The following is a 103235-nucleotide window of genomic DNA, read 5'->3' as shown; positions in this document are numbered from 1 at the left end:
TAACTTTTTCTTTGTAGCTGTATGTGATGTGCTGAATAAAAGAAACTTGTAGCTAGACTTTATTAACGTGGTGTTAAGGTGCTGAGGGCGATAAAGCATTCTATAGTCCTGTGATCAGGTCTCAGACTTTTGGTGAGCTTGTGAACTTCACATATAGTTGTCAGTCCCCTCCACCTTAAGTGAAACAGGATGGCTAGAGGGGGTTGGAGTTGGGTATTTCCCTTCCCTTGGGTCAGTTAGCTCTGCTAAAACCCCAACAGGTTAGGCTCAGGTTAACTAGTTTCTACTGATGAGAGATCTTATTAAGAAGATAAGAATGCTCTCCAATATATGTCAAAAAGTCTCCTTTCCCAGGCTGGGTGCAGTGGCTCCTGCCTGTGGTACCAGCACTTTGAGAGGCCAAGGCAGGTGGATCACAAGGTTGGGAGTTTGAGACCAGCTTGGCCAACATGGTGAAACCCTGTCTCTACTAAAGATACAAAAAATTAGCCAGGCATGGCTGTGTGTGCCTGTAATCCCAGCTACTCAGGAGGCTGAGGCAGGAGAATTACTTGAACCCAGGAGGTGGAGGTTGCAGTGAGATGAGATGGCACCATTGCACTCCAGCCTGGGTGATAGGGCAAGACTCCAGCTCAAAAAAAAAAAAAAAAAAAAAAAAAAGTCTCTTTCCCCCTTCCTCTTCCAGAAGCATGAAGGGGTTTTTTAATTTTTAAAAAACCTCTTGTCAATATTTACTGTGAGAACTTGATGTAACTCCTGGAGGCAAAACTCAAAAGTGTGTCTCTCATCCCCTCAACCACCCACTCCATGACTGGACCTCCCTGGAGTTTTTATCTCTTGGAATTGTTTACACTGACCTCCAGAAATTTATCGATCACAGTTTAGGTTTGCCTACTCAAAACTTATTTCCTTGGAGGTTTCTGTTCTAATATGTTGTGACTTCTTCTATTCACCTCTTGGCTTATCCAATTTCGGAGGCAGTGGTTTGCCCGGTGCCGTCACTTCTCTGAGACATCTGAGTTGTTGATTCTTCAGTTTCTTCATCCTTTCATAATCACTGAGTGGGTTCACCTTGCCTGCTGCCTAGGCAGGGCCTCTTTATCAGGACAGGGGAATTGCAACAGAGAAAGAGTAATTCAAGCGGTGTTGGCTGTGCGGGAGACAAGAGTTTTGTTATTACTCAATTCAGTCTCCCCAGTCAGAGTTTTGTGGGGAATGAGCTTGGAAAGTGGGTAGTGCTGATTGGTTGGGTTGAAGATAAAATCATAGGAGGTCAAAGTGAGTTCTTCTTGTTGGCTTATATTCTTGGGTGGGATTGCAGAACTGGTTGAGCTTCATTATGAGTCTGGGTGGTGTCATCTGGGCGGTGTCATATGCTGCATCGGAAGGTAGGGCCTGCGAAATATCTCAAACACTGATCTTAGGTTTTACCATAATGATGCTATTCCCAGGAGCGATTTTAGGGAGGTTCAGCCTCTTGCATCAGAGGCTGCATGGCCCCTAAACTGTCATTTCTAATCTTGTAGCTATTTGGTAGTCCTACAAAGGCAGACTGGTCCCCAAGCAAGAAGGGGTTTTTCAGAAAAGGGCTGTTATCTATTTTATTTCAGCTTTTAAGCTATAAACTGAATTCCTTCTCAAGGCTAGTTCGTCCTGCACCCCAGAATGAACAAAGATAGTTTTAAAGTTAGAAGGAAGATGAAGTAGGTTAGGTCTAATCTCTTTCACTGACATAATTCCCTCAGTCATGATTTTTGCAAAGGCAGTTTCACTTTGGCTTGTGGCAACTTCCAAGCTTCTAACATGTTTCATAGGGCTGATTTTAGGTTTTTAGACTACACATTTTATTATGTTTTAAGATGAGAGGTACATTTAAAGACAGGATTATTTTATGTAGTATATATCTGATAATATCTTTAAATTACTAGACTTTGGAGTTTATTCCCTGGTTGTAATATTTTTCATGTTACTGATAGAAAAACTAATGAATCATATTATTAGAGCTAAGTCTCTGTCTGCAAGTTTGAAGACTAGATCATTTAAAATGGTTAATTATTAAAGAATTAGAGACCCAGGAAGGAAAATGTATTTGAAAAATAAGAGCTTCTGTGTAATTTGTTAAGTCAACAGAAACATGACCTGAAGTTCCACCTAAAAACCTTACAGCAAGTCTAAATTATTCTTAATTTATAAGCTAAATTTAATTGAATTAAAAGCTCAAATTTTATTTCATCAAGAGACTCTTCTCATAATTTTGGGTAAGTTTCTAATCAGTTATCAACGCTTAATGTTTACCATGAATGCTGAAGGCTCACCATGTTACATTTATCCCTTCTATTACAGATGAACTTCATGAGAGAGATTGTAAAAGATAAATGGATTAGCATTTCAATATTGAGAGGATAATACACCAACCCAAGTAAGAGAGGTCTGCGAAGCTGTTTTGTTTGTTTTTGTTGGTGTTGGTGGTGGGTAAATATACCATTACTAGCCACCAAGTGATGGAGTCTGTGATTCCTCCAATGCTTCTCAGATAATAATATCTTTTGTCTTAATATGTTTTCATCTTAATATTGCAGAAGATCTGGTGATGTTGTTGTGCTGGTAAGAAACAGAGCTCAGGTAGTCCACCGCTCTTAAACCTCTAAAAGTGTTTCTTACTTTTAAAAATATTTCAGGAGTTAAAAGTCCTGAGATATATAGCTGTCTGTCAGTCTGAGAGACTCACTTACCTGAGCAAATACTGGAAATTTTTTTCTTAAATGCACAGCCTCAGTAGAAAGATAATGCATAAGTCAGGTGTTGCCTTTACTTTGCCAGAGGCTCATTTCTTCAGCTGTTAGGAATGAGAACACGTGGACTCAGGGAGAGGAGCATCACACACTTGGGGCAGTTGGGGGGCAGATAGGGGAGGGGCAGCGGGGGTGGGGGAGGGTGGGGAGGGATAACATGGGGAGAAATGCCAGATATAGTATGCACCTAAAGTAAAAAAAAAATTAAAAAAAAAAAAAAAAGGCAATTTACTACTCTAATTTTTCGCTGTTGGAATTGCAGGGTCATGCCCAGAAGCAAAACCCTTTAGATTGCTTTTGTACTCGGTTGGCAGCACTGTAGCCCTGACTTACGATTCAGCTGTTACGTTTTCTTTTGCAACTGGAGAAAATTGAAAATGCAACTTCGTAATATCCCTCCACTCAATGTTGTCAAAGACACTTACAAACTCTCAGTTACTACTTAAGCTTTCAAAGTGCAAAAGCAATTTCATTTTGGGGCTTTGCACCTCTTTTCCAGCTGACTCTCTAAAAGCCTGTTTCTTCCCCAGAGGCAGGCGTCTTGTTGCTGCATTTCACAGTTATAGTGTGGTGGATCTTTGAAACTGGATCTGTGGACTTCTCTCTCTTGCCATGTGCCCTCTGACCTCTGCAGCATTTTTCCTTCCTTGGAACTGTTGCAAAAATAGGAGTAATTGACTTTCAAAATTCAGGTTATCCAATTTGATCTTTTTAATCCTATGATAAAATCATGGCTACAATAGGAAACTTTATTCAAGATATATCAGCCAGTATTCTAAAGAAAAGTTGGTCTTCATTTAATTATTTCCTTTTAAGGAAACTTTATTTAAGATGTATCAGCCAGGATTCTAAAGGAAAATTGGTCTTCCTTGAATGCTTTTAAAGTCTTGGAAGGTATCTAATCACCACAAACAACCATTGATTTAGATGTCATTTTATTTTTCTGAGTCCCAAGCTCAACTTAATGGCCTTCAGAGCATATTAATCTTGAATAGGATCAATAAGAATAAATATCATTTTTATCAGGCTGAAAAAAATGTGGATTCTCTTGTAGTGATGTAACCATGCCAAAGTATGAAGTTGTGTTTTTGTGTGGTAGGAGTAATTGAAGAGCTGAGGGCAGGGTGCAAAATGCAGTCAAGGAAAGCAGTCTTGCTTTCAGCAAATGGGAAGCTTATAGCTTTGCCTTCATAGCATAGTTGAAAGATTAAACAGAATCAGACTGAGGCAGAAATTTACATCTCATGGTGTCTACCCACTTTCTGAGAAAGGATACAGTCATCTCTTAGTATCTATGGCAGATTGGTTCCAGGGCCCTGGGTGACTGTAAAATTTCAGGATTCTCAAGTCACTCATAAAATGGCATATTACTTATGTATAACCTACACAGATCACTCCATGTTTTGTTAAATGATCTCTGGATTACTTACAATGGAAATACTATATAAATAGCTGTTATACTGTATTGTTTTTTATTCATATTATTTTATTATATTTTTATTTGTTTTTATTTTTAGTATTTTTCTTTGAGGTTGGTTGAATGTATGTGTGCTCAACCCATAGATATAGAGGGCCAGCTGTAGCTGCAAAATAACATATGCCCAATTTTTTTCCTAAGAACAAGGCATTAATTCACAGGAAGGGCAACCAAAGGTCCTTTATTCATTTGTTTTTGTATTTATTTAAGAAGTACATATTAAGTACCTGCTTCCTGTCAGTTACCATGAAGGGTTAGAGAGACAAGAGGGTGGGTGGTAGATATCAAGATGATGAAGACAGGACCTTGAGGTGTCCATAGTATGATGGGGGAAGAGAGATATGCAAATAAATCATCAGAATTTGTAGTTACAAATGTGATACTTGAGCCTTGAACAATGTGCTCTGGAAATGCATTTTACCTGGGAAGAAGCAAGAGTGAGTTTATGAAAGATACATGGGTCTCTAGTAAGTGACTGGTACAGTATATTTAATGATTCCAGGCTTTAGACTTTTTCAATTAGGCAAACAAACTAATCCATAGTTAAGAGACATAATACCTCGTCCATTTTTGTCCAAGTATTGTCAGGTTTACAGATGTGTTCCACCCCTATGAATAACCTTTATTTTAACTGAGATTGGAGCAGGGTGTAGCAGCTGAGACTTGGAAACATAAAACCAGGGAACAGTAGGTGGTGTGAGATTACAGACCTCAAATCTTCACGAGTTCTGGTCTTAGGTAGATTAAATTAATTCCGTGGTGTACATGTAAGAAATAAAGCCTGACTTCTGGAAATTACTCAACCGTTTAACAACAAACTTTCACTCAAATCTGTAAGTTCCTATTCTTATTGTAAATGATTCTTGTAAGGTTTAAGGTGTGAACATTCCCACCTCACCAGCCGCTGTTTTGTGTGTGCATATTTTGCAATTTTATCTAGACCTCAGTCAGACTTTTGGGAATCTTTGAAGGGATTACTGGGCAGGGAAAAGACAAAGACAAGAAAGAAAAAGAGAATGAGGACAATCTTTCTAGGATAGAGCAGATTTTGTTCTCTTGGTCTTCGAGGCTTTTTCTCCCTCCTGATGATTTGTGAAAACCCACCTTCCTGAAATGCCATGGACCAAAGTATTGCAAGAAAGTAGAGGACAAAATTGAAAAGAATTTGGAGTGAAACTGGATTACACTGTATTATGCCTACTAGATATGACAAAATTCTAAATCTAACTCTCTAATTTTAATTCTAAACTCTAACTCTTTGGCTTTCTAACATTCCACACTGATGATCCTGAATAACAGAAAATAGACTATGAAGACAGAATTTGAAAAAAAAATTCTAAGTGGACTTATGTGTGTTCCTGGGCTAATACATGAGAATCTTGGGCGTTTTCAAAGCAAACTTGTATGGATTTCAAAATATTGCAACTGGTAGCTAATGTTAAAAATATTATCACATCTTTTAACTCAATCACTTTAACTTGAAATGTAAATGTTAATGTATTTCTAACTTTCAAGGTGATGTTCCTTTTTTCTTTTCTTCGTTCCTTGCTTTCCTTCCTTATTTCTTTCTTCTTTCCTACCTTCCTTCTTTCTTTTCTTCCTTCCTTTCTTCCTTCCTCCCTTCTTTTCTTCTTTCCTTCCTCCCTCCCTTCTTTCCTTCTTTTCTTTCTTCCTTTTAAAACTACTCCAGCACTTTGGGAGGCTGAGAAGAGTGGATCACCTGAGGTCAGGAGTTCAAAACCAGCCCAACCAACATGGCGAAACCCCATCTTTACTAAAAAATACAAAATTAGCCAGGCATGGTGGCTCATGCCTGTATCCAAGCTACTCGGGAGGCTGAGACAGGAGAATCACTTGAACCCAGGAGGCAGAGGTTGTAGTGAGCCAAGATTGCGCCATTGCACTCCAGCCTGGGCAACAAGAGCAAAACTCTGTCTTGAAATAAATAAATTAATTAATTAAATAAAATTAAAATAGTAGGATATTGAGGTTGCTAAGCCTTTAAGGTTTTTCAAAATGGTGACAGTTACTTTTGTTTCATGCTTAGGAAAGATACCCCATTACCATGAAATTGAGTTTTCTATGGCAGTTTGCCTACATTCCCTCATATGTTTTTATAATAAAAACGATTCATCAAAGGGATAATTAAATTTGATTTATTTGGGAATAAACTTATAAATCAGACCATATATCCTAATTTTTTTTCCCATGAAATTTGGTCATTTTACCCATGTGTACAATAACATAAAGTAGCATAGCTTGGATAATTGAATAGTCAAGTAAACAGTCTAGTTCAGAATTGACATTGTTTGACTGGAAGTAAGCCTCTGGGGAAGTCACTATACAGGATTGTTAACATTAAAATATAGTTAAGGGATAAATGAAGCTGGGCAACTTTTGCAGATTTTGAAGTGAGAATGAACATCCCTTTCCAGCCTTATAATTCTTTGTCTTTACTGAGATTCTCAAGTTCTTAAATTTCAACCTGCTCATTATAGTGTCAAATTAAAATCCCATTAGGGTAATCCCATAGAACCAGTTTGTGACTTTCTTTATCCACAGCGATACTGTGGTTTTGGTGTTCAGAACATCCAGGCACTGCCAGATCAGTATCAGTTTCACAGTCATTCCAGGAAATGAATGAAGTGCCCTGTGTGACCTCCAGTAAGCGTGCTTATTTCAAGAGAGCTTGGTGTTTTCTCACGACAACCTGGCAGATTAATTCTGTGACAACACAAACCCTGTTCCAACACTCAGAAGAAAAGAAAGGTTTTTAGTGCAATGGTGAGAGTTGAGGGAAGAAAAATGACTAACACAACACATTGGCCTACTCTCGGTGAAGATGAGACTTAAAGGAAGTTTGGCTCATGCTGCTTCCTACTTCCCTTCAAGATAATTGGAACATCTAGGAAAATTAACATTCAGTCAATAGGTGGGCTCTGCCAATGTGCATTTTCCTCCTTGCAAAACACCTAAAAAATCATTTTAATTCCAGAGTGTATTTCCTACTTAGATTAAAGACACTGAGAAGGTCATTTCTAGCCTGCCCCAGGTACCATATGCAAAAGGATGGAAGTGGGAGGGAGAACACTGATGAAGAGAACCTGGCACCCTTACTAGCTGTGTGACTTTGAGGTTAACTTTCTCAGGCTAATATTTGTATTTGTAAAATGGGAGTGATGATTTTGTATTTACTCCCAAGAAAGGTTAGAAAGATTAAACAAGATAACACATGTAAGGCACGTAGAATACTGCCTGACCCTTAGCAAATGCTACATCGAAGATAGCTGCTATTAATAGCTCACCATGGTAGTTTCCTTGCGGAATTTTCTCCCACTGACTCTCTTTTAACTAAGTGGCAGTACTGTTTTTGTATTTATTTTAGGAAAAAATAAGGACCTGCAGAATCAATCTAGTTTTGATTTCCTTGTCATGAAATAAACTTTTCCTTAAAAAATATCCAAGATGAAGACAACCCAAATATATTATGAGAAGGTTCATTATTTCTGAATGGTCACTTAACTAAAGTGACAAAGTAGCCATGAAAGGATATATGATTGTTTTTTCCTTGTTTTACTAGGCTTAATGGTGAATTCATGTTACAGGTAGCATTATTAGCGAGAACTTGTGTAAATTTGTGAAAAGTACAGCTGACTAGATGGTGGAAAAGTTAGAATTATCACTGGGGAAGAGTACTCTGCTTCCTAGAGAGTGACTACCCCACCTTACCAACAAAGGAGATGAAGGTGACACTTTTTAGTGAGTCTGTGGTTTAGTGACTCTGTCCTATTCATCTTTGAGTCCCACTGAGACTAGCTTGAAGTATAGAGATAGTAATACCTTGTACAGACAGAGCAAGTACTGCTTTTTGGAAGTTGGAATGGAAGAATATATATATATATGTGTGTGTGTGTGTGTGTGTGTGTGTGTGTCTATGTGTTAGACAGGGGTTTTATATATATATATAAAAGCATATAGTTTTATATATATATGTGTGTCTATGTGTTAGGGGTTTTATATATATATAAAACCCCTAACATATAGATGTGGTTTTATGTATATATAAAATATATATATATAAAATCATATATAAAATATATGTATATTTATTTATATGTATATTTATAGATGTATATATGCATTATATATGTATTATATAATATGTAATTATTACATATATAATATGTATATATGCATTATATATGTATAGATGTATAGATGTATATAGATGTATATGTGCATATGTATATTTATTCATATGTATATATAAACATATGTATATTTAACCCCTGTCTAACACACAGATGTGGTTTGGGGAATTTCAGTCTGTTCTGCACTGCCACTTTGGTGCATGTGGCACTTGTTGAAATGGCTCTCAGGTTTCACTGAGTTTATGATTTGCCATCTGGCTGTATGGAACAAATTTCCTTTGTCCACTGATGAACCCAACAAAAGGGTTATGAACAAAAATCACCATGATCTAGGTGCCAGGAAAGATGAATTTCTATGACAGTTTCCTCCTCTATTTTTCTTTTTGTATATCAGTGCTCATTTTCCATAGCTCTGAATACCACCGTCATTCTCCAATTCCACCCTGGGAGGAAATAAAGGAGCAGGCTGCATATATAGATTACATACTCATGTAAAACTGCTTGTACTCAAACCCAAAACATTCTGAACTCACTTCATCACTATTGGTTGGAGAGAAAAATTCTATGCCTGAACAAGGTGCAGATTTGTAGCTCCATTATCAGAGGCAGGGCTGATCAGCATATCGCAGGCCAGCATTATTACTGAAATCAGAAGTAAAATTTATAGTCATGTTTAAGGTGAAAGAAATTGCTTATTTCATTAAAATCCAAAAACTAGAAATCAAATGATAGACAATTGAGTTGGATGTTTATAAAAAGGCAAAGGAAAGGGAAGAGGTGTCTACATTTCTAACTTAACCCTATAGACAAACAAATTGCAAATAAATTGTAGGAACATAACAGGGACTTATCTAAGAATCATATAATTTTTAGGCTGAAAGGAATCTTACATTTGACTTAATCATCTTAATTTAGCACATGAAAAACTGAGACTAAGGGAAGTTAAATGACATTTCAAGGTCACAGATTAGTAAGTGGCAAAGATGAGACCACAGGCTAGATCTCTTCATTTTAAGACAGGTGTTTTCGAAGTATGTAATCAATTTGTGACTTCTTGTCAATATCATTCAGTTCAATTTTATTTAGTTTAATAAGTACCTACTGTTTTTCTATGCTAACCATCTTATTTGGATGCCTTTTTTCTTTTTTTTTTATGGTTTTGAGATGGAATTTTGTTCTTGTTGCCCAGACTGGAGTGCAATGGGGCAATCTCGGCTCACTGCAACCTCCGCCTCCTTGTTTCAAGCGATTCTCCTTCTTCACCCTCCTGAGTAGCTGGGACTACAGGTGCGTGTTACCACATCCAACTAATTTATGTATTTTTAGTAGAGATGCCATTTCTTTGTATTGGTCAGGGCTGGTAGATACCCTTTAAAATGCTGAAGTGTTAAATGATTGATGAGATTTAATAACGTTATCCAGATTACCTTTTGTTTCATAAAAAATTCCCACAAGAGTTATATTTATATATTTTACAAAAAAGTACACTGTAATCTTCATATTTGTATTTTGTCCTAGTACAACTGACTGGATGATGGTAAAGTTCAGTCCATGGATCAGGTAGAATGAATCATCATCACATACGATTATGTGCCCAGAGGTGAAATGCCTGGTTCCCTCTACACATTGTCTTCTCCACAGAGATAGGCAAGGAAAATGGTTACTAGTGAAGCTCTTCTGTCAATTTCTGATTAATTTGGGGGAACTTGTTTCCTGTTAACATCATGATGCACGGATTTGGTGCTTTCATAAACATAAGCATGTTCAGATGATTCAACGGTTTTGGCTTTGAGAAATAAATTCATTGATACATTGATTTTCATATCAATGAACATGTTGATCTATTTAAATGATTGGCTATGTATCAGGCATTCAATCTGTGTTCCCCAACCATGCTGAAATTTTGTTTTCCCCCAACATGATTAAATTTTGTTTTCCCCCAACAGGCCTACATGAAAATACAGAAAGCCAGTGATAGACTGGCTATGGGACAGACCTAATTGGAAGTGAGGCACTGACCCAAAATTTGGTGACAAAAATATATTAAAAATTTATTCCTTTTTCTTCCTCCCTCCCTCCCTTTCTCCCTCTCTCTCTCCCTTTCTTTCTTTTCTTTCTTCTCTCTCTTTCTTTCTTTCTTTCTTTCTTTCTTTCTTTCTTTCTTTCTTTCTTTCTTTCTTTCTTTCTTTCTCTCACTCTGTCACCCAGGTTGAAGTGCTGTGGGGCGATTATAGCTCAATGCAGCCTCAATCTCCCAGGCTCAAGTGCTCCTCCAGCATCACCCTTTCGAGTAGCTGGCACTACAGCTATGTGTTACTATGCACAGCTCATTTTAAAAATTTTTAGTAGAAGCGACGCTAGGCTGGGAGGATCACCTAAGCCCAGGAGGTTAAGGCTGCAGTGAGCCGTGAGCTGTGATTGTGCCACTGCACTTCAGCCTGAGCAACAGAGATCTTGTCTCAAAAAAGAAAAAAAAATGTAGAGATGAGGTCTTGCTATGTTGCCTATGCTGGTCCCGAACTCCTGATCTCAAGCAGTCCTTTTGCCTTTTACCTTGGTCTCTCAAAGTGCTGGGATTACTGGCATGAGCCACCATGCCCAGCTGTAGATGAAACATCAGTAGGTTTTCCGTGGTAGCAATAAGCAATCATTTGAGGTCATAGTATCCAACCAAGAACTCAGTAGAGATAGAGCTTGCAGATTAGATGTATCACTACCTGAAGCTGAGCATGAGTGGGAAAATTAGTGATTAGCAACAACATGCATGTCTAATTAAATGAAAAAGAAGCTATTAAAGTAGAAATAAGAACTACTGAATATAAACATATTCAACGGTTGTATACTATTTCTTTTTTTCCTCTTTTTTACTCAGACAACTTGCACTTATATTTAGGAGTTTCAGTTGGCTTTTCTCACCACTAGGCTCTTCTTATTTCTTGTCCCTTATGTCCCAAGTATCTATACACATGTCACCTGTCACAAGCTTAGAACTGATGAGACATGAGTACTTTGGGCTGATTACACTGTTTTTTTGCTCTCCTCCAATTACTGATATCTGAGCTGGGCCAAATGAGTGAGCTTGAGACCAGGCTGCCAAATAGAATACACCACACAATTCAAAGTTTCTGCCTCTGGAATCCCTATAGCTCATGTATCTGTAGCTCTTTTTCTTTCTTTCTTTCTGTTTTTTAAAAATAAATCACTTTAGGCAATATTACAGGCTGGCCATGATGCAGTACTCTAATAGCTTGGTTATGTTGGTAATTACAATCATATGAACCAAAATCTCTCATGTAGACTATGACAACAGTAACCCAGTAAGGGCAGGGTATTGGTAATTTGAGTTCCCATTTTAAAAAGAATCTGATTTTTTAAAAAAACATATTTCCCTTGTCTGCCTAAAACTTTAGAAAGCTCATGAGCAATCTTGGGAGATTTGGGATAGTTAATCATCAAACTTCAGGTTTTGATAATTTCTAGTATTCAAGAAAAAAAGACAAGTGACTCAATAGCCATCTATGATTTATGAAACTGAATTTTGTCACTCTAACAAAGCAAAATATATTGCTTTCATAAAGGGAATGGAAACATTTGTCTTCAAAGAATATAGTTAAGACATGAACGAAATCTTCTTTCCCTGTATGAAACCTATACCGGTTTCCTTTTACTTCTAGAAAGCAAATATTGTGTTTACATACTATACTCATTTGGCAGGACAAGCTAAGTTCCCCAGGAGGGACCAGGGATTGGTTGATAGATAGATATTTACTGATTTATGTTTTTTAAAACAATTCTTAAATATTGTGAAATTTTAAAAGTTTTCTAAAATTTTTATTTTCTTTTTTAAAAATGGCAAAGTAATCTTGTTTGGCAAGTTTAACATTGAGAATTTGTTTCCTCTATTTTGTTTGCTTGTTTTTGGTGTGTGTGTATGTGTATGTGTGCGTGTGTGTGTGTGTGTGTGTGTGTGTCTCTAGCCCTGACTTTTTCTCCTGTTCATCATCTATCATCCTGTCCAGATCAATTCATGGGTTCTGTCCCTGAATGGCACAGCTTCCTGTTGCTTTCTGTCTGTAGGCTTTGGGATAAAATATCAAGAGATTGAATATTTTAATGTGTCTTTCATAAATCTGCTTTTATTTTCAAAAGTCGATGTTCATTTGATTCTATAGAATTGTTGGAATTTTCTCCTTGTTTTAATCTCAGCTCTCTGTTTCTGCTTGGACGTAAAAGAGATACTCCTCAGTGGCTATGAAACAAACACATATTATTAACACAAAACATTTCCAGGGACACAGGAAGTTTTGAAAATGACCTTTGGTACTGGTTATCTTAGCCAATTCCTCAGGAATCAATTTAATCTTAGAAGGGATGTTTACAAGAAGATCTGCAGTGTACATACGTGTGTGCATGTTTTATAGGTTGTTTTCTTTGGTTAGCATTAAAAACATGCTGAAAGAGAGGCCAGGCATAGTGTGGGTGTTCCTGTTATTTTATACATGCATTGGATCCTTGTAAAATACTTCAGGAAAAGTAAGATTCCTAGATAGAGAAGATTCTAAATCTGCACATTGTTGAGAAACCAAATGAGATATATAGAAAAGCATTTATTTCGGGTGTTTTATGTAAGTGAACTAGTGCCACAGAATTGAGGGGAAAAAAAGCTCAAAACACAAGAACCACCACCACCACCACCAGCACAAAATCTAACTTTAAATGAACAAAAAGGAAAGAATGTTTCAATGGTAAGATAAGTTTCCTGGAGTGTAACAGTGGTGAGTTGATATGCTCTAGAATGCTGTGACTGAGATCTAAAACAAATAGCAGAATTAAGCACAGAAGCCTGGGCTAGAAGATGGAAGATGGAGTTGGAGGGATAACATAATCTAGTCAGTAAGGCACTCCATGTATAAGAATAAAAGAAGCTCTTGAACAACTTCTTTGACTACCACCTCTACGGTATTATTGAGGAAAGATGAAAAATATAAAAGTGGAATTACTTGTATGTCTGCAAAACACCAAAGAGCTTTTTGGCAATCTCCATGGAGTTGAAAAAAGTTTCATTCTTCATTTGACTGTTTAAGTATTAAATAGTTGTAATCTGAGAATAAACAGTCAGTTCTCCTGTAAGACTTGTTTTTAAAATGCAAATTATTTCCAATTCACTTGAAATATGAGGAAACAATTTGAACATGTGTCTGCTTGAGCATAGCATAAAATTTAAGCCAATGTAAAATTGTTGCCTGTGTAAAATTCTATTTGCCAATGTAAAATTTTTGCCTGTGAGAAACACTAGGTAAATGCAAAAAAAAAAAAAAAAGAAAACCCTGCACCCAGCTCAATTGATCTATGTAAGAATACCTGCAGAAAATCAGTCATCTCCCAGCCACCTCAGTTCACAGTGTGGTATAAGCTCACCCATCCTGGTTTTATGAGTTTCCATCAGATTTCAGACAACTTCACAATAACTCAAAAACAGCCAACATTTCTTCCAGTGCCCACTTCCATGAGTAAACTTCAGGTTTTTCCAGGCAAAATGTCATATTTATTATAGTATCTATGCATTCTTGAGCAATGACCATGTGCAAAACTATGCTACCCTTTTTATTAGTTCTTATTTTTTATTATTTATTAGCATATTTATTATTGTATTTTTAGTTTTTTAAGAGGAAGAGTCTCAGCTGGAGTGCAGTGATGAGATCACTACAACCTCAAAGTTCTGGGGTCAAGGTATCCTCCCACTTCATCCTCTCAAGTAGCTGGGACCACAGGCACCACCATGTCCAGCTATTTTTTTTTTATGTTTTATAGAGATGGGGTCTCAGTATGTTACCTAGACTGGTCTCAAACTCCTGGCCTCAAGTGGTCCTCCCACCTTGGCCTCTCAAAGTGCTGGGATTACAGGCCTGAGCCACCATGCTTGGCCAAGGTTCTTATCTTTTTAAAAAATGTGCTTCTGGTGACATTGTTGAGTGTTATGCTCCCAATCCTATTGTTTTGAAAGTCCTGTGATTCGTATTGCAGATCATGCATAGTATGGTGATTTTGAGGACCACTATATCACGTTATAGTAGAACTAACATCATAACTCACTGTGAGCAGTGTGCTGGCAGAAAAAAACACAAGAGTGACAAGCACGTGAGGCACCAAACTCAGGGATCTGAGCCCTGCAGGTGCTATTTCCTATGAAATAGGATCTCTTCATTACCCTCACTACAGTAGCAAGAAAAATCTCAACATGCTACTTTCTCTTTATTTTCAAATTTTTCCTCTAGTCATTGTATTCCTAATGCCCTCATGCTTTTGTTTACCTAGGATGAACCTTACCAGTTGGCAGTAACTTGTACTCTGTGATGGATTTTCCAAGACCAAATGTACCATTTTCTTGTCTTTTCAAAGAGAACCACACAGGAAGGAAAACAAGAAAGTCAACTTTTAAGCTGGGCTATTCATAGCCTTTACTAAATCCTGGCAGAATTTCATGGTTATTCATTACAATTCATCTCACTGATTTCCTAATGGAATGAACTGGCCTTTTCATTAAGGTCATAGGGAAGTGAAGCTTCCTATGAAGTGAGTTACCCAAGTCATTAAGTGCTGTCATCTGATGAGTGAAAAATGGATTACTTTTCAATGTGCATTTGGGGAGCCCTGTGTTTTGTGCGTGTGCGTGTGCACGTGCACACACACTTGTGTGTGTTTCCACTAGATTCTACTTTATGAAAATTGGTTCAAGTGAAAGGAGAAGGTTAATCTTGCATGTTCTGCTCTGCTGGAACACTGTATGGCTTTCTGCTCTGTGGGCAGGCAAAGAAAAATTGGTGGGCTCAGGAATCGGAAATGCAGGGCTGGTAGTCCTATTTCTCACTTTTGAAAAAGCCCAACATTTTACCTACTCAAGACGATTCTATTCTTTTAACCAACAGGAGTGATATTCCACTAGTTTCTTAGTTTTCTAGTTAAAGCAGACACATGCACACATCACACACGCATGCACTGTGGTTTTTTTTTCTTCTACTACCACTCCCTCCACAGAGATATCAATTTGCATAAGAAGAGAAAATGAATTCATTTAAACCCCATTCTAAATTCACTATTAGAAATGTAATTATCTCATGGTGTATATGTGCCACTATGCAACAAGTAAAAAAGGGTGAGTTCATGTCCTTTTCAGGGACATGGATGAAGCTGGAAACCATCATTCCCAGCAAACTGACACAAAAACAGAAAACCAAACACCACATGTTCTTACTCCTAAGTGGGAGTTAAACAATAAGAACATATGGACACAGGGAGGGGAACATCACACACCAAGGCTTGTCTGGAGGGTGGGGGATGGGGGGAAGAGTAGCATTTGAAGAAATACCTAATGTAGATGATGGGTTGATGGGTGCAGCAAACCACCATAGCACATGTATACCTATGTCGCAAACTTGCACTTTCTGCACATGTACCCGAGAACTTAAGGTATAATTTTAAAAAAGAAAAATAAATAAATAATGTAATGATCTCTAACACTGACCTTTTTAAAACATTTTGTGCATAAACCATTAATTTAATTTCTTCTAAATTTACCTTAAAAGACCTGTTTTATAAATCACTAAAACATATGTGTTATGTTTACCTATTTGGGATAATATTAAATATAATCTTTGAAGGTACTATTTTGTCTATTATAGTTTTATTCCATAAAATAGATAGAAATTTTTGCATACCCAATTCATTTTCATTCAATTTTTAAATGGTAGTGATTTAGGCTTGGGATTAGATAATATATAGCCCATTTGATATAACATTAAAACATTTTTATTAGAAGGAAATAATTTATCACCCAGGTGTTTAGTTTACAGAGTACTAAATATTTACATATTTGATAACACGTAAATAAAATGCTAAATGAAAACATTTTAATTTGCCATCCTGATATTTTGCATTATATAAACACATTTGCAAAGACTTTAATGTTTTAATGTGAATTAAAGGTACATGCACCTAACCTCTTATCTTTCTACCAATCCGTAGTATGTATATAACTGAAATAGCAGTGTGTGGGGTGTGTGTGTGTGTGTATGTGTGTTCATGTGAGAGAGAGAAAATGTATTATGTTTTTTGAAATGCAAATATTAGGATAAAGGAAGTCATAAATGCAAAATAAATTCTTTAGAATAATTGTATGCAGTGGTTTGTCTACACAATTTTGTTAAATTTGGCTTATTCATTTTTTGTTGTTGTTGTTGTTGTATGTATAAATCAAAGCATAGGAGTTAAAGCATGAAGTATGTTCTTTCCTAAGCTGGATTGTGGTTTACAAGATATTGAAACAACTGAGCATTATAAATAGACCTAGTTGATTTGTTGGGGGGTAAAACATAAGGGAAAATTGAAGTTGTGTTTTATCTCTATGCAGCACTATACAAATCTACAACCATATTCTGAATTTCTGAGCTTATAAAATCTGAACAGTAACTCTTTTCATTTTAGCCTAACTAGATCTATATTTTAATCAATGTAATATTAGCAACCTGTATAGATGACAATGAGACGAAGATGTACAAAAATGAACCAAGTGTTGCATTTTGAAGAGTAATAATTAATGAGAACACTTACATTTGGGCAATAGCAACTGACATTTAAAATTATAAGACTATATAGGTGTGAATATATTTTTTTTGGTGTCAAATAGACTACATTTACATTAATCCATTTTGACCACCTATACTAAATATTCAAATGGCTACATTGATCTTTTTAAAAAAGAAACTGAATGTATCAGTCTTTTTGCCTTTGTATAAATATAGCATCTTACGTAGATTCATTCATTCCTTGAATATATATTTATTGATCACATGTTAGGTGCTGAGCCTTGTGCTAAACATTGAGTATTCAGTGTGGAAGAAAAATAAGACAAAATTTATATCCTTATTTATGTAGTTTCATTTCGTTATATGCAGAAAAGAAAGAAAACAAAAATTGTACATCTAGAAGAGATCATAGACAGCATCCAACCATTCTATTTTGCACACTAGAAAACTAAGATCCAAAGAAATGGTGTCTTGACAAGGGTCACACATCTGGTTAGTTCTGTTCTCAGGAGAATCCCATTTCCTGATTTTTCTCTGGTGATGTTGCCCCTATACTTGGCTGCTTCTACTTAATTGATGCCATTGAAAAATTTCCTTCTTGTTAAGAAGAATCTTCAGAATAAGTACCCCCACATACTCAGATAAAGAAAACTCAGCACTCTCTGTGACTCCCTGTTTCTCTTATTTTGCTTACTTTTATCAACCACTAAATAACATAAGGGCATTTTATTCCGTTTCCGTCTGCTTAGCTCTCGCTTTACCAGCTAATTCCAGCACTCATTAACTTACTCCTTCTAACTTACTCTTCACTTTTCCACCCTTCCCCTCTCACCTACTGTCTTGCAGCAAATTTGTGCTATGTATGGCCGGATACACATTTCAGAAAAAGTCTACTTCAGTATTAGAGAGATGTCACTAGTATGTGGAATTTAACGTGTTACAGTAGACATCAGTTTAGATACATTGTTTCATTTGAAATGACATCAACTTATATAAATACCTTTCCGTCACATTTTGTGCAAGCCATTAGCTTTAGAAAACTGATTTCATCATTTTTAAAAAACGCTCATTAAAAGATCAAATACATTGTTTTTTGAAAATGCTGAACTGCATTTCTCCTTGGAGAAACAAATTTGAGTTAATTATTTTCCTTTATCTCCTGCACCTTGTATGCATTTTGGTGGGCTTGGAGCATAGTAAAATACAGAGTCCTTACATTAAACAGAAGAGAAAAAGGAAGGAATGAAGAAAGAATGGGAGGGAGAAAAAAGGGAGGGAGAGAGATGAGAAAGGAATAGAGAAAGGCATCCAGGCCAGCCAAAAGAGACTTATTGTAGGAATCAAAGCCGTAGCTCTGTTACAATACGAGACATTCTGATTTGTGGTTTGATGGGCTAGTTCTGTGAACTTTATCTTTACAAAAGGAAAAAAGCCGTTTGCATAAGCAAAGGCATCACATTTCAATTATATTCCCTTTGGAGATTCAAAAGTTCTCAAGTTCTCCCTCCTCCAAATACAAACATAAACTCAGTCAGGTTTCTCATCAGCGCAGAAGTTAAAGAACACGTGACTCTGGTAGACAAAACAAGAAGATATACAGACTCACTGGAAATGTCTAGATTTTGAAAAATACCTGATGTGGGGAAAAATTAAAAGAGACAGGAATGGAAAATTCCTTTGCTGGCTTCCTGTTCTCCTTCCTGCTAAGGTGGGATTAGTTACCAGCTGTCAAAAGAAATATCACTTTTAATTCTTATTGTAGGGGGAAGAAAAGCATTAGAAAAAGCTATCTTGGAAGGGAATAAGGCAATAAGGATATTCATTTTTATAATTCATTCCTGAGGTTTGAAAAAGCACAAGTTGGGAAGAAAAGGATTATGCCTCATATGAAAAGGGAAGAAGAACTGAGGAAGTGATAAAGGCAGATTAATCTCCTTCAAATATCTCCTAATAAAATAATCAATGTGGTAATGAAGCCAGTTAGGAGTTTGGGGCTTGAAGTATCCAAGTAATTATTCGAAATCTCTCTTTGGATCGAAAAAGACAGAAATAATAGGAGCAAACTAGTCTTTAAAACAAGGGCGTATTTTGAAACGAAATCAATTATCTTTGATGCAATTCCTATTCCCATGGAAAGCACTTTTTTTTTTCTTTGAGAAGGATAGCTTTTCAATTTATAAGCACTTCTTGCAGAAGAATAGAATTTACCTAATGCTTGGGGATGCCCTTCAAATGTTGGGTCACATCTGGTGGATACATGATAGTTAATAAACCTCTCTCAAGGCATGGTTTCAAGTAATCCCCATAACATAGTGTAGATCAGATCAGTCAGCGTGGCTGTGATTGGAGAATACTAAAAAGCCAGTACACATGCTCTAAAAGACCTGCTTGACTCAAATCTCCTGGATGTTGGGAATTCAATGGTTAGAAATGCATTCCTTTGCATTCAGACAAGAACTCCTTGACTAAGGTTTAAAAGCAAGATTCAAAATTGTAAATCTGACTGAATCTCAAGTTTATCTTAAGACCATAGAGAAAATGGCTGGAAATAATGACTAAAGAAAATTGAGACTTCTGATTATCTTTTATTGCCTCTTTGTACTCTTATTTACAGTATCTACAATAAACCTATATAACTTTAACATCCAGGAAAGTTTTTTTTGAGGTGTTCTTTCCGTTTTCTCCTCTCTGGGAGAGATAATGAAGCTTTTCACCTATTAGTATGATTCAATGTATTAGATTCTTTCAAAATGATACAGCCAATTTCATCCATTTTATTTAAATAATTGTTGAAGTACAGTGAATTATCTGAGGAAAATGCTGAACAGGAATTTTCATTTCAATCTTCTGAAAATTGCTCCTTGAGGAAGAATATTCAGTTGGCTCTTCTCCCCCTTTTCCTTCTGCCTCTGATTCCATATATTCTGAAGGGTTTGAAATACAATAAAACACACAGAGCTCTACAAGCGATCAAGACACTTCAAAGGAACATTTTCACAGCTGGGATTATGAAGCAAGAGGACAACTTGGGCCCAACCTAGTCATGCTGCAGCATCTGGGCAGCAAGAGGGTCTTGGGATTCGGGAGAGACAGACGATGGACAGTGATACGGATGTTCATTAAGACAGTAAACTGAAAAGGGTGAAGAAACCTTTAAAAGACAAACATGTTTATTTTCCAAACATGCTTGTTTCCTTAATTCCGAAAAGCATTCATCCCTTGGTATTAGTACTGAATTCTAGCTTTCTGTTAGTCACTTGGTTGGACTCAAAGATGAATGAGGGAGTCAGGCATGATGACACATGCCTATAGTCCCATCTACTCGAGGCTGGGGTGGGTGGATTGCCTGAGTCCAGGAGTTCAAGACCAGCCTAGGCAACGTAGGAAAACCCCATCTCAAAACACACAAAAATTAAAAATTAAAAAAAAAGAAAAGATTAATAAGATTCAGTAAGTCCCTACCCACTAATATTTAGAATTTAGTAAAGGAAATAAGTCATGCAAATAAAAGCTAAAATATCTAGATTGAAAAACATAGTGCCTTTAAAGAGTTTTATTCTTCATTATTATTATTTTTGAAATAAACTATTTATTGATATTTATGTTAGACAAAGAAAGAGTTAGGAATATTGAAGGAAAGATAGGATTTTAAGTCATAGAAATGCAGTTGACCTGGACTTAACTGGAAAATCATTAATCGGGAAAGAGGAACATTACTTTTGGAGAATAGTGAATTTTATGGTTTAGCCAGATTTTTTTTTTTATTCTGTACAGGGCCAGATACAAAATATTTTAGGCTTTGAGGACCACAATCTCTACTGAGGTCTTGAAGGTCACTGAATTCTTTGTGTAATAGGAAGCATTCATTGACAATAAGCAAAAAAGATGGATAGGCCTGTACACTAATACACATGATTTACAGACACAGAAATGTGAATCTCATGTAATTTTCATGTCACAAATATTATTGTTCTTTTAATATCCCCTTCACTATTTATAATTGTAAAAACCATTCTTAGCTTTAAGTCCTTACAAAAACTGGAAGCAGGCCACAGTCTTCCGATGCCAGAGCTAGAGTGTTCTCCATAATAAGTAACCCCTTTGTACAATGTAACTTCCTCTTAGGCCTGTACTAAAATCACAGAACAGCAATACATTACCGATTATTGAAAAAAGACAATTAGCTATCGCTTAGAGTTTTGACATTCAAGTAACAAATTCTTATCTTGTAATTTGACAAATCTTAAACATGACCCTTCAATTTGCCTCAGTTTATCTTTCTGTTTTGGGGAGGATTAAAGTTCACAGAAGCTGAACTTTAGTGAGGTTAATTTTCAGTTAAGGTGGACTGAGGAGGCATAGACATGGAACAGAAAAGCCAATCCAGATATCGTTTTTATTTATTTGGCTTTAGAAAGTGTTTTTCTACTTACATGTGAGTATGGGTGTGTCTGATGTTCTGGGAATTTACTTCAAACAAAGAAATGAAGCCATGCAATGACGATCTGACTCAGTGGGAGTTGGGAATCCATCCAGTTTCCCCATCTTGCCTCCCGCCTTGCTCTTCTCCATGGCCTGTTTTTACTCTATGTTTAAATGCCTCATCTTCTCAGGTCAATCCAAACGCTCACCCACACAAAGTCACCTTTCCTGAAATTGCCTTTGCAGAGCAGAGGGAGTCCTGTTGACTTTTGTGTTTTTTAAAAAAGTCCTTTGAGATGGAACACTAACAAAAGTGTGTTCTGCTTTCAAACAAGCCAGTAATCAAGCAGTGTTAAGCGATAATGTTGAACAATCAATCATGGATAAACCACAATGAGAGTTGCTGCGATTGTTATGGAAATGGAGGCATTTATCTAGTCTTCAATTTTATTTTATTTTTTAACAGAAAAGGCAACCTCTGTATCCATTGCTTCCCTGACATCTATGGATGAATGAAAAGATAGGTCCCTTGGAGAGTTCAAGCTCTTCTGCAGATATCGTGTCACAGGTTGCAAAACAGTTGCTCCTTTCAGAATGTGAATACCTTAGTGACAGCTGACAGCTGGAACATGAATTATCTATCTGTGGTAGATGTTGTCGTTGTTGCTATCATCATCCCCATTTTACAGATGAGGAAATGGAGTTACTGAAACTTGAAGCAGCTTCTCAGTGTCACACAGCTAGTAAGCGGCAGTGCCAACATAGAAGTCCACTTCCTCAAGTGTTCATGCTTTTGACCATGGAACCAAAACTCTAACAACCCTCAGTCAGAACCTAGAAAAGTCCTCTTAAATTTGCAGTGTTAACCAAGCCTGATATGGTTCCCTAGATCCCCTGGCTGCCAACACTCTGTGGAATAAAGGAAAACCTAATTCCTTGTTAGCATAACACTTCTGTTGAGCATTGCTGGACACAACTCCGCCAGGTTCTGAAGAGCTTAGGGTTGCTATTTCTTTAGTTCCCCATGGCTGCCTTTCACATTTCCTGTATCTTTTTTTTTTTTTTTTTTTTGATTCTAGCATTATACATAGACCTCTTCCCTTCACTTACTTTTCTACCTCCTGGTGAGCATTGACTGCATGACCACCTCACCATTTTATTTAACCCATTAGGACTATTGCCAGGCAAAACCTATACCACAGCCTGCATCGTATTCACAATTTCAGTCTGGAGCTCTGATTCCTGAGGTTGAGGAATGGAAGATTCTTCAACCTCAGTCTCTGTCATCCAGGTTGATTAGTCAAAGGTTTAATCAGCTGTGAACTCTAGTTCTTTGCAAATAGATAAATAACCATTAAAGGTTTGGTAAATAAAGAATGAATGGATGCTTAGCTATCTGTCATTCACCTGTCTTGGTTTTCATCAGCGTGCAATCCCAATCCTCAGCTGCTAAGATGTAGACAAAGAGTTCTGATGAAAAGGATTTATTTGTACTGTTTCAACAGAGTCTGAAAACTAGCACGAGCAATTCCACAGGTCGTCTCTCCACAATCCTGTTTGTAAATATTTGAGTCACTTACTGGCATTACTGAGCATATTTCTGGCCTAGCAAATCTTCCTCCTTTGTATCCCTAATCAAGTAAAAGCTTAGTCAGGATATACTTGGGTGACCTTCATGCTGTACCTCCTCCAGAGGTACAGAGGTGGTGAGGTAATCGCTGCCACAGCTGACTGGCTATGGCTTCCTTGATAAGATGCCAGGAGCTACCTATGTAGATTCCCAGGGAGGAACTGTAGGAACAAACCAGTGTCAATGGTTAACCCAGGTTCTTGGTGTCTGGAGCTTTTCTTTCCTTTATTATTAACTAAAGAGTATTCTTGCCATTCCCAGCTGAGAGCACCCAGCTCATAGATTCTCTGTGGGGAGAGCGAATAAAGGTAAGTGATGTTATTGTTATGGATACAATGTCATTCAGCCCGTGTTTTGCTCTTGCTGGCATCTGTGTTTGGGGAGCAGCACCTCTGTTTCCAGCAAATGTAAATATTAAAGATCAGTTAAATGCAATTAAGATAATTTAATTTTTTAATCCAAGTGCTTTAAGTAGGAATCAAACAGTGTGTCATATTCCTTAAGTTCTTTTGAAGTTTTGGTCAAAAGTAGTCTCATGTTGGTGTTTACAGAATCTGTTAAATAGCCCTTGCCTGCTATTATATTTGTAAATGCCTAAAAGTGACTTTACTATATTCAGACCATATGGAATATTCTATAATATCTTTCAGAACCAGAGTATTGTATCCTGTATGCACTTATGAATATGTAACTGCAAATATGGAAAAATATTTATTTTATACCCTCTCCCTTAAAAAGCTCAGGGAAAATATAGGTTTTTTTTTTTAGAATTGTATATAATCACTGAAAGGAAATGAAAGAGCTGTTTTTCTAGCTTTATTTTGACATAAATTGGAAGTGAAGAATTTTCTCCTTTTGTTTTCACCTTAATCCCTTTAAAGCTTTTTTTCTTATCAATTAAAATCTTGAAGTTTTGTTTTTGAGTATTTATTCAGAAAAGTGTGAGCTTGTGAAAATCTGCTCTCCGGTTGCCATGCATTCTCTAACATATATAATTGAATGGTTTTCCTTGTTCTTATATTTAGGTAAAACAATAACTTTTCTATAAGCCAGATGAGTTTTATCATGTGTGTTATATGGGCTGAACAGTCTTTAGGAAAAGAGTACTGGAATATCTCTGCTAAATGTTACTCTTATGTCTAGTGAGAGCCGGATCCTTAAGAAGAAAAAAATTTTTGAATGCGACTTTGTTACTTTGGTATGGAAAATGGAGATCAGCCACTCTTTATGTCAGATTGTAACCAATAAAGGAACACGAAGTACCCAAACCACAGCTGTTTTGCAGAATACATTTAAGGAATTCCTGAAATTCAGCCAAAATGAATTTAAAAGTGAACAAGGTCCAGAGTTCAATTCAAATCAAAAGAGAGAGAGAAAGAGAGAGAGAGAAAGGGAGAGAGAGAGCTTGAGTAACTAAGAGATGTAATCCTGCTTAAGTTTATTTTTAGAACATGATAATTGTGATAAATCTAAGATTTAGTCTCATACATAAAAAGACCATGACAACATTTGAAACTGGAAGGAAAGACTGCAGTGGGAGGGGAATTTAATATTCTATTTTAATGCATTTTTCTAACCAAGAATTTCAATTTTGGAGAGAGCAACAGTCTTCAAGGGGATTGAAAAATACATGTTTCTTCTGTTATATAGGCTAGTGGTGAGTACAAGTTAAGACCTGGATCTAAATTAATTGAAAATTAGAAATGGAAAAAAATATAATTTGTGGCAAAATACATAAAGGGCATGAAAAGTAAATATTTGGACCAAAACAATCCAGTTATTTTCTTTGTTAAATTTGTAAAACCCACCACTTGTCTTTACACAAGAACTTTAGTTTGAGCAGAAGAGGCTCATTGGAAGCCATCTTCAAAGTTACCTCCCACCAATTTCCATTTATAAATGGAATTGTCAAAGAAGCCTTCACTAAGGGGGTGATATTTGACCAAACACTTGGAGGTGGCGAAGAAGTGAGCAATGTAGAATTCTTGGAGAAGAGCAGTTCAGGCAGATGGAACAGTCCTAAGGCTGAGGTGTGCCTGGTTAGTTCACGAAACAGTGAAGAGGCCAGGGTGGCTAAAGCAAAATTGCAGGAGTGAGAGTAGCAAGCAATACATGAAGTCACATAGATGTGCCATATTTTTTTCCAAGACAGATACGATTCTGCAAGCTACAAGTGTCAGAGAAGGTTTTTGAGATGTTAGAAAAGACCAAGGGAAGTGTAGATTTAGACAGGTGGAAAGACAGTGAGGAGTATTGTGAATGTCAGGCTGATGATACAAGTTAACAAAATATAGACGGGAGAATGAGCAGAATTAGAATAAGCATAGGAGTAAACGAAGATAGACTCCTCTAGTGTACCCAATGGAGTAAATAAAAAGGTTTCTGAGGCCGGGTGCAGGGCTCATGCCTGTAATCCCAGCACTTTGGGAGGTTGAGGCAGGTGGATCACCTGAAGTCAGGAGATCAAGACCAGCCTGACCAATATGGTGAAACCCCATCTCTACTGAAAATACAAAAAACCAACTGGGTGTGGTGGTGCATGCCTGTAATCACAGTTATTTGTGAGGCTGAGGCAGGAGAATTGCTTGAACCCAGGAGGCAGAGGTTGCAATGAGCCAAGATGGCACCATTGCACTCCAGTCTGGGAGACAAGAGCAAAACTCAGTTTCAAAAAAAAAGGTTCTGACCATCAAGAAAGACTGTGCTGAGGATAATAACATGCTCACCAACATGAAACTTTTAAGGGAAACACCAATCTCAACGCAGAAGCCAGGCCCTCTGTAGCTTATCCCAGATGTTGTCAAGAAACAGGAGACTAAGAAATCTTAGTAAAAGTAGATTTCTTGGACAAAATATAGTAAACAGAACTAGAAGTTTTATCATCTTGGTCAGTAAACAGAACTAGAAGTTTTATCATCATTCTTTAGGTCCTATGTACCCTAGGATTTGTAATTATTTCACTCTGTTAAACACAAGGGGTGGATGGCTTTATTTTTTGTATAGCTGCTTTTAAATGAAAAAGATAGGATCACATTTTTTTCCTCACCTTGCTCCAGAACGTTCTACTCTGAAATCAAGGATTTGGATGCAAAACATACATAACATTCTGATAGAGGCTTCTCACTATTAAATGCAACTTTTGCCAGTTACCATGGCTCTACATTCTCCCCATCACAAAACTAGATATGAAACTGCCCACAGGTGTATAAGAAATGTTAAAACATCAATCATCTGAGGAAGAAATAGTCCCAAATTAAATATATCCAACAACTCCACGTAAAGGTGATTTTTACCTTACCATGTTCCAGAAAGATTACCTCAATTTCTAATTTTATTTTCCTTACACAAAAATAACTTTAAAGACTCCAAATGATTACATGGCATCAGATTGAATTTTGTAAGATTTGCTCTCCTTTTAACTGAGAAACAAATATTCAGTTTTTTTTTTTAAGAAAAATGCATGTTCTAGCAAACATGACCAAAAACACTCTTTATGTTGGTAAATTTCAATTTTTTATTATATTCCATTTTAAATCAGATCCATGTTCTCATGCAATCAATAAACATTTGTTAAGTACCACTGTACTGGACAGTCTTGGGACAAAGATGACAAAGACCCGGTCCCTGCCCCCAGTCTGGCAGAAAAAGGCACATCTGTAAATAATTAAGAGCGAATCAATGGTCCAGCACCATCACAACATAAGGTACAATTAGCACACCAACCAATTTAACTTTTTTCCAGGAAGGCAAGAGGATGATAGCCAATTTTGAGGCAGGTTACTATTGTCCTGGGTGTGCTTGAGGAATTAAGAACTTTTAGACCCTGAAATATCATTTATACTATGAACTCTATTGCAAGATTTCCCACTGTTAGAAACTCACTCTGACAGTTCTCTTAAAACTTTCTTTTTTCTACTATAGTTTGGTTATTAGTCAACAATCTCTAGAGAAACAGAAGAAATAGGATACAGGAGAGTGAGAGGGAGAAAAAGACAAGAGTGATCTTAAGGAATTGGCTCAAGCGATTATGGTGGCTGGCAAGTATGAAATCTGTAAGGTGGGCTGATAGAAATTCTAGTTAGAGTTGACATTGCAGTATTGAGTTCAAATTTGCAGAGTAGGCCAGAATTGGAAACTTAGACAGCATTTGTGTGTTACACCTTTGAAGCAGAACTTCTTTTCCAGGAAACCTTGGTTTTTGCTCTTAAGGCTTTGCTCTTAAGGCTGATTAGATAAGGCCCATCTACACTATGGAAGATAATAATTTGTATCTAATATGTTTCTTTCTAGCAATATCCAGACTGGTGTTTGATCAAACAACTGGGTGCCAGAGCCTAGCCAAGTTGACATATAAAATTAAACATCACAGTAACAGAATCCAACTTCATCCTGATTGTCTTTTGCCATTCGGTTATTAGATATCATGTATTTCAAGCTTCCATTTCTATAAAATAAATTAAGAACAATACCTTAGTAATCATATAAATATTAAATTTCATAAAATGGATCTGCCTAAAATACCATCAATTGTATATAGAAGTATCTGTTAATTTAATACAGCATTTTTATTTTATTATTTATTTTTAATTTTATTTTTGTAGATGGAGTCTCCCTCTATTGCCCAGGCTAGAATGCAGTGGCACGATCTTGGCTCACTGCAACCCCCACCTCCCAGGTTGAAGCAATTCTCTTGCCTCAGCTTCCCAATGAGCTGGGATTGTAGGCACCCACCACCACACTCAGCTAATTTTTGTATTTTTAGAAGAGATGGGGTTTCACCATGTTGGCTAGGGTGGTCTCGAACTCCTAGCCTCAAGTAGTCTGCCCACCTTGGCCTCCCAAAGTGCTGGGATTACAGGTGTGAGCCACCACTCCCGGCAATACAGCAATTTTAATGCTATAGCTTTTTTTGTAATGCAACTTGGTTAAAGTGAAAATAATTTTTTAATTGAGGTAAAGAATAAGTTATTTTTGAGACATTGATAATCCAACCTTCTAATGACGTTGCCTCCTCTTCCATTAAAATCACTATCCATATCATATATTTTGGCTGTTATATAATTTCCTCCATGTTTTCTTGTAGTTCATATGGATGAGTCCTACCTCTGAATAATCATGTTCACTGCAGTAGCAACATGCCAACATCTCTGAGAAGCCATGAGATTAACCTGGTATATCTTTTAGAAGCATTAATTTCACTCAATGATTTGGATGGGGAGTAAAAAAACTAATTTAACTGATAAGCACTTTAAAAATTATTTTCATAATGCAGGTATGAATATATATCCAACAAAAATATATATTTATATTTAAGACTAAAAGAAAAAAAAATCATAAGACTGTGGAATATTTCGAGCTCAGACCCAGTCATTTGTCTTATATTCTCAAATACCCCCAGATTTGGGGTAGTAATAGGGGTAATTCTGTTTTGTAAGGTTTATTTTTTTTAATGGAAAATTTTGAGAAGTACTATTAAAGGATGATTTTTGTGAGGCAAAATTCCTGGGTTTGGTTACTACTTGATTAGTTAGTTGGCTCTGCACCAGAAAAATATCTACTCACCCACAAACTTGGCCAGTCTTTTCACAACTATGTGCTCTCCTCATCTCATTTGAAGCTAAGCCAAACAATGGGTAATTCAGGACATTCTGTCTCTACTTTGGGAAAATAATCTAAAGTAAGCTCACAGAACAAGGTACCTGCCCTAATGGCTGAACTGCAAAGTTGTTCACTAGATCTCTGATTCAAGGTTTTCCTATACTGAAGACAGCACCTGGGGCCTGATGAACTACGACTTAATAGCTCTCACCAATCAGCCAGTGCAAGATACACTTAGCCGTATTTGATGAACGAGTTAGGTTATTAAACTGACCTCTTAGTGTTCTTGTAATATGATATTGAGTTCTATTTATTTATTTTATTGAGAAAGTAAAATCCTTCCCAGACTGGCAACCAAAATTTGGGAAGTTGCCAGAATATTAGAGATGTTGAGTTATGCACCAGGATTGTCACATCAAGAACGCTCTTTGTTTTGTAACTTGCCTTTCATTTGGATCAGAATTGAGCCAATTTGTGGGTGGTTCAATCTCACACCCAAGGAGAACATGGTGTGGATAATTTGAACAAATTCTCTAAGACTTATGAGTTACACACATTTAAATTTAGGCTTTATGGGAATGGGAGGTGGCTTCATTTCCTCATGACTAAAATTTTATTTAACTGTGTTAGATAACAACATTGAGCTGAAGATAAGATTAGGCCATTTGCACTTGGAGGTTAAAAGCTAAAGAAACATTCAGAGAGACAAGACTGAACAAAGCAAATCACAAACAAACAGACCCAAACAAAACCAAACAGAAGAAAATGCACTTTCCATGTGCAGGAATCAAGTACAATAGAAATCAGGACAATATTTTTATGCATTATATTGCTGTAGGCAGAATATTGTTTGTGTGTTTCTGCAGTATTGTGTTAGCTCATCCCCGTTTTTGCTGTTGTAAACAGTGGGTACTGTTTCTCGAGTTGTGTATGGATTTTGGTTGTGCTCTGTTGGGGTAGCTTGGGCAACAGCAGCACAGGGGTATAGAGTGAGCAGAGTTAGCAGGTGAGAAGTCCAAAATTGTGTCCTTGAGACGTTAATTGTTCAGAGTCACCATGCTGTGTGTGTGTGTGTGTGTGTGTGTGTATGTAAAATAAGTGTCTATATTAATTATTCACAAAGTAATACCATGGTAATTGCTATACCATGAATACAATATTGCAGACCTGGTTATTTTAGGCATCAAAATAATAGCATTCAGTGACTATGCTGCCACTAAACAGAGGGTTGTCGTCTTTTACACCTTGGTTTCACGAATTGAACAAATATTCTTTCCTTTCTTCTAATAGATGAACAGTGATTCATTCTATTGGTCACTAGGCATGTAAAGATTAGTCCATCAGTTCTGTGACATTGAGAAAGTCAAAAAAAAAAAAAAACTAGCAAAACAGGACACTCACAGAAAAAAACAACTGTGCCTGAGAAATCAAGAGAAGCTTTATAGTGGAAGTAATATAGTACTTAGGTTTTATCTAGGAGGAAGAAAAGTTGTCTGCCTAATTAAAAAGAGCCTAACAGATTTGGGGAAATGTGAGAAATTCACTGTTCAGAGTGTAGGGTTTTTGGTGTGAAGATAAAAGCAGAGTGCTGGGGTGCAGGGGAATGGAATATAGAAGTGAGTATGACCTAGATAGTAACTTATATGGGAGAATGATTTTAGTGTCCATTTCTAGGCCCTCAAATCACTTGAAACTATAGTTCTAATACTGAACTCTTTTCCAGTTACCTGGGACTAATTCTAGAGAGGAGAATTTAATCGAAAATGTGAAGGACAGAGAAGAAATACAAGCTAATTAGTGTTTTCCTACTTATCAAAGACCATTGGTTCAGAGGTAAGGTTTTTCCGAGAAATCGAACTACAGCTAACACCAAAAACGTGATAATTGCTTGTCAGGGCTCTCTCCTTTTTTAAAGTTGCCCATTTACTGTGCTTTATACATTGGTATTAACTTGCTGCCACTATCTTTATGGAGTAGGTGGCCAGAACAGCTTTTCACACCTGGATGGAGTGCTTAAGATGGTAGTAGGGATTCACCTACAAAGACTCCGTTCTTCTACATACTAGAGGATGAGTAAGATAGACTAAAAGAGGCATTGTGGATCAGTAGAAAAAACACTGGACCTGAAGTCAGGAGTTGCTATCTTCCTATTATCATACATAAATTATTATTTGAAAGTAAGTAATTCTGTCATCAGTTTCTTCATCTATAAAATAAAGAAATTTCTCTCATTCATTTACACATTCCCCCAACAAACAGTTAATAGGTTTGAACAGTCAAGGTTTGATAAGAGAAGCATAACTATTTGGCAAATAAGCATATACATATATATACACATGAGATTAATACATGCAAATGAACTTTGGAAGTTATATATATATATATAATTGAGAAGGAATCTTGCTCTATTGCCCAAACTAGAGTGCAGTGGCATGATCTCAGTTCCCTGCAACCTCCACCCTCCAGCTTCAAGCCTCAGCTTCCCAAGTAGCTGAGATTATATATATATTATAATATATATAATATATGTGTATATAATTATAATGTATATATGTGTATATAATTATAATATATATAATATATGTGTATATATTATAAATATATTATATATAATATACATAATATATGTGTATATATATTATAATATATATATAGCAGGTGAGAAAGAGAAGTCCAAAATTATGTGTATATATAATATATATCTCTATATATTATATAAAATATATAGTGAGATATTTATGTATTATATATAAATATATAGGGAGTTACAATAAACCTGCATTGTATGTTTGTGTGTATACATACATATATACATATGTGTGTGTATGGTCATGTGCTGCACAATGACAGCTTGTTCAACAATGGAGTGCACATATGATGGTGATCCCATAAGATTCTAAAACCACATTTTTACTGTACATTTTCTATGTTTAGATAACACAAATACCATTGTGTTACAACTGTGTGCAGTATTAGTGCACTCACATGCTGTACAGACTTGTAGCTTAGGAGCAATAGGCTATACCATCCAGCCTAGGTGTGTAGTAGGTTATACTATCTAGGTTTGTGTAAATACACTCTGTGATGTTCAAACAATGTCAAAATTGCCTAATGATGCATTTGACAGAATATATCCTCATTATTAAGTGACACATGACTATATACTACATGACATATCATAAAAATTTGACTTTACACAGCTGGTCACATAGTCTATGTGATGCTGTCATCCCTATACCTGGCACTGGAATCTGAAGTTGTAGGGCAGACAATTGGAAGGACATATGAGTGTGAAGTGGAGGAAGATAGCATATTGAAACTATCTTCATATCTTCATATTGAAGATAGCATAGTGAGGATTAGCTAGAAGCCACCAGGATGAAATGAAGCCCATGTGGGTGTCTCATGGCTTTTGAGCCTCCAACTTGATAATGGGGGTGGCCATCAGCACAGTACCCTCCCTCTGTAACACAGGAGCCATAGAAACTGAGAGAGGAGACCAGCAGGACGTGTAGGCACAGTGGGCTCACCTGCCGATCCACACCCAGAATGTGTACCAGTATATCAGTGACAACCTGTGTGGGCTGCTTGAGTACCTCGTGCCCTACAGTGACTTGCTGTGAAAAGAATATGGCTTTGAAAAGAATATTCACTTCCACCTTACATAAGTCATGCAAAATGACTCCCATGGCCCAAACTAACCTGAAACTATGAAGGGAATAGAATTCTGAGACATGTAGTTTTGATTAGCTAAATTGGTACAATCCAAATATACCACATCTGACACTTCCATTCAAAACAAAAAACAAATAATAGAGACATAGTCCCTGCCATCAAAGAGTCAACTAAATGGTCGAAGAGAGTCATAATCCACCTGATGTGTGTTATGATAGAATGGCTTGCTTCTTTTACAAACATAAAATGAGATTAATACATACAAACGAGCTTTGGGAGTGTTAAACTTTTAATAATTTTTCAGAGTCTCGTGTTGACTTATCTGATGTTTGATTACCTCTATTTTTAAAAGCAAAACACAAAGGAATCAATTTATGGTAGGCGTTTTAATAAGTTTGGATTCTGTAAGATTCCCTGGTCTTTGTTTCATTTCCCCCGGTAGAGTGGTGGTGCTGAATGGATAGCAACCAAGTCCCTACATTAACCCCAATCCTTTAGCTAATGGAATTACACTGACTTTTCTAATCCATCAACCCCTTTCCACAGGTGTTTGCCCCACTTTCATATAGCTTATCTCTCTTTTAAGCTGAGGAAAATGACAGAGATAGATTAAGAAACACTAGTAAAATTCCTTGACCACTAATAATAATAATAAAATTAAAAGATAGGAAATAGACCCTCAATATATTATACCAAACCTGCATCATGAAAACTACTTACTTATAAGCACCATCTTCTATAAATTTTTCTTCTATTTCTTTCTCAGATTGTGTTTTCACATCTTTCATCTTAATCTTTCTCAGTTTATCTTCCTTCAAGGCTACTTAGTTGGATAGATCTTGTGTATTTCAAAGACTCCATATTTTCTCCATATCATGAAGATAGTGTCACAATGACAGGTGACCTCATCATCTTGTTAAAGGATGTGTTTCCACATCTCAAATGTTCTGTCACCAAAGTCACAAAAATAAGGTATTTCTGAATCTTTCATGGACCATATGCGACTACATGAAGAAACTTATACAATGCTCACCTACCAATAACAAAGGAACATGTGTCATTTTGCAGCAGACATATTTTCAATTTATTTTTAAATTTCACAACACAGAGTTCTAAACATGTGCCTGCATCATTTTAAATGCTTTAAAAATATTGATTCAGTCTTCATAACAGACTTCACTTTTACAGATAAGGAAACAGAGGCACTGAGAAGTCATGTGATGTTCTGAAGTCACACAGCCAGTAAATGATATAGCTAGATTTGAACTAGGTAGTCATTATAGTAAAGACATGGGCTTTTAACCAGTCGTGTATGTCCTCTAAAGAACTTCAATTCCCTGTAAATTCATATCTGTGTTATTATTGGGGATGCTAAGTTATATTAGCACATTCTTTGGATTGTATGCCCACCAGTCAAGACACATTTGTACATAACTCCAAGTGAAATGCTGAGAAATGCTCGGGCATTGAAATAATAATGGACAATCAAACCCTACAACTTTGATTATGTTCTATGCCTCTGATTATTGATATTATTGAGGTATTCTATTTCACACATCAACTACTAACTTGTTCTTTCTCTATCAAAGCATTTAAGGAATAAAAAAAGCAAACCAGAGAATATCTTTACTTTGTTTAATGGGTGGAACACTAGCTGTTCCAGCACAAGAATTTGTTATTTCCATCAAAATCAATAAACACAAACAGAACTTTACCAACAAAAATCAATAAAGATTTCTCTCTATTGAGCACAGATAACACTAAATCTAAGAAAAGTAACGTTTTATAGATGGGGGGGAAATGCAGCCATTCTTTATGGTCCTAATGACATATGGAAGTTTGTTGCCTTTTATGCCAAATATTGAACTGTGACACCGTTTATTTGATAGGGAAAATGTCAACAAAATTAGAGACCAACATGCCTTGAGAGGTTTCTTAGTTTAAAGTCTTTACTTAATTAATTCAAGAGAATATAAATATCATACAAATATTGATTTGTTAGAAATACTGCTCTTGATATGGAAATACAATGAGAATTTTTATGATAAAGTAGAAAAAATCTTAATTTTTATTTTTTATTACAATTAGTTAATGAAGAGTAACAATGGTCTGAAGTTGTCGGCTAAAATATTTTGTTTATCATTTATTGCCTAGTACATTCTGTATTTCATTGGTTCAAAGCGCATATTGCTAATAAAGTCAAACTTATGTTTTCAGACAGAGCACCAAACAAAAGCCAGAGGTGATCATAAGAAAATTGTATTTTTAAAGGTAAAATGTTTTCAGTGTTTTGTGAATAAAAGAAAACGGCACTGCTTAAGATGAAAAGCTGTTAAGAGAGTTTACTAATCAAGAAATTATTGTATCGAAATGGTAATTTATTCACCATTTGTTTCAACATTCATGGAAGAATGCCTCTTGAAGAAATAGGATGTTTACTTTTTACGTTGGGAAAAAAGTATTAGAAAATATTTGGCAGTTTTCTGATCCTAGAAACGATTAGTGCATTCATGTTGAGGATGACTGGGCTTCTGAAGGTCCTAATAAACTTCTTTTTAGTGTTTGGCATTTCCTTTTACGTAATTGCAGCTTTTAAACTAGAGATCAGATCATACACTGGCATATTTTTGTTAGTCTTGTTTTGTTTATCGTTGCTACTTTTCTGATTTGATTCCTAGTGAAAATAACAAATATTTATGGTAGCACTTTGGAACTTAAACAAGTCCTTTACATCGATTTTCACATTTTATCTTTAAAACAACTCTGTGAGAGTAGAGAAAGTAGTAGTAGAATTCTTATGATAGCAATGAGAATACTAAGACTCAGATAAATTAAGTGATCTGTTAGTATATGATGGTTAGGGAAACTCAGATTCCAGGGTTTCAATTCCAGTATCTGTTTTCCTTTCATTTACCATCCAACCACTACAGTGTCCTTTTTCCTCTTTTACTTTTGTCATAAAAAAGTCTTAAGGAGGCTGGGTGCGGTGGCCCCCGCCTATAATCCCAGCACTTTGGGAGGCTGAGGTAGGCAGATCATTTGAAGTTGAGAGTTTGAGACCATCCTGGCCAACATGGTAAAACCCCATCTCTGCTAAAAATACAAAAATTAGCCGGGTGTGGTAGTGCACCCCTGTAATCCCAGCTACTCGGGAAGCTGACACTGGTGAATCACTTGAACCCACGAAGAGGAGGTTGCAGTGAAGCTGAGATCACCCCACTGCACTCCAATCTGGGCAACAGAGCAAAACACTATGTCTCAAAAAAGATAAAAAAAAGGAAAAGATAAAAAAGGTTTGAAAACCAATGGTCTAGGCCAAGGTACTTTATCTTAGGGCAGTGGTTTCCTTTTTGTCACCAGTGATCGGTTTTCTAGAAGGCAATGTTTTCATGGATAGAGGAGAGAGGGAGAATAAAACTGTTCCATCTCAGATCATCAGGCATTAGTTAGGTTCTCAAAAGGAGCGCGCATCCTGGATCCCTCACATATGCAATTCACAAAACGCTGCCAATGATCTGACAGGAGGCGGAGCTCAGGTGGTAAAGCTCGTTTGCCTGCTGTGCTGTTCACCTCTTGCTTTGTGGCCCAGTTCTAACAGGCCGTGGACTTATATGGGTCCCTGCCCTGGGAGTTGAGGATCCCTGTCTTAGGGATATTGGGGCAATGAAATTGAAACAACTAACTCATAACAGGCACTTTAGAAATGGTAACATTTCCAGGGGATTAAAGCTTGTCACCAGGATTAATTCCAAATTATTCATTAAATTTTGTCCTCTATGGAAAGAAAAAGTTACCTCTTTGGGGTAACTTATGGTACACTTTGACTATATTCAAAATGGCTACTGGCTGCCTTTGAAAAAAAAATCAAATAAAGCCAAGTGATTTTTTTTCTACCTAGGAACCTTAGAAAAGAATCAAGGAGGTGGCATGACCTATTTATTTAGGTCATTCTGACTGTTGTACCACAATAGCTTTGCCCAGTGGCCAATTTTAGTCCTATGGCTTAAATTACTTAAAATATGTAGATCTAATATGGCTTGTTAATATAAAAATCCTCCGTTTAAAAGTCAATTCAATTTAAAATTGAACCGAATTTAAAATTGACTTTTAAAAAGTCAAATTCGATTTTAAAACGTAATGAGAAAAGGTTTTTCAGTCTCATTTTCACCAGAATATATGAAAGTTTTCTTTCTTTTGCTTTTCTCATTTTGTAACCAGCTACTTTGGTCCTATGTTGCTATATGGAGCACAGGGGCACAAACAGGCAAGTCAAGCCAATTTCTTCTTCTGATCCCTTATATGTCCTCTTCCTGGACCTATAAATGGTTTCAATTTAGACAGTAGTTGTTATGGACCAACTCTGTGCCAGGTACCATGCCGTACACTTGGGGCCACGCTATCCTCATTTATTTAACTCTTTTTCTGGGGAATATTCTACAGCAGAAATTTTAGGGTCTAAGCCACTTCAGTTGGCCCTGTAAGTTTTTATTTTTAAATTAATTTAAGAGTTTGCATAATTTGCATGTGAGTTTTAACTAGTAGAAAAGAGAGAAACAGTTATGTTTACTTTTATTTAACTCTCAGCATTTCCAGATTCCTGGAGTTGAAAAACACCACCCAAAGCCATTTAAAAATTTTGTTTGTTTGTTTGTATGTTTTCGTAGTTCCCAAAGGTGTGATTCATGACTTGAAGGAGACAGGGAGAAAAACATAATGCCTGCAGTTACTGAAGCATAAAACTACAGGGTTTCCATAGCTGCTGCAGTCTATAACCCAAGGGCACGGTATTAAACAAGCTTAACTTGCTAGGAAGGAGGGAAAATATTTAGCTATAAACTACACTTACAAATGCCTGTGACATTTTTTCAAAAGGTTACCACATCTCTGTTTATCAAATTTATATGTACATAAAAAGATTCAAAGTTAGTTACTCCGGTATTTACAGAGAACACACAGCTCTGACTAACTCTGTTTAGAATCTCTAATTATATCACACTCAAAATAAAGGTAGACCTTGCTAACACTTTGGCAATAACTGCTTCCACCACTGTCAGGTCTAAGCTTACATTATGCACTGCTGCTTTAAACAAAAAAAGGTCTTGATAGGGGAACTGGTATAGTCCACTTCTATCCAGCCTCAGCGGTCTCACTGCACCTCAAGGACACTGTTAAATCATTTGCCCAAGCATTAATTTTTTTAGCCTCCACTCCAGATTTAATCACTTACTTATCTTCCTGCCAAAGTATTTGTGCTGGTAAAACAGGGCAACTGGGATCTAGGCAGAACCTGCTGTTTCTGCTACTGTCCAAAGAAAGGGTCGGGGACGGAAAGGCTGATGGCAGTGGATTTTGTAATTGAATGGGGGTAATTGTTCTGGGTTTTTTGTTTTTCCCTTTAAAGAAAATTCTACAGTCTTGAAAACTCTGAGATAAGGAGAAAAGCTGACCTAAAAACACTGTCATCTCACAAAACTTGAGCTAGTAGAAAACAGATCACCTTTGTTACATTTTGGCTGGATAACATTGCACACATTATTTGGGTAATTGAGGTCAATGGAAACACTTGGACTTTATTTTTCCAGGTACTTTTCTTCTCTAGCCTGAGTTATGAACCTCATTCTGGCACAGAGTCCTACTTACAGAGTGTGTTGCCAATTCATTGGGTGCATTTAGTAAGTTCATATGATAGACATTTAAAAACCCAAGAGTATAATTTTGCATGGTCAGGCTCTATAGTTTCTCTTCAGTATTTTTTGATTTATCTACCCAGATTAGCAGGGATATATGAAATAGTGCACAATACTGCTAAACCTCTTAGATCACCTGAAAAATTAAAGTGTCAACCATTTTGTTTACCTCAATTGCCAGGGATGTAAGAAAAACATTGCTCAGAAATATTCTTTAGGACACGGGTGGCTATGAAACAAAGATTCAAAATCCTTAGCCTAAGTGTTGAACGTCTTTCCAGTTTTGACCCAGTTTGACAAAATTTTGGCCTTCTCTGCCTCCACTTCTCTCATATGACTCCAGCCTTCCCACTTTACAAAAATGTCTTGTTTCTTTCTCCCATCTGGAGAATATAAGTTGTCTCCTACTTGACTTTTATCCATCTAAGTGTGTCTTTCAAAGAGATAGCCCAATTCACCTTTCACACAACACCTTTCCAGAAGAATTACACCAATCATGAGTAGGTCCTTCTCAGAACTCACTGATGGTGTCTACTTCCTCTCCTATTCATCTGACCGTCATCTGTGACTATTTCCCACTCATTTGACTGTTAACTAAAACAAAACTGAAGTCAAAACACAATTTAAGTGATAAGATAATTTCCTGTTTGTTGTATCTTGCCTTCTAAATAGCTTACTAACTTCCTGTGGGCTAGAATCATGTCTTATACATCATAAATTTCCCAACAATCAGCTACTCTCCAACACAGTGCAGGGAGGCCTGTGGAATCGTATTCATTTGTGGGGGCGGGCAGGGGGGTCAAAGAATCAAAATATAGGCTTAGGGATATAAATAATGGGATTTTCTCTTCCATGGGATTTGCTGCAAATGAGTTGTAAACATGTAGTATTTGTTTGGGGCCCTCCTTCCACTCAGCACCCCAGCTTGTTTCCTAGTACACACACACACACACACACACACACACACACACACACACACACACACACACACCCCCCTCCTTCTGATGCTTCTATTGCATCGAGTCTACTGGTTGCAGAATATAGTTTTCTGCTATTGTCTCAGATAAGCCTTTAGTTTCCTGCTATTACCTAGGTAGGGCTTCATTAGACACTTAGGGACAGCTTTGCTTGAATTGAGCACATTCTCTTGAATCATCCTGATCTACTTTATCAAGAGTCACCTCTCCCTTACTTATTTCCCAGGTAATATTTATATTTAATTTGGGAGTGTGAGTTTATCAGCCTATACAAGTGAATGTTAACATTCACTTGTCCTGTGACAGCTTGGGTAAGAGCTGTAATTTACTGTGGATGTAATGATTATTTGCATTGCATATGCTTTGCCTCATTCACAGGGCAGAAAAACAAATGCTATACAACACCAAAAAGTCTAAAATTTGTTCTGCACTATAAATAACAGAATCCTAAAATATTTATCTAAAAGCACATTGGGATGAACCATAGCAAGTTCCTAATTTTGTTTTTCATTTTGTTTTTATTGCTTTATGAGTCTTAGTTTCCATATAGGATCAAAATGACTCAAATAACATCTTTTTTTTTTTTTTTTTTTTTTTATTGCATTTTAGGTTTTGGGGTACATGTGAAAAACATGCAAGGTTGTTGCTTAGGTGCATACGTGGCAGTGTGATTTGCTGCCTTCCTCCCCTTCACCCATATCTGGCATTTCTCCCCATGCTATCCCTCCCCAATTCCCCACCCCCCCGCTGTCCCCCCCACTCCCCCACAACAGACCCCCATGTATAGTGCTCCCCTCCCTGTGTCCATGTGTTCTCCTTGTTCAACACCCGCCTATGAGTGAGAACATGTGGTGTTTGATTTTGTGTTCTTGTGTCAGTTTGCTGAGAATGATGGTTTCCAGGTTCATCCATGTCCCTACAAAGGACGTGAACTCCTCGTTTTTAATGGCTGCATAATATTCCATGGTGTATATGTGCCACATTTTTCCTGTCCAGTCTATCATCGATGGGCATTTGGGTTGGTTCCAGGTCTTTGCTATTGTAAACTGTGCTGCTATGAACGATCCTAAATATATATGCACCTAATACAGGAGCACCCAGATACATAAGGCAAGTTCTTAAAGACTTACAAAGAGACTTAGACTCCCACACAATAATAGTGGGAGACTTCAACACACCATTGTCAATATTAGACAGATCAACGAGACAGAAAATTAACAAGGATATCCAGGACTTGAACTCAGACCTGGAACAAGCAAACCTAATAGACATTTACAGAACTCTCCACCCCAAATCCACAGAATATACATTCTTCTCAGCACCACATCACACCTACTCTAAAATTGACCACATAATTGGAAGTAAATCACTCCTCAGCAAATGCAAAAGAACGGAAACCATAACAAACAGTCTCTCAGACCACAGTGCAATCAAGTTAGAACTCAGAATTCAGAAACCAACCCAGAACCGCACAGCCTCATGGAAAATGAACAACTTTCTCCTGAATGTTGACTGGATAAACAATGAAATGAAGGCAGAAATAAAGACGTTCTTCGAAACCAACGAGAATGAAGACACCACATACCAGAATCTCTGGGACACATTTAAAGCAGTCTCTAGAGGAAAATATATAGCAATAAGTGCCCACATGAGAAGAAAGGAGAGATCTAAAATTGACACCCTATCGTCAAAATTGAAAGAGCTAGAGGAGCAAGATCAAAAAAACTCAAAACCTAGCAGAAGACAAGAAATAACTAAGATCAAATAACATCTTTTAAATGAATATTTTCTACTTTTAGCCTGCATATTTAGAATTAAGGAATAAATTATATATACAGGTTTACCTTCCTCCAATAAAATATACATCCAGTGATCTGTAGGATACCATATGAAGTCAAAGTACAGCATTTTTAAGATTTTTGTCACTTCTTGACCATGGGATGTGTTACAACCTAAGAATAAGCTTATTATCTAGAATGACATTTCTGAAAAACAAACTCAGAGCATGACTTATATGAGAAGCAGTTGGTTTTTCAGTTAGAAATAATTGAAATATGTACTAGTCCATTGTATTAGTCAATAAATAGATGGATAGATAGATAGATGGACAGATAGATAGATAGGAGATGCATAATAGAAATTGGCTTATGCAATTATGCAGGCTAAGAAGTCCCACAATATGCCATCTGCAGCTGGAGAACTAGAAAAAAACTGGACTAAAATTCAGTCTGATTACGAAGGTCTGAGAATTACAGGAATCAATGGTATAAATGTTATTTTAAGTCCAAAGGTCCAAAAATCTGAAGCTCTGATGGCTGAGGGCAGAAGATGGAAGCCCCATCTCCAGAAAAAGAAAAAAAAGTTTTTCCTTCCTCCACCATTTTGTTCCATCCAGTCCCTCAACAGATTGCATGATGTCCCCCACATTAGAAAGGGCATTCTTCTTTACTCCGTCTACTGACTCAAATGCCAATCTCAAATGCCAAACATCCTCTTAGACACACCCAGAAGTGATGTTTTACCAGCTATCTGGCCAACCCTTCTCTCAGTCAAGCTGACACATAAAATTAATCAACACATCCATCAATTTGCAAAGGCTGAAAGTTGGCAAAAGATTCCTTAGAAAGGAAGAAATGGAAGAGAATCTAAACGAGATGAAATAACATTTGGATGCAAGTGTGGATGCTCTACCATATGATTTGCCTAAGGCTGCTGTGACAAAGTATTGCACGCTGGGTGGCATAAAACAACAGAAATGTATTTTCTCTTAGTTCAAGAGGCTAGAAGTCTGAGCCAAGGTCTTGGCAGGGCCTTGCTCCCTCTGAAGCCTCTAGGGAAGAATGTCCCCTTTCTACTTTTAGCTTCTGCTAGCCCCAGGCATTCCTTCCTTGTAGCAGTGCAATTCCAATGTCTGCCTTCATCTTGACATGAACTTCTTCTCTCTGTGTGTGTGTGTGTGTGTGTGTGTGTGTGTGTGTGTGTGTGTATTCAGATCTCCTGTAAGGACACCAGTCGTATTGGATTGGGGCCCACTCTAATGACTTTATTTATTTATTTTTAATATGAACTATTTTTATTTCTCTCTTTTGTTTTTAAATTATACTTTAAGTTCTGGGGTACATGTGCAGAATGTGCAATTTTGTTGCATAGGTATGCACGTGCCATGATGGTTTGCTGCAATCATTACCGGTCATCTACATTAGGTATTTCTCCTAATGCTATCCCTTCCCTACACCCCCATTCCCTGCTACCCCTCCCCTAGCCCCCAACCCCCGACAGGCCCCACTATGTAATGCTCCCCTCCCTGGGTTCAGGTGTTCTCATTGTTCAACACCCACTTATGAATGAGAACATGAGGTGTTTGTTTTTCTGTTCCTACGTCAGTTTGCTGAGAATGATGGTTTCCAGCTTCATTCATGTCCCTGCAAAGGACATGAACTCATCCTTTTTTGTGGCTGCATAGTATTCTAATGATTTTATCTTAACTTGATTACATCTGCAAAGACTCTATTTCGAAATCAGGTCTCATTTGCAGGTACTAGAAGTTAGAACTTCAAAATTTTCTTTTTGTGGGACACAATTTAACCCATAATAGATAGTCATGGCAAGAAAATGAAAGACTCCCATGAGATTCCATGCTTTCCTTAAAAAAGACTAGAGAAACATAATGAAATGAAGGATGGCTTTGTTTTCATTTTCTTACTAATTTTCTTTGTTTTACTGTGCTTTTAGTTTTTTATGGCCATTGTGGGAAGGTAAGATAATACCACATGGAAACACTTATTTTTCTACTTATTATTTAAATCTTTTATTGTTTTCAGGAGGTATGTCCAATTGTTCTGTAATTTGCTGTAATATTGGAATTTGGTTAGGTGTCAGCCAGCAGGCGATCTTAGTACAGATAACAAACTAAATAGAAGAACATGTTTCACAGAGAGGAAAAAAAAATGTAAAGGTCAAAAAAGGGGAAGAATTAACTATGTATCGGGGAAAGGTGAAAGACATGAAGCATTGTCAAAAATATTTATCCTATAAACTTGACGTAAATTGGGATTTGGTATTGACGCAATGGCTCATGACTCAGGTTTTCTTTCATAGTGTCTCCTGCACCCCAGACAGTTCTGTGTTCTGAAGCTTCCTTTATATTTTCCAGAATTCATAGCCTAAAGAGAAATAACAATAGTGACATTTGCATTTACTTAAGGCTTTGGAAAAACTCAAAGTGAAAATAAGAGTAACTTTCAAGAATTGTCTGCATGGAATAACTGTCTCAACTATTTCAGCCAAGACTGTTTTTAGGTCTTTGTTTTTCATGGCAGAAATAGTAATATTTTCAAGCTTTGGAGGGTAAGGGAAGTTGGAAAGGTGGGAACATCAATTGAATCTTTCTATAAGAGAAAACATCTACATGCTGAAAACAATAGTGTTACAATTATAAATTTGAGAAATTGTAAAAGTTGAAAGAACTTGAACTGCTAACAATTAGTAAAACTATATATTTTATCTACAGATACCATCTAGAATGAAAGGATGGGCAGGTGAGGTACTTCAATTATTGTAACCATACACTGCATTTATTTATTAGTGAGGTGAAATGTGGGAGAAATCATAAAATATATTTTCCTGATTTTTTGTGATTAAACAAATTCGAGGTGGTAGATTTGATAGGGCTGAAATTTATTATACCACTCTCCCCCACAGGGTTTAAATAATTTAGGACACTACATAGAATTATGCTTGAAAGTAAACGCACTGTGGGCAAGCCGTGTTTCCAAGAACACGACGCATCCTACTGGCTAGAGTTAACCAGTCCTGAGAAATGGCAGGAACTCTTGCTCTCCAAATCTTATATTACAAGGCCATAGAATTTGTCCACAGAAAATAATCACCAGTCATCACTGAGCATTTATCACGGTAGGTTTTACTAAGATCAGAGAGATTCAATTACAATTAAATCAATCAACCTTTAATATATTGGCTAACAGATAGACTTCTAAGGAAAAAAAAAAAGCAATTAGATACTATTTTCTTGATCCAGCTTGCCATGCAAGCATCTGAGTAATTTACTTTTGTATGTTTAATTCACAAGTAGCTCAATTTAGAAGTTTTGGTGTGGACTATAGGGTTTAGAAACATATTTGTGTAAAGCTGCTGTCCCACATAGTATTTACCAGAATAATATGATAAACTATGTTCTTTATCTTGAGAGGCTGAATATACAAACAAACAAATACTAGCCAGACCATATAAGACAAAACAACTCTCACTGTAATCTCTTCAGTAATCAGCCCAGGAAACCCAATCATACCCTTTGTAGCCATTGGCCCAAAATGGTCAGAACTTGGTCAATGACTCTCAGCTTTCCTTAGGTTTGCCCTCACTTCTAACCCAGAACCAACTAGAGAAAGAAAATGTGCTCCCCAAACCATTCATAGAGGATGCCGGCTTCCACATAGCCCACCTCCAGCTTCCCCAGGCCAATAGCTTTTGATCAGGGTACACTTGAAGCTTTCCCTTTTCTCTACTATAAAGTTTGTCCGCTCTTCTGCCTGCCTGTGAGTCTCTGGCAAACAAAAGTGATAGTACCAGACTTCCTTGAAAGTGCTAGATAAATAACCTCTGCTTGTTCTGGTTCAGATGTTCATTGTTTATTTCCACAACCTTTATTAGGATCTCTATACAGAATATTTTAAATGACAAGATTAGCCCTGCCCAGATTTAGAAAATCATTTACGGCCACTGGATATCTAACGTGGTACCAAAAAGAGTGTAGAAACTGGTTCAAACTTGGGTCAAGATCCCTTTGATCTAGCTCAAATCTGTGATAATTTGGCATTTTATATTACTCAATACTCTTTCCAGTTCATTTCAGCTAAAGTCTCACTGCTTGTGGGTGTCCTGCATACAGTTTGATTTGGGTGGTGGTTTTCTTGGTGGAACTACTTAGAGGTCATATGACATTTACCTGTGAATAGTTCAAATTGGCTCTGTTTTCATAGGTCCATTTTGCCCTTATTAACTGAGAAATGTGTGGTCTCTGATATTAGATTTTTCCATTCAAATTCTGCCAATATCTTTTATTCATCTTGTAAGCTTGGAAAAGTATTATGAACTTATTTAAGTTTTAATTTGTTTATTTAAAAGTTGTTATCCTGACATTAGCATCTACCTTATAAGGTTGTTTGAGAATTAGAGCATAATTTCTGTAAGGCAATTACCAAAGTTTAAACATGTAATGTTTATTCAATAAATAATAACTATCATTATTACCATTATTATTACATCATAATTGGTGCTTAAATTTCTAAATTAACAACCTTTGTACTTTTGATTTGATAATATGTCTTCATAACTAGGTGATAGCAACCTTCTGTTTTATTGGGAATCAAGCGTCTCAGAATGAGCATGAATGGATATTAGGCTTTTTACCTCAGTGTTCTCAACAGCTTCTACTGGTAGAGCTAGTTACAGCTAGTAACTTGGTCAGGGTTTTCGGATCTAAACTTTACTTTGTAGCGTGTAGACCGATCTACATTTAAAATGTGATACTTCAGAAGCACAGAAAGGTACATGACACAGTCAACTGAAGAAGTGACATGTCCTAACGTATCAAATCATCTCCATTGTCTTTTGAACCCTGTTACAATCAAAGAAATCTCCATGGTGAAATATTCATTTTGCAGACACGACATTGTGTAAGTTTAATTTCAGAATCAAATGAAGGAAAAATTCCTGGGCATTTTATGTGCATTTTTGTTAATGTGATCACAGATACAGAGTTAGCTGTTCAACCCCAAACGAGACATGACCTCACTGGGAGGTTTGTTCGTTGACTAAATTACGGAGCCCCACACAAAGGACACGTCCATGGCACAACTCATGCGCTCCTGTTTCCCCACTGATGTCAGGATTTGTTCTGGGAAGTCTCTAGCAAACATTTTTAGAGCACATATTTTGTGAGAATGTCACTATTTTTGTTAGAAAGGCCATTTAGGGGTCTAATTAGGAACCAAGAATGGAATGAGTTACCTTATCAAAAATTTTAAATCAAAAGGTGTTTATATTGTTTGGTGGATTTCAGTAGAAATTAGAGGAGCAGGTCAGGAGCAGAAGGATGGATAAATCGGAGATCAATCAGGAGCAGCAGCAATGCTTTTTAAAAACATTCATATTCTCTTAGATTCTTGAGGAAATGTTACTAAGAACAGGCCCTCATCACAGCCCCATGTAGCATAGTTCTCAATTTTTCCACAGTGACCGTTTCAAATATTTTTCATTCTCTTCAAATCTCTGCTCCTGTTTCATCTACCCACTCCCCCTATTTAACAGGGAAAATGAAATCACAGACTTCTCGTCTCCTACCCATAGACCCGACTGCCTCTGTATCTATTCTTTCCTTGGAAAGAATCCTGACTCTTTCCCATCCCTCTACTCTGCTCCTTCACCTCCATTTTCTTCTTTTTTCTGCATTATGGATTTCTGATTATTGTGGGATTCATTCTTTCAAATCCCTCTTGAATATGTTCCCTAGGTTATGCAATATCCTTCTTCATGACCTCCTCATCACTTGTCTAGTCAATCTGTCCTCACCACTAGAGTCAGAATCTTAAATACAAATACGCAATGTTTTGTCTTTATGCTAATCAGATTGTGTTAGTCTCCTGATCAGAGCTCTTTAGTTCTGTCCTAGAATAATCCAAACCCTTTAATATGATTTATCAGATGCTGCTTACCACTCCAGCTCTATCCCATACTTCTCCTCATTTTAGATCCCATGATCTGGCCAAGTAATCATTCTCAAAAAATTTTCCTGCTAACTCCTATTCAGTGCTAACACAGTTTGTCTCAACCAGTTTGGTTCAGTATGAATAGAGTAAGGGTGTAAATTGCACCCTTGGGGAAATGTGACTCAACAAGTAACTACTGCAGAATGGATTTACTGGAGAACAAAAGCAAGCATATTCATGCTTTTAAAAACTTAGGAGTCAATCAAGAGTGGAAAAGGCTAAACATAAAAATAATTTTATTCATGAGTACAATTCTAACTTGAACATTCATTACATTTTATTAATTTATCATAAGGACTTAAATGCTTACTGAGTTATAGAAAAACAGTTTAAAACTTTAAGATAAATCATTTTTTGCAGTATGCCTCTTAACAAGACAGCAATTTAAATCTTTTTTTCCCTTTGATTAAAAAAAAGTTTATGGCCTAATGGTATATAATAATTACATTTATGTGTGTGTGTATGTATATATATAATTTAACAATAATGTATACTGATATGTGGACTTTGCCCAATTTTATTTCTAGCACTGACATCAAGGATTAATTTTTTTTCAGACTCAAATATTAGAAGCTAGAGGCTTTTTCTATGACTTTTTGTATTTCCTCCATTAATAGTAGCTTTGAAGTGGAATTTTGAGTGGAATGGAACCTTTGAAGTGGAATTTTGAACAGAATCTGGACTGATATGGGGCTGGCCAAACAGCACCTCAGTAATTATGAATTAAAATATATAACATCTTTTAAAAGACATTCAAAGAATAACCAGGATGTTGAGCAAATTCTAAGTGCTGGAGCTAGCTCTGACTAGCTCACAAGAGGCAACTGTACACACTTCTTACCAAATCCACATTCTGAAGCCTCATATCAGTGACTTGAAATCAGCCCTGCTTGGAGTAATTTATACCACAGGAATGGGAAACTGTACAAATCAGTCCTTTTATTTCCCCCAGAGAGGTAGTTCTGAAAATGCACCAGCACTCCACTTCTTATGAATAAGTTGACCATATGTCACAGCAGTATTGATTGATGCCAGGTGTCCTTCTCACCCATAATTTTCACAACTGCCCCTACCCTCTTCTCTGTCAAAAGTAACAGATTCAAAAATCACTAAAGATATTGAGGAAAATAAGATAATTGGAGATTTTTCACTGCAAGAAGTGAAGACTGAGTTAGAAGGTAAAGAAGCAACTACAAAATGTTTATGTGAAGAACAGGCTGCTGGAAGTAGTAAAAGACTTGTTTTGCAGAGCTTCAGAGGACAGCATGAGGACAGGAAGGTCTTGTAAAAGCTATAGGGAGACACATTTTTATCTGAGTTTAAGGAAGGATTTCCTCGTTGGTAATCTTGAGTCATCATAAAATAGGAATAGAATGCGTTTTGGGGTGAGTGAGGTCTTAGTCCATGAAAACAGTCAAGTGGAGATGGACAGCCATCTTGAGGGGTGTTGTGGAGGAACTGGGGCAATAAATGCTTGGGTGTTAATATCCTTCTTATTGTGGGTTGAATTTTCTTATGGCATTACCTCACTCAGTCATTTTGGCAATTCTCAGAGGGTCTTTGCCTGGTACTATGTGTGTTTAGGGATAGACACAAGGTGAAGAAAAAATAACTCACTCAAATTCACACAAAAAAAGTGACCCAAACCAAAACCCTTATTAAGCCTCACTGTTAAGTTTTAAAATTATATGATTATCACTAATTTGAGAGGACCTACATGTTAACCAACTCATCACTGATTTATTTATGATTTCAGATTTTGAAATCTGTTAGGATTATCAATTTCACTTCAGCACGGTTTGGCCAAAGAAAGGAAAATACATCAGAGGGATTCAAATAACTAGAATCATAAGTAGTGCGAGAGATCTACAGGAGGAAAGTCTGTTTAGCAGTGAGAACTTCAGACACTTCCTCTATATCCTATGGTAACCAGGCAGTTAGAATAACAGGAAGCCCTCAGGCCAGCAAAAATGGCACCTGTGAAGTTTGTCTGGGTCTATCTGAAGGCAGGATTTCAGGAGGGGCTGAGGCTGTACAGAGCAACTTACACATTTTAGTTAGATAAGAAAAATCAGTTAAAAATTAAAAATTGTGTTCATTTCCTAGTGACTACAAGGTACTACATAAAAGTCAGTCAATTGTTTCCTCTATTTCAAATTACTGAATTAGTTTGACGATCATAGGGACTATCAGAAGAATAGTTGTACAGTTTTCCTCCAAGATCAATGCCTTTCATTTGCAGATCTTTCATTTTACCTGATACTTCTCTGCCCATTTCTTCATCCACGTAAATTCCTTCAGTACTTTTTATTTTCCGTTTGTCTTTTCACCATCCGGAAAACATTACTCTCACTCACAAAATTATGTACAACTTTCTTTATATTCTCCCATCAGACTTAACGAACACATAGATGACATTTATTTTTGCATGCTACTGTTTTAAGTGCTTTACAAATATGAATTCATTTACTTCTGCTAAGAGCTAAGATATTTTTATTATCTTCCTTTTACAGAGTAGGGGATTGAGGCACAGAGTGTTAGAGTAGGGAGAGACAGGATTCTAATTGACAGCGTGGCACTTTATTTCAATTCTTAACCACTGTGTTGCCTCTCTCTTTAAAGGTAAGAAATTAAACGAATTTTAATGTGATCTCTGAAAACCAATATTTGAGCTTTTTCCTCCATGAAAATGTGCTTTATCGCTACCCATTTTTCCTGAAGTCCAGCTTTCTACTTACACATTTATATTTTCATAAGCTTTTCTACAGAGCAAATTTGGTGTTACAAACATTGCTTCCTTTTGTCCACATTTTACACATCTACTTCCTCCTTAAATAATTCAACTTTACTGTATTTTATGAAAGAAATGCTATTTATATATTTTGTGATTCCTTATTCTATTATATATTCTACTAACTAAGAATAAAACTGGTCTACTTGGTTTTTTGAGTCTAGGACAGCGATTTTCAACTTGGGGTGATTTTGCTCACCAAGGGACATCTGGCAATGTCTAATCATATTTTTGGATGTCACTACTGGGTTTGGGGTCATACTGGCATCTAGTGGGAAGAGTTTAGGGATGCTGTTAAACTAAGTACCATAAGCACAGGTCATCTTTTCATAACAGAGAAATTTCTGGCCGTAAATATTGAGGCTGAGAAACACAGGTCTAGGATATTCTGTGCATTTAAAATATTCTGTTGAGAACAATTTAGGTATTTTATCCGTAGTACTACAAAAGCTATATAAAAATCATATGTATATAAAAATTATATCTATCTATCTCTAGCTATCATTAATACATCAATCTGCTAGGTTAAGTAGACTAGATTTATCTGTCTGGTGTTCATTTTTTCTTTTGGCTTGTAAAAGACTCAGACTTATAACATAGTTTTAATGCTAATATCATTCTTAAAGTAAATGGTTATAATTGCAGCTTTCTTTTTCTTTTTTCTTCCTGAAGCGGAGTCTTGCTCTGTCGCCCAGACTGGAGTGCAGTGTCGCCATTTGCAACCTTAGCCTCCTGGGTTCAAACAATTCTCCTGCCTCAGCTTTCTGAGTAGTTGGGATTACAGGCGCCTGCCACCAATAAATGTAGATTTCCTTAGTGCTATGTTATTCAGTCACTCATCCATCTTTTTAAAAGAATTAAGTGTTAAGCATTCACTGTACATCAAGCAATGTTGTTAGTGAACAAGTAGTTTAGAATTACATTACAATTAAATTGTAGATTTTAGGACATTTTAGTTAATGTTTACTGAAAAGTGTTATCACAGAATTTATATTTTCTATAGTTTATGTTGTTTTATATGATTATAAAAACAATGTTTTATTTAAGAATAAATTAGGCAGAGTATTTTACATGATGTGGAAAAAATAAGAGAGGAAAGATGGAAAATATTTGATTGAATTATTTATTTTCACCTGATTAGTTGAAACCAGTGGTTAATAACATCACATGCACATAGGACCCAGTGGTTGATTCAAAATAGTATTCCAGGTCAGGTGCGGTGACTCACGCCTGTAATCCCAGCACTTTGGGAGGCTGAGGTGGGTGGATTGGCTGAGCTCAGAAGTTCAAGACCAGCCAGGGCAACATGGTGAAACTCCATCCCTACTAAAATACAAAAAAAAAAAAAACAACTGGGTGTGGCGGTGTGCACCTGTAGTCCCAGCTACTTGGGAGACTGAGGAAGGAGAATTGCTTGAGCCTGAGTGGCAGAGGTTGCAGTGAGCTGAGATCGCACCACTGCACTCCAGCCTGGGCAACAGAGCGAAACTCTGTCTCCAAATCAATCAAACAAACAAACAAAAAACAAAATAGTATTCCATTCTCTCCCCACGATTTTACAATGAAATTACAAGATCAAACAGGACAACTTCTTCATGTTCGCCAAAAGTAGTTATTTTTAATACCAATGACACACAGGAGTAATTGCAGGACATTTGCTTAATTAAAAAAAATCAGTTGGCAAAATCTTATGTGAAAAATTAAAACAAAACAAATAACTCTTTCTCTGAAAATTTCACCCCACTTGGACCTCCACATCCCTTCCCATCCATCACATTTGTCTACTTCATTTGACAGCAGAACTCTCTGTAGGCTTCCTGCATGCTTTCTCCACGTCCCGTCACCCTGTTTTCACTTCTCTGTAGTCAAATCGGGCATTTTTCTCCAAAACTCTGCTGTGACATCTTTCATCAAGGTCACCAGTGACATCGCACTGCTAAATCCAATGGTCAATTCTTGGCCTTATCTTGACATATTGTTAGTATGTAACACCAATGATCACTGCCTTTTTCTTCTTCTTCTTCCTCTTCTTGTTGTTCTTCTTCTCTTCTTCTCTTCCTTTTCCTCCTCCTCTTCTTCTTCTTCTTCTTCTTCTTTTTCTTTTTGATACAGGGTCTCACTCTGCCGCTCTGGTTGGTGGGCAGTGGCATGGTCAGGGCTCACTGCAGCCTTGACTTCCTAGGCTAAAGCAGTTCTCCTGCCTCAGCCACCCAAGTAGCTGGGACTACAGGGGTGCATCACCATCCAGCTAATATATATATAATACATACAAAATATATATTATATAAAATATACATACTATTAAATATTAAATATAAAAATATATTTATGAAATATATATTATATATACACATATAGATATATAAACATATATAATATATTCATATGTATTATATATACACATATGAATATATATACACATATAAAAATATATATGAAAAATATATATATATCTTTTATTTTGTCAGGACAGCATCTCACTATTTTGCCCAGGCTGGTCTAGAACTCCTGGGCTCAAGCATCCTCCTGCCTCAGCCTCCCAAAGCGCTGGGATTACAGGGGTGAGCCACCATACCCGACCACACTGCCTTTTACTTGTAACATTTTCTTTACTTCATAATACATGTCACAATTTTTCCTCTTACTTCAAGCAATTCTCCTTCTTGGTCTTCTTAGTTAAAGCCTCCTCGTTTTCCCAATTTTAAATTAGGCTGTCCCAGGCCTTAGTCATTGGAATCCTTCCCCTTTCTAACTACTCTGACTCTTGTATAATCTCATCCATGTTCGTGGTTGCAAATACTATATGTACATTGATAATTTCCAGTCTTATATTCCCATTCTGAAATTCTTCCATGAGCTCCAGACAGCCTCCTTGACATGTTCATTTTGTTGTCAGAAAGCATATCAAATTTTCCATACTAAAACACCAATTGTTGACTCCCCAACTCCAAAACTCTTTTCCTCTCAGTTCCATTATATGAGTAAATAGCACCAACATTTACTGTGCTATTTATTGAGTAATGGTTCATTTTTATTTTATTTTATTTATTAATTTATTTTTTTGAGACAGAGCCTTACTCTATCACCCAGGCTGGAGTTCAGTGGGGTCTCATAGCAAACTTGCAGTCTGGATCTCCTGGGGTCATGTGATCCTCCTACCTCAGCCTCCCAGATAGCTGGGACTACAGGCACAAGCTACCATGCCCAGTGAATTTATCTGTTATTTTTAGTAGAGATGAGGTTTCACTATGTTGCCCAGGTTGGTCTTCAACTTCTGAGCTGAAACAATCCTCCTGCCTCAGCCTCCCAAAGTGCTGAGATTACAGGCATGAGCCACTGTGTCTGGCCGGTAATGCTTCTTAACAAGAAACTTGCTCCCTCTCTTATTTGAAATTTAAAGGAGGCAAATGAACAAACTGCAAAGCAAAACTAGCATGTTGAAAGACAATCTAAACTTTGTCCTTAGAATCACTACTGAGGTTGTTGACAGTCTTTTGGGGGGGCACACACTTCCTTGAAACCCAAATGAAATGATGTTGGGCAAGATGCCGTTTGCCCTAGGTATAGGGTTACATAGTCAGGCAAAGTGTGCATTTACACAGAAAGATCTTTGCTGTGACAATAACAGAGCACCTTCAGTTAAGAACACAGTTGGAAGATGTTGTAAAAAACCTGGAGGTATCAGTAAGAGACAATCCAGCCTTTCAGGATAAAAAGAAATGTAAGGGTAATGTGTGGCCACTTTTGTGATGTGGAAAGATTTTTATTATTGTATAAGTTTATAGAGGTTTAATCAGAAACAAAGATGTAAACGGGCATGGAAGAAGGCTATTTCTTCTGGATGCTTGTTTTCCATCGCCACCATTGGCAAGACTATCTACTATGCGTAGGCATGGGAACCAGTTAAAGAAAGTGTCAATTCACTAGAGCAAAGCTGAGAACTCAGTGGCCTTTGTCTGTGGTGAATGTATCCGGAAAGGCAAAGAAGAGAGAGATTCTCCTGTGGGGCTTCCCATCTCCATGGCGGTAGGTGCTGACAGCTTCAGAAAAGTACTAAAAAGGCAAAGAGGAAAGAGCCCTGAAGTGCCCAGCTACAGTGCTCTTACAAGATGAAAAGGGCATGGGGTTTAGATCTGAGCTTCATCGTCTTTCACTAAGGTAAGATCGTGTAGTGGATTAAAAGTGTTCCGAACCTGAACTAATTGCTTGTCTGCTCTCTTAAGCTCATTCTTTTTGCATGTATCCCTGCTAATCAGCACCTTTATGATGCTTTTTTTGGCTCAGTAGTCATGCTTTATGGAAGCATCATGGTCTATAGCTGAGAATAAGTTTTCTTTCTCTCATACAATCTCTGGGGAATGCTGAGCCAAACTTATTAAAAATGTCAGTGCCATTTGCAGATCCATTAAGGGAAGTAACATTCAGAGACAGAGAGAGACTAAAAGGATGATGACTTAGCCAGCTGACATAACTTACTGACGTGGAACAACGTGGAAGAGGTGAATCTTTCATTTCCTGTGGAAAATAGTCATTCATAAAACTGTCTTTTTTGTATGTCTTTGTCACTTTTCCACTGTTGCAAAGTGACAGCAAAGTAGCATCAGGAATTTGAAACTGTGTAATAACATACGTTGTCATCAATTTGGAATTAATCACATCTTCACAACTAAAAATATAGACAGAATTGCTGTAAACACTCTTTAGAAAAAGAAGTGCTAAAAGGTAGCTTCAATAAATAATAAGCACCTCAAGCACTGAAATCTAACTAAGTATAAAAACACTGGGCTTTTGAACTTTTAATGTTTTCTTCTACTCGTTGCTTTCTTTCAATTTGTAATCTGGACTGTTGCTATGGAGTAAATAACACCTCCTATGTTCCATGCCTTCAGGTTTCCATTTCACTAGTAGAAGTGGTACAAGTTGAAGGAAGGCAGCTAGTCTTTGTGACAATTCTAAGACAGTATCGATGCATGGCCACGGTTTTAGCCATAAACAACTTATTTATGAAATGCTTTAAGCTTTTCTTTTAAAAGTACCTCCCCTGCCTCTTAAAAATTTTCCCATGAATCTTGAAATAATCCTGAGAATTCAGATAAAGTGGGGGTAATATCCTTAGAGGTTCTGACAGTCTACAGTCTGCAAGGTAGAGACCAAATTGGCTACATGTTAGCAGCATGACCTTCCCCCGAATTGCTAAGCTTCTCTCTGCCTCCTTTTCTAAAGCCTTTAATAGTATCTATATCTTAGGCTATTATTTAACTTCACTTGATATGGTACCTGGCACACAAGGAGTGCAAAGTAAATGGAGACAATTATTGTTAGCTCCATTTTAGAAAGGAGGGAAACTGATAGAGAGAGTGATAGTGGGTTAATAGCCTAAGCTCCCAGTAATATACCAGTGGCTCAACTCCAAAGAATACATGTTTTGCTTTCAAGTTAAGAAAATACAAGCCAATCGCAATTTTGTAATGAGGAAGGTGGAATACAGTTGTAATGTCAATGGTGCTTCTGACAATTCATACCAGCCCTGACCTGCTTCTGCCATGGTTTTCTGACCTGCAATATTTAATCTTCAGTTTTCAGACATCCGAATTCCACTCTGGACCTTGCCTGTCTGGTAAGCCCAATCTCTGCAGGTCAGCCATGCAGCTGAGGTGAGGGATGGTATGTTGGGATGGGCTGGCATAAGGAGTCATGGGGGTCAAGAAGAAAGTTAGGGCCAGAGACATTGTTTTGTGTGTGCATAGTTTAATAAAGACAAACCAGTCATTTTTCATTTTAATCTTTATAAGAGGCCACATTAGAACATCTGCTTTAAAGTGGCTTTATCCTATTGGCTTCTTCTACCATTGTCACAGGAGCTGCCTCAAGTCAGCCAAGGTTGAAGTTCCTATTTTATTTGATAGCTTAAGCTTCAGGCAAAAACTACTGACGTTTATGAGATACCTAGTATTTTACAATTCTATCTGATTTGATTCTTGTAAAGTAACTTCTCTGAGTTCACGTAGGTAAATGTTGGAGATGAGATTCAAATAGAAATTAGACTGTCTAAAAATCAAATCTAAGTGATGAAAGCAAAGGCACTATTTTGTTTGTATCACTTAGTAATACATCTAGAATCACAAGTCATGATAAGAACCTGATAAGACCCTAATGGCAGCCATATCACCAAAACCTGAGTTTGGGTCACCTTCAAGATGCAACACACCCAACATCACAGTGAGATTCAGGGGCACCCTGAAACACAAGAATAAGAGATAGAAACATCTAACCTTGGAGACTTTCCTTGTAGCCATTCTGTCGAGTTGTATATTTTTTTTAATTGTTGCTCAGAAAATTCTTGATCCAGTCTGAGTGTTTTGTTATCTTTGAGCCATATGCAGAATTACAAAATGAAAATGAAAACAGATCAGCTAAAATTAAGAAGTCAATGCAATGAGCAAAGGCACAGATAATATCAAAACATGGATCAGGATGATCTGCCCTATTGGCATGACACATATGGCTCAAATTATTATTATTTTTTAATTAAAAGACTCAAGTATTTTGACTTTATTGAGAAGATGAAGTCTGACACTGTTTATTTCCAATCCTCTTGGAAAGACTTTCACCACTGTTCATCTCATAAAATTGGAGTGCTGTTTACCAGAAAATAGCATAACATAAAACCTTTAGATATTAATGTTAAAAGAGAACTTCCGAGTTTTCTAGTTCAGCCTCCTAGCAAATTCAAGAAGCTCTTCCATAAATTCAAGTTGATTATCCAAGTTCAGAGTAAATACTTCAATCCTCAATAGATCATTTCTATTGTAAGATACTAACAATAAAAACATTCTTCATGATACAGACAATAAATCTACATCCCTGTGAAATCCATAAACAGATTCTAGCCCCGTCCTTTGTAGCACCATAGAGCAAAGCCCCTGTCTCTACTGCATGAACAGAGAGTATTCGTTACTGCATTCAAGGGTGTGAATTAATTAGAGCCAGGGTCCTGTTTTGATTATCTCAGCACATCTAGATCACAGTACAGGGGATATAGTTGTAGTTCAATAACAGTTTTGAATATGTGGGTATATGTAATCTTAAATAGTTTCTTCTCTGTTTTTTCTTTTTCCTGATTTCAGACATCCACATTCCACCCTGGGCCTTGCCCATCTGGTGAGCCCAATCTCTGCAGATCAGTCACGCAGTTGAGGTCAGGGAAGATATGTAGGGATGGGCTGACATAAGGGGTAACGAGGGTCAAGATGAAAGTTAGGGCTAGGGACATTCTTTTGTGTGTACATAGTTTTATAAGGAAAAATCAGTCATTTTGCATTTTGATCTTTATAAATGGCCACATCAAAATATCTGCTTTAAAGTGGCTGTGTCCCAGTGGCTTCTTTTACCATTGTCACTTTTGAGGGAGGGTCTTGTTGTACTCCTTCACCATTATGGTGATTTCTATTAACAAAAGAGATAGCAGGAATCAAACATTACATTTCAGATGTGAAACATCTCCCAATAAACCAGCATTTACTACTTCCACTGGGAATTCTGTGTGGCTAGAAAACTATTTTTGTTGAATCTTTGCCTTGATTTTCTGGGAAAGATATATTTTTAACCCCATTCACCTTCCTCCCTCCCTTTCCCTTTGCCCATTTTTGCTAGCTCTCTGAGCTTGATATTGATGACTGTTTAGTATAATCAGTCGCCTAAATTTCCCTGCTTGTGAATTTCTCCAGTCCCTAGAGCTGAGGTCATTTGATTCCACATGTAGTCCCCTCTGCTCTAGATTCTGGGATGGGTCATTCCTTGAACACCTAAGAGTGGCTCTAAAACTCATCTCAGGGGACTCAGCAAGCATTTATTGCAGTGAGTTCTGCTCTGAACCTGTCCTCCAGTCCTAATGACTGGGCTACTTTTTCCTGAGTTCAGGTCCAAATAGCCACCATCACTCTGACTCCATGTCCAACTATTCTTTTTATTATTAAGGCTTAAAACTTTATCAACAAAATGAGATAAATTTCTCATGTTTTTCCCACCCAACATTTATTATCCTGTGACCCTGAATAAATATCTAAAATGGGGATAATATTGATCCCTTGTTCTAAGGACAACTCGGAGAATTAAACACATTTCATGAACATAAAATGTCTGGCACTTAAGAAGTGTTTCTCTCTGGCTGAGAATTCTTATCTGATTATCATCTCTCTGTTTGGAAGTCCTAAACCCCAGCTCCATATCTTGAGCCCAGTTTCTTTTTTTGCCATACCTATTTGATATAGACTTCTTACCTACCAAAATATCTACATACTGCCTATTATCCCTTTTCCTAACTTCCCCAACACTGGGTTTCCCCCTCTTTCTCTTCCCCTGTTCTTTCACTGGGTGTCTGTTAAGCTCATTAACTAAAGCTCTGCCACTCTTTACTCCCTATTCCAGCAGCTCAACTGAATTTCCGTCCTTTCACAATGATAGCTGGATCTGTCCCAAGAACAGAAAATGCCACACTCCAGTGGGCAATCCTAAACTCTTGGCTTTCGACCTTAGAAGTCTGGCCATTACATTGCCTTTTAATCCACATGTGTTGGATCTAATACTACTTAGTTGAAGATTCACTATCTTTTCCCTAAATAATTGCTCCCAGCCACTGGGATTATCCTCTTCAGCTCCCCATCCCCATCATCTGCTAGCATGGAGCTGTGAGAGCTGTATTCCATCAGCAAGGATCTCCCAAGGCTGAAAGACCCAGAAACCTGGCTGTCTGCACCTACAATGTTCGGAGATATACCCTCTTCAAAGGGGAAGGCACTGCTTCTGCTTAAACAGTTCTCGACTGTGATAATTATACATACTTTAATCTTGCAAAGTTTCTCTGGACATGAAGATGGAAATGTGCTTTTCCCCTTCCCAGTCTCAGGAATTCTTTGATCTCTAATTTGACATGATAAACAGATTCTCCATCGTCACCTGTTATGGTGTGAATGTGTCTTTATTTCATTAATGCGGGGTTGCCAGTGACATGAAGTGCTTTTTGTTTTGGGTCTCTCTTCTCTACCCCCATCCTTCCCGTATCTAATAATCACCATAATTATATTAGAAGGCAGATTTCTGATCACAGTGTGAGAGTGTCCCTAAGACGGACAGGATGATTTTCTGTCTACCCAGTGCAAACAGCCTTTGGTTCTTCACAGTGATTTCATAGACAACCTAGACTCTGTGAGAAGAAGAATGGAATACAGATCTCTAACTCTCAGATCAGGAACCAGACTTACAAATCTACACACTTCACACACACACACACACACACACACACACACTACACATTTCTAGCATCGAGTCTTTGTGATGAGAGTTAGTTCTTCCATAAGAGTCCAGCTTCTGGCTGCAGAAGGAATTAATGCCAGGATAATTCTGTGTACTTTGGATCCATGCAGTAGGAAGCTTTATGCTTGCTGCTTTCCTCAGGATGCCCTGTGACATCACCCACACTGGATTGTTTTTCCGTTTGTGTTAAAATACTTTGGCTTCATTCCAAAGGGTGTCTGAAGACAACAAGCTTTCCCTCCAGTCTACCCACTGGCCACATAATCCCACAACTGGAAACATTCTTCTGCATGAAAAGGCATCACTCAATTAGCTCTCACTGAGAGCACCACCCTGCCCCATTGCCCCAAGATCTGAGCTTCCTTTGACCTCTTTCCTTGCTGATGTTTTAGATTCTTAATGGTTTGACCTGGTGGAGGTCTGCTACAGTCACTTGCTACTGGTAGTTGCGTCCCCAGTGTGTATATCAAGGGCTGATATAAGGAGAGTGGGTAGATGTACCTCAGGAAAATTTTGAAATTGCCTCAGATGCTGAAACAGTTCACTACAACCGTGGTGTCTGGAGTTGCAGGGAATAGCATATAATCTCCTTAATCCTAGAAAACATGGTTCAAACTGTATATACAAAAGATATGCACATCTGAGGGCATGAGGATGACATTAACCATTATGCGCCACTCACACTAGTTATAGAGACCTGGGTTGCAATGCTAGTTGTTTTTGCCTTCCAACTTAATTTAGTTAACTACTTCATTTCTCTAAGACTTAGCTTATTAATTTGTAAAACACAAAAGATATAGTACAACCTGCTTTTCTAGATGGCTATTAGGATTATGGGAGAGTGATATAGCACTGAGCCCCAAGAAGAGGAGATGGAGCCAGGCTGAGGGGAAGGTGTCACTAAAAGCAGAAGGTGGGAGCACATGGAAAAACCTTGATTAGCATCATAGATTATCTGCAGGCTGGACCTTCAGAGTTGTACCACACTGAATACTTGGTTGTACTATTGGACTTCCTGGCCATTACTGCTTGGATAGATGAGACTTTGATTGGTGCTCTTCTATTAAACTGGTAGTAAAATCTCTTTGGGGAAAGGAGCAGAATACACATGCCCACAGATAGGCAAGGTCACTGATATGATTTGGCTGTGTCCCCACCCAAATCTCATCTTCAGTTGTAGCTCCCATAATTCCCATGTGTGTGGGAGAGACCTGATGGGAGATAATTACATCATGGGGCAGTTTCTCTATACTGTTCTCCTGGTAGTGAATAAGTCTCACAGATCTGATGGTTTTTTCAGGGGAAACCCCTTTTGCTTGGCTGTCTTACTGCTTTCACCTTCCACCGTGATTTTGAGTCCTCCACAGCCATGTGGAACTTCTTCTTCTTGTTTTTCTTTCTTTTTTTTTAAATAAATTACCCTATCTCAGATATGTCCTTATCAGCAGTGTGAAAACTAATACAGTCAACAATCCCAGTGTGTTGCTTTCATACAAAGAACATTCTTTGATTCAAAGGAGAAGAATAGAAATCAGGGTGGTCCTGCTCGGGAGAGGAAGTAGAGACCTGCTTTGCTTGATGGCACAGAGCAGATGGTGTGTTGCCATTTCCACTTGCCCCTGGGACCAAGAACCCAAGAACCAAGAACAAGTCCTGGAAGGCTAGGGGTTGATGGGCAGGGCCTTGCACTTCTTTTGATTTTCACAAGGTTTTAGTGACATTTAGCTGAATATGAATAACTAACAGGACAAATATTCCTTCAGCCTTTTATGTCTTCTCTCGTAAATGTTTCTTGGTAAGGGAGCTGGCATGGGCACATTCACAGGTTGTTGATGATCTGTCTTTGAGGACTGGTTTCTTTCTTTCTTTTTTTTTTTTAATGAGGGCATCCAGTCTATGTTTCTAGGGGAAAATTACATGAGATTTGGGAGTTCAAATGCCAATGATGTTTATAATTCTCAGCTAAAGTGCTGAGGGCCAGTATTTCTTTCTCTCATCTTGAAATCTATGAATAAAAAAACATAGTTTATAGTATAATCCTTCCAGTTGTGTTTCAAAGTTCTGCGGTACTCCCAAACCTATCAGTTGAATGACTTTTTCACAAATATTATCTATCATTTATGGGTATAAAATGGCATTTTGATTAAGTTGAAGCAAAAGGTAATTTTATTACCAGAGGAAATATTCATCTCATCTGTGTCTCCTTCTCTATTCAACCTCAAATAAAATGGGGCCATGTGGTCTCCAGTTAAGACTGTTATAAATAATCTTTTTAATAAAATCAGTATCTAAAATTATTGAATTTTTAATACATATTAGTAATATGTCTCCATGTAGCTATACTATATACATTCTTGGCTAAGAAATAATTTTGGTCTGGATATAGGAAACCTCTCTGTTCAAGCCAAGCACCACTCCAATTTTCATAGGCAGATTATCCACTGGATGCATTAGCCCAAGGAATTAAAATTAAAATTCCTAAACTTCCTTTTGTTCAAGAACCCAGAATGTTTTCCTTGGTTACATCTTTCCCATCTGATAGCTTGATATCAAAGGAGCAAAAAACCAGTTTTAATGGGGCACTCTTCTCAAAACATATAATATATTCCAAGTCAAATGCAAATTGATTTTTCACTACTTTCCTTTTATGGCTTATCTATGGCACCAACTTCATTTGCCTAGGAAATCAAGAATTAATCACATGAGCAGAATGCTAGTAAAGCAATTTTGTTCCTGAAATGCTGGGAAAAGTCTTAACCCTAGTCACCTTTCTTTTGAATCTAGCATCGTCTTTCTCACTTTGATATTATTCCACCATAGAAGTCCATATTCTTTTTTTCTGAGATGGAGTTTCGCTGTTGTTACCCAGACTGGAGTGCAATGGCACGATCTCGGCTCACTGCAACCTCTGCCTCCTGGGTTCAAGCAATTCTCCTGCCTCAGCCTCCTGAGTAGCTGGGACTACAGGCACGCACCACCATGCCCAGCTAATTTTTGTATTTTTACTAGAGATGGGGTTTCACCTTGTTGACCAGTATGGTCTCGATCTCTTGACCTTGTGATCCACCCGCCTCGGCCTCCCAAAGTGCTGGGATTATAGGCGTGAGCCACAGCGCCGGGCCAGAAGTCCTATTCTTAAAGAGCTGTGTTGACAACATTGCTGTGGTTTGCTTGGCAAGACTGAACTTCTCAAAGGAAGTAATATTCCTCATAATTCTTAATCATAGTCTTCACAGTACCTCAGATCTAGTTGAATGTTGATTGAATTAAAAAATACACAAAGATATGTCCATAATTTTTTCCTATTACTGTCACTGTTGTATTTGGCTAAACGGTATAGAAACTCTTCCACTGAAGATTTAAACACTTTACCGTCGTGGTTTAAGAGAAAAGTGCTCCCATCTTCCTCAAACTCAATTCTTTGTTGGCCATCAACATGAATATTCCAGCCTGAGAAAAGCTGGGAAAAGCATAACTTCTCTTTTTAAGGAAAATATTACTAACTTGGGTTGTTGCTGTTTGTATAGGCATTCATAGATAATGAAATTCAAACCTTCCAAATCAGGACAGGATGATTCATTCTTCTTCTATGGCACTATCATGGAAATAAAAAGTATGATTGGAAGAGAAAGTATAAAAAAATGGAAATTCAAGATTCTATCAAATACGCTGACTCTGTGAGCTCTCTAAATCTTCTATTTTCTGTAGTAAGTGGCAATGCTTCTCTGCTAAGAACCCTTGAGAAGGCACACACTAATAGAAAGTTAATCTCATGTGACAAGCAACATATAGCTTACAGTATTGTCTCAAGAAGCTATCTATTTGGATCTTCCTAGGAAGATCTTTTGTCTTGTATTTTAAGGCTTTCTTAATTTATCTATATCCACAAGGAAAATGGGAACGGAGCCATCAGCCAATAACACTTACTTTATTTTCCTCTCCAATAAAGATGTCCTGAGTTTTCATTTCAACAGCTTAAAACAGAAACTCAATCACTTAAAGGTCAAAGAAGTTGTAGACACTATCCAGGGAGTTTCTGGTCTACGAGTAAATCACATCTGTGAGTTCAATGATTCCCAGCAGATTGAATAGACTAATAAATAGACTCTCTGTAAATTGCCAAAGAGGACAGTTTGAAGGCAGTTCTCACAAATGGGAAAATAGCAACAGAGAGATAGGAGTTGGATTTCTATTGGCATGCCATAAATACCAAATTTTGAGAAGGTCAAAAGTCATGGCATATATGCTTTCCATAAATTACATTTGTTCTGAAATGAACAGATAGGTTCAACCAAAGCAACTCCCATGCAAAACTATATGGGAGCTATTAAAGCTTAGTCATAGGTAACGTGGCATTTAGAAACACCATGAAAAGTGTTGTCATTCTGTTGAAAAACACAAAGCGGATAACTAGTACAGAATGACTTCTATTCTTAGCAACACTTGTAGTTCTTCTGGGCAGTTCTGTCATGTCTCCCTGAAGGTAATGAAGGTCAAGGCAATTAGATACTAAAACAGAATTCTTAAACAAGTCTGGGAAATAGCCAATCTAATAATTAATGGTGGGGGGAAATGACAGTTAACTCTCTCTCTCCCCATTTGGATTTACACTTGAATGATGATATTAATCTCCATCAGATAATTCCACTTTTCATTTGTTATTTGATTTGGCTAAGATTGTAGTCATAGCTACATACACTGTGATTAAAAACTAAAAAATACCACCTAGTATAAAAGGAAGTTTGGAAGCACAGCTTCTTTTTATCGTTATAGCAATCCACTGATCTGCATTTTCAGGTGGGCAAACAGAGGCTCAAAGAGGTTGATTAGTTGGTGCAAAAGTGCACAGTCTTACTAGCAAGCAAGCAGGTATTTAAACTCAAATTTTGGTGTATCAGAATCTAGGCCTCAATCTTTGAAACTGAAGGTCTCAATCTTGAAAATGCATAAGAATCTATTGAGGACCAACCAAATAAGGGTTGGGTTGAAACTCGAGGATCTATAAGTGTGAGATGCTCCTAAAATTTGAAAGCAAATAGTTGGCTACACTTTTAAAAACACTACTATACTATACTGCTTGTAGGGATATCTACAGGAGGTGTTGGAGGTTATGAATATGTAGCTTGAGGTTATGAATATCTAGCCAGGGCCAGTTATTTAGGCAAACCTGTATCAGTGAATATGTAATTGCCATCCTCAGGACTCATTCACTTAAAGGGCCATTTACTTGAGTTTTGTACATCTAGCAATAGAGAACTTAAAGTAGGAAAATGACAAAATAGCACAATTTTTAACATTTTATTTCCAAAGTTTTTGAAAAATTAAGATAAAAGAAAGATTTTTAAAACAGACCTTGTTATATAAGCCAAGAAATAACGGTATTGACAGTTTAATATGGTTTGGAATGGGAAAGAGACAAAAGGAGGCACCAGAAAGGGGAAATGCATTTGATGCCCATTTAATGCTAACTCTGCTTTATCCCTAATTTGCTACCCACTGTTTTCATGATTTCTCTAATTGGTCTCCAGTGGCCAAATGTGATCTGACTCCCTCTTTCCCCCACCTCCTTGTTTTAAATGAGATCTGGTTTTACTTAGATAAATTAAATGTCACTATATTTGTGTCTGTAAATTGTTCCAGCAAAAATTACAGCATCAACGTCTGACTTTAAATGTCTGTACGGCTGTCTGCCTCTCTGGGCTATTTATAGTTGCCTTTTAAAAAGCCTAATAAATGCTTTTAGATTGCTATTGATTTGTTTCCCCTTTACAAAGCCTCAGAATTAATATTCTTCAAAGTATTAACTGAAAATACCTGTTTTTCTTTCTGTAAAACTCATGCATGTTTACTGTTAAATTTTAGAAAATATAAATATGCAAATAGAAGAAAAAAGAAAAATAATCACTTAAAAATTAGCATTTTTTGTATATCATTCTGTTTTTTCTCCATTTTTAAATCTATTTAAACTTAAAAATATATTGTACAAGATTTTTATAGCCCTGTTTTTATTTTCATTTAAAAAGCCCACATTTTTTCCTATCATTCTTCTATTCCATTATTTTAAATGGCTATAGAGTAATCACATGATTATACCATTACCTATGAAACCAACCTCTCATTTATAAAATAGCTAATTCACATCCAGATTCTGTCACTACAAATAGTCCTCCAATGTAGCCATGTCTTTGTATTCATCTATAATAAATCTTCAGAAAAAATTGCTAAGAATGAAATTGCTGCATTGAAGTGTGTACCAGATTCACAGACTACTGTCACACATAGCTAGCTTACCTCCAGAAATAGTTCAAATTGAATGTATACATTTGAATATATCTTTAAAGTGACAATATAACACACATTAATAGTGAAGGAGTCACTTTTCTAGTAATTCAATTATAGACTTAACAAATTTAAACACTTTTACATGAACAGACACTTTTCAAAAGAAGACATACAAGCAGTCAACAAAACATGAAAAAATGCTAGCTATCACTAAGCATCAGAGAAATGCAAATCTAAACCACAAATGAGATACCATCTCACACCAGTCAAAATAGCCATTATTAATACATTTTAAAACAACAGCTGTTGCTGAGGCTGCAGAGAAAAGGGAATGTTTAAACACTGTTGGTGGGAATGTAACTTAGTTCAGGCACTATGGAAAGCAGTTTGGAGATTTCTCAAATAACTTAAAACAGAACTACTATTCAACCCAGCAATTCTATTACTGGGTCTATATTCAAAAGAAAACAAATCATTCACCAAAAGTTACCTGCACCCATGTGTTGATAAAGGCACCATTCACAATAGCAAAGACATAGAATCAACCTAGGTGCCCATCACTGGTGGACTGGATAAAGAATATGTGGTAAAGATACACTATGGAATACTACACAGCCATAAAAAAGAACAAAATCATGTCTTTTGCAGCAACATTTATGCAGATGGAGGCCATTATCTTAAGTGAATTAACACAGAAACAGAAAACCAAATACTGCATGTTCTCACTTAAGTGGGAGCTAAACATTGGATACTCATGAACACAAACATGGCAAAACAGACACAGAGGACTTCTAGATGGGAGCGGGGAGGGGTTCAAGTTTTGAAAACCTAACTGTTGGGCACTATACTCGGTACCTAGATGAAAGGATTATTCATATCCCAAACCTCAACATCACGCAATATGCCTGAATAACAAACCTCCACATGTACCACTGAATCTAAAGTAAAAGTTGAAAAAAATAATAATAATATAGGTCCGGGTGTGGTGGCTCACGCCTATAATCCCAGCACTTTGGGACGCCGAGGAAGGTGGATCACGAGGTCAAGAGATCGAGACCATCCTGGTCAACATGGTGAAACCCCATCTCTACTAAAAATACAAAAATTAGCTGGGCATGGTGGCACATGCCTGTAGTCCCAGCTACTCAGGAGGCTAAGGCAGGAGAATTGCTTGAACCCAGGAGGTGGAGGTTGCGGTGAGCCAAGATTGCACCATTGCACTCCAGCCTGGGTAACAAGAGCAAAACTCCGTCTCAAAAAAAGAAAAAATAATAATAATAATATAAAATTTCATGCTGAAATCTACCAACAGTTCTGAGGAAGCTGATAAATAAAATCAAATAGTATAACTTTTGTGTTTTCCATTTATAAACTGGTATCTGCAACAGGGAAGAGTAGGTAAATGGAAAAAGTTGAGAGTTGGTGTTTCGAGAACTGTCAGTGCTGATGTTCTTATAGTTTTAGAAGCACTCTCTTATGAGGGGTGAAATTTCCTTGAGGATAAATATCATCTTTGTATTATTCAATTATTTATTCATTTATTTCTTCAAAATATAGTTAGTAAATGTCTACACACCACATATTGCTTTAGCTGTTAGGGATATGGTGGTAAATAAGACAAGCATAGCCCTCATGGAGCTTGCAATTTATTTCACAGAACACTCTAATCAACAAAAAAGATAATCAGAAACATCCTTGGGTGTTAGAGCAGGGTATGGCAAACTCTTCTGTAAAGACTCAAATAAAATAGGATAATATTTAAAGTGGTAAATATTTTAGGCTTTGTGGACAGCATGGCCTCTGATACAGCTACTCAACTTTGTAAGTTTGTGTGATACAGGAGAGAGAAGACTTTCCCTCTACACTCAAGTTCAGTAATTGAGTACAACTTATAATTGTTCAGAATTTGAGTCTATAAAATAATCTGACAAGAGGCAGATTTTATCAGTCCATTTTTGCATTGCTATAAATATCTGAGACTTGGTAATTTAAAACCTAGGTAATTTAAACCTTTTTTAAATAAAAGAGGTTAAATTGGTTCACGGTTCTACAGGTTGTACAGGAAGCATAATGCCAGCATCTGCTTCTGGGGAGGCCTCAAGAAGCTTACAAAATGGTGGAAATTGAAGAGGGAGCAGGCATATTACATGGTGAAAGCAGGAGAAAGTGACAGATAGAGTGGAGGGGGGAGATACCACCACTTTTAAATGATCAGATCTCACGAGAACTCACTATCGTGAAGACAGCACCAAGCCATGAAAGATTCATTCCCATGATCAAAATACCTCCCACCAGGTCCCCTCCTCCAGCAATGGGGATTACATTTCAACATGAGATTTGGGTGGGAGAAGAAATACCCAAACTATATTATTGTGCCCTGGCCCACCCCAAATCTTATTTCCTTCTCCCATTGCAAAATACAATCATTCCTTCCACCAAATTCCCCAAAAGTCTTAACTTATTCTAACATTAAGTCAAAAGTCTAAATCCTACCTGAGAAAAGGCAAATCCCTTCCACTTATGAGCCTGTAAAATCGAAAACAAGTTAGTTATTTCCAAGATACAATAGGGACATTGTACAAACAGGCATTGGATAAACATTCCCATTCCAAAAGGAAGAAATTAGTCAAAATAAAGGGGCTATAGGCCCCACACAGGTTTAAAACATAGCAGGGCAGTCACAAAATCTTAATGCTCCAAAATAATCTCCTTTGACTCCATGGCCCATATCCAGAGCACACTGGTGCAAGGGGTAGGTTCACAAGGTCTTGGGTAGCTCCACATCTGTGGCTTTTCAGGGTTTAGTCCCTGAGACTGCCCTCACAGGTTGTTGAATGCATGTAGCTTTTCCATGCACAAAGTACAAGTTGCTGGTGGATCTACTTTTCTGATGCCTGGAGGATGGTGACCCTTTCTCACATCTCCACTAGTCAGTGCTCCAGTGGGAAATGTGTGTGAGGGCTCCAATCCATGTTTCCCCTCTGCACTTCCCTAGTAGAGGTTCTCTGTGGAGGCTCCACCCCTGCAACAGGCTTCTGCCTGGGCACCCAAGCTTTCCCATACATCCTTTTAAATCAAGTGAGAGGCTACCAAGCCTCATAACTCTTGCATTCCATAGACCTGCAGGTTTAACACCACGCAGGAGCCACCAAGGATTATGGCTTGCACTCTCTGAAGCAGCAACTCAAGTTGTATCTTGGAGCCTTTGAGCCAAGGCTAGAGCTGGAGTGACTTGGATGCAGGGAGCAGTGTCCCAAGGCTGCACAAAGCAGCAGGGCCCTAGACCCAGCCCACAAAACCATTATTTTCTCCTAACCCTTCAGGCCTGTGATGGGAGGGACTTCCTAGAAGAGTTCTAAAATTCCTTTGAGGCCTTTTCCCCATTGTATTAGATATTAGCACTTGGCTCCCATTTAGCCATGACAAATATCTCTAGCAAGTGGTTGCTCCACAGCCTGCTTGCATTTGTCTCTCCAAAATGCCTTTTGTCTTCTGCCATGTGGCCAAGCTGCAAATTCTCCAAAATTTTACACTGTTTCCCTTTTAAATTTAAGTTCCAAATTTAAGTCATTTCTTTGCTCTTGCATCTGAACATAGGCAGTTAGAAGCAGCCATGCTAAATCTTGAACAATTTGCTGCTTAGAAATTTCTTCTACCAGATACCTAAATTATCACTATGAAGTTCACACTTCTACAGATCCCTAGGGCAGAGGCACAACGCAGCCAAGTTCTTTGCTAAGGCACAATATGCATGAGTGACCTTTGTTCCAGTTCCCAATAAGTTCCTCATTTCCACCTGAGACCTTGTCAGCCTGGACTTCATTTTCCATATCATTATTGGCATTTTGGTCACAACTATTTAACACTATGAAATTCCAAACTTTCCCTCATCTTTCTGTCTTCTTCTGAGCACTCCAAACTCTTCCAACCTCTGCCTGTCACTCAGTTTCAAAGCTGCTTCCACATTTTCAGGTGTCTTTGTAGCAATACCCCACTCTCTGTGCCAATTTTCTATATTAGGCTGTTCTTGCATGGCTATAAATGCCTGAGACTGGGTAATTTATAAAGAAAAGAAGTTTAATTGGCTCACGGTTATGCAGACTGGACATTTAGGATAGTGCCCGTATCTGCTTCTAGGGAGGCCTCAGAAAGTTTACATTCCTGGAGGAAGGTGAAGAGAGAGCAAGTACTTCACATGGTGAAAGCAGAAGCCAGCAAGAGAGAGAGAGAAGTTGCTGGGAGGCAGAGAGATGCCACGCACTTTTATATGACCAGACCTTGCCAGAAGTCACTCGCTGTCATGAAGACAGCACCAAGCCATGAGAGATCTGTCTGCATAATCCAGACCACCCCCTCCCCACTGCCCCCAGCATCCCTACCTTCAGCATTAGGGATTACAATTCAACATGAGGTTTGGGCAGGGATAAATATCCAAACTATATCATATATTAGCAGGAGAAAGTATATAAGCATTTATCAAGTGCAGTTTCTTCTGTAGGAAAGAAAAGTGAATACTCAAGAAACCAGTTAGACTTAAAAGCTTATTTTACCCTTTTTATAAGAGAGAGAAGAGAGTGGGGATATGGACAATTTAGGAAGTATGAATGACTTGGGGAAAAGATGAATGGGTCCACAGAAGAAGAGGTGACAGTCTGTGACAAAGTTTGTCTGAGTGTGGTATGAACTTCCAGTTACCTCTTCTGGGATCTGAGTTAATCTCTGGTTGAGAAAACTGGGAGAGGAGAGGGGTTGTCAATGACAATTGAGAAGTTCTTTTTGGAGGATCTGTCCCTAGGCAGATAAGGGGATCCCAGAGAAAGACTCTACCTGCATCTGTTGTCCCACAGAAACCCCAGGTTTAAGGTAATCAGCTACCAAAGTGGCATATTTTGGGGTGGCATTTCCTGAACGTTTTCAGGAACAATATGTAGCCACAGACCTTAAACAATGGTCTGGCTGTATTCCAATAAAACTTCATTTACAGAAACAACTCAATACTCAGATTTGGCCCTTAGGCTGTAGTTTTCTGACCCCAGTGTTTGTTAGTGAAAAAGGAAGATCCAGTGAAGATCTCTACCTATCACAGAATGGTGAGAAGAGCGTAAGAAATACTTTAGAGAGTGGGCCAGAGGTTAGATGTATCAATCTGCTTACCATACAAATTATACAAATTACTCTAATTGCAATAGGAAGACACTGGAAAGTTTTAAGCAAAATGTGACATGTTTTGACTTTGTTCTAAAGGAGGGCTGGGTGCAGTGGCTCACACCTATAATTCCAGCACTTTGTGAAGCTGAGACTGGCAGATCACTTGCGGCCACGAGGTCCAGACCAGCTTGGACAACATGGTGAAACCCCTAGTGAACACTATACGGCTTAGACATTTCTCCACCAAACAAACAAACAAACAAACAAAACACTAGCTAAGTGTGGTGGCACGTGACTGTAGTTCCAGCTACTCAGGATGCTGAGGCATGAGAATTCCTTGAATCCATTAGGCAGAGGTTGCAGTGAGCTAAAATCATTCCACTGCACTCCAACCTGGGTGACAGAGCAAGACTCTGTCTCAAAAAAAAAAAAAAAAAGAAAGAAAGAAAGAAAAAGAAAAAGAAAGAAAGAAATAATGAAAGAAAGAAAATAGATTGATATGTAGCAAGGGCAAAAATAGATCTCTTCAGAAGCTGTTGCTGTGACCCACTGAAGACATAGTGGTTTTGACGACAGTGAGAACTAAATACATTTAATATCTACTTAGAAATGAACTAAAGGGTTTGCTGGTAGTTGGCGTGATGATTTAAAGGAGAGTGATGAGACCATATACTTGTATATAGGATACTTTTTGAAAAGGTACATGTAACTAAATTTTAACCTATTTTTATGTTTTCGTTGTTGTTCAAGCAACAAAAATTATCCCTGGTTAATACGAGCAGAAGGAAATATTATTGAAAAGATAACAGGCAGCTTCTTATAATATCAAATATAGGAAGAGAGAATTTGATTTGAGAAGAAACAAGAGGCAAGGCACAATAAAAACCTTTTCTCAAAGCCTACCTTTTAGGGAGCTGTGATGCACCTCTTTCAACACTTACATGTGCACCACCTCACCACTGGCCTCTTGACTGTCTGCCATTCCCTTAAATAATAGGAGTCAGCACCTCTGTATCGTTTCCTCAAGATTTAGTCTAGTTTGTGAAGTTCTGATTGGCCACTCCTAGGTCATGTGGCCCCGCTGCACATGAAAGGTGAGAAAGCACTGTAGTGAGAGGTGGCTTCTGACACCTTCCCTGGCCTCATGCTAATTCCAGCCATGATCATCTCTTACCTCGTCGTTGAAATAGTTTTCTGGTTCACCGCCCAATTTCCCCAACGGATCTTCCACTGGACAGACAGTACAATCTTTTTTAAATGCAAAAGTTGTCATGCGATGCCCTTTGTTCAGATACTTCAATAGCTTTTACCGTTCTTGGGAGACAGACCCAAAGCTTTACCTATGAGATATCGTATACTCTGGCTCTGTCTCTCTTTCTAGCCTCAATTCTCCCCTATCTCAACTCCTGCCCACATTCATGTCTTTGGAAAGTATGCTTTATGTACCTTTGAGTCACTGAGTCTTTGTAAATAGTGTTTTCTCTGCCTAGGAAACAGTTTTGTTTCCTCTTATTGAGTTAATTCCTCTTCCTCTTTCAGATTATAGCTTGGACATGCAGCCCTCCCTGACTAGATAAGGCCTTGTATGAAAAGCTATCAGAGGAGAGAGATTTATTGAAGTTAAGGGGTAAGGATGACTGTAAATAAAAGAGCACTTCCCAGGTGCTAGCTATTACCGCTTTCATTTTATGTCATTTATTCCTCACAAAAACATTTTGAGATAAATCAACTATTGTCCCCATGATTTAAATAAATACAATGAGGCCTACAGATGCGGATTCCATGCAGCTAAGACGTGGCAAAGAAATAATGAGAATCCAAGTCTTTGATCTTCATATTCCTGCCCTTTGGCTGTTCTGCTGTGAGACCACATTCAGGAGCTTGGACTGTACCCATGGTAACATGAGGAGAGATTCTTACATTTCAGGTTTAGAAATGATCACTCTGGATGAGAGAGGCAATAAATGAGTTGAAAGGCTGTTATGTAAACCAGGTGAAGCCAGGTGAGAGATCGGAAAGCCTGCATTCAATGATAAAATGCAGATGCGTTCCTGTAATGATAACTTCTTATGAGAACCAGGTCTTAAGATTAGCTTAGAAAGAGGGAGGCTGCAGCCAAATTACACCTATAAATAGTGAAAGCCTTAACAACAAGATAGTGACTGTATCTCAAACAAACAAAATAAGATAGGGAGCAAGGTCTGAGTTACGAGTATTTTAACCTAAGGGTAGGAATGAAGAGCTCACTCTGAACTTGAATGTCAAGCCTTGGGCCAAACTCAATAGTAACCTCCCTTCTTGCCCCAGGCCCTTCTCCATAGTAGTGCTTTGTTTTGTGTCCTGGATGGTAGTTATTTACTATCAGAGATTGTTTGTTTGTATTGTTTTCATGTTTGTTGATACTCGCCTCTTTAATGTAAACTCCAACATACTGCAATTCTGTTTTCCGTGCCTAAGAGTGGGTGGGTCTGTCACATAGTAGGAGCTGTTTTTTTTTTTTTTTTGAGACGGAGTCTCGCTCTGTCTCCAGGCTGGAGTTCAGTGGCGCAATCTCGGCTCACCACAACCTCCACCTCCTGGGTTCAAGCAATTCTCCTGCCTTAGCCTCCCGAGTAGCTGGGACTACAGGTGCATGCCACCACGCCCAGCTAATTTTTGTATTTTTAGTAGAGATGGGGTTTCACCATGTTGGCCAGGATGGTCTCGATCTCTTGACCTCATGATCCACCCACTTCGGCCTCCCAAATGAACTCAGTTTTTTTTGTTTGTTTGTTTGTTTTTTAAAAAAAAGAATTAAAAGAAAATGAGAGGCTGGGCACAGTGGCTCACGCCTGTAATCCTAGCACTTTGGGAGGCCTAAGTGGTTGGATCACCTGAGGTCAGGAGTTCAAGACCAGCCTGGCCATCAGGGTGAAACCGCACCTTAAAAAAAAAAATGTGAAAAATAAAAAAATAATAAAAGAAAACAAGAATGAAAATAATGGTAGCAAATACTCCCATGGGGAATTTAGAGACTGTTGGGGGAATTGCTTTCTTTATACAATGAAAAGAGACTGAACAGTGGTCTTTTAAAGGGACATCGGATCTCATGTTAGCTGACTTCTTTGCCAACCCAGACCCAGATCAAGGTAAAAATCTAAGCAATTTGGGCTAACATCCAACCAAGACAGGGATGGGCCTGATTTTCAAGATAAGAATAAGAGAAAGTTGCAGAACCATCTTAGTAAAACATGTACACACAATTTAAGACAAAGAATAAGCATGATAATCACCTTGTGATTTCTTTAACCTGTTGACTTTGCCAAGCTTGTCATTCCTGTCTCCTTTAGTCTTGTTCCTAAAGTAATACATAGTAAAGGTATAAATAGTAATAAAATGTTGAAATTGAGTTGGATAGATTTGTGTGTGTGTATATGAGTGTGTGTGTGTGTGTATGTGTGTGTGTGTGTGGTGTTTTCAGGTATTTGTGTTGACAACAAGGAGCAGGGGATCTCCCATGTAGGGATGGTTGTAAAAAAGAAAGGAAATTTGGCTGGTCATAGTGGCTCACATCTGTAATCCCAACACTATGGGAGGCTGAGGCCAGAGGATTGCTTGAGTTCAGGAGTTCAAGACCAGCCTGGTCAATGCAGTGGGACCCTGTCTCTAAAAATAAATAAAAAATTATCCAGGCATAGTGGCACACATCTATAGTCTCAGCTACTTAGTTGGAAAGCTGAGGCAGGAAGATGGCTTGAGCCAAGGAGATTGAGGATGCAGTGAGTTCTGATCATGCCTGTACTCCAGCTTAGGTGACAGAGAAAGACCTTGTTTCAAAATTCCTGAGCTTAGATAGAAATATGTATTGGGAACTATATGCTCTCTGCCATAGTGTCCTGCTAGAGGAGCATCCTTTGAGAGTGAAAACAAGTGTTCTGATATTCTACAGAGGAAGAAACTGAGTTCTCATGGGTATTACTGGAAAAGGGTCCTGATCCAGACCCCAATAGAGGGTTCTTGGATCTCACACAAGAAAGAATTCCCAGTCAGCCTTAGGAAGATTTCAGGCCTCAGGCTCCTGCATAATTCCATGGCAAGAAGTTGTAAAACAGGTTTTGAGCAAAATAGCAACATAGCCTAATTTGGCCAGGTGTTGTCCTAACTCTTAATAATTCTCTCTCTCTTTGCTCCGCAGCACCAAAAGCCCACCCAAATGTACCATCCAACTGCACCTTTTTCACTGGCCTACTCTTCAGCTACTCTGGGTCCTATCCTTCCCTGTCTCCTCCTCCCCCCTGAGAACTCCACCTAAGTAAGCCTGTCTTCAAAGGCAAAGACCTGCATACAGAATTAGGCCATCTCTTCTACTCTCTACTCCATCAGCTCTCAAATTTCCACCAAAACTTATCTCATCTAATAGTTGTCAGAAAAGTAACTTGAGCACTGATGACTTCATGTGTTAACTACTTCAGGTCCTTTACATAGTCAAGAAGGCACTTGTTAATCTCAAAGACCACAAACATTCAGAATTGGATTTTTTGAAGAAACATTATACCTTTTTTGTGGTGCATCTCAAAGTATACAAAGCAGACAATTCATATTAATGTATTGTGTTAAGTAGATGCTAGAGAAAAGATCCAGTTTTATCATCAGTGTCTTAACCACTGTGTTGGACCCTCGATATGCTAATGAAAAACTTATCTTGAAGAGCAATCTACAAGAGGAGTTTACCTGGTAAGTTGCTGAATTATAGAGGAGGTGCCAAAATGGCAGAGGAATGGCTTCAAAATTGATAAGTCCAATTGAGATGCTTTTGTGTATTGGAAACAGGGACAAATAAACAGGATGTGCATATGTTTTGTTGAGAATGTTCCTTGCTGTGTTTATAGCTTATTTGAAATGTGCTAAATCATTTAAAGTTTCTCCTTAAATGCATACTAAGATTTAGAAAGCTGAAGTTTAAAAGTATTCTACTGGTCACAGTAGATTAAGAAATGTTTCTGTGTCTGAACTTAATACAGTGAGTAAGATATGAGAAAAATGGGTATCAGGGTTGGAGTTACCGACCCTTCTAACTTCCCCCCACCCCCGCTCAGTCCTCCTCATGGGATGAAGTAAATCAGGGAGTCTCTCATTGCTTTCCTCAGTGTCTGTGGGCATTTAATAAACATGGATGGCATTCTAAGGAAATGCTTCACCATTCTGACTACATTGCCTCTTCTCCGGCCTCATCTATAAAAGAACTCTATGTCATTTCTAAGCAAAGAAATGGCTGTGCTTTTACTACATTTGTCATTCTTATCTGGCAGAATAGACCTTACCTGATTCAGTGTTTTCTTTTGAACTTATATCCTACAGTTTTGTAATGATAGCTGATAATAATTTCCATTTGCAATTAAAAATAAATGCTTAAACCAATGAAATAGCTGCCATCAGTTTCTAGGGAGCAATATGCAAAAAATTACAGAAGTAGGAACATTGCAAATGCTTTCTCATTGTAGAATTGATGGTGACAAGAAAATTATGTAAGGATTGAAGCATTTTTAAGGCTGAGTTTTAATCCTACGAAACACAAATGTTAAATATAAAATTCCAGCCAATCAACAAGTGCTAGTCTCTATTATTTAACGGTAAACAGTTGGAAAAGTGCTCAAATTAACACAACATACTATATAAGAGAGTAATAGACATTTTGTCTAGTCCATGTGACAAAAAAGGCCTCCATAAACTTCTTTGCTCATTGGGTAGGCTGAGAAATGGGTCAGACTGAATATGATTCATTTGGTTACAATTTATCATTTAGCCTAAAGAAAACTGGCTTTTTAAAAATGCATTATTTATATGGTTGGAGATTCAAGAAATGGATGAGCAAAGTGTATAGACCTAAACAGAATCTCAATGCTTGCTTTGGGTAAGTTGAAATTAATGATCACAATAGTGAACCACATCAGGAAACACGGTGAGTTTGGGGCCGAATTTTTAGTTGTAACTTGTATCTCTCAAATTGTTACATTATTCAGCAATAAATTTCCAACACATTCAAATTTGCTCACTTGTAACTTGTATTAATTGAAAACTCATTCACTTTGGAAGGTGTTTTGAAAGAGTCTTATTTATAACAGTTGCTAGTACCCCTGGAATTCAAAATGATGCCAACTGAATGCCATTTCAAATAAAACCTTTTTTTTTTCTTTTGGCAGCAGAAAAGAGCAGAGTCCCACAGTAGCTCTTGATTTATGAACAGTGCTTTCTAACTCTCAGACTCCCATCATGTGTGTAGTTCCCTTGAAGGAAATAGATTGGACACATTTAACAAGAAAACAATTCTATCTCCATATCTGCTTTTTAATTTGAAATTATATGGACCTTCGATTATACTTCATCCCGCTCTCATGCCTCCTATGACCAGTTGAGAGAGTGGACACTGAGAACCCTATAACAGGTTCTTATTTGTAAAATATTGTTCAATGACAAATCAGTCAGATAGAAACCTCCAGGGTATGGTGGCTGTTATGGACAAAATTTGTGGAAATATCTTACATTCAACCTTCCAGTAAGCATTTTCGCTGGTCACATCCTGAAATTATACAACTGGCTTTCCCAAAACCTGGTTGAAATGCTGACAAAGGAGAGGATATAACTACTCAGAACAGATCTGGAGATGAGTGAATGAAGTGGCCGATAGGTAGGTAGAGGACAGAGTGAAATCCATACATGCTTTAGAGGAGTTTCTGGCTTTAAGCGGAGTCCATCCTTAAAGTGGTGGGTGCATTAAACAAAGAGTTTATTGTAAAGTGGGCCTGATCCCTGGAGGAAAAGAAAAATGATTCTTTTTCACTGGAGAGAAGTTAACTCTTTCTGTCCTTCTGTAGCAGAGAAGGTGCTGAATACGTATTTAGTGATGAATTTCCCTGGTTGGTTCCAAGGGGCCTTTATGTCAGGAATAGTATTTATCCATACTGCATTTTCTATGTAGTAGAGAGGTAGGATTCCCTAAACTCCCTCTGTTATACTCCCTTTATCCCATCTAGCACAGGTAGAATGTGTAAAACACATATTCTAATAGTTACTGAGCTATTAAAATTGGTTACAGTACTTCCATTTTTATTTGTTTTGCATAGAAGTAAGTCAAGATGATTTTGATGTTGCAGCTTTAAATTTCACTTTCAGATTTGAGCTGGGAAATCCATTGGCCTATTGTGCCACGGATGCTAAAAATGATAAGGGCTGCATGTTCTGCCTTGATCTTTTCAAGACTGAATTTGGAGGTACAAACATTATTTTGCCTAAGGATGTCTGTGAAAGCATCAGGAAAACACTGAACAGCCAGAGAGAGGGTTCAACTGTAGCGTGCTCCCTTTAAGAGGGAAATGAGATTAGCAACTTTGGCAAATTTTCGGGTTTCTATTCAGAGGGAAAGAGAAGAGCTGCCAGTGTCCAAAAAAGAAAAAAGAAAAGGATGGATGTTATGAGACAAAGGCAGAAGCAATTTTACACCTTTCTGAAAGCTTACCTGGGAGTGGTTTTAGCTCCACAGAGGTTAAGAAAGATGCCTTTTTTCTTTCTTTCTTTCAAGAGTAAAGGTGGAGCTAGGGGAAAATGAGTTTAATGTGAAGTAGTGCCCCTGTCAGTTCTGTTTGTCCTGGGAAATACACAAGGAAGAAAAGCCTCCATGGAAGACAGAGGAAGCACCAGGTGCTGAAGGTGAGGGGTTACCTATTACAGTAATGAGTATGAAAAAGTTACATTATGATATGAAAGTAGAAACTCTTTATTGCATCCTTCTTCTAAGGAACAACCATCTGACTTAAACAGGAAGCTTATGACTGATAGATACATGTCTGAATTGTATTTTTATATTAGCAATTACTTTGTTTTCTAAATGCCCTCATGCAAGAAGAGTTTATAAAAATGAAGTAGGTCAGAAAAGTTGGTGAGGCATCATTTGGGATAATCACAGTGTTTACCCAAGCCTTATTCATATCTAAAAATGTTATTTTCTCTAATTGCATATTTGTCTCTATAATGACTGGTTGAATTCTAAACTGAAATGAGTAATCAATATTGTGCCACTAATGTTCAGATGAAGTCTTAGCTATTTAAGATGATACGACACTGCTCCAAATTTGGCCAGTTGCTATAAAGATGGAAATTGAAAGCTAAAAAGTGTGTGTTTTTTTTTTGTTGTTGTTGTTGTTATTTTTTTAGGTTTTCACTGAAAACTCAAACCAAGAAATAGCAAAACGTCTAGAATTCTTACTACCAGAAAACTTACCTGGATACTCTAAGAACACAGGAAAGAATGAGCTATTACGGTAGCAGCTATCATATCGTAAATGTGGATGCAAAATACCCAGGCTACCCACCAGAGCACATTATAGCTGAGAAGAGAAGAGCGAGAAGACGATTGCTTCACAAAGATGGCAGCTGCAATGTCTACTTCAAGCACATATTTGGAGAATGGGGAAGCTACGTGGTCGACATTTTCACCACTCTTGTGGACACCAAGTGGCGCCATATGTTTGTGATATTTTCTTTATCTTATATTCTCTCCTGGTTGATATTTGGCTCTGTCTTTTGGCTAATAGCCCTTCATCATGGTGATCTATTAAATGATCCAGACATCACACCTTGCGTTGACAACGTCCATTCTTTCACAGGGGCCTTTTTGTTCTCCCTTGAGACACAAACCACCATAGGATACGGTTATCGCTGTGTTACTGAAGAATGCTCTGTGGCAGTGCTCATGGTGATCCTCCAGTCCATCTTAAGTTGCATCATAAACACCTTTATCATTGGAGCTGCCTTGGCCAAAATGGCAACTGCTCGAAAGAGAGCCCAAACCATTCGTTTCAGCTACTTTGCACTTATAGGCATGAGGGATGGGAAGCTTTGTCTCATGTGGCGTATTGGTGATTTTCGGCCAAACCACGTGGTAGAAGGAACAGTTAGAGCCCAACTTCTTCGCTACACAGAAGATAGTGAAGGGAGGATGATGATGGCATTTAAAGACCTCAAGTTAGTCAATGACCAGATTATCCTGGTCACTCCGGTAACTATCGTCCATGAAATTGACCATGAGAGCCCTCTGTATGCCCTTGACCGCAAAGCAGTAGCCAAAGATAACTTTGAGATTTTGGTGACATTTATCTACACTGGTGATTCCACTGGAACATCTCACCAATCTAGAAGCTCCTATATTCCCCGAGAAATTCTCTGGGGCCATAGGTTTAATGATGTCTTGGAAGTTAAGAGGAAGTATTATAAAGTGAACTGCTTACAGTTTGAAGGAAGTGTGGAAGTCTATGCCCCCTTTTGCAGTGCCAAGCAACTGGACTGGAAAGACCAGCAGCTCCACATAGAAAAAGCACCGCCAGTTCGAGGATCCTGCGCATCAGACACCAAGGCAAGACGAAGGTCATTTAGCGCAGTTGCCATTGTCAGCAGCTGTGAAAACCCTGAGGAAACCACCACTTCTGCCACACATGAGTATAGGGAACCGCCTTATCAGAAAGCTCTCCTGACTTTAAACAGAATCTCCGTAGAATCTCAAATGTAGTTCTAAATTGTGATTATGAAGGCGACCACTAGATCATTTTATCTTCCAGCCAGTCACCATAGACAAGTCATTGTAAACGTGGCTTTTTTTTAAACGTGTTATAGCTATGTTTTATAATGATGCTGGGTAAGTAGAGTAAGTTAAACTTGGTAAAAGATAATCTAAAATTCCATAGCTCTCAATTATTAAAATTTTTCTCTTTAGCCAATTTTGTATTAAGAATGCTATTAAGAAGCCTAATTGATTAAAATTTATCTTTTTTATCTTATATACTTGTATCTTCAGTTGGAGCTGTAGTATTCAAAAATGGGGAATGAAGGCAGGAAGGAGGCTGGAATAAATAAAAATAAAATGACAAGTAAACCAGCATAAATAATACATGTTTAAATATGTCAGCATTGATAATGCTATGAAGATTTCCTATAAAAAGTATATCTAACCAAGATATGCAAAAGATGCATTCAGTAAGCTGTAATGTTGAGACACATAACTGTGAAATCAGCTTACCAGTTCAAGTCACCAGCTTTGTCTCTTGGACTGTCTTGGTTTCAGCAAGCATAGCGAGTGGCTGTAATAAATTGTCCATGCCTCCAATTCCACTGCCACTTGCCAGTTAGTAATCAATGGGTGCTAGAAGCTATGTTTTCTCTAACCAATGAGGCAGAAGAAAAGTTGACAGTATTTAGAGCAGCATTTCTCTCTTAAATTCCCTGGCTGATTCCAACAAATGGAGAGCAGAAACAAGGAAACCATGACTTTTCTAGGTCCTCTGAGAAGGGGAATTTCTATGTTCATGTCCTGCTTTCTTCCAGGACGTGACCAAGGGACAAGATCATACAGATGAAGTGAGGGGATGGTTAGCAGTGATAAACAGTCTCAGACCCTTGGAGAGAAACTGTTGCTAGTTTGCTGGTCCCAAAAGATTGCAACTTAGGCTGCTACATAAAGGATAGAACCTTTTTGGGGGGAAGGTGGAGAGGGAGATACTCATTTGTGCCCATAAGCAGTTATGTATGCTTCCTGTCTTGGTTACCGTATAAGACACAAGTGACTCGAGTTGTGGATTGCAAGAAACTCTTCTATTGAACTTGGAACAACCATTTACATGAAGGATTTTGTGAGATAGAATTTAATTAAAGTGATTTTAATGCACAATAAGTGGATAATCTGAGTACAATGAAGTTTCTTAAATTTTAGAACATAAGTTTGTATACTCTATTTTCACATTAAAAGATGTTAATCATGATTACTTTAAGCCCACATCCACTGGCCTATGAGTAAAGAGTCACTTTAAACTTTATAAATCAAACAGATATTAGGTATATTTAGGAACGTTCAGAATTATTTGTATTTTGTTTCTGTTTTACGTTGTTGCTGCACTGGCAATAAGTATGTGCCACAGTTTTTATTTGTTTATTTTATTTAAGTACACGCACACAGACACATACACACAGTTTTTGCTTTTTCTGGAAAATACTTCTTTTTCTCTCTCTCCATTTAAATTAAAACACACAAGTAAATGAAATGAATGACAGTTCAAGATTATAAATAAAAGTAAAATACACAGGTATAGGTATGTAGAGTGCTTTTCTGTTTTCTTTTCTGTTTTGTTTTTGTTTTCTTTTGTTTTTCCTTCCTTTCTTCCCTCCTTCCCTCCTCCCCTCATCCTTCCCTTTTTCCTTCCTTTCCCTCTGTTTTTTTTTGGCCTGGGAGTAATAAAGTTACTTTTTAAATGCACATGTGCAATCTTTTATTCCTCTTGTTTTATGGATAAGAGATTTGTTCAGGTCAAAAGTTGTAAAACTCTTCTGAAGCTTAATATTAGAGACCCAAGTAATGACCGTTTTTAGTCTTGTTTGAGGAATGTAAACTCCATTTAAAAAATTACGCACACTGTAGATTTGGATTTTACAGCAGCAATTACTTGGCTAAATAAGAGTACTGCAATATTGTAAGTAGAAAACAGCCATCAAGACAATAAACAAAAATGCTTTAAAACTTTTTTAGTCTGTTTTACCTACATCTAGTTTCATTTCACTTTGCTTTGTTGACTCTGCTACCACTGACGTTTGCCTTGTCAATATCAGAATAGGGGCATCAATGTCCCGTGAAATACATTTCGTTGTGCTATGAGCCTCTATACTCAAACGCTTGTACTTGGAAGAGAATGTAAAGTCAGCGTTTCTATGTAATATTTATCTCTAATTTTCTGCGTAATTTTATAATATACTTTGATACCTGCAATGAGTTACTTAATAATAAAGATCTTAAAATAATGCAAAAAGTGTGTGCACATACCTATTTTCTCTGGTATAAGTTCTCTTTGCTGATGTGGTCAGCATTGGGCATAGTACACCAAAAATAAGAACGCTTCTTCATATAAATAGAACACAGGCAGCATTGTAAAGCATTTTTGTGGGTTTTTTTTTTTTAACAGTGTGGAGAACAGGTGTATCTGAAATAAAGATCAGTTGCTTCTGTAAGTATCACAAGAAGGTTCTATGTTAAATGGCAATTCTAGTTTCAAATGCCCTGCAAATAATGAGAAGTAGGTTGAGTATTTTTTCTTAGGCCATCTACCTTTTCCCTCAAAATGAAAGTATTAAATGAAGTTAATTAGATAAAAAACCAAATTGTGGCATCAAGATATTGCTCCACTATGTGTTACAGTTTCTGAACAGGGCCCTGGAGAAGTGAATAAGACTAGAGAGACAGAAGAAAATATTATTTTCATGTGCCACCAGATTAGTGAGTATTATCAAGTGATTTCTGCAGCAATTTAATCCCCACAATAACATAGTCAGGTGGATATTTTTAATTTCCATTTGATCGACTCTCCAATTATCTTCTTTTCCCTAACAAATTCCTAAAGGGAAAACAATGTACTCAGGTAAAAAAAAAACAAACAAACAGAAAAACAGCTGTATTTCCAGTCCCAATGGAAGTTGCTGGAGGATAGGGTTAACTGGTATAGTTCTGCCACATGAGATGTTAGCAGGAATCGTTGGGTGTGGCTTTTATGAAAGCTTTTAAGCTGACTTGGCTGGCACGAGCCCCTTTACTCCCCCTGCTCACCCTTCTCTCCATCTGGACCTCTAACTTGGTAGCTTATGCTCTTGAAGCCACCTTGTAAGAATGCAAATCAAGGATAACCCCTACAAGGGAAAACAGAAAGTATTGGAAAGGCTGCAGCCCTAGATTGCATATGTCCAGATGTCTTTTCCAAGAGTGAAAATAAACATGATTTCTAATTGACACAGTGAGCAATACATCTAAGGGAAATTATCCACGAAGCCAGGATAGTAAGAAAAAAAAAAAAGATACACAACCTAGGTCCAACTCGTGCTTGTCTGTGACAGTTGACAGAATCGGTGACTGTGGAAACAGCATACTTGCAAAGGAGTTGACGAAATGCCACTATTGTAAGACAAACACAAAGTTATTGCTTTTGGCCTGGAAATCCCTCTGAGGCGCTGGTGGTGAAGTGACTTTGTTGAAAGGATTGACCAGGCCTGCTGCTCTTTTGCTTCTTTCTTCCCCCCTCAGCATAATTACATTCTGTGTTTTATTTGGGACTGTCACTAGGGTTAATGGTCTAAAATCCACAGAAACCAGGATAAAGCAGGCACTGTACAACTTAGGCAAAAAATAAAACTCCACTGATGTCATCTCAGACCCCCATCCCTCACTGAGACCAAATGGCATCAACTTAGAATATCTGAGAGGATTTTAGATACACACCAAGGAATCCAGATTTTTCCTTAAATATTTGTATTTCATTATTTCTGAGTTGGCCAGGACATGTGCTGAGTGGAGTCTCTGGGCCACTTTTATTTAAATGATTAGGCACCAGATTCTACTCAGTTTAATATATTCTACCTGTTAGTCTCATCAATTGCAAGCCTTGATTCTTCTGTTCTGAATGTTCTGCAAGGCATGTGCAAAGTCCTGTGTCTTTTAAGGTAAGCTTTGCCTGTGGATATCTAGACACCACACCTATTCACCCGCGGTACTCTATAAATCACAAAGCCCTGACTCAATTCCAAAATCAGCGTGGCCTCTCTCTCTCTCTGTCTCACTTTCATTTTTAAAGGAGCAGTATGACCCAGACTCCCGAGAAGAGAGCTTTTGGCTCCACATGCAAGATGCAAGTTGGCGTTAACACAGAACACACAGACAGATCATGCAGCAGGGAAGTACTTGGTAAATTCTTTGCAAATGTTCCCTTAGATAGGAGGTCTTTGAAAACAAAAACTAGTAATCGAGACTCAGTTCAGATAAATCTGTGGGTAGACAGCAAGTAAGGTCCCCTACAAGGGACATTTTCCTAAAAAGACATAACATAATGCTGCCCAGAAACCATACTTTGGAGCTTTTCTTCAATAAGAAAAACCTTATCTACCAGTAAATTCCCAAGTGTTTCTTTCACTGCTCTTGGTTTCCTAAAGCAACTGAACACGCTCCTCTTATGACTGTGCGGTTGGGTCATGAGATTTGGCTTGGAGTAAGCAGCCTCTTGCCTCATCCTGCCACCCTGTGCTTCTCTCCTTGGAAATGTCCATGCTTGTGGCTTAGGATTCTCTGTGCAGAGTTTTGAGACTTACATCGACACCTCTACATGTTTTGAAATTCAATAGATTTAGTTGCTGAGTACCTAGCAGGGACAATAGAAAAGAACAAAAATAAAATGAATAAAATAAACAGCTTTTTGCTGCTGGGTCTCATTGATTTATTCTACTTTATAAACACCGTAACATAAAAGGATACCATGTCTAGGGTCTGCCTGCTGTCCCAAGAAAAAGCAGGTGGACTGAGATGGAGAGTCTTCTAAATAAATAAGGCAATCTGTGCTGGGTAGTCACTCATCTTAGGCCCGGAATGGAAACTCTGGGGACACTTAAGGCTGCAGAGAAACAGGTTAATTATTTAAAGTATTTCAGCAAGCCCAATGGATGAAAACTCAAACAAATAGATTAAGTCTTGCTAAATTACATAGCCAAAGAATTTTTTTTTCTCTCTGCTATCATTTACCACAAGGGCCTATAAAAGGTCTCTAATCAGTGTCTAAGTAACTTGAACTCGAAATAGAAAGGGCCCCTGGAGATTTAGTCACTGTGAAAACTTCTTTACAGCGAGTTATCAGAAATCTTCAAATTTCCACATAAAATACTTCAGTCACATGCAATACTCACTGTGGTTAAATGCCCTTTATTTGAATTAGAAGCACATGTTGAAGATCAATTATTTACTGTGCTGCTGGTTGATTCTTTCTGACACTAGTTGGCCTAGGGAAGAGAGGCTAGTCATAGGGGCTGGGTTAAGGACAGAGCTAGCCTCCTCCTGCTGCCAATTCCAGAACCAAAGACTTTTAGGACATCAGGGGGCCATCAGCTCATTTAATCAGATCCCTTTTTATGTAGGAGGAAACCTCCAACTCTGGAGTTAAGTGCCTAAAGAGTGATAGACAGGGAGGGACAGAGAAGAAAACTTAATTACCAACGACCGACCCAGGGCAATGAGCAGTCCTGATGCTGCGCAAGGTTGAAATATTGCTTGTAATCACAAATGATCATTGCAAGACCCTTTGTTAAAGAGAAAGCCAGTATTTTCTACAAGTATTATTGATTAATAAGTATTTAGAGAAGTGGCCGGGCACAGTGGCTCACACCTGTAAACCTAGCATTTTGGGAGGCCGAGGTGGGTGGATCACCTGAGGTCAGGAGTTCAAGATCAGCCTGGCCAACGTGCTGAAATCCCGTCTCTACTAAAAATACAAAAAATTAGCCACACCTGGTGACACACACCTGCAATCCCAGCTACTCGGGAGGAGAATCACTGGAACCCCAGAGGCAGAGGCTGCAGTGAGCTGAGACTGCGCCACTGCACTTCAGCCTGGGTGACAGAGTGAGACGCCATCTTACACACACACACCAAAGTATTTAGAGAAGCTGGGAAAGCAAAAAAATTAAAAAGTGTGGGAGGCAGCTGGTAAGAGCCAAGATAAAGGAAGATAAACTTCTCCAACATGTACACAAACAACGATTGAATTAAAACCAAAAAGCTCACACCTTTTCAGGGAAATGCTAATGTACAGCGAGGCACACCTATGTACACCGATTTACTGCCACCAAGCCTTTTACCTTGGAAGCAGAAACATTTAGTCCTTTGGCAGGGCCACCCTTAAAGAATAAGCAAACACAAGGAGCAGCAGGGGTTTTTTTTTGTTTGTTTGTTTCCATTAAACGAACTTGCTCCCTTCTTGAAACGAGGGTTCTAAAGAAAACAGCCTAACCTGAGGGAATCACACAGACTCGGACTGGATACAGCTACTTATTAACTGTGCCACCTGGAGCAACTGAGCTGGTGTCTCTGATTCTCAGTTTCCTTAGCTATAGATTTCCTTGCTGTATTAAGCTAAAAATTTAAGGGTACAGAATTAAGAATCAGCTGCCTAAGTTTGAACTCTAATTCTACTACTTTCTTTTTTTTTAATTGATTAATTGTTACTATTATTATTTGAGGTGAAGTCTTGCTCTGTTGCCGATTGGAGTGCAGTGGTGCAATCTCGGCTCACTGCAACCTCTGCCTCCCAGGTTCAAGTAATACTCCTGCCTCAGCCTCCCGAGTAGCCATGTTGGCCAGGGTGGTCTCAAACTCCTAAACTCAGGTGATTCGCCTGTCTCGCCCTCCCAAAGTGCTGGGATTACAGGCATGAGCCACCACGCCCAGCCTAGTTCTACTACTTTCTTACTGTGTGACTTTGAGCAATTTACTTAACCTCTCTGGGCCCAAGTTTTCTCAACTGAGAAGTAAAGAAAATAACAGTACCATCTTACAATTGTTGAAAGGGTTAGTGAGAAAATATTTATAAGGTCCTTAGAAGAATGTCTAGCACATAATGAATGATAATACAGTGCAGGCAATTAATACTGCCAGCAGCGAATTTGTCTCTTTTTGTGTTTCATCAATTTACATTCCTTAACTTTTAACATTGACTTAATCAAAGAAACAAACGAAAAATTAAAAAGTAGAAATGATGGAATGATTTGGTAGAAAACATATAAATTATTCCCAATTCAAGCGTAAATAGTTTCTGTACTATCTGACCAAAATTACTTTGGATAATTTATATCACACATCCTTTTCATTGTATTTCAGTAAAATACAGTTTTGAGAATAAAATACTACTCTACTCAGAGACACCTAAGGCTTAGTGAATAGCACCAAACAAGCAAAATCAAGCTGGATATAATACAGGATAATCCTCCCGCATTATCTACTTACTGGGCATCAAATTAAAGCTGTTTCCAAGAGTTCTTAAATGCTTCATCTCGTAATAACATGTGTTATTTTCAAAATGTTCAACATGTTCCAGTTAAATTGGAGGAGTCCTGAGAGGAGCAGGCCTATCATCCCAAAATAACTTATCACTACTCAAGTAAGCTGCTGCTCTTTGAATATGAAAAACCTCAATGACCTGTGATGTGTTGGTGGACCCCACAGAAATAAAAACTTCCCGGAAAACAGAACTACACCTGATGATGGCAAAGAAGAGGTACGTTGAGCACATTTGAGATGAGAGAAGAACAATTTATCTTTTTCTCTAATGTATGACATACTTTGTAGGAAGATCATGGTTAAATCAGGCAGAAGTGGATTCAAATTCCAGGTGTGCCCCTTGGCAGCTGTATGAACTTGGGTAATTTTCTGATTGCCACTAAGCCTTAGTTTCTTTACGAGTGTAATTGGAGCTAATAATATTTACTTGTGGGCTTTCTTAGTCCATGTTGTGCTGCTTATAACAAAATACCACCAACCAATTAGCTTGTAATGAACAGAAATTTATTGGCTCAAAGTTCTGGAGGCTAGGAAGCTTAAGATTGAGAGACAGCCTTCTAGTTTTATCATCCCATGGTAGAAGGTGGAAAGACAAGAGAGGGCAAGAGAGAGGGGAAAGGTGACAAAATCTCCCTTTTACAATGAATCCACTCCTGTGATAAAGGCTTTAGTATGGACTAATGCCTTTATCCATTACCCTCATGGCCTAATCACCTCTTAAAGTTTTCAGCTCTTAATACTCTTACAATGGCAATTCAATTTCTCCATGAGTTTTGGAGGGAACAAACATTCAAACTACTGTATGGGCTAATTGTGAAGAGTATATTAGGATACCTTATACACAAATGCATATATATGTGTGTATGCTCATATACATGTGTATATATATATGTATAGACACACACATCTAATTATCTTACAGATAGGCGCTATTCAGTAAATGAATATTCTTTGTTTTCTTCCATATATATTAGTAATACCAAGGTATTTCACAGGAATTTGAAAGCAAAAGCATTATTAGGTATAGGATAGTAATGCTCTGCTAATTATCAAACAATTTTTAAAAAATTATGTTTTCATCTTGATATGGTGGTTGAGGTATGAGGTCATTTTCTCTTCCTACTCCCAAGATTTCCATCTCAGGGCGGCCATTAATGAACTGGGGCTTGGAGGGAATTAACCTCCTTGGTCCACTATTTCTGAACATTTATGACATGGAAGTTCTTTAAATTCCTTTATGGTTATTTACAGCAACAAAATGTGATAATTTTTCCTCACTCTACTTTTAGCCCTGATTTTTTTGTTGTTGGCTTATAATGCTTTTATTTCATTGGCATATCGCTGTGGTCTAAATGTTTCTGTCCCCCACAAATTCACATGTTGAAATACTAAGCCCCCAAGGTGATGGTATCCAGAGATGTGGTCTTTGGAAGGTGATAAGCTCATGGAGATAGAGCCCTCATGAGTAAAATTAGTGTCCTTTTAGAAGAGGCCTGAAAGAGACCACTCACCCCTTCTATACTGTGGAAACACAGTGAGAAGATGGTGTCTCTGACCCGAAAAGCAGACTCTTGCTAGACACTGAATCTGCCTTAATATCAGACTGTCAATTCTCCAGAACTGTAAGAAGTGAATTTCTGTTGCTGATAAGCCATCTAGTTTATGGCATTCTGTCATAGCAGACCGAACAGGGTAAGGTACATACATATTTTAGTGCATTCTTTTCTATTCTTATAATTACTGTACCATCTGAATTTAGCTGGAAAGTTCCAATTTTACAATACTTTGTGCTACTTTAAAAACCTTTCTTTAATATACAACTAACTGTGATTTACATTTTATACATCCCATGATGATAATTTGACAATTCATTTAAAGTAATATTTGTTGAATTTAGTTTTCTTCGGCTCTTACTGCCCTTTTCTAAAATTGAGTCTATTTTAAACAGGAAAATTTAAGCCATGTAAAAACACCACAAAATTTGATTTCAAAAAAGACAAGATATTGCTTTTACAATTGTAATGGCAGGAAGCAAGTAGCACCATAAAAAAATGTAATCACTGTGGTAGAACACTAAAATTCTAATGGGGGCAGCTTACACTCATGACATAAACTAATAAAAGGCATCATACATGTTATTTTGTAAAATGCCAACATTCTTAATCTAGGTAAGTTTGGAGAATATGTTCATTCATGGATGCTACTAACTCTCATGTTATAAAAGAGTGCGTCTTCAGATGGGTGATTTCTTTGATGAAGGGCAAGCAGTACCTGGCTAGCCTGTATTTCATTTTCACTTGGGAAAAAGGTAGTTTCTCTTGTATACCTTTCCAATGAGTGTAGCTCACTATCATTGCAACACCCAGATTCCCAGGCATCAGTGGTCTCCTCATCTCCTGAATATGATGAGAGATGGCCTTTTCTCAGTGCAAAGCCATCATGAAATAAATGTAGGGCACACTGGGATATTCTGGGTTCTCTTCCCAATATTATGCCTAGCATGAATACAGAAAAACAGCAACTTTCAGTGGACAAATCTGAACCTGTAGCGTAAGCCAAAGTTTCTGGAATGGTATTTTTAGTCTTGTAAATAAACGTTAGCATGGTCATGAAGTAACTAAAACTGAATAGAGAGCAGCATTAGATCCATCAAACAATATGAAGTTTTGTTTACCCTTCTCTAAAAGTCTAACTTATTATTTAAGTTAGTACTCTTTGTTTTAAACGTTTGAACAATAAATAAAATGATAGATCTGTGAACCTGCTTGTCCTGGTGGGGACTGGAGATTGGAGGAAAAAAAAACATTAATGATGTTGCAGTCAGAAAGAAGACAAAAAAATAAACAAAAGCATTTTATCTTTTCCCCAAAGGTTGGGGTGATATTTAATTATGACATGTCATAATGGTAATAATAACAATTATGTAAATGCTCTGGTAATTGCACTTCTATTAGGAGGCTGAGTATTTTTGGTCACTATTGTGCCACCTTGTGGTCACAAGAGAACACATGTTTTTCCATGAAGTAAATCCATTAAGTTTTAATTTATCCCCCACTGCTACGGAATGATATTTGGAAAAATAATTTGGAAAGCTTGGTGTCAATAATACTGATAAACAAAATATAATGGGCACCATTCAAGTCAGAAAATAGCAGGCACTGAAAAGCAACAAATAACATTGCTCTAAGTTCAGACTCCATGGACTAGATTTTCCCCTGCTACCTCAACATGGATTACATATTTAGAAGATGAAATTGTAGTTCTTTTAGACCGCCATTCTCAATCTACAAATATAGACATGAAAACCTGGATGACATTGGTTTAGCATCTAATAAATCATTGAGCACTCTCTTTATTACAAGAGAAAACAGCCAAAATTTAGGTATTGATTACTAATATTGTGTTAAAATTATTGCGCTAATGCATATATAGGTATAGCTTAATACATATGATTTTAATGGCATGAGTAAAGATTTGCTTTATAAATACGTATATTATAATCTCATAATGTTTATGCATTTCAAAGAATTGTGATATTTGCTTAGAGGGTTTTTCTGTTTTCTAAATCCTACTTATGTCAGTATCCAAATGTGACGAACAGAGAAAAAGGTAGGATTGGCCACCTTCCCATAGAGTACTGTCTGCTAGGAATTATAATATATTTTGTAACAAATTGAGACATTTAATGGCCACTGCCTTACACCATCCCTGCTTATTTGATTCAGGCTGTAGTTTCTCTTTTTAATTAAAGATAAAAGTATTAGGAACAACAAAGTCTCAAGAATTCGGTCATTATAAGTAGTGTCTGGGGTGCATGTTGGTGTGTGTGTGTGGTGTGTATGTGTGTGTGTGTGTATGTAGAATGGGGATAGAGGAGGAGAGAAAGAAGTAGTATATAAGAGACTTTAATGCATTCTTACAGATATACCGCCAGCTAGTATTGGTTTTAAGTCTGTCCATCCAACTCTGTTTCTTTGTTTCTTGAACTTATGTGTATCAATTTCTCTCTATTCTCTGATTTTCTTCTACCTCTTATTCTTACTCGCTACATCTTAGTCTTTCTTTCTTTCTCTGTCTCTTTGTGTGTCTCTGTTTCACTCTCTCATCTAATTTAGATTGAACTCTAGGAGGTCAAGTAATCTAGATTCGAATCCTAGCCCTGTGCATCACTAATGATGTGGCCTTAGGAAAACACCTCAAGCATCTAAGCCTCAGTTTCTTCTTAAGTAGGGGTTAAAGTACTTACCTCATAAAATTGTTGTGACAATTCAATGGCATCTTGCATGTTGTAAAAGCCCTTAAGACAAAATCTAGCACAGAGTAAATGGCCAATAGACAGTGTTTATTTTTATTTTTGTTTTCTGTGAAGTGTATACATTTTTAGTATTCCAATCTGTACCCAATCGTAAGATGCTCTAATACTGCCTTATTTGTAGGTATAATGTTATAAGTGAGAGATGTAGCTCACAGAATTTTAAAAATGAATCTCTCATGTACCTCTTCTAACCATTTTATCAATAAAACACTCAGAAGAAGGTGAATCATGCCTTTATTTTTTTAGTAATCTTTTTCTCTTCTTTCCTTCCTTCTTTATTCCTTTGTCTTTCTTCCTTCCTTTTATATTTCTTTCTCTCTTTTTTCTTAAATTAATGCAGCCAGTGAGATAACAAGTACTCGATTTTTATAAAATTCATTAATTCATGCATTCATATATACCATGTATCAGATCCTTTATAGACATTTTGAAGGTAATAATGAACTAAATAGAAAAAACGGTATTTCCCTTATGAAACTTAAAATATAGTGGGAGAGGCCGGGCGCGGTGGCTCACGCCTGTAATCCCAGCACTTAGGGAGGCTGAGGCGGGTGGATCACGAGGTCAAGAGATCGAGACCATCCTGGTCAACATGGTGAAACCTCATCTCTACTAAAAATACAAAAAATTAGCTGGGCATGGTGGTGTGTGCCTGTAATCCCAGCTACTCAGGAGGCTGAGGCAGGAGAATTACCTGAACCCAGGAGGCGGAGGTTGTGGTGAGCTGAGATCGCGCCATTGCACTCCAGCCTGGGCAACAAGAGCGAAACTCCGTCTCAAAAAAAAAAAAAATATATATATATATATATATAGTGGGAGAGTGGCTGGTCATGGTGGCTCATGCCTATAATCCCAGCACTTTGGGAGGCCGAGGAAGGTGGATCACCTGAGGTCAGGAGTTCAAGACCAGCCCGGACAACATGTCAAAGCCTGTCTTTACTAAAAAATAAAAAAAAAATGGTGGTGGTGTACGCCTGTAATCCCAGGTACTTGGGAGGCTGAGGCAAGAGAATTGCTTAAACTTGGGAGGCAGAGGTTGCAGTGAGCCAAGATCGTTCCACTCTGCAGTCTAGCCAGGGAGACAGAGTGAGACTCCGTCTCAACAAACAACAACAACAACAACTAGATAGATAGACAATGACATAGGTTGGAATGACACCTTCTAGTAATCAAATGGAGATAGGGAATTATATCATGAGATACAGCCAGAATCACTGTAACACTGTGAGGTTGAGGCATGTCTTAGTTCATTTAGTGTTGCTATAAAGAAATACCTGAGGCCAGGCACAGTAGATCATGCCTGTAATCCCAGCACTTTAGGAGGCCGAGGAGGGCAGATCACCTGAGATCCTGAGTTCAAGACCAGCCTGACCAACATGAAGAAACCCCATCTCTACTAAAAATACAAAAAATTAGCCAGGCGTGGTGGCACACGCCTGTAATCCCACCTACTCAGGAGGCTGAGGCAGGAGCATCACTTGAACCTGGGAGGCAGAGACTGCAGTAAGCTGAGATTGTGCCATTGCACTCCAGCCTAGGCAACAAAAGCAAAACTCTGTCTCAAAAAAAAAAAAAAAAAAAAAAGGAAATACCTGAGGCTAGGAAATTTATAAAGAAAAGAGGTTCATTTAGCTCACTGTTTTGCAGACTGTACAAGAAGCATAGTGCAGGCATCTGCGTTTGGTGAGAATCTCACGTTGCTTCCCCTCAGAGCAGAAGGTGAAAAAGACTTGGCATATGCAGAGATCGCATGGTGCAAAAGAAAGCAAGAGAGCAAGAGGGAGGTGCCAGGCTCTTTTTAACAACCAGCTCTCACGGGAACTTAGAGAATGAGAACTCACTCATCCTCCCCATGGGGCCAATTCCTCATAAATAGATAAATAGAAGTGCATTATTTTATTCATGAGGGATCTGCCCCCATCACCCAAGTACCAGGCATTAGGCCCAGCCACCAACATCAGTGTTCAAATTTCAACATAAGATTTGGAGGGGACAATATATAAATGATAGCAAAACATAAGAGAACTCATTAAAGGAGATGAGAAAGAGCAGTCCATGAGGTATGAGAAAAGGCAGAGAAGAATGGTTACTTAAAAGCCAAATAAAGAATGCAGTCCAAGGAAGAGCGAAGTGATGGGTTGTCAAGTGACAGGACCAGGCATCAGATACTTCGGCAGGAATGTCTGGGGTAAATTGGTAACTGAGGAGGATTCAATAGAGAATGAGAGGTGAGAAAGTAGAGAAAACGTTTTAAAAATCTTGATGCTAAGGAGGGAAGAAAAATGAAGTAATAGCTGGAGGGAGATACAGGGTCAATAGAAATTTTCTTTTTTTTTCCCCCTTTGTATTTTGCTTTCTTTTGTTAGTGGGAGGTAGTTCAGCATGTTTATGAACAGATGGGAATGATCCCTCTCTAAGGAAAAAATAGATAATGTAGGAGAGAAAGGATAATTAAAGATGCAGAGTCCTTGCCTACATGAGAAGGGATCTAGTCTACAAGTAGAGGGGAGTGGTGATAGCTCATCTTAGCTCCAGACACAGAAAGAGAAAAGCAGGCACAGGTAGAGATGTGGAGGTGGATTTCATGTTGGGTGAGAGAGAACAGAAGGTTGAAGTTGTTCTCTCTGCTTCCACTTTTTTTCAGTGTAATGAGAAGCAAGGTAATCAGATCAGAGTGAAGGATATTGTTGGAGGCTTGAGTGCAGCAGAAAAGGTTCAAATACTCATGTCAGAGACTAGGAGATTAAGTGGACTAGCGCAATGAATAGGATTGTCAGACAATAGAATAGGATCGTATTTTTATTTAAAAAAAAATTGAAACAGGATATCACTCTGTCACCCAGGGTGGAGTGCAGTGGTGTAATCTTGGCTCACTGCAGCCTCGACCTCCCAGGCTCAAGTGATCTCCTACCTCAGCCTCCCAAGTAGCTGGGACTACAGGTGTGCACCATCAGACCCAGCTAATTTTTGTGTTTTGCTTTCTTTTTAGAGACAGTGCTTCACTATTTTGCCCAAACCGGTTTCTAACTCCTGAGCTCAAGTGATCCACCCACCTCAGCCTCCCAAAGTGCTAGGATTGCAGGCATGCACCACTATGCCCAGCTAATTTTTACTTTTATTTATTTTTTTTTGTAGAGACAGTGTCTCACAATGTTGCCCAGGCTGGTCTTGATCTTCTGGGCTCAAGTGGTCTGCCTGCCTCGGCTTCCCAAAGTGCTGGGACTATAGGTGTGAGCCACCTGCCACGATTGTACTTTTAAAGTAACACAAGCCTGAGCATGGCTGTATGTTTTTCTTCATCTATAACATTTGTTATAAAGTTTAGTTTCTAAGAACTGATCAGTTGAAAAAAATCCAGCTTTCCAAAATAACATGTTTCATTTTTGTGAATGACACATGCACTCACAATTCAATAAAAGAGATGACTAATTTTATCTGCCATTGAAACATTAATTGTGAGTATCTAAAAATACATGGCTAGATCACCATCATGGCTCAAGAAGAACCTCTTGCTACTTAAGTATAACAAAAAGCAGGGTTCACTGTCTCTACAATGTGCCAGCTCTTCATCCTTTTTTCTATTGGGTCACATATTACAACTGTTGAAGGGAAATAGGTAAAGTGGTTGGGACTCTATCAAAAACACATATCCTCGCCCAGGGGTCTGTGTACTATTTCACAAGCTTTCTGGTATATCATATTAAAACATAATAGAAGGGGCTGAGTGCTGAACACGTGAGCTAGAGAAGCAAGAGCTGTTTAAACTAAAATTGTCCTAGAACAGCAGCCGCATGGCTATGTGGGTTGATGCTGTAACTAAATAGCAATCAATTGAGAAATGGAGATTTCTGTCAAATATTTGTTCACCTTCATAATCATTTTGCTTAGTTTTTCCATCCATGGATTTGCTGTTTTTTTCTTACACACTTTTGTACAATGTCAAAACTGCTTCTTTCAGTTAAAGCCAGCTCCCACCACCCCCACTTTTAGGAGTAAGAGTGGAAGCAATTTTTTTTTTAAGGTAGAAACAAGTTCTTCCTGTGTTGTTAAATTCATGAGCTCAAGCAATCCTCCTATTTTGGCCTCCGAAAGTGCTGGAATTACAGGCATGAGCCAGTCCTCCTTAATAGATTTAGTGCTGCCTTGCTTTGGGATATATTCTTTAATATCCCTTTAGAACAAAAATTTGATTTTAAAATTCACTTTTCATGCTTTCAAAATTCACTATTATGGGACATATAGTTCAGTAATACTAAATTCTTATAGGATCATTTGCAATCAAGCAAAACATAAAGAATAAAGAGGTTCATTTTTCCCTGAAAGTGAGAATGAGAGAAAAGGATGGAATGGATTCCAGTCTGATAATAGCTTTTTAGTGAATAAATGAAGAATTCGTAAAGGGGAGTGTGGGCGTATGATAGAGCATGCATTGTAGCTACCATCCCAATGAATAATGTTCAATATATATTTAAAGTATTGAAAAAAGGCATTTACAATGTAAACAAATCTCTAACTTAATATACTTTTTGTGACTGCCGTAAACTCAATTGCAGTACGTGAGTGAGGGACATTTGATGCAATAGGTCAATGAGGAACATTTAGTTTCCAGTAAAGCTGCTGTTTGTCAGGTGGCTACAGTAAATCATTGATTTTTGTTAGCTATCATAGCGTATAAGCAAGACAGAGGCTCACAAAAAACTTGTTGGTATGCTTGTTTACAAATACTTACAGAGGAAACACTCTTGAAAATATCAAATGCACTATCTTCTTATTTCCTGGCTATTTGCAATGAAAGCTGCCAGTCTACTAAGTTTGTCCAGGAGCCTGTATGAAGGAATTCCATATCTATGTTAAGAACATTGTATTGAAGAGATAGAGAGAAATGCTGTTTTTAAATTCATGTGTAATTACTGGCCATGAAGAACATAAGTAGCTGTCTTTAGTCTGGTATACTCTACTGAAACTGTAATGATACTAACAATAGTAATAGCATCTTTGAGTGGACCCTAAGAGATAACAGATTAAAGTCACTATGTAAAAAACAAACAGAAGAAATAATACAGTGGTGTCATTGAATGTTATAGGACAGGGGTCCCCAAGCCCCAGTACTGGTTCATAGCCTGTGGCCTGTTATGAACTGGGCCACACAGCAGGAGGTGAGTGGCAGGTGAGCGAGCATTTCTGCCTGAACTCTGCCTCCTGTCAGATCGGGGCAGCATTAGATTCTCATAGAAGTGCAAACCCCACTGTGAACTTCACAGGCAAGGGATCTAGGTTACGTGCTCCTTATAAGAATCTAGGGATATGTGTAATGTGCTTGAATCATCCCGAAACCATCACCCACAACCCCCGCATCGTGTCCATGGAAAAATGGTCTTCCATGAAACCCATCCCTGGTGCCACAATGTTGGGTACCATTGTTATATGACTGAAAACACCCAGGTCATGGAGAATTAAGTTAATAACTTATAGTTACCTGTGTTAGTATCATAATCATTTAAATTGTATGACTCCCAGGGGACTTATATTCATGCAGAAGTGTTTAAAATCGATTCTAACAATTATATTTCTAGCAGATCAAATTGTTACGATGGCCAAATGACATGAGGTAAAATTTCTGCCATTTTAGTTGTACCAAAAAGATCACAGAGAAAAGTAAAGAGGAAACCGTAAGGAGAGTCTTGTTCAACTCCCGCTTCCTGTTTGGAGATGATAAGAGAAACAAATTAACTTGTCCATGGAGTTTTGATAAGTATTTACTCTCAATAATCACTAAATCCTTTTTATTTTATTTTGATTTATTTTTTATTTTGAGATGGGATCTCGTTCCGTTGCCGAGGCTGGACTGCAGTGACACAACCACTGTTCACTGAAGCCTTGATCTTCCAAGCTCAAGTGATCCTCCTGCCTCAGCCTCTTAAATAGCTAATACTACAGGAACATGCCATCACACCTTGCTACATTTTAAAAATTATTTTTAGTAGAAACAAGATCTCACTGTGTGTTTTCTCAAACTCCTGGGCTCAAGTGATCCACCTGTCTGAGCCTCCCAAAGTGATGTGAACATAGGCATGACCCACAATGCCTGGCCACTAAATCTTTTTTTAAACAAAAATTTTTAATCCTAAAATATAAAGGATTCAGAGGAATCCCATACTGTTTGAGGTAATTAGAATCACTATTTCTATTTCATTGGAATAGATTCTGAAAATCAAAATTTCACCAAAATTTAATGGATCAGTTTATTTATCTTTATTGTTTGATAAGTTCCCTTCCTATAATTTCTCATGAAATACAATCATTTATTATTTTTAAATCCCATTTATTTTCATATTTGATTTCCCCCTTCTGTTGCGTTTTTCTTTAATTGATTCCTCGAAATCAATTAAAGCTGTTCTGAAATTTTTACCCACATCTGCCTCATGATTTGATTGGCTAATTGTCTTCCATGGAAGCACACCCATTATGCAACTAACTGTTACAAAAAACTTTTTAAAAAGTCAATGTCAGGTAAGCAAACCCATCAGACATGATCTCACTGAAAACTAATATTTTCAGAAAGCTCTTTACTTATTTTCAGGGACTGTCTCTGGGTTTAGCATTTCATATTATTAACAGTGCAATGACAAAACTGGGGCAGGGGAGTTAATAATGGGATGTGCTTTTTTCTCTTGCTTTTACAGAAAATATTCAAATGAGCAGAAGTTTTAAAAGCCCTGTTCAATACTGAGCTTTAGAAATTAAACTGACAACTTGACTCTGACAGAGCAAGATTCAATTAGGCTTGAAGATAGGTCAGTCTAAAGGGGCTCAGGAAGAGATAAACTTCTATTAATTTTTAGAAAAATCTAGTAAGAGCAAGTCATTTGTGACTTTGTAGTTAGGTTCCTAGAGAAAGTTTACCAAGATTTGCTTTCTATAAGGTGGTAAAAGCTGCAAAATGAATTATGGTGAAAATATGCATTCTACTTTTTATTTTTCCTCATTAAATTTAGCAAGGAAATTTTCCTGAGCCTTTCCCACTAGTGAATTTATTGCTTTAGAACTATTTCTGCTTTCACTCATTTAATAGCTAAAGATCAAAATATTATATGAATGATTTAATTGTTTCTAGACAGATTTTCTTCTCCTAATGAGTAGAGAAATATGAATTCTGCATGCTCTGAAAAAGCATGTACCCAGCGTTCTTTGGAGCCACCTATATAAATGAAAGATCAAAATTGCATCATGGTCTTAATAAGAAAAACAAACATAAGAGGTAAAGAAAATGGAATCATCTCTTTTTTTTGTAAAGTAATAGAGTGTATCATGTTTTGTTCCTTATTATGAAATAACAAATTTTTAGAGAAAACAAACATAAAATAATAAAAACAAATTGTAGTCACATCAACTAGGTCACTTGTTAAATTATATATACACGTGCATGTGCCTCTGTGTGTGTGTGTGTTTGTGTGTGTGTGTGTGTGTAATATTGGAGCAAAGATATGGGAGCCTGACCTTTGCAAAATGCCATGGGCTCCTCACCCAGACACGGAGTACCCATCTCTAAATGATTTTTCATGAGAGAAAAATGTCAATATTGATTAATATATTGTTATCTTGAATTTCTCTACTGTAGACAACTCCAACTAATCTATATACACACATACACATGATCTATTTTGCTTATCATAAGTTATTTTGCATAATTTTTTATTTAAAAAGTAGTGCATTCTAGTATCATTTATCTTAATTACTGGAGGATTTTTTTGGTGCCTCTTGAATTTTACACCTGAGGAGAGTAGTGCCTTACTTAACTCATCCTAATCCTGGCCTTGAAGTCAAACATAGCAAAAGATAAAAATATAGGCAATGAATTTGAACTCTCAACTTCATGTTATAGAAAGCTTCTTTAAAGATGCTTTTATGAAAAGTATTAAGAAAATATGTAGATTTGTATGTCAGTTTATACTTCAGAAATCCATATATTTGTCATATTTTTATTTTTAGAAACCTAATTGGATGACTACATGGTATTTAAAATGAAGGCCTAAAAATATCTTGTACCTTTGTCCAAAAGTTTATCTGTTGGAAGCTGTCAGCCATTCACGCAGAGAGTTTATAAGAAAATAATTTTAAATTGTGTGCATTTTATATTGCTATGGTATCTGTGTACCATATTTCTAAATATCATTATTAAACTAGTACTTCTTAAAACCAAAAAAATAGACAATGATATAAACAGATACAGTTTTTTTAATCAAAGAACTAAAATCATGCGATAGTACAATATGCATTCAAAATTAAGTGAAGTTCTTACACACTTTTCAGGATATACTTTTTGGTTGCAGAATAACCTACTTTGTTCAATTATTGTTTTTGATGTTGCTTTTTCATCACTAAGTACTCTTGAGTGCAACACTTAATGATTACTAGTGAGATCATATTCAAGGTATTTTGAGTTCTTAAACGCAGCTTTTAATGATCTCCAATAAGATCAAACTCAAGATGTGTTGTGTTGAAGCAATCCAAAGTTAAACATTTGCCTGAAAACTTCATAGACTCCTATATCCCTCTATGGAACAGCAGACTTACAACAGTCTAGTGATAGATTTGCAAAAATCAAGAAAATATACAGTGTCAAAAAATAGATCAAAAGCTTATCTTTGTGGAATTATTCACATTCATTGATTTTATTGACTGATATTGATAATATCCCTAATTCTATTTTATGAATCCATTTGGAAGCTACTTAATATGTAAGGATATTTCATCAAAGCATGTCAACTACTGACAATAGCGTATATTAGATTTTCGTTCTGTTTTTTTTTTTTTCTTTTTTTTATATGGAGTTTTGCTCTTGTTGCTCAGGCTGGAGTGCAGTGGCATGATCTCGTCTCACTGCAACCACCGCCTTCTGGGTTCTAATGATTCTCCTGCCTCAGCCTTCTGAGTAGTTGGGACTACAGGTGCGTGCCACCACACCCAGCTAATTTCTGTATTTTCAGTAGAGACAGGGTTTCACCATGTTGGCCAGGATAGTCTCAATCTCTTGACCTTACAATCCACCCACCTCGGACTCCTAAAGTGCTGGGATTACAGGTGTGAGCCACTGCACCCGGACTTTGTTTTGTTTTTGAGACAGGGTCTCGCTGTCACCCTAGCTGGCATGTGGTGGCATGATCACAACTTACTGCGGGCTTGACCTTCTGGGCTCAAGTGATCCTCCTGCCTCAGCCTCTAGGGTAGCTTGGACACAGGTACATGCCACCAAACCTGGCCAATTTTTCTATTTTTAGTAGGGATGGGGTTGCTGTATGTTGCCCAGACTGGCCTCGAACTCATGAGCTCAAGTGATCCTTCCACCTCGACCTCTGAAATTGCTGAGATTACAGGCATGAGCCACTGCACCCAGACACATTTATTGTTTGTGTACATATTTACAATCATTATTTGGTTCATCCTAAAAAAAAAAAAATCTGGCTGAATTTTATCTCTACTTAAATAAGGAAGCAACAACATTTAAATAGTCAAGTTTACTCAGCCTCCAGGAATCAGGATGAGAGACAGTACTCACATCCTTTTTACTCAATTTAGCCTGATGATCCATAGCATTACTGTAGGTCAGCAATCAGCAAACTTTTTTAAATAAAGAATCAGATAGTGAGCGTTTTAGATTGTTTGGGCCCACATACAGCCCCTGTGTCACCCACTCAACTCTGCTGTTGCAGCTGGGAAGCAATCAGAGACAATCTGTAACTGAATGAGCGTAGCTGTGTTCTAATAAAACTTTATTCATGAATACACATACTTCAATTTCATAAAATCTTTAAATGTCACAAAATAGTATTCCTCTCTTGATTTTTTGCTACCTTAAAAATGTAAAAACACTGTTAGTGCACAAGGTACGTATAGGTTGTAAGCTTGATTTGGCCTGTGGGCACAGTTTGCACTCCCTTATTTTTCTTTCTAGAAGGGAACATGTGGCACCCTTACTTCAAAATATCAGAAAAGCCCAGGGTTTTCTTTTCTACAGGTATAGTAATATAAGGATATTCTCTGGGAAAGCATACATCTCGGTTCTGGGTCATTTTCCTGACCCAGATATGTTTCCATCAATAATTATCTTCCTCATATTGTTTTTCATGAATAAAAGGAGAGAGATATATTTCAGAGCAGCCGATATATAAGGGAAGTCACTCTACACACAAAAAAATTAGTTTTTTTTTAAGAATAGATTTTTAAAATAAAAATCTTCCAATTATGCTATCTCTAAATGTTTACTTCTTTCTGGATGTCTGCCTTTTCCATTTAATTTAGTTCTTCAGCAGCACTTCTGATACAATCAATTGTATTCAGAAAGTTTCAAGATAGCTCTTCTAAGGTATCTGCTACTCCAGGTATTTCAGTCCTATTATCAGGAAGCATTGCAGAGGTTTTCCTTGAAGAATCTGTGTGTAGGCAGCAGGAAGGAAGAGGAGAGGGGAGAAAGAGAACAGAGTACCATTGACAGTCTATTGTCAGAGCAGCTGCTGTGTCAGTGACACCTGTGGGCTCTCCAGTCGAATACATGGTCACCCTGATGCATCCATGGCTAAAGGAAAAAGAGCAACTTCTCCTCTCTGTGGCAGCAGATGCCCCTGTTCTTCAGCTGATGAAAAATTCCTACAGAAGGAAGGGGACAAAGAGAAAAGGAGCTGGAATCATGCAGGTCTTGAGCTGTATTTTCAGAGATGAACCCAATGTTTAAGAGATCTGAGTAGGAGGGAGAGGTTGAGATCCACCTCTCTGCCCGCTTTCTGCTGGCTCCAGATAACCCTATACTGAGAGCTCAGTTTTTAACTAGCTTATTCATCTAGGGGCTCCTCTGTTGCAGAGCTCGGACATAGAGGACTGAGGCATTGGCTTCGTTTAGTTTTTGGTGTATTTGATCTCACCTATAAAAGGAAACAAATGCATGTCCCCTATTTGTCCCCAACTACTTTTCACTTGCTTCGCCAATCCTCTTCCTATATTTCGCAGAGAAAAGAGCAGAGCACTCTGCCTCATGGAAGGCAATGGTATCAGGGCCAGCTTTTTTTTTTTTTTTTTTTTTTTTTTTTTGTAACTGAAGCCACTGCAATAGCTTTTATCTACCCACAGTTCTTACTGGAATCAAGGCCTCTGGCTATTCAAGCCATCTACCTTCTTAGCAAATTAAGATTGGGACAAAACAATTATAGTTCTAGAACTTGTCAGCCTGAATCGAACCATCACAAACCGATCACACAAGGCTGCTCCCTTCAGCCCAACAGTTGAGATGATTTTCCTATGACGGGAATGGACTTGTTAGATCCTTTGGAAAGAAAACTCACCGGCAAGTACATCTCTCTGTCTATAGGTCTTTTCTATCCAGAAAGTTGTTGAGATCATCGGTAGTGGGTGAAAACGTGTCCTTTTGGGAGAAGTTTTTTAGACCAGAAGCATTAGTTATGGAGTTTGTCATTGTTGTTGTTCCTTCCAAGGAAGAGAATAAAGTGTAATCACACTAGGTCATGTGTAAATTTATGCTGTTTTTACTGGCTCTTAACCCTTTTCCTTCCAGGAATTGTTAAGTTCCTTTGCAGTCATATATCAGCCCTTGGGTATGTTCTCACCAAGAGTGACTGTTTGACGGTAAGGTCCCTCAGTAGACCAGCAGAATACAAGTCAGGTCATGCAACTGACTCCCTGGAAATTACGTAAGAGAAATAAATACCCAGGTTTTTGTACAGA

The 103235-nt window shown here is 37.6% G+C and overlaps 1 protein-coding gene across 5 annotated transcripts; it reads left to right on the top strand.

The window, feature by feature from the left end:
* Window positions 1-23284: 23284 nt before the first annotated feature.
* KCNJ16 (potassium inwardly rectifying channel subfamily J member 16) lies at window positions 23285-82127 on the top strand. Of its 5 annotated transcripts, XM_064369202.1 has the most exons (4): window positions 23285-23362; window positions 30376-30485; window positions 34545-34598; window positions 78499-82127. In XM_064369202.1, the coding sequence occupies exon 4, from the start codon at window positions 78593-78595 to the stop codon at window positions 79847-79849; it is 1257 nt and encodes a 418-aa protein (XP_064225272.1). In that variant the 5' UTR covers window positions 23285-23362; window positions 30376-30485; window positions 34545-34598; window positions 78499-78592; the 3' UTR covers window positions 79850-82127. The 5 variants fall into 5 exon arrangements, with proteins under 5 accessions (XP_064225272.1, XP_012309236.1, XP_012309239.1 ...); XM_012453813.3 differs by lacking the exon at window positions 34545-34598; XM_012453816.3 differs by lacking the exons at window positions 30376-30485; window positions 34545-34598.
* The last annotated feature ends 21108 nt before the right edge of the window (window positions 82128-103235 follow it).

The sequence above is a fragment of the Aotus nancymaae genome, unplaced genomic scaffold, assembly GCF_030222135.1.
Source record: "Aotus nancymaae isolate 86718 unplaced genomic scaffold, 86718_ANA_hifiasm-v0.15.2.pri h1tg000089l, whole genome shotgun sequence".
In the NCBI taxonomy this organism is placed as follows: Eukaryota; Metazoa; Chordata; class Mammalia; order Primates; family Aotidae; genus Aotus; species Aotus nancymaae.
This window is presented reverse-complemented; position numbering and strand designations above follow the sequence as displayed.

What these genes read in the sequence shown, in the direction of transcription:
- KCNJ16 (XM_012453816.3), top strand. Translation starts at nt 78,593, where the DNA reads ATGAGCTATTACGGTAGCAGCTATCATATCGTAAATGTGGATGCAAAA.